At 39.3% G+C, this 144179-nt stretch overlaps 4 protein-coding genes across 7 annotated transcripts; 2 read left to right on the top strand and 2 right to left on the bottom strand.

Moving 5' to 3' along the window:
• Positions 1-12306: 12306 nt before the first annotated feature.
• On the top strand, positions 12307-25845 carry LOC148301817 (cytochrome P450 6k1-like). Its single transcript, XM_088272631.1, has 9 exons — positions 12307-12538; positions 15468-15586; positions 21039-21574; positions 21896-22130; positions 22791-22962; positions 23638-23832; positions 24227-24326; positions 24761-25012; positions 25676-25845. Exons 3-9 carry the CDS (start codon positions 21235-21237, stop codon positions 25843-25845), a joined length of 1464 nt encoding a protein of 487 aa, XP_088128757.1. The 5' UTR covers positions 12307-12538; positions 15468-15586; positions 21039-21234.
• A 775-nt stretch (positions 25846-26620) lies between these two features.
• Positions 26621-43378, bottom strand: dlt (codanin-1 like protein dlt). Its single transcript, XM_088272656.1, has 14 exons — positions 43194-43378; positions 43011-43084; positions 39618-41672; positions 38796-38949; positions 37233-37369; positions 36340-36458; positions 35022-35194; positions 33461-34060; positions 32271-32429; positions 30779-31007; positions 30009-30220; positions 29037-29202; positions 27723-28174; positions 26621-27422 (listed from the first exon to the last, which is right to left on the bottom strand). The coding sequence occupies exons 1-14, from the start codon at positions 43278-43280 to the stop codon at positions 27294-27296; spliced, it is 4746 nt and encodes a 1581-aa protein (XP_088128782.1). The 5' UTR covers positions 43281-43378; the 3' UTR covers positions 26621-27293.
• Positions 43379-44829: 1451 nt separating this feature from the next.
• Positions 44830-92812, top strand: hoe1 (OCA2 melanosomal transmembrane protein hoepel1). Of its 3 annotated transcripts, XM_088272638.1 has the most exons (19): positions 44830-45194; positions 50896-50978; positions 74334-74437; positions 77386-77533; positions 78101-78232; positions 79169-79286; positions 81011-81146; positions 82130-82320; positions 83276-83557; positions 84076-84279; positions 84947-85062; positions 85513-85651; positions 86037-86172; positions 86968-87158; positions 87657-87750; positions 88725-88867; positions 90626-90736; positions 91519-91666; positions 92577-92812. In XM_088272638.1, exons 2-19 carry the CDS (start codon positions 50911-50913, stop codon positions 92753-92755), a joined length of 2640 nt encoding a protein of 879 aa, XP_088128764.1. In that variant the 5' UTR covers positions 44830-45194; positions 50896-50910; the 3' UTR covers positions 92756-92812. The 3 variants fall into 3 exon arrangements, with proteins under 3 accessions (XP_088128764.1, XP_088128765.1, XP_088128763.1); XM_088272639.1 differs by lacking the exons at positions 44830-45194; positions 50896-50978 and adding an exon at positions 68310-68449; XM_088272637.1 differs by lacking the exons at positions 44830-45194; positions 50896-50978 and adding an exon at positions 68359-68449 and having other exon boundaries at positions 74120-74437.
• A 9682-nt stretch (positions 92813-102494) lies between these two features.
• Sik3 (Salt-inducible kinase 3) lies at positions 102495-142359 on the bottom strand. 2 transcript variants are annotated; one of them, XM_088272627.1, is made up of 19 exons: positions 141959-142359; positions 128741-128921; positions 128421-128575; positions 127576-127707; positions 125203-125326; positions 124132-124424; positions 122030-122167; positions 121097-121291; positions 119864-120001; positions 118009-118110; positions 117071-117239; positions 115945-116057; positions 115302-115411; positions 114850-114955; positions 114269-114347; positions 112110-112895; positions 109490-109656; positions 108446-108557; positions 102495-108027 (listed from the first exon to the last, which is right to left on the bottom strand). In XM_088272627.1, the coding sequence occupies exons 1-19, from the start codon at positions 142100-142102 to the stop codon at positions 106250-106252; spliced, it is 5022 nt and encodes a 1673-aa protein (XP_088128753.1). In that variant the 5' UTR covers positions 142103-142359; the 3' UTR covers positions 102495-106249. The 2 variants fall into 2 exon arrangements, with proteins under 2 accessions (XP_088128753.1, XP_088128754.1); XM_088272628.1 differs by lacking the exon at positions 112110-112895.
• Between the last annotated feature and the right edge of the window lie 1820 nt (positions 142360-144179).

The following is a 144179-nucleotide window of genomic DNA, read 5'->3' on the forward strand; positions in this document are numbered from 1 at the left end:
TGAAGACGGAGATGAACACGGAGATGAACACGGAGATGAACACGGAGATGAACAAGGAGAGATGAACACGGAGATGAACACGGAGATGAACACGGAGATGAACACGGAGATGAACACGGAGATGAACACGGAGATGAACACGGAGATGAACACGGAGATGAACACGGAGATGAACACGGAGATGAACACGGAGATGAACACGGAGATGAAGACAGAGATGAAGACGGAGATGGAGATGAAAACGGAGATGAAGACGGAGATGAAAACGGAGATGAACACGGAGATGAACACGGAGATGAAAACGGAGATGAACACGGAGATGAACACGGAGATGAACACGGAGATGAACACGGAGATGATCACGGAGATGAACACGGAGATGAACACGAAGATGAACACGGAGATGAAAACGGAGATGAAAACGGAGATGAACACGGAGATGAAGACGGAGATGAATACGGAGATGAACACGGAGATGAACACGGAGATAAATACAGAGATGATCACGGAGATTAACACGGAGATGAACGCAGAGATGACCACGGAGATGAACACAGAGATGAAGACGGAGATGAAAATGGAGATGAAGACGGAGATGAAAACGGAGATGAACACGGAGATGAACACTGAGATGAACACGGAGATGAATACGGAGATGAACACGGAGATGAACACGGAGATAAATGCAGAGATGATCACGGAGATTAACACGGAGATGAACGCAGAGATGACCACGGAGATGAACACAGAGATGAACACGGAGATGAACATGGAGATGAAGACGGAGATGAAAACGGAGATGAACACGGAGATGAACACGGAGATGAAGACAGAGATGAAGACGGAGATGGAGATGAAAACGGAGATGAAGACGGAGATGAAAACGGAGATGAACACGGAGATGAACACCAAGATGAACACGGAGATGAACAAGGAGAGATGAACACGGAGATGAACACGGAGATGAACACGGAGATGAACACGGAGATGATCACGGAGATGAACACGGAGATGAACACGAAGATGAACACGGAGATGAAAACGGAGATGAAGACGGAGATGAACACGGAGATGAACACGAAGATGAACACGGAGATGAAAATGGAGATGAAGACGGAGATGAAAACGGAGATGCACACGGAGATGAAGACGGAGATGAAAACGGAGATGTACACGGAGATGAACACGGAGATGAATACGGAGATGAACACGGAGATGAACACGGAGATGAAAACGGAGATGAACACGGAGATGAAGACGGAGATGAAAACGGAGATGTACACGGAGATGAACACGGAGATGAATACGGAGATGAACACGGAGATGAAGACGGAGATGAAAATGGAGATGAAGACGGAGATGAAAACGGAGATGAACACGGAGATGAACACTGAGATGAACACGGAGATGAATACGGAGATGAACACGGAGATGAACACGGAGATAAATGCAGAGATGATCACGGAGATTAACACGGAGATGAACGCAGAGATGACCACGGAGATGAACACAGAGATGAACACGGAGATGAACATGGAGATGAAGACGGAGATGAAAACGGAGATGAACACGGAGATGAACACGGAGATGAAGACAGAGATGAAGACGGAGATGGAGATGAAAACGGAGATGAAGACGGAGATGAAAACGGAGATGAACACGGAGATGAACACCAAGATGAACACGGAGATGAACACGGAGATGAACACGGAGATGATCACGGAGATGAACACGGAGATGAACACGAAGATGAACACGGAGATGAAAACGGAGATGAAGACGGAGATGAACACGGAGATGAACACGAAGATGAACACGGAGATGAAAATGGAGATGAAGACAGAGATGAAGACGGAGATGGAGATGAACACGGAGATGAACACGGAGATGATCACGGAGATGAACACGGAGATGAACAGGAAGATGAACAAGGAGAGATGAACACGGAGATGAACACGGAGATGAACACGGAGATGAACACGGAGATGAACACTGAGATGAACACGGAGATGAATACGGAGATGAACACGGAGATGAACACGGAGATAAATACAGAGATGATCACGGAAATTAACACGGAGATTAACACGGAGATGAAAACGGAGATGAACACGGAGATGAACACGGAGATGAAGACAGAGATGAAGACGGAGATGAAGACGGAGATGGAGATGAACACGGAGATGAAGACAGAGATGGAGATGAACACGGAGATGTACACGGAGATGAACACGGAGATGAACACTGAGATGAACACGGAGATGAATACGGAGATGAACACGGAGATGAACACGGAGATGAAGACGGAGATGAAAACGGAGATGAACACGGAGATGAAGACAGAGATGAAGACGGATATGGAGATGAAAACGGAGATGAAGACGGAGATAAAAATGAAGACGGATATGGAGATGAAAACGGAGATGAAGACGGAGATGAATACGGAGATGAACACGGAGATGAACACCAAGATGAAGACAGAGATGAAGACGGAGATGGACACGGAGATAAATACAGAGATGATCACGGAGATTAACACGGAGATGAACACGGAGATGAACACGGAGATGAAGACGGAGATGAAAACGGAGATGAACACGGAGATGAACACGGAGATGAAGACAGAGATGAAGACGGAGATGAAGACGGAGATAAAGATGAACACGGAGATGAAGACAGAGATGGAGATGAACACGGAGATGAACACAGAGATGAACACGGAGATGAACATGGAGATGAAGACGGAGATGAAAACGGAGATGAACAAGGAGAAATGAACACGGAGATGAACACGGAGATGAACACGGAGATGAACACGGAGATGAACACTGAGATGAACACGGAGATGAAAACGGAGATGAACACGGAGATGAACACGGAGATGAAGACGGAGATGGAGATGAACACGGAGATGAAGACAGAGATGGAGATGAACACGGAGATGAAGACGGAGATGAAAACGGAGATGAACACGGAGATGAACACTGAGATGAACACGGAGATGAACACTGAGATGAACACGGAGATGAAAACGGAGATAAACACGGAGATGACGACGGAGATGAACAGGGATATAAATACGGAGATGAAGACGGAGATGAAGACGGAGATGAAAACGGAGATGAAGACGGAGATGAAAACGGAGATGAAGACGGAGATGAAAACGGAGATGAACACGGAGATGAACACTGAGATGAACACGGAGATGAATACGGAGATGAACACGGAGATGAACACGGAGATAAATACAGAGATGATCACGGAGATTAACACGGAGATGAACGCAGAGATGACCACGGAGATGAACACAGAGATGAACACGGAGATGAACACGGAGATGAAGACGGAGATGAAAACGGAGATGAACACGGAGATGAAGACAGAGATGAAGACGGATATGGAGATGAAAACGGAGATGAAGACGGAGATAAAAATGAAGACGGATATGGAGATGAAAACGGAGATGAAGACGGAGATGAATACGGAGATGAACACGGAGATGAACACCAAGATGAACACGGAGATGAATACGGAGATGAACACGGAGATGAACACGGAGATAAATACAGAGATGATCACGGAGATTAACACGGAGATGAACGCAGAGATGACCACGGAGATGAACACAGAGATGAACACGGAGATGAACACGGAGATGAAGACGGAGATGAAAACGGAGATGAACACGGAGATGAAGACAGAGATGAAGACGGATATGGAGATGAAAACGGAGATGAAGACGGAGATAAAAATGAAGACGGATATGGAGATGAAAACGGAGATGAACACGGAGATGAAGACGGAGATGAACACGGAGATGAATACGGAGATGAACACGGAGATGAAGACGGAGATGAAGACGGAGATGAAAACGGAGATGAAGACGGAGATAAAAACGGAGATGAACACGGAGATGAAGACAGAGATGAAGACGGAGATGGAGATGAAGACGGAGATGAAAACGGAGATGAACACGGAGATGAACACCAAGATGAAGACGGAGATGAAAACGGAGATGAACACGGAGATGAACACGGAGATAAATACAGAGATGATCACGGAGATTAACACGGAGATGAACACGGAGATGAACACGGAGATGAAGAAGGAGATGAAAACGGAGATGAACACGGAGATGAACACGGAGATGAAGACAGAGATGAAGACGGAGATGAAGACGGAGATGGAGATGAACACGGAGATGAAGACAGAGATGGAGATGAACACGGAGATGTACACGGAGATGAACACGGAGATGAATACGAAGATGAACACGGAGATGAAGACGGAGATGAAAACGGAGATGAACACGGAGATGAAAACGGAGATGAACACGGAGATGAAAACGGAGATGAACACGGAGATGAACACTGAGATGAACACGGAGATGAATACGGAGATGAACACGGAGATGAACACGGAGATAAATACAGAGATGAACACGGAGATTAACACGGAGATGAACACGGAGATGAACACGGAGATGAATACGGAGATGAACACGGAGATGAACACCAAGATGAAGACAGAGATGAAGACGGAGATGAATACGGAGATGGAGATGAACACGGAGATGAAGACAGAGATGGAGATGAACACGGAGATGTACACGGAGATGAACACGGAGATGAATACGGAGATGAACACGGAGATGAAGACGGAGATGAAGACGGAGATGAAAACGGAGATGAAGACGGAGATAAAAACGGAGATGAACACGGAGATGAAGACAGAGATGAAGACGGAGATGGAGATGAAGACGGAGGTGAAAACGGAGATGAACACGGAGATGAACACCAAGATGAAGACGGAGATGAAAACGGAGATGAACACGGAGATGAACACCAAGATGAACACGGAGATGAACAAGGAGATGAACACGGAGATGAACACTGAGATGAACACGGAGATGAATACGGAGATGAACACGGAGATGAACACGGAGATAAATACAGAGATGATCACGGAGATTAACACGGAGATGAACGCAGAGATGACCACGGAGATGAACACAGAGATGAACACGGAGATGAACATGGAGATGAAGACGGAGATGAAAACGGAGATGAACACGGAGATGAACACGGAGATGAAGACGGAGATGAAAACGGAGATGAACACGGAGATGAACACTGAGATGAACACGGAGATGAATACGGAGATGAACACGGAGATGAACACGGAGATAAATACAGAGATGAACACGGAGATTAACACGGAGATGAACGCAGAGATGACCACGGAGATGAACACGGAGATGAACACGGAGATGAAGACGGAGATGAAAACGGAGATGAACAAGGAGAGATGAACACGGAGATGAAGACGGAGATGGAGATGAACACGGAGATGAAGACAGAGATGGAGATGAACACGGAGATGAAGACGGAGATGAAAACGGAGATGAACACGGAGATGAACACTGAGATGAACACGGAGATGAACACTGAGATGAACACGGAGATGAAAACGGAGATAAACACGGAGATGACGACGGAGATGAACAGGGATATAAATACGGAGATGAAGACGGAGATGAACACTGAGATGAACACGGAGATGAAAACGGAGATAAACACGGAGATGACGACGGAGATGAACAGGGATATAAATACGGAGATGAAGACGGAGATGAAAACGGAGATGATAACAGAGATGAACACGGAGACGAACACGGAAATAAATACAGAGATGAACACGGAGATTAACACGGAGATGAACGCAGAGATGAAAATGGAGATGAAAACGGAGATGAAAACGGAGATGAACTCGGAGATGAAAATGGAGATGAACACAGAGATGAAGACACAAAGATGAAAACGGAGATTAACATGGAGATAAGCACGGAGATGAACACGGAGATGAATACGGATATGAAGATGAACACGGAGATTTAGACGGAGATGAACATGTAGATAAAGACGGAGATGGAGATAGTCACGGAGATGAAGACGGTTATGGAGATGAAGACGGAGATGATGACGGATATGGAGATGAACACGGAGATGAAGATAGTGATGGAGATGGATATGGTGATGAAGACGGATATGAAGACGGAGATGAACACGGAGATGAACACGGAGATGAAATCGGAGATGAACACAGAGATGAAGACGAAGGTGAAAACGGAGATGATGACGGAGATGAACACGTAGATGAAGACGGAGATCGAGATTGTCACGGAGATGAAGACGGATATGGAGATGAAGACGGAGATAAAAACAGAGATGGAGATGAAGACGGAGATGATGACGGATATGGAGATGAACACGGAGATGAACACGGAGATGAAGATAGAGATGGAGATGGATATGGTGATGAAGAAGGATATGAAAACGGAGATGAAGACCGAGATGAACACGGAGATGAACACTTATACTTCTTAATTCATAATATAAATACAGTCGAACTTGGTTATAACGAGGAGGAAAGGACCGACTAATTTTGCTCGTTATAATTGTTCCTCGTTATGTCAGAGAATGTTTTTTTTTTAATACCTATCACATAAGGTTTTTTATCTGGAACGGTCACATAACACAATATGTCACAATTGAAACAAAATTCATACAATTCACCCATTACACACATCGCACACATTACACATTTCAAGAACGTCATAAATCATAAAACTTGATTTTTCAAGAGAACGTTTTTAAAGTTTTAAATTATAATACAATGTATTAAAAATAAATATCAATCCACTTATTGAACGAATTACTGTGCAACAGATCTTTTCAGGTAAAACCTGAAGGTTTTTTCTCCATTTGAAAAATATTTATTGTATTTAAAAATATCATTAAACAATACCTTTTCTTCTAAATGCAAAAACAACACTTTCTGCCCTGTAGCGGGTAAATATTAAGTTTTAAATATGCCTCTTTTGCTGGGATATAGTACATTTTCTGGGCATTCCACAAACATGCATAACTGAAAATTGTCGATTTTTGATTTATGACGTTCTTGAAAGGAGTGAGCGACATGTCATATTTTTCAGTCAATCCAGTTTTCCTATAAAAATGGAAAATCTTGTGCTGCTTAAGTACATACCATTGCAGCAGTTTGATTAAAATTCGTACGATCACAGTTCCCGTATGTTTTTTTTTTAATCCGTGATGTTTTTTTTTTAATGCAGATAAAAATACAATATTGACACTGAGAATGACGAAAACTTTTCAAACACTTAAATTTTAATTTCTACCTGTTCACGAGAGACGCTTTTTCTTATTAGTACATTTGTTGATAATTCGAGGGTTTGTTTTTAACAGACCTGCTCTAGAATTGATCTGACATTCCTCACCTCGTAATGTTTACTATGCAATGTCCATAGTTAGCATAGAATACACAAAATATAGAAACTATCGTAATAATCCCCGAAACAAGCATGACGTCCAAAAACTATATAATAAGTTATTTATTGTAACAAAATAGTTCCTTACAGACGTGACAAAGCTTACAATTTGCAACATGCAATTCAAAACCCATATGCGTGAAACTATTTTTTTTACTGTCGGTGACAACACTAAATTTACTTAAGAGCTATAAACGTAATCCGATCCCGGCGGCAACGGTCTAATTTACCGGTCGGATTTAAGTAAGTTTTTATTGCTTAAGTTTGAAAATGTTCTAGCATTGAAATATTTTCAACATAAAAAAAGACGATATCTATTTGCTCCCTATAGCCGAGAAGTTCCTCGTTATAACCGTGAATAAATGTATGGAGACAATCAGAAACCAAAATGTCAACGAATGTTTCCTCGCTATAACCGTGCTCGTAATAACCGAGTTCGACTGTATACGATTAAATAAAAAATTTGCTCTCTATTCGGTATTTATTTGGAAAAGACCTGGCAACCTTGCTTACAAGTCACCGCCGACGGTATACCGATCATTGTTGCCATATATACAGATTTATCTGTATTGATACAGATTTTAAGCTGGCGTTACAGATAACAGATTTTACTCTTAGGTAGTACTTTTAGTTTTATACAGATTTTTGGAATTGGACATAGTATATAATAAAACAGAAGAATGAAAATATGTATAGATTTGATAATAAATACTGAAACGTTTTAAGGATTATTACTGTCAAAACAACTACAATGGTCCATGCTACAAATTTTAAATAGAAAGGGATTGGATTTCTAAAATTAATAAAAATGTGTATGAAAATATGTTTTATACTTTTGGTTATTTCTTTAATTCGGTTGATTCTATACAGATTTCTAGACTGTTAGATTCAGATTTTTTGGTTTGGCATATGGGAACACTGATACCGATCCCTGCGAAGTCGCTGTTGAGCTTATCTATACGGTTTAGTTTTCTGCTTCAAAAAATTTCGCAATATCTCCGAGTCCTAACTATGATAAGAGACTCGTCGGTTGCCGGGAGCCGGGAGCCGGGAGCCGGGAGCCGGGAGCCGGGAGGATGTCGGACGGCCAATGCGGCGACGCGATGCATGTCTGTTCTTGTTCCGATTCGGAACAAGCACGGACGAACATCACCTCCAGAGTTAATTTCTGAATTGCAATGAAGATATTTATTTGTTTACATATTTTTACTACTTTTTTCTTAGTTTGGTGTGTATTACCCTCTTCTTCTAGATACCTAGTTCGATTTGCCGCATAATTTACTAGCGAATTGAAATCGTTTATACTCGAATTTAGCCGGTGATCGAGAAAATTTAAAATTTATGTAGGACCTACGAAGAACTGTCAAAATCAGTTATAATAGGTGCATCTGATTTGAACTGAGAAAAAAACTCAATATTCGTTTATATTATTGACTAAGCATTGTACTTATGAATTAAAGGCTACACAATAAAGATAATCATCAAACATGAATGATCTAAATTTCATCAGCACACAACGGAATTATGTAGGAGCAATGAGGATTATTTTCTCGTTGCTGCTGGAGTTGCAACTGAATACACAAGAATGACTTGTATGTCACGTAACACGTGCTGATGAAATTTAAAATCTGCGTATAAATGTAAGATTAGCACTTAATGTGAAGTTCTATAGGAACCAACATGCGTGGTCTTTTATTCAGTTTTAGATGAATAAGTTGATACCACATATAGATTGGATCAAACGCCGAATAACGATCAGTGTTTAGCTAGTGTCCGCATGCCGCGTGCGACATGCGACTGAAATTTCACACATGGAAAATCTTTGTTTCACGCCGACAATTTAAAAAAAAATCAATTGTTTAAATCAATGTTTAGATCAACACAATACACAATAATAATAATAGGAATAAACAATACAAATACATTTTTTTTAAATTAAATTATTATAATCACACAATAATAGACACACATGGGATCCTAAAAATAATTATTTGTAATCAATTTGAATAAAATAAATAACAAATGAAAAAAAATTAGGTAATTCATTATTTTAATATCCACGTTAAACATTTAAAAGACAAATAATATTACTATAATAAAAATACAATGCACATTCTTTTTTAATACAAGTTTTACGAATATAATATATCAGATGAAAAAATAATTTGACGTGAAAGTTCCTTTCACGATTGAATAAGGAAGCTGATGATTGAGTAATATAAATTTGTCAAAATAAATATTGTTTACAAAACACGACATCCGGCATCCGTGCACGATCCGCGTACACTCCTGAAGGGTAATAATGACCAAAGTGCAGAAAAACAAGCACTAACGCGTATGAAAAATGCGTGCGAATATAGATCACATAGGCAAACATTTTTGTGGTTATTAGGTTGAATTTCGTATGACACATATTTAGGACTTTGCTAAAACCGTAAGTAACATCTCCAACACATCGAGACCACAGAAAAAGATAAAACATTGCCTCCATCGAAATCGAAAATACAAGGCACAGCATTGATCTTTTATGCTTATTGACATATTTTACCATCCGGTTCCATTAAGGGTTATTTGTATTTAATGTTTATATGTAGTATATAATTTTGATGTAAGTATGCCGTATGGACGTTTTGCTTGAAGGTAAGGGAATAATAAATCATTTACAAATAAGTTGTCGGCGCCATTTATTTTTTTATTAGTTTACTATAAATCTTTTAAAATCAAGTCTGTCGAAAAGAATTAAGAGTTGTTCTGCACTTATAATTTGACGACAGGAATGAAATGGCGCCGTTTTTTGTTGTTGTTGCGAAATATGTTATAAAGGGTCCGCCAAATAACTTTTTTTTTTTCAAAAACAGGGCGCAAAACATCGAGTGTAGCTTCGGCTGTGTGGCACGTAGCGCCGTCCTGTTGAAACCAAATGTTGCCAATATCCTCCTCTTCAATTTTTGTGAACAAAAATCCGTTCAACATGGCCCGATAACGATCGCCATTGACTGTAACGGCCACTCCTTGCTCATTTTCAAAGAAAAATGGCCCAATTATGGCTCTGGACCAAAATCCGCACCAAACAGTGACTCGTTTTGGGTGTACCGGCTTTTCAATGTATGCGTGCGGGTTTTCTGTGCCCCAAATACGACAATTTTGCTTGTTTACATACCCGCCAAGATCAAAATGAGCTTCATCCGAAAAGATGATTTTTTTGGCAAAATCGGCATCTTCTGTAAGTCGATCGCAGGCCCACTCAGCGAAGCGAAAACGCATTGGATGGTCAGTTGGCTTCAACTCCTGAACCAATTGGACTTTGTATGGCGTCATACCAAGGTCTTTATGCAAAATTCGTCTCAATGATGTCTCCGAAATGTTCAATTGTTGAGAACGACGGTGAATTGATGTTGATGGCGCTTCACGCACACTTTCTGCCACAACATCGATATTCTCGGGTGTACGCACTGTTTTTGGCTTTTCACGCTTTGGTTTATCGATGAGGATGCCAGTTTCTTTCACTTTTTTCACAAGATAACGAACATACGGAGCTGACGGTGCTTCTCTTCTTCCAAAAACCGTACGCAATTTTCGCACACATTCTGCAACATTACCATGATTTTCAAAGTAATGTCGCAATATTTCCCAGCGTTGTTCAAGCGTATACACAACCATATTCGCTTAGCGGAAGGATAAAACTAATTATCTGTCAAATCAGACATGAGCTAAATGTTACCATTCACGAAATAAGCACTAGTTGAAAAAAAAAACTTTAGATGGCGGACCCTATATGTATATGTATTAATATCATTACTGCACTGACCGGACTTATGTACATGTAGTCTGTAGTAGGTGATCAATATTTTCTTAGTATGTACGAGTATGTATTGAATATTTATAGAAGTATGTATTATGTTAGAAAATAACTGATTATTTGAGTGACATCAATTGAATTAATTTTTTTATCTAAAAATATTTTAACTACAAATGCGATATCTGAAATGTAATACTCAAATATTTTCATAATGCATATTCTTAGATTCAGTATGGAAATACTCGATAGATATTACAATATATCTCGACGGCGTTTATTACGTTGTGTAGTATAAAAGTAGGAATATCACACACAGATATTATTTGGAGAATTTGCTATTTACTTTACCTAAAACCACGAGAAAATTATGGATGGTGAGGCGTAAGCAGTCCGTTATTAAAAAAAAGAATCAAGTTGTGGTAGATGGGGGAAAATGTATACCTACACATGTATTTTTTGTATATGGTCGAGAATATTATTGACTTAACAATAATTATTTGATTTATAAAAAAATACACATAATATTAAGAGAATCATTATTTTTATTTAAAAACATTATGCACGTACGTTCACACACCGAAGATCTATGTATGTAAATAGTAACCAGTGCGAAATTGTTCACTTCCATGTGCACCACATCGTAAAAATGTAAATATAATGTTTTTTTGTTCTTGTAACATGTATGTAGTTTATGATTGCTGAAAACAACACAAGAAATGAATGAATTAATTAGCTAAAATAGAAATACAACTAAAAAGCAAGCACTAAAACAATGCCATCGATTATCGTATCATTATTTGAAATGAAACACGTTTCTACTAATATTATGATACATACGATAAACGTGCAAAAGGGTAAAAGCAATGCACGAATCAGTAATTTCACATAGTAACTTCAGTGGAACGTATACATAACGAGTTATTCGCATAACGAACAAAGAAATGTGAAAAGGTTGCTCTCTTAACGAGCGACATTTCGCATAACGAGCAGAGAAAGATATTCACTTGTGAGCCGGGGCTTTCGTGGCTCGGGAAGGAGTTACCAAGAAGACCATCACTTATGCTTGGAAAAAACTTTGGTGGTGTTGTCGAATGAATAATTTTGAAACAGTGCCCGTGAAGTCTACAGTCAACGAGATTGTGTCACCAGTCAATATCATGGGACTCAAGGTGGATAACAACGATATTGAAGGGCCTGTGAAAGAGCACAGCCAAGAGCTGACCACCGAAGAGCTTATGGAGTTGCATCATGTTTCACAGCAAGAAATTATGGAGGAGAGCTTGTTGATGGAGGAGGAGGAAGTAGCAGATCAACAATCTTCTAGCACAATAAGAGAAATGCTGAAAGCATGGAAAACTGTTGCATCGTATATTAAGAAGCATCATTCTAAGGTGGCTATTGGTGCTACAAATTTATTCAATGATAATGATGTGACAGGTTTTCGCCTAATTTTTAAGCGTCTGTAAAAACAAATGTCTTTAGACGGTTTTATAGGTTAAAGGAATTAATTATTTGTCTTAAACTCATATTTTTATTTAGGTTTTTTTCAAATCTGTATTCCAAGTTGTTACACTCCTTAACAATTTATAAGTTATCTTTTTTTAATAAACGTTAATAATAAAAAAAAATTAAAGACCATAATTACTGCATGGAATTAATTCTCGTATTTCACATCAATTTCTATGGGAATACATGTTTCATTTTACGAGTAAGATGCTAGAACAAATTATGCTCGTTATAAGAGGTTCCACTGTATACTTAATTTCGCTCTCATTTTATGATAACAGCATGAAAAATTTACTATGTTTTCAAAACAAAACTTGTATTGCTCTGGATCGATTTGCAAAGTGCCTCAATTTCCGTTTATTATCATTGACAGTTTCTTCAGACGCGTTATTATTTTCGTATCGACTTCCTAAAGCTTCATAACATTTTTAATTGACATTTTCAACAAAAGGAAAACCCGATTACGTTGTTGATCCGTGTCTCGATATTCGTTGCCATTATTTCTAATCCACAAAGACTTTTAAGATTATATAAACCCCAAAACTTCCGAGGGAAGATCGTTTGTGACAATATTTCTTTATAGTACGAGTGTACAAATATTAAACTGTACTCACAACAAAGCAAATTCTATACATTCGCTGTGAATTTCCTGTCAGAGCTGATCAAATCATTCTGTGAACAATCGAGTCTCATCGTCTTGGCCTAGCACGAGTTCTGATAACCTCAGTTTAAATCTTAAACGCTACCATGGGTACTGGAGTACCCCACAAGATTTTAAAAACCCAATATTTAAAAAAATATTATAACCACACTTGCGCCATTCAAGCTAATCTCTAATTATTAGTTACTGCGACGAACTGTCCATCGCACGCTAGTGTCGCGCAGGTACAGACGTGTGGGCGGGTGTTCCGGGGTACTCTAGAACCCCACGGTAGTAGTTGTCAAAGTTTTTTCAAATTCGAAGGCGGCTGAACTTTGTTATTTATTGGTAAGTTTTATTAAATATTATTCTTGAAATAAATATTTAACTCTTTTATTAGGTATATTATGTTTTTATTATCACTTGAAATCGTGTTTTTATTATTCTATTTTACATATGTTTATAAGTTTGTTATTTTCCATGACAAGTAATCAACGTTTTTGTTAGTCATATGTCTCATAGATCAAATCGACGTCTTAGAACTGATGGTGAAAAAGCAGTGTTTTTAGAAGATTTGGATAATGAGGAGATGAATACTAGAGGTGCTTCAGATGATGAACTGGATGACCTCATTAAAGATTTTCGCTTTTTAGAAGAGCCTGGTGTTAATTCTCAAAATCACTACTCCACTCTTGTTGTTTGCGAATACGCTGATAGTGGCGATGGAGATGACATTCGTGGTATCGTATCGATGAAGAAAATAAGAAATTATAGCATTTTATAATAAAATAAAATGTGGGTTGATATTTTTGACCAGATGAGTAAAAAGTATTCTACGTCTAGAAAAACGAGAAGATGGCCTTTGTGTATTTTCTATACCCTCTTAAATACAGAAGGAGTAAACTCCTGGATTTTTTATACCATGTCAAGAAGTCCAGACAAGAAACTCATTCCGAAAGGGCGTCTATTTTTTAAGGAAATGGCAAAATCTCTTATAACACCGTATATGCAAGAAAAATTACAAAGGCCATGTTTGCCCCGGGATATAAGGGAATCTATATATGGTATTCTAAAAAATGAAATGGACATTGCTGAACCAGTCCCTCGAGATACCAAACCCGGTCGCTGCTGCTTCTGTCCGCATATAAAAGATAGGAAATCGAGGACCGCGTGCTCCTCTTGTCGTCGTCATATTTGTGCACCCATCAAATAAAAATATGCAATCTTTGCAAACAAAATTTTAAAAAATTATTTCAATTTGTTTTATTTGTATGCCTAAGTAATAGTACATTTGAGTAAATACAAGAAATTAATTGATAAATTTGTAGTTTTATTTCTAACTCATAACTATCTACGGGGTACTCAGGTACCCCACGGTAGTATTCATGCCTATAAAGTTGAGGGTAGTGTTCAAGAGTTAAGCTCAATTCGTGATAAAATATATGTATTTTATTTTTACATTTTTATTTTTATGATTATTTTTTCTATTACTATTCCTTTTCGTTAGTAAATGTGGAAATTGCTTTTAAATTTATGATGCAGAATCGTCTGCTTTAGTGAGTGGATTACCTCTCAAAGTAGTATACCTTTAACGCATATAGAATAATGGTAGGGATGTCCTGGAAAGACCACATCTCGAACCACGAGATATTGTACTACGAATAATGAAAGAAAGAAGGCACCTACTCGCGGCTATCGCGAAGAGAGGCGCCAAAGGGATCGGTCCCGTGTTGTAGTTATATCGATATCAGTAGTGATTATTTATCCATACTTTAGATTTACGAAAATTTATGAAAAAATTAAGAAGGAAGTGTATTTTTGTTGACAAAGTATTACAAAATACACCTAAAGAAAGACAAATATTGACGAATAAAATAATTAAGAGGAAAGTCTATTTTTACTGAACAAAATCATGTATTACAAAATAAGTAGAATCAATATTTTAAAAAACGACGCACTAAACACCCGTCCTTAGTGTGTTCAAACACAGCACGCAAAATTACACCGCGCTGCCTTCGACGATGCAGATTGATTTTACCCTTTACAACGTTGCCAAATCTATGCAACAGTAAATATATTTTTTATAAATACTGTTTCTATTATATAAAGCGTAATGTGTTTTTATGTCAGTTGTGTACAATTTGATTTTTTTCATGACCATTATTTTTTTCTAGTTTCCAGTTGATGTTCTCACAATGATCACCGCGCCACGAGGACACGGGCTGTTCAACGCACGAGGAGCTGAAAAAACATCCACAAATTTAAATAAAATTAAGCATCCGTTGCGAGATTGGTTAGAAGAACATTTTTTATAAATTTATATTTCTTATGTTCTTACACATTGCCTATTAACATATTTTTTAATCCACTTTTCTCATATTTTATAAATATATGATTGTCTTTTTCTAACTACCTTTTCTTAATTTATATCATGCTAGTAAAAAATAAATTATAATATATATTTTTTTAAATTAATATATTTAATCAGTCCCCACTGACTTTGGAATCCTATCCCCTCGCTGATAATTTTTAATTTTTAATAATAATATTTAAATTTAAAAAAAAATAATGATTATTTTCTCGAGAGAGCTGGAGTTACAAGTAACTACAAGAATGAATTACACGTCACCCTTGAAGTATGTCACGTAACAAATTAAAAATCTGCGGATAAATGTAAGATTAGCGCTAAATGTAAAGTTTTATAAGAAGCACCATTTTATTTAGTTTTAGATGAACGAGTCAATATCACATACAGATTGGATAAAACGCTTCGGCGTTATTCGTAACGAAGTCGGTGCTACTTGCTAGTTGCTAGTTGCTAGTTGCTAGTTGCTAGTTGCTAGTTGCTAGTGTCCGCATGGAACATCGTTTAAAGTTTAAAGCGATGTTTAAATCAACACCAAACATAATAATTATAATATAGGAACATACGATGTACATTTTTTAAATAAATTTAATTATTTTAATCACACAATAATAGACACACACGGGTATCTCAAGAATAATTATTTCTAAACAATTCTTTAAAATGTCTATATTTAAGTCCAATTTGAATATAATGAATTACGCATGAAAAAGAACTCTCAGTAATTAATTATTTTAATACCCACATTAAACATTAAAAAAAAAACAAATAATTTTACTATAATAAAAAACATATTATGAAATGTTTAAACGTATTATGAACATAATATATCAAATGAAAAATTAATTGCACGCGAAAGGAAGATGATGATTGAGTAACGTAAATTTGTCAAAATAAATATTATTTCAAAACACGACATCCGTGCGTGGTGCATAGCCCGCGTAGACTTCCGAAGGGTAATAATGACCGAAGTGCAGAAAAACACTTAAGCGCGAATTACAAATGCATGCAAGTATAGAAGATTACATAGGCTAACATTTTTGAGGTTATTAGGCCGAATTTCGTATGACACATATTTAGGAATTTGCAAAAACAGTAAATAACATCTCCAACATTTGGGGAGAAAATAAATTAAGCTGGGAGAGATAATAAAAAGGATAAATCATGTCCTGGATCAAAATTGAAAATACAAGGCGCAGCATTGATCTTTTTTATTTATTGACATATTTTACCATATGGTTTTAATAAGGGTTATTTGTATTAAATGTTTATATATAATTATGGTGTAAGTATGCCGTATGTATGTTTTGCTTGCAGGTAAAGGAACTGGTATTGGTACATACCACATAGTGTAATAATAAATTATCTATAAATGGGTTGTCAGCGCCTTTTTTCACCATCTTATTTTTATTTAGAACTTTACTGTTAATTATAAATTATTAACCAAATCTGTCAAAAATAATCCCGAGTTGTTCCGCACTTATAGTTTGGCGACAGGAATGAAATGGCCGCCGGTTTTGTTGTTGCGAAATTCGATCTTAATTTATATATCAATATGATCACTGCACTGACGGGACTTGTCTACCTGGAGTAGTGATCAATCTTTCCTCAGTATGTATGTATTGAATATAGCGGTGTGTATTGTGGAAGAAAATAACTGATTATTTGAGCGACATTAATTGAATTTATTATTTCATCTATAAATATTTGAATAACAAATACGATACCTGAAATGTAATATTTAAATATTTTCATAACGCATTTTTATGCAGATTCCTAGATTTAGTACGGAAATACTCAATATACATTATATCTCGATTTTTCGAAAGCATTTTTTACGTTGTGTATTATAAAAGTAAAAATGTCACACGCGTATATTATTTAAGAATAATTTGCTATTTACTTTACCTAAAACCATGTGAAAAATATGGATGGTGAGGCCTAAGCAGTCCGTTATTAAAAATTGAATCAAGTTGTTGCCGAGGGGGGAAACTGTACACCTACTCACGGATAGTTTATATATGGTCGGAAATATTATCAATTTTACAATAATTAATTGATTAATAAAAATATAATATATATCATATTAAGAGAATACATAATACATATATCGTAGTCATGCAGGAGAAAGTGACCAAGTGCATTTCTTACAAAAACGTGATCATTGACTATTTGATATCTTGCTAGCTTAATATTGCCCTGAAAAAAATCACAAAGGATTTTAAACTTGAAAGTATAATATATTGACTTGTTAAAAATGACTAACTGCATTGATGTTTATTTTGTTGCCAAGCAAAAGTGACTTAAATGACCCCCTGAACATTTTACGTTTTGTTAGTTGGTCACTTTCTCCTGTACGACTACGATATACATATATATTTTTAAATAAAACAATTGTTTATAGACATGCAGTGTGTGAAAATCATGTTTCTTTAAAGACATTTTGTGCGTACACTTACGTTCAAACACCGAAGATCTATGCGAAACTATTCACTTCCATGTGCACCACGTTGTAAAGAGAAATAACTTTTTGTCGCATGTGTTTGCGATTTCTGAAAACAACACATGCTATGAATGAATAAATTAGATAAAATAGTCGTTACAACTAAAAAACAAACACTTTTTTGAAAGGGAAAAAACGTGGTGAGCGTAAAATGTAGGTACTGTATGTAACTAAGCAAACGTAATTATTTTTTAAAAGCTTACTGAACAAAAGTATTACTTCACAGACAAGTCACAAAATATATAAAGAACGAAATGTTGTTAGATTTTTATAGCCTAATGCATTTTTTAATAACTTATGTATTTTTGTCCACAAATTAAAAAAATACTTTCACTCGAATTAATTAGAACATTTTTTCTTGTGAAAAAATTCCAATGTCTCTATTCTTTGTCCCCAACAAATGTTTGGTCGTGAGAACGGAATTAATTTATTTGTGCTACAATATTTATTTATATTTTAATAATCCGAGAATGAGTAAATGAACGTAAGTATAAAATTAAATAAGTATTTTTACTTCTAATCAGCCAGTTTTCGGTAGCCAATTAATAAATATGTAATGCTTACTTTTCACACCACGCGTTGTACCCCATTGCGTCGTGTTGCGCAATCTAACTGGTCCACCATACAGTGCTACGTATGGTCGCTTCGAGTGGTTGGTGCTTTACAATATCTTGGACAACTATGTCCTGTCGAGCAATAGGCGACTGAAAAATTAACGACTTATTAAATGAAAAATTAATGTGAATTATAAAAAAATAAGCGATTTATTCGACGTGGCTGATAAGTCATGGCCATTTAAGTCTCTTTTGCTTGCCAAGAAAATAAACATCAATGCAGTTAGTCATTTTTAACAAGTCAAATAAATATTATACTTTCAAGATTAAAATCCTTTGGGATTTTTTTCAGGCCAATATTAAGCTAGCAAAATATCAAATAGTCAATGATCACGTTTTTGTAAGAAATGCACTTGGTCCCTTTCTCCTGTATGACTACGATATGACTGAGTAATTTTGAGACGGGTCGATTTTTCTATGCTAACATACAAATAATCATAATAATTGTATTAACATTTATCGATAAAAAGTAAACTGACTAATAAATCAAAAAACCAAATTTTGTCAGAATGCGTCCTAACTTTGTGTCTGAATGAGCGACTGAAAAATATTTTCGATGTAGAATATTTTTATTTCATTTTTAATTTTAATATTTGAAGTCGGAACACAAATACATAGTAAGTGGATATATCGAGTCTACGTGACTTTGTTACCATGTCATGACGCTAATTGCGTGGTATGACAGACAATACAGACAGCTACACGCCATTCTCGGATCCTCACTGACTGCGCTTGCAATATTCCGTAATAAACGGAAATTAATGTTTCAATTTCAATAATTGTTTCCCTCATAACTCTAAAGGCTACAAGTCAAAAAGAATTATTATTACGAGTACGGTATGCAACACGGAGTGCCTCCGTAAAGAGCGTTACACTCGCATATGCTGTGAATGCTCGCATCCAAAGATTATATACTAGTACTCGCAGCCCTTGCAAGTTTGGGGTAAACTGAGTATCGCATTTCTATTAAAATGTACCTTGCTCGGGTGAATGCAGCGTAGAATCAAATCAGAACCTCGTACAAATTGACCTTTCCTGCGCGTATGCTTTAAGTACATATTACAAGATATCTACATCGCAAACACAACTCTAATAACACTGTTCGTAAAGTCCATTATAGCCTATCGAATGTTTGTTTGTAGTCACTTGGTTCATTCGTAAATATAATATGTATATGTATATATAATATGGTAAAAACGCCCGTGACATGGTAAATAAAAACATTTTTTTGAACAGTTTATTTTAGTGCGCTGGCAGCGCCATCTATTGAACGTAACATCTACATACGCAATACTAAACATTCACATCTAGTACATGAATAAAAATAGGTATGAATTCAATTACTCACTTTTTACTAAACTGCGATAAGTGACTTTCATCAAAATATAAACTTACAAAGTACATCTGACTTACAGTATTTTGCCATCGAAGGTTCTTTTTTAAATATTGCGTTTTATGAGGAAATTAATATGTAAGGCGCCATTCAATAATACGGTTTTTATTTTAAACTGTTTGTACGGAATACGGGCACAATACGGGACACAATATCTTCCAACTTACCAAGAACATTACGGAATAATCGGTGGGTATGTACGATGAGGTACATGAATGTGGAAGAGGCGAAGAATGTTTGCAAAGACATAGGTGGTGTGGCGTTCTGTACTCTTTGTCTACCCCTGCGGGGAAACAGAGTGATGGTTAGTTAATTAGGAGGTTACATTGATTTAAACAAATACTTAATTTAGTAATATAATTAAAGACAAAAAAAAGTTAAATTGTTTTAAATTACCGTTATTAGTATGAAATGGCTCCTACTACGTAATACTAGAAAAAATGATGATCTCTATGTACATAATTATAGATCCTTTATAAGACTATGGAAGTCTGTCAGGAACTGCATTATCCGGAGAGGGATTTATCAAAATTTAATAGTTCTCGCGCAAACTGGGTGAGTCATTTCTAAATGATAAAATTAATCAAGTTTTCCCAATGAACTCCTCTCAAGCCCGGAGCCCAGTGTATGCAGCATTACGTGCTTTTATTCAGTTACGTATTTGGAAAATTCAAAACTACATACTTTTGGGAGATTCTTTCAAGTTCAATTAAATACTATTGTAGAATACCGGACCATCGGTCCTTCCTTATCCCTCTCGATTCTCATACGCAGATGGGGGTCGAAGTTCCTATTGGTATTACTGAGGAGGTCACGCATTTTGAAGTTATTTCCATCCTCTTGGGAATGATCTATTTTTATATTTTCCAGAAAGGGAGCCATCGACATGTCTTTCGGTAGCGACGTTTTATTCGGGACTTTGGTCGCAGTTTTGGCTGTGTTGCTACACTTCATAGTGAGGAACTTGAGCTATTGAAAGAAGAGAAATATTCCTTCTCTGACTCCGATTCCCGTAGTGGGGAACATCCTGCCGATCCTGTCTCTGCGCCAGTCCACCGGTCAGTTCATGGAGAACCTCCACAATTATTCGCGAGAAATCAACACGCCGATCCTCGGATTCTGGATACTGGCCGAGCCGTGTCTCCTTGTCAGCGATCCGGAGTTGATCAAAAACATTTTGGTGAAGGACTTCGACCACTTCGAGGATAGAGTCGTGGGTAACAAGTCCAAAGGCGACCCGATCGGGACCAGCACCGTGTTCGCTCTGAAGCAGCCCCACTGGAAGAATATGAGGTCCAGACTGTCTCACTTGTTCTCCAGTGGAAAACTAAAACAGATGTCTCGGATGATGACGAAAAATGCGCAAAATATGGTGGACTTTATCGACGCGCATAATGAGAACACAGGTGAGCGAAAAAACGAACATTAAGATTCACAATCTCCCGGCCACACGACGCGCCAATCACATACCGCATCGAGACACTCGTAAAACTGCTAAATCTACCATCAACAAAAATATACCATATTTATTGTACATTGCTCACATTCCACGTATTTTGAAACATGGACAAGTTTCCACTTATAAAAACATTTTTTTAAATCTGCTCAAAATTTCAAAAATCCGCATTGAAAAAGATAATGTGGTAGCGGCTACTCGTGCGCCTATACGGAACACACATTTAGTTATTATAAAACGTGATGAATAATGTAAGCTAAACCCTGGTCAGGTTCTAGGGAAATGGACGCGAAAGACGCATGCGGTCGTTACACGGCGGACAACCTGGTGGGAGCTGCGCTCGGGCTGGACGGGCGGTGCTTGAGGTCGAAGGAGACCCGAGAGGAAGCGGACGAAGATGTTCCCAAGTTCAACAAGATGGGAGAAAATATCATGAGCACTCCCGCCCGACGCGTTATAGAAATGAGCTCATTTTTTTTGTTCCCAGAAATCAGCCATTGTTTTGGGTAAGTGTGGCGCTCATTTTATCATATTTTTATTATTGCTCTTTTGGAAAGACCCCAAAAGAGATGGTCCGACGACATAGTCGCTGTGCGAGGTAGAAACTGGCTGCAAGCGGCAACCAACGGAGGAAATGGAAAGATACGGAAAAGGCCTATATCCAGCAGTGGAGCACAGAGGGCTCATGAAGAAGAAGAAAGAAGTGCCCGATCTGGTTGTTGACTGAGCATAGTCAACTTGAATTTTTCATCCAAAAATATTATCAACGGTTGAGCTTCATCCGTCGATGTTGAAATCACCACTTATAATCATTTTGTCCAATAAGACTGTAGGTAAGAATTGTAGGCCAATAAGAATCTTGAATGAGTTCAATAATATAATTTAATATTGCATTGTTTGATGTGATGATAAAAGTAACAAATGATAAAATATGACCATTTTCCAATTGACATTTTGCTGCACAAATGTCACCAATTCCCGTACTCAGTGCGCCCAGTACATTGGCTCCATGTACATTTATATATCAATTTCTCAGATACGCATGAATACAGAGGAGACGAAGATTATTTGCAAAGACGGCTCGGTGTGGCGTTCTGTTCTCTACCTACGCCTGCGGGAAAGCGGCGTGATGGTCGGTTAGTCGAGTTGAATCGGGTTATTTTCAGGTTCAAGTTCTTTGGCGAGCCGGCCACCTCGGCCCTGCGGAGTGTGTTCTGGGCGGCGGCGCGCCTGCGCGGGGAACGGCTCCGCACTGTGGGGGGCGGGGGCGACCTGCTGGACGTGCTGCTGCAGCTCGAGGCTGACGGCACTCGACTGGACGGCCTCAGTAAATATACCGTAATATCCATATCTCAACAAAAATGAAGAAGAATATGGTCTTAAAGTATTGTCTAGAAGGATAAGTCTCAATATTTACAAAGCTTACAATCTGTCGTACCCTGTAAATACCGAGACTACCATATTCTTCTTCATCTATCAATATCAATGGCGATATATCAATGTATAAAAAAATAAAACTCCTATGTGGACAAAACCCAGATTTGTTACTTACGACCAATTGTCTTGCATTTTTACATACATTTCATATTCCTGTACTTAAGTCCCGACAATGAAACAGACAACATGAACATCGATAGTGAAAACTCCGAGGACGAGCCAATTTCACATGACTTTGACACATTTTTGCGAATGAAAATCTTCTGTTTATTTCTCAAATCGCATTTATTTTTAAATATATATAAATATGTATTCTCTTCTCTGTCTTAGTCTTTATTACTGAGAGTTGTGACCCTTGTGGAAGCAATGACTCTTCTCCAGTTGTCCCTTGCCTGCGCCGCACGTAGCGCTCCAACCACCTTAACTCCATCGGCCCATTGTGTGGGAAATCTTCCAAATACCAATACCAGAAAGAAATACTAAAATTGATGAAATTAAAAATATTGTTGATATTGTACACATCTAATAAAAAAGATAATTTTTCCAAAAAGGTCTTCATACATATGGCAATTTCAGCATACACATCAGAAAAAATCTCAGCACCAAAATATATACAAGCTTAAATCAAAAGGGTTTGTCAATTTGTTGGCAGGATATGCCGGTGACGTACTAGTAGCCCAGTTTCTAGTTCTATTCGCGGCCGGGTTCGAGACCAGCAGCACCTCCATGTCCCTCCTGCTGACAACTCTCGCTAGTTACCCTGAAATCCAAGTAAGCGAACCCGTTAACCTCTATAAATGTGTCCTGACAATTAAGATGTGGCGAATGTTCCCGTAAATCACGAGGAGTTGAAGTAACTTTAAACATAAAGAGTAAACATTGTACTGGTGAAAAATCAAAGCAAGCACTGTTGTAGGGAAAGTGGCAAGTTAAGAACTCTACGTAAACACTACGGGGAAAAACTCTATTCAAAATGAAAATGTTTTCCACTTAACATGTTTCACTATCACTAGCATCCATAATTGCATAAGTTTTTAAACTTGTATTCGATAAGAATCTCACTGTACCCATGGTTGCCAGGCTGCAATTCCGGTTCTACAAATACATTTCTGACGTCATTCTTGTGTATGCACCTGCCTTGACGATTGGCCCGCTTCTGTTACAGGAAAGAGTGAGAAAGGAGATAAAGGAAGTGCTAGAGAATCACAAGGAAGTGACGTATGACGCCATATTGGAAATGCCCTTCTTGGGCATGGCTTATAACGGTAAACATTCTTATTCTGACCCTCATCCACACACAATGGTGCAAAGGGCACAGCAACATATTAATTGATGCAGTGTTTCGCTTATAGGCAGAAACAACAGAACGCCACACCACTCTTGTTTCCAAACATTTTTCATTTCCACATTCGTGCACCATATGCCATACACCCGCCGATTATTCCGACTCCTGACCTGATCAAGCCCAAGTAAATACTTGAAATCAAATACTTGATTGTGACAAGTTTCCCATGGTTTTTTCCACAGTTTCTGTTTCCAACTACTTTGCCTTGTCAATTTGTTTGACGGTTCTTTCCTCACTCAAACGCATGCCCAAACCATCTCAACAGACCTTTCGTAATTTGATGGACAATGCTAATCTTCAGCCTTGCATTGTGTGGTGGTAAAATAGTTAGTAAATAAAAGTTTGATTTTTCAGAAATTCTCCGCCTCTATCCCACGCTTCCTTTCATCGACAGACTTTGCACCAAGACCTACACCGTCCCGGGAACCGGGAGGGTCATCGAGAAGGGAACCAAGCTCTACATCTCCCTGAGCGGGCTGCACGGCGACCCCCGCTACTGGGACAAGCCGGAGCTCTTCGACCCGGAGAGGTTTTCCAGACACAATCTGAGCAAGATCACTCCGTACACCTATCTTCCGTTCGGGGAGGGACCCAAAGTGTGCATCGGTGAGTCCATCTCCCACCGGACTTGCACTTGCCTCCCGGGCGCTTGCGAGGGAAGCTCCTCCCACACATGCTGCATACCTGAGTCTGTTGCCTTTTGTATGACGATGCTGTGCTTCTTGCCGATAGTAGAGAGGACCTGCGGGAGCTGGTGACAAGGGTGTATAGTGTGTGCAAAGGAAGTGACTTGCTCGTGAATGTGCGGCAACTCCAAAGTCATGATATTCGAAAAAGATGAATGTAGATCTACGTGTAAAATAGCAGTAAATGGGAAAATTATGGAACAGGTAGATGGTTTCCTATATCTAGAAAATATGTTTTCTAGGGATGGAAAGGAGAGTGATTGGTGCGCTGAAATCTATTACAGCAAATAAAACCCTATCAGTGGAAGCTAAACTGGCAGTACACAATAGAGTCCTGATATTAACCCTAATGTGTGGAAGAAGGATGAAAGCAGACTGAATGGAGTCAAAATGCAACCATCCAGAAGAATGTGAGACAAAAAGATGTACAATACATGTTAGAATGGTAATATAAGGAAAGAATGCAAGGCTGAGGAACACTTGCCCAGACTGATCCTTGCGATGCTCAGCTAAAATTGCTTCACCAATCGTGAGGAGGTTATCTCCAGTTTCCCCATATGACAAGTAATGATGTTCCTTGCAGGCGAGCGCATGGGACAAATCCAGTCAAAAGTTGGACTGGCGAGCATACTGAATCGCTTCAAGGTCGCGTCGTCTTCCCCTGTTGCTGTCGGGAAGAGGATCCGAGTCCAGAGCCGAGGAGTCGTGCTCGCTCCGGCCGAACCGGCCCGGATGCTCTTCATCCCCGACTAGACGGATCCGGAACATGACTCCGTGAAACCGCTTGCAAAACTCACACATCAAATAACATCAACCTCTCAACATAGATGAAGTAGAATATAGGAGTCTAAGTATTTGCAGTGCTTACGACCTCTGTCAAAGGCTGGTTTAAGTGGCCACTATATACATGCGCAACATTCACCATTCTACTAATAATTTTAATAAAATATCTGGTCAAACATAATTTAAATTATGTTTTCAAGCATTCAAATTATGTTTTCTATTATGTAAAATAATTCAGGAAGAATCTAACATGCATTTCATGAAGGTCTCTGCTAAATAAAAAGCTTACTCAACTCAATCATAGATAGTGCCAAAAACTCGCATGTGTAACGTGTCAATAAAGGGTATATATACACCTTCCGAAATTTGAGTAGTGTGGTTTCACAACCACACTTTTTAAATTTCGCATCACCCGTGATTGGCATCATGGGCAGAAGGGGGAATGCTACACATTTATATTAGTGATCACTTAAACCAGCCTGTGACAGGTTGTAAGCTCTGAAAATACCCAGACCTCCATATTATTCTTCATCTCTGTCGAGATGTTTATTCTCTCTGCTTACCCCTGCGGATGGCGGAGAATGGTTAGTTATTTAATGTATACATATTTTTTGTTGTAAAAATATAATTATATGAAAATAATTTTATAAGCTGTTTGAATTCTTTACTATCAATAGTTACAAATAAAACATATTTGTATAAAAATGTTTATTAAAATATGATTTCGTTATTATTAATTTACAATATAATTTATTAAATTAAACTAATTTCCAACACATTTCAGAAACATATATAAAAATTCTAATTTTAAGTACACAAATGCGTCATTCCCTGACTAATGCGGTCCACTTTTAGGTACTAGTTCTGTGGCATTACAGCTCTCCATATTTACAATCACAAAATTCTATTCTATAAAAATATATATTTTCTTTCTGCACCAGATTGGGGAGAGGTCACCGAGGAGTGAGGGCATCAGCCCGCGGTGTACAGAGGACGAAGCTATATAAAAAATAAATCAATATCAAATTTTATATAAAAAACAAAACAAAGTTAATTTGACTTGTCACAGAGGAATTATAATTTATTTTTGCCGTTAATAATCTTGCCACAGTTAGGATGCTGTATCATTGGAGCGAAGTAATAGCTCACTCGTGGTATCGTTGAAGTGCAGTGACAGCTCACTCGTGGTATTATTGAAGCTCAGTAACACCTCACTCGTGGATCCTTGAAGCGCAGTACCAGCTCACTCGTGGAATCATTAAAGCTCAGTAACACCTCACTCGTGGATCCTTGAAGCGCAGTACTAGCTCACTCGTGGAATCATTAAAGCTCAGTAACACCTCACTCGTGGACTATTGAAATGCAGTAACAGCTCACTCGTAGTATCGATTGTAGTATCATGGAAGTGCAGTAACAGTTCAGTCGTGGCCTTCGAGGTTTTGACAGAATTCCGCCAGAAAGTTTAAAAAGAGGTGTAATTTTTCACTTGTGAATTTTCTACCGGCGGCTACTCTTCTGATGGTCGCCGAAAGGTTGTTCAGCGTATCCTGAAAACAAAGATTCAATTCAACAACTACCACCCACACAGTGTTATCTTGATCGTTAACACATGAAGAAAAGGTGATCAGCCCTCCGCCTCAGGTACCAGTCCAAGGTAATATTGAATAAATATTAGACTGAAAAAATCACTTATATTTATTTGACCCCCCCCTGGGAATCGAACTGGGGACCTCCAGAACGGTAGCCGAGCGTGCTGACCATTACACTACGGAGGCGGGGACACTAATGCTTTGGAATAATGTTAAATTTGTTAAAATATTTTAAATTTAAAATTTTCAATGCATTACCTGCGGCCAATCTTGTCTGTAGACGGCCAGGCACTGCTCCGTGAGACAATCTTCGCTCAGAAAGTTTTCCGCCAGCAAAAAGTTTAAAAATTCAGTCAACTTGTCCCAGACGTCCGCTCCCGACTGTCCCAGTTGTCCCAGGAGATAAATGTTTCTGGGACAAAGTACGGAATTGAAGAACTCCATGCTCTGCCCCGAATCATGGTCGTCATCTTCTGTAGGCTGGTTCGTCGAGTTATCGAGGTCTTTCAACTGACAGTCTCCAAACATCAGCTTTGCAAAATCGTCTTTTTCATCGTCGCCAGCGTCGTCATCAATCTCCGCAGTTGCGGGATCGGAAAATGGCATTTTGATAACGTCCTCTGGCGATATTTTACCGTGCAAACAGTGTCGCCATATTGTCGCCAACTTCTTCAAATTCTCGGTCGTCAATATGGAAGGATGCAATGCCACTATAAAAACAAAAAATCAACATTGAAATCTTGACCCTCATCCGCACGCATCAATGGTGCATAGGGCACTGCATCAGGATACAATGCTATACAACTTTAAGACTTAACAGGTGGTACTAGGTGCCTTGCTAGTGAAACCGGCATGACAAACTAAATTATTGGAATAATTTAAAATATGGAACATATTACTAACTAACCATCACGCCGCTTCAGGGGTAAGAAGAGAGAATAGAATGTCATCAATCTGTCTTTACAAACAATGTATGCCTCTTTCACATTCTTCCATCTCCTCATCCATACCCACCGATTACTCCCACTCCTCACCTGATCACACGCAAGTACTTGAAATACTCGATCATGCCAAGTTTTTCCTCAGTCTTGGAATGTAAGGCATTATCGGACATGTGAGACGAATAGGGTGTGTGAATCAAATAAGTGAAGAAATAACAGTAAAAAAATTATGAGGTGAATGTAGTTGGAAAAAAAAATGGAGAAAGCCATGGAAAAATTGGCATGATACTTTAAAATGGACAGGTTTTGAGTTGGAATAATCAGCGGGTATGTATGAGGAGTCTGCTTCCGTAGTGTAATGGGTAGCACGCTCGGCTACCATACTAGAGGCCCCGGGTCTAATAAAATATAAATGACTTTTTCACTTTAATATTTATTCAATATCAGCCTGGACTGGTATCTGAAGCAGATTAACCATCAAGATAACACCGTGTTTATATGATGCAGTGCCCTAAGCACAATTGGGTGCGAATGAAAGTTTTGAATTTGAAATTGAATGCACGAGGAGATGTACACTCCCGCACACTGCAATGTACGGCCATCCCGGGCAGACCACCAGAGGGTGTATCACCTAGGAGGAGGGCCACGTCCAGGGTGAGCTGCGCGAGGGTGCGCTTGGTGGCGGGCGGCACGTAGGCGCAGCGCCCGCAGAGCCCCGCGCGCCGCAGCAGCCCCTCCAGCGCGCGCCCCACCTCCGCCGGGTCCGTGCCGGAGCTCACCAGCTCCACGCACAGGTCCTGGGGACACAAACACTCGTATCAACACTCTCCTTGTGTCCAGTAGTGAACAAAGGCTCCATACACTCTCCTCATATACCGCAAATTATGTAATGTAGTGTAGAGTACTGCATCAGTTTATCAATCTTAACTGTTTAAGTGCTGACATTTTTTACTTATATGTGTGCTAATTTCTTTAAAATTTATTTAAAAAAAGAAAAATATTTGTATTTTATTGTTTGCAAAAATATTTCATACTATTTCTGTGAGCCTAAGCGGCTCATTATTAGAAATAGGTATCAAGTTGTGCTAGAGTGTATTCGAACCCAGAAACTCTGACTCGAGAGTACACGACACTAACCACGGGACCGCAACCTGACATTGAGCAAATCCAATAAAAAAAAATTTGGACATAATACAAAGTCAAAATTTTTCAAATATACTAAATATTTTTCAATTGGAGAAAAAACATTCAGGTTTCACCTGATTTGTTATACCTAAAAAGATCTGTTGCACGGTAAAAAGTTCAATAAGTGGCTTGATATTTATTTTTAATACATTTTACTATATTTTTAAACTTTAAAAACAATCTCCTGAAAAATCAAGTTTTTTTGATATATGACGTTGTTGAGTGAGCGATATGTGATCCAATTTGGAAACATTGTGCTTGAATCACAAGAATTTCACAAGAGACATGTACATTACTGATGTAGTTTGAAGTAAACCTCGTCTAGATATTATCATATAATTGATATGATTCCAATAATGTAGGAACTAATGAACATTTTCTTCAAGTGCCCTGTGCACCAGTAAGGGTGAGAGTTTACCTTCCAGCCGATGACGACCTGGGTGACGCTGTGGTACGGCGTGGCAGGGGCCTCTCCGGTCGGCGCGGGCAGGTCCTGCGGGTGCTCCGCCCCGGGCACCTGCAGATAGGCGCGCAGCTCCTCGCAGTCACTGCTCGCAGCCGCGGGCGCCCCCGGAGGGTGGCCCTGCCTCAGCTTGACAACGTCGGCGTTCCAATCCGCCGCAATGGCGCCTGGAGAGGTACAATGAAGGATCGAGTACAATTAACATCTATATAGCACCCTGAATATGAATGAGGATTTGAAGAAACAGTGGTATTTACTGAGTAAAAATTAAATTTAAAATGGATACATTTTACTATAAAGTGACTGCCGAATGAAGTAAAAAAGTAAAAGTGTCTGCTAAATAAAGCTTTCTCAATCTAACACAGATGGCTCTTGTGAACTCGTATGTACTGTGTCATGAGATTGATGGTATATGTAGGAGTTTCAAAAATTTGACTAGTGTGGTAGAATGGTGAATGTTACACGTGTGTAAAGTCATCGCTTAATGAGCCTATGACATGTTGTAAGCCCCATAAATACCCAGACTTCCATCTTCTTCTTCATCTTTCATGATGAAATGTCATAATGTAATTGATTTTTATCTGTTGTAATTCATATCATTATTCACCATACAGATAACATATTAGTATTGTAGGTGTCTCAACTTCATTTCAAGTTGAGACACCTATGAGGAGGTCCGCCCGACCTGTGAGGAGGCAGAGTGTGAGGTGGGGGTAGGTACTGACCGACGTGGGAGGCCATCCAGTCGGCCAGCAGGCGCAGCACGCGGCGCGCGGTGAGCGCGGCGAGCGCGGCGCGCGCGGGGCGCGGCGTGGCGGGCGGCAGCAGCGCGCGCAGGGCCGCGGAGCAGCGCCGCCGCGCGCCGCCCGCGCCCGCCGCCAGCGCGCGCCGCCGGAACGCCGCCAGCAGCTCCGCCTGCAGCGCGCGGACGCTCGCCTCCGGGCTGCCGTCACTCTGCACCAGACACAAATACACATCGCAACTTGTTCCTCTGTGCGCGTCACGTCAGGTCCCCCCAACGGAGAGAGTACTTGCCCTCGTCTCGGGCAGCTCCTCGAATGGACTTTATCATAATGGATGGAAGCAGTGGCGTGCGCGGAGTTTTTAATCAGGGTACGCAGAAGGGTCGGGTAAGGACAAGGCATAGTAGGCACTGGTCGTGTTTCTATATGGAACGTAGGTAATCTAGGGTAGGAGCTGCTTTCCTGCCTATATCGAATGCACGCCTCTGGCCCGAAGTGAACTCCGCCGGCCCGGTGTAGGTATACATCACCGTCATTATTCATGTATGCAGATTGAAATCACAGGAATGGAGTTGGAATATTCATCAAATATGTGGAGAAATTTGTACCGGTTTCAGACAGATCAATGCTTATACAAATCGAAGGTGAACCATTTAACATCAATATTATACAAGTATATGCTCCGACTTCAGAAACAAGGTATAATGACGATGTTGAGGAATTATACAAAAATATTCAAAAGATTGTAAGATCTTTTTATTTTTTTTAATTACCTAAGGTCCAAATGACTCTGAAATCTAGCTACGGCTTATGCAACACCGTTTATCATGGCCCTACTCAGGCTTCAACTTTATAAGTTTCTTTAAATTTACTATAATTTCATGTAATTCATGAGTGAAAATTCTAGGCAAAAACACTCACTATCGTAAGATCGCTGAAAAGCGATGATATCGTTCTGATCATTGGCAACTTTAATTCAAAAATAGGCGAAGGCCGTCGATCCAACACAGTCGGGGAACGGGGGTCAGGACAGGGCAGTCAAAGAGGAGACAAGCTATTTGAGTTCTGTGAAGAACACAACATGATTCATGCCAAAATTGTGTATTTTTTATAACAATTTGTTTATTAAAATGTAAGGCATAAATGTATTGGAGAAGAAGAAAGAGACGCAGTTCATTAAGCTTTAAATGTTTACAATACTGTCCCCACCACATGCAAAGCCTTTCAATTCGTATTTAAGGGGTGGAGGACCAATATTTGTGTGCTCAGATTAAATAATATTCAAACGTGTTTACGTCGCGCTCGCTCTGTTTCTACTAGCGTCGCTTTTTCTTATAACTTTGTAATTTTTTTTATAAATAAACAATTGACTATCATTTGCGCGTTTCCGTCTTCCTCGTCACAAGTGTTACAGTACCGTTAGCAGTAACAATCATTACATTTATACTGTATGCGCGGGTGGGCGGGGACTTACAGAGTCCTGCAGGATGCGCTGGGCCCCGCGCAGGGCGAGCGCGCACAAAGCGGGCAGCTGCGCGCGCAGCCGGGCCACCAGCGCCGCACCCACGCGCTCCGCCACCGCGCGGCCCAGCGAGCGCGACTGGCTGCGCAGGAACCACTCCTCCAGCTGCGCCTGAAACACCACCAATCCACTCTGAATCCACACCAAAGGGAACATATCAATTAAAGCAACCGAAAGTGAAGCACGGAGTTGGATTAAAGCAGACTGAATGCAGTTAGAATGTGATCACTCAGTTTGGCAAAACCATGTTCTAATGGTGATATAAGGAAAGGGTGCAAGGCTGAGATGAGCACTATCCAGCAAACTAAGGAAAGTGTGTTGAGATGGTTTGGGCGTGTGAAACGAATTGAAAAAAGAAATTTATGTAGCGAATGTAGCTGGAAATAGGAGCTAAGAAAGACAAAGGAAGACTCGGTGTTCCTTGCGAATGGGTTTATTCAAAGGTTTATTTTAAATTCCACTCAATTTCAATATATTGATAACACAAGTTGGCCTAGCTAACGAATAGACATCGTCTTATCCTTAAGAATATTGAAAACATTATGTAATTTTGCATGTGCCATAAAAAATTGTATATTTTTTCATGATATTTTGATAATATAATATTAATGTACAGAAATCAAGATTATGTAAGGCATACATATATTGGAGAAGAACAAAGAGACGCAGTTCATTAAGTTTTAAATGTTTACAATATTGTTTCCAGCACATGTAACTCCTTTAAAATCATATATAAGGGGTGGAGGACCAATATTTTTGTGCTTAGATAAGATTAATATTCAAATGTGTATACGTCACGCTCACTCTTTTTCTATTGGTGTCGCTTTGTTCTTCTCGCCCTTATAACTTTGTAATTTTTATAAATAAATAATTGACTTTCATTTGCGCGTTTCCGTCTTCCTCACCACAAGTGCTCCAGTACCATTAGACAAAACACTTGGCATGATTAAGTATGACAAATATATACTTGGGCGCAGTCGGGTCAGAAGTCAGGAACAATCGGTGTGCGTGTATTAGGAAATACACCAGAATATTTGCAAATAAAGAGTGAGGTGACATTTTATTCTCTCTGCCTGCCTCTGAGAGAGGTGGCGGGATGGTTATTTAGTGTTAGTAAAGAATAAATACAAAACGCGAGGTACCTGGATTTGCTTTTCCCGTATTTTAGTTTTGTCCTCGTTGAAACAGCTGGTGATGGGCGTGATGTGCCGGAAGGACTTGGCCTTGTCGGCGCACCCGGAGTCCACGCTCGCCAGGATGTTCCGCAGCTCCTTCAGGAACGGGCACAGGGAGAGCACGACGTCGCCGCTCACCAAGTCCAGCCGGTCCAAGCGGCGATCCGCGTCGTCCTGCAGAGAGCATGCGAGCACATCCGCGCTGAGATTGGACTCTATTTCCTTTTGGGGGGAGATTAGCGACGAGGAGTTCTCACTGATCCAGGCGTAGTAGGCGTCTTGCGGGAAGTGCGGCATGTCGAACAGCCAGCCGAGCGTGAGCCTGAGCAGGCTCCGGCCGTGCGGGGACACGCGGAGGCAGGCGGCGGGGTGTGTGTGGGTGTGGGGGTGGCAGGCCCGCGCGTACACGGAGAAGAGCCGGGAGAGCAGGCGGCGGTAGTAGGCGAGGCGCAGGCTGCTGTAGTCCAACACGGCCAGCAGCTGCGCCAGCCACGGCACGGTGAGCACGAGGCGCTCGCTCCGCTCCGCAGCCTCCAGGATCTGCACCAAGTCTAGCGGGGGTCGGGTCTGTAACACGAGCAGTTGGCAAACTAGAGGCGGCAATCTAGAGGCGGCAGCAGAGGCCTCCGCGTACCAGCCAATGTCAGGTCGGCTGACTGGACACGGGGGATCAATTTAAAAACCAAATAAAGTAACAATTAATTCAGTTTTTGGACAACATTCCGGGTGCATTTCTTCACATAGGAGTTATTTGTATTGACATCTCAACATGTATAAGGAAGAATATGGAAATGTGGGTATTTACAGGGCAGACATGGGCTGGTTTAGTGTCACCATTCTACCCGTGGCTGTAACAACACTATTCAATTTTGGAATTTTGAAACTCTATATTGTATAATTGACACATTATTTAATGTCAGTTCCGGAGTTGGCTGTAAGTATGGTGTTTACTAAGCGGAGTCTTATTTTAAATGCACGCAAGATTCTACTGGAATTATTTTACATATTAGGGATGCCTGAAACCGTCATAATTTTTTTTACACTATAAAATATAATAAAAACGAGTTCCAAAATTTGAATAGTGTTGTTATCAATCATGAATGGTGAATGTAACACGAGTATAAAATGATCACTAAACCAGCCCTGTGAATACTTAAACGTCCATATTCTTTTATGTTTTGAATATTGAAAGCATTACCTTTGTGGATCATATTGATATATTATTTTGAGAAATAAAAAGACTTTGTTTTTTGATCCACTCACATTTTTATTGACCAACTAGTTTCGGCAACAACCTGTTGCCCTTTTCAGGGTTTAGTCATAAATTAAACCCTGAAGAGGGCAACAGGTTGTTGCCGAAACTGGTAGGTTAAGAAAAATGTGAGTGGATCAAAAAACAAAGTTTTTTTATTTCTCAAAATAATATTCCATATGCTTCTTCATCTATTTTAAGATGACAATAATTTTAAGTTTTTTAACATGTCTGTTTGCGAGTGCGGGTCCGGTGTCGGACGGTAGGGATACGGACCTGATCTCTGACGGCGACCTCGCAGTGGAAGACCTGTTCCTTGGGCGGCAGGCAGGTGCCCTGCGTGCCCCCGTAGGCCAGCGCCAGCAGGAAGCCCAGGAACTTGCCCAGCACCTGCAGCGACCTGGCGCAGCGCAGGAACTGCAGCCGGGCGGCCGTGTCCACCGCCGTATCTGCGCACAACTCAACACATCGTAACAACATCCCTCCGCTGCAACTACATACATACTGAGATCGCCAACACAACCCACTTTTCAACAAATGATATTCACAAATCTGGGTTCGTCCAGTTATGTATATTGACATCTGAAAAATATGGTAGTCTGGGTATTTACAGGGCTTATGACATGCCGTAGACCTCCGTTGAAAACCACACTACTACCATTTTGGAGGCTATATATATATATATATCATCATAAAGAGGCTTGTGGAGCACAGATGGGGGCTGGACATGTGGCGGCACTGGAGCGCAGTGCTGCCGCATGTCCAGCCAACGAGCTAATTTTTGTCTACATCTCTCCAAATTTATAATTATTATTTTTATTTTTTTCTTTGTTTATTATTTTTAATTTATAAACATATATGGCTGACTAAGTATTGCACCCACCACTTAGTCAAGCTGGAATAAAGAGTTATTATTATTATATCCATTCTTCGCATCTTCCACGTTCATGCATCTCCTCATACTAATGCATAATGTTTGCAAAGACAGAGTGGTGTGGCGTTCTATTCTCTCTGCCTACCCCTGCGGTAAGCGGCATGATGGTTAGTTAGTTAGTTATATATATCGCTCACTCCTTTCAAGAACGTCATAAATCAAAAATCGTCAATTTTGAGTTGTGCATGTTTTCGTAATGCCCGGAAAATGTACTATATCCCAGCAAAAGCGGCATATTTTTAACTTAATATTTACCCGCTACAGGGCAGAAAGTGTTATTTTTGCATTTTGAAGAAAAGGTATTGTTTAATTATTTTTTTAAATATACTTAATATTTTTCAAATGGAGAAAAAATATTCAGGTTTTCCCTAAAAAGATCTGTTGCATAGTAAAAAGTTAAATAAGTGGCTTGATATTTATTTTTAATACATTGTATTTTATGCTTGAACTTTAAAAACGTTCTCCTGAAAAATCAAGTTTTTTGATTTATGACGTTCTTGAAAGGAGTGAGCGATATATCCATTGATTGATGACGCCTTCTTTCACATGCAAATTCTCGGTACCATCTATGATTGAGTTGAATAATTTTTATTTTATTTAGCAGAAACCTTCGTGAAATGTATCCAAGATTGTTTCCAAATTACTTTACATGCGACGCACCTGTGTCCTCGTTCTCCGAGGAGAGGAAGGGGGTTTGGTCGAGGCGGCATATCTCCTGCGTCAAGGAGTCCGCCAAGTGCTGTCGGAAGGCGCCGCTGTCGGCCAGTATCAAGAAGTCTCTGCAATGGAAAATACCGCAAATTACATTTATATAATATAACTGATCACTCAGAAATCACATATGAAAATCATATCCCTCATATTCAAAAGTTACACAAAAACAGATGACAATTTGTATATAAAAATACAAAACCATCTTTTCAAATATCTAGAACATACTTAACAAATTTCTTCTTCTAACCCTTATCCGCACCCAATGGTGCATAAGGCACTGCATCATATCAACGCAGTGTTATCTTGATCGTTGACATATGAAGGCAAGGTGATCACCCCTGCGCTTCAGGGACCAGTCCAGGGGGTAATATAAGAGTGTAAAATCACAAATATTTATTTTCACCCCCCCCTGGGAATCGAACCCAGGACCTCCAGCATAGTAGCTAAACACGCTAACAATTACACTATGGAGGCATACAAATATAGTAGTCGAAATATATTTTTTAAATAATTTGGTACAACATAATATAATAATTTTATAATTTTTTACTTTTTAGTTTTTCATCTTTTTAATGTTATTTTTAAAAAAATCAAGTATTTTTTGTATTTTATATTAACACTATTATTCCAGTTCTACTTATAATAATACCCATTGTATTCTTGCCAGTGCCCTTTACTATGACCTAAATTATATTGTATCCCCACACACAGGCCATGCCTTTGTGGGATCTTTTTTTGTATTTATATTTTATTCTTATTTTTTTGTATTTGAATTTATGTTCTGTTTGTATAATGCAAAAGAATTTAAAATAAAGAAAAAAAATAATAATAGTCGGTACCGGAAAAATTCTTGATGATGAGGAAAGGCATCTTCCGACGACGCACTCTTCGTAGTCAACCTCTCCGCCAACTTGCTGAGTCGGTTGGCGTTCACCTTCCCCAGGTCCAGCTCTGCCAGAGACTCCGGCAGCTTGCTCTGGAAACACGCCCAGTTTGTGGGGTTAGTCGTGGTCTGACCACTTCTCCGTGTCGTTGTTGTCTTTGTGTGTCCTGGTCAGGACTTGGTGCTAGGTCGTGAGTTAGGGTTACTCTTTTTTTTGTCCATCGTTTGTTAACTCTTACTCTGTAGGCCAGACATTCTGGCCCGTATGATTCTAGTAGGCAGCTCCGCGGGCCACAATGTCTGGCCCACAGCAGGTATAACTTTAATCACTGATTTCTCTATCACCCAACTATATTCTACCAACAAATATTTCAGATAAATGCGGTTAATCATCGCAACATATTGAATTAACCAACATATCTTCAATAAAACTTTCCATTACTTAGATTATAATCTAGGAAAAATATATTATCATTTTGGGTGACAGAATATTTGTCATACGCTAATATTTTTCGGGACAGTCAGTCTTTATCCTTCATTTATGACGGTTCTCTAAGGATACACCTACTTTTTGTGACCATATTTTTTCGTTTTATGGAGCTATTATATTTTGAATTTTGTGATATTAGTGCTAGTAGTAAAAATAACAGAAATTTCATTTATGTGTTTATAATAAATATTTTATAGTTAATCCGGGATGGAAAATGACGAAGGTTACACTTTCAAGTTCAGTTATAAAAACGAATGGTCATACAAATTGCCATACGAGTGTCCCAAAATTAGGGAACCAAAATATTTATTTTAATGAAAGAAAAACGTCACATTTTTTTTATCAGAGTAGCTGATCAGTTATGAGAAAAAATGGTCAGAGCGGAAAATGTTAAGATTGTTTTAGATTTATATCAAGAAAAAAAAATTACCTTGTGAAATGGACCCGTAATAGTGTCCATGAATAATGGTCGAGTGGGAAATGCGATGACTGTCCATTTTCTGCAGTTGTCTTTGCACTGTTCCGTGTCTGTATGCTGTGTTGGCGGGGGGTGTGGAGGCGTCTGTGTACCGGCCAACGTAAGGTCGGAATGGGATCTAGCTAACTAACTGAACAAACTAACTACTAAACCGTTTCACTACCTGCACCGGGGCACTTCTAGACAATTTGGTGGTTGTATTAAAAACTTGTATTATTTAGAGTAGCAGCGACAGGGATATTGAAAGCTTTTAATTGTAAATTCACAGTATAATCGGGATACAATTTTATTTCACATTTACTATAAATTTGTTTTTAAAAAATTGCTATGCAAGAGAAGTTCTGTCAGGAAGCCTAGATGCTTCCGTATCAGACCTGGGAATGCGGTGGGACAGCTATCAATATCCAATTCTCAGGAGACAACATTTCATTCTTCAGAAGCCGTTTGAGCAGCCAGACTAATAAACTCAAAAAATGGGCTTGCGTCGGTTTATTGTTTCGAATGGACGGAGGCAGGATAGAGTGTGAGAATCTGGAAGGAGGGAGATGTACCTGGTACGGGGCCGAGAGCAGCTGTTCCCGGAAGAGGCGCGCCAGGTGGGCAAAGTTGGAGGGTGAGGTCCCCAAGGTCAGCAGCGTCCGGATCATGCCGCTCAGCCGCGAGGCGGAGCTCCAGCCCGCTCGCGTGTGCCCGTTCTCCCACAGCCTGCGCAGGACAACATACACTCCTTGTAACATCATAGAGGATCAGAAGACAAACCTCTAACCCTCTCCTACACTATATGAGGTCTTAAAAAATAGCCGGGATAAAAGTGTTGCCAAATTTGTTAAAAAAGTTATACTTATCCTACAAACTTGTTTATGGTAAATTAATTTAAGACTCCCTTGATCTAAATTCCCTCCCCCTCCGCCCCCCTCCGCCGTGAGGGCGTAGCGGTCGTAGAAGGAAAACTCATTACATTTGCAAACTATGTAACTCGTCACCATTGTGTGGGCACACTGGGGAGTGTGCTAGGAGATTTCCATTTGCGCATATACTAATATTATTATCATTTGTGAGGTAAATTGTAACAATATTATTTCAACTGCATTCAGCCTACTTTCATCCTTCTTTTGCCAATTTTACTTTCATACATTAGGGTTAAAACCAGGATTTCATTAATTGATTTGGCAGTAGTAAAATCTATCCATTTTTAGTTAAAGCTTTACTTAGTAAATACCAAAACTTAAATTAAAAATTAAAACCAAGAGTCTGTTATGTACTGCTAAAGTTTTTATTTGTTATAACTGATTTCAGTGGACCATTCGCAGCATTCACTCTCCTTATCATAGAAAACACTTCCCAAACATACAAAATACATCTACTTTACTTACCTAAAAATGTCGTAAAAAAGGTCCCGTTGCTTTTTAAATGAATAAAAGCAATGCAGGCTCGGGAAGTTGTCCGCGCTGTCCGTTTCCGCATCGAAGCAGACGTTCTTGTTCAAAATACTGGAGGACACGTCCAGGTCCTGCCTGGCGCCCAGCTTCGTGGCGTACACGCGGGCGCAGCGCTCCGCTAGTGCGGGCCGGAAGGAGCGCACGCGCGCATTCTCCCGCAGCAGGCGCAGGGCCGCGCGCTCCCACATTGCCTCCGCGCCGCCTCCCAGCAGATGCCCTTCCAGCGCTACCACCGCGAAATGCACGCAGTTGTGGACCGTGGAAAGCAACACGTCCACCTCCGAGCATTGTTCGATCGAACCCTCGATGGCTTGCACGTCGGAGGGCTCGCTAGAAGCGCATATCTCGGCTACGGGAAGGTCGGATTCAGAGCCTGAAACGTGGCTTTGTTCAGTTTTTATAAGCCATTTGGACGACACGGGCTGTTGCGAGACTAAAATTGAAATTAGAAAACAAATTTCTGAAGTGATGTTGGTGACGAGATTGCAGTTCAATATGGCGCCGTACAGTCGGGCCAACATCTCTAGCTCTTTGACATATGTGACTAGTTTAGAATCCGGGATGACATATTCTACTTTTTCTATAGTTTTCGTCTCCTTGGACGGGGTATGTCTCGGGATGATCTGGATGGCCGGCTGCGGTCGGTTCTTACCGCTGGCCGCATTAAATTTTTCTAGCAATTTCTCTTTTTCGGCTCTCAAGATGGCCCTTTCCGCATTGTAGCCGGCGCTCTCTTCCTTGGCCTGAAAAACTTGCCCGGAAAAGGCTTCGTTTTGTTCCGCCTTGTCGTACTTGACCCCGAACTGGACGGCGCCGTGAGAGTTGCCGGCGAAGGATCTGTTCATTTCCGGGTTGGTCATGTTGAGCCGCGTCGGGTTGATCCGCCTGCGGTTCTGAGCGGCGGTTTTGATTTGAGGGAAGGAATCGTCGTCTTTCAAATTCAACTCTCTAAAATTTCTATTTTCGTCATTTCTCGTCATCAAATCGTCTTCCATGGAAAGGTTCACGTACTTGGTCTTTTTCTTTTTCCCCGTAGATTTGTCGCTTCTCGCGCTCTTATTCGCGACGATGAAATCTCCGATGCAAATGTTGGTGCGACTGGAAGACGGCTTGGATTGATTTTGATACGAGTTGGAGTGAAACTCTTGCCGCGGGCTGCCAAAGCCGTCCGAGTCGCTAAGACCGGGTCTAAATTGGTTCGGCGCAAAGTTTTGTTGGTTGGAATACCTGATGGGACTGTGGAATCGCGAATCATTTTGATGCCGCGACAGATTGTTTAGCGGGTGAGTCTGCCATTGGGACAGATTGGAATCGCTTCTAGATTGATCCGAGTGACTGTGAACGGAGTCGCCATTATTCTGAGACAGACTGCGACGCATGCCGCTGTTGGGCGTGCTGAACGCCATATTCCGGTTAGATGTTTCAGACGGAGTGACGGGGCTGAAGAGGCCCTCTCTGTTGGGCGATTCGTTTTTAATAGGAGTGCGAGACGTCTCTCGTTCTCCGGACAGATTACCGAGAGAATCCGAATCGATACTGTTGACATTTTTGGGCGAATCATTTTGAAATTCTTTGGAATCTCTTCCGTCGCGAGGATGACGGGAGGGGACGGAGTTTGCGGGAAGCGTGCCCCCGAGGCCGGGAGCGAAACGGTTCCCGATCTTGTCACAGAGAAGCGATCTTCCTCGGATAGATTCGTTTCCCTTAAGAAAGTATTCTGTACTTATCTTACGGCAAGCTTCCGGGTTTTTAGGTGTCGATACGTTACTCAAACCATCACGACTCGGAGGCGTATGGGTGAGTAAATTTGGAGATGGCGAGTGGACGGGTACATTTCGGGATGATGTATGGGCAGGTACATTTGGAGAAGACGAGTGTGCAGGCACATTTGGCAACGGCGAATGGGGGGGTGCACTCGAATATGGCTCCTTGTTGTCGGAAGAATGTGCGGAAATGTCGTTGGACTGCGATGTGTTGAACTGGAGAACGCTGAAAGTAAATTGCAATACGGTTAACATAAAAGGGATCTAAGTAAAAATATAATGAAATATAAAAATGAAGTCTTTGTGGCCATTCTCATTCTCTTCTCCCGTACACATTTACTAAACATACTTTCTTAGTCATTACATACATGTATGGCGGTATCCAGTGTGCTGTGAATTTTACGAAAATGTGACAAAAATAAAACCTTCTAAACATATCGTTATTGAAAGTGTAATAACGTTTATTTATAAAACTTACCAAATAAATGAAGAGCGCGCCAGTCGCGCAGTCATTTATCCATAATCATAAAATTAATTGTTCATGGTGCAGGTCTGTCACAAAAATTCTCACAGAAAATATGAAAACTAAATTATATGTCAAAAGTAATTGTTTATGTTAGTTTAATATTGAAAGTATACACACACACACACTCTCTGACTTAAAAAAATTAAAAATTAAAAATCATCAGAATCGACACTAAAATCACTGTCATCAGATTCGGCAGTGACGGCAACTCAGGGATTATTGGACAACCCTGAGCGCCATTAGTTGTTCCGACGACAAACCTCTCTTTAATTCACGTTTAAAGTGGTAAAAACAAATTCTGTTTTAATTCTAAGTATGCAAAGATATTCTCAATAGATGTCACTATGCGTTCAATATATTTGTACATTTAAAATAATTTTTTTTTTTTAGTAAAAGCCTATTTAAAACGGCGCGTCTTAAAACGTAATTTTTGTATGAGCGGCGCTCCGTTCACAGAAAATTATGCGTCTTAAGACGCTCTCGGCCGTTAACTGGCTAAGCAATGATAAAATTGTATAGCGCCATCTGCGGGCGTCGGATGTAAGCAAGCAGAGGTATAATGGCGCAGGGCGAACAAGGTGATCTACGACAGCGGTCGGTCGATTAGAAAAACACGTGTATATTGTTATTAAATAAACTCAATTGAATAGTTAATTATTGTTCTCTTTGCATCCTTCCCCATTCCCGACAACAATTCACACGTTATCCGTTCGCTCCACATGTCCATACCGCCTTAAAGAAATTTTCTTAGACTTTTCAACTATCCCTTGTTCAGCCTTACATTCCTTTCTTATACCTAAATTTTTAATATTGTCATACAATGATTTTCCACATATCTTATCAATTCACAAGTCGCCAACTGTCAGAAAACTTTCGTGATGAGGAATTTGTGATGTCAACTCGCCGCTGCATTGCGCCTGCTTGCGTCATTTACATATAAAAACATCCTTGCATCGCGACTCTGCGCTGGGCCGCAAATTAGCACAAATATAACACAAATAAAATCGAGATAACGCGTCACTAACTTTGATAACTTACCTTTGGGTTTGATTTCTGAGAAGAGAAATGAAATAAATCGTAAAGTCCGCTCTGGAACACGGAAAGGCGTCTTCCTAAAAACATAAAATAACTTAACAAAGATTCCCTTGTTATTCCCACAAAGCGCACATCCTGCAACGTAACCTCGCAAATATCTCGACACAAAATACGAATATAGCGAACCTGCTCAACACCATATTGCAACCACGTTACACATTTTTCTAGGTCAATCTCGCAGTTTAAAATACATTTTAAAAGCTTTTCCGCCATCTATCGCTGTTTATTTTCCTTTTGTGCAAAATTAAACGCTTTTCTTCGAATAATATTTATTTTTACAACTGACAGCATAGTGCGGGAAAAATGGCTATATATTTTTGACAGATAAGAATAAAGTTGCCAGATCTACGAGTGTTAATCTATCTACTTAAATATTTTAGTACTTACCTGTAAATAAAAAATCGGGGTAATATGATTAAGATATGAGTATAATTTTAAAAAATTAGCAAGATATTATTCCCATCAATAATGAAAGTTTAAGGATATTTTTTTAAAAAATTTTGCAGTTTTAAATTGAAAGTATTTTTTGAAGGACGTTTATCCTGCCATGAAATGGTTCCTCGCAAGATTTTAAAAATAAATAAATATTTATTTACCAACACGTCGTTTCTCCACAGGTATCGCCAGAGAGAATTAATCGTCACACCACTCAGTTTTTGCATTTGAGATGAGAACAGCTACGTGAAAGTGACGACGCTGACTTGTAAGTCACCGCTTCGTTAAAGCAGCGACGCGATGCGTGTCTATTCTTGTTCTTGTTGACTCGGAACAAGAACACTTGTATTAGCCGTCCAACATCCTCCCGGCGACCGACGAGTGTCCGATCATGAAAAGACCGTTGGACGTTAGCGTTAGTTTTTTGCTTATCCGAATTTATCTGAGTTCAGCCGAGTTTAGTCGAGCCGAAATTATTCAAATATCAACATTACATCGGACTCGGAGTTGTCGTGGCGATTTTTGAAGCAGCGACCACGATCGCTACTTTGCGGAAAATCGGGTCGCCGGTATTACCGATGAATTTAAAAAGGGCCTGTAAAAATATAAATAATTCTATAAATATAAAAATACGAGAAACAGTAAAAAAAGTCCCGACAAACTGCTAATGAAGCTGTTTACCATCGGATTCTTAAAGTAATCGTTTAATCAAATTATTAACAAAAAAAAAATTACATCATTGCTTTACTTTGCACACACACACGCACACAAAATTGTTTCATTGTATTTCAATTCGCGCATGTTTTTTTATTTTATTCCTTATTTTACTAATCGAACATCTATTTGACATCCTTTAGCAGAATAGATGAACATTCTGAGTGATCGAATTTAACTGCATTAAGTCTTCTTTCATCCCTCTTTTGCAACTTATTATTGTAAATTAGGTACAGGCTACAGAAGATGAGTTATACAAGATCTCCCAGTGACTTTCCACACTCTACATTTCATCTGTTAATCCACGAATAAGCGAGTCACGGTGACTCTCCTCGTCCGACGAAAGGTCCATCGTTCGATTGATCCGGTTTTAGTGAACGGATCTAGATCCAGCGATGCGGATTCCCCGAATGACCGGATCTCGCCCACCTCCAGCGAGGATCCGGTTCGCTATTTTTGAAATGTCGCCGCCTATATGGTTCACGTTAGTTTTTAATTTCTGTCAAACAGGTACTTCGCTTCGTTCTTGTTTCTTATTCGCGTAAATGATTGAAATACCGGTGCATTCCTAGTTCGTCCTCTCATTGGTCGGGCGCTCGCTGTCGGCGCTAGTCCACAAGTCGCTGTCAGTCCTCGCGATCGGACGTGGGAAAATAATAAATAATGCCCGTTTAAAAATACGTCCAAAACGCCGCCAAATAACTTCAGAATAAGTCAATTAAAACGTTTTTAATTTTAACGGATGGTGTTCGTACATAAATAATGTATAAATCAGTTTATACTTCAAGTCTGCCATCTCGCTCCGCACTTGTGATGTTGTTTGTAACAGTTTAATTGAATGTTTTTAAATAAATCATATTTGTATAAATATGTGTTAAGTTTCCAAAGTTCTCCGATCGCTTCGCCAATATGAAGTGATAACAATTTACAATATCCAGTCGTGTTTTTATTGTGACATTTTGGTGACATTATTTGAAGGTATGAACAAAGATTTGTTATATTCATTAAAAAGGACTTTTTTTCGATTATTTAGTTTGCTCGTTATACGACAGGCGTCGTGGTGATGTCGGGGGGACGCTCGAAAGCGAAACTGGCGTCGCGGGTTCGATTCCCGCCAATTGCAAAATTAACGCGAGAAATATTTATTTTCATTATTTATTGATTTGGCTTTTAATTTGTAGAGCTCCATTTTAATGTATGTATTAATTTTTAAATAAAACACAGATTTTTTGAGTCTACTAAGTTGTATTTTAATAAAAAAAACACATTAATTCTGTGACAATTGTTTCGCCTTGTTATGGCATTTTCAAACGAATGTGTTTTGTGCTTTTTTAAATTAAAATACAACTTAGTAGACTCAAAAAACCTGTGTTTGGTAAAAAAAATTAATACATTTTAGTTTCAATTGGTCTGGGTGTTTGTGATGCATTTTCGCATCCAATATGAGCATGGGGGTTTGATGGTTATTCCTTTGTGATAATTTATATAATAATTATCGGGTATGTATGAGAAGATGCATGAACGTGGAAGAGGTGAAAATTATTTGCAAAGACAAATTGGTGTAGCGTTCTATTCTCTCCCTACCCCTACGGACAAGCGGCGTGATGGTTGGTTAGTTTAGTACAGTATTTATATACATATACCGCTTCTCTGCAGGGGTAGGCAGAGGGAACAGAACGCCACACCACTCAGTCCCACTTTCATGCATCTCCACACCTGACCCCTTTCCAGTATTTGAAATAAATGACCATGCCAAGTTTTTGTCTGCCCCTATTTCCAGCTACATTCGCCTCATAAATTATTTTTACCGTTCTTTCCTCACTCATTCGTTCCACATGTCCAAAACCATCTCACACACACCTTCCTTAGTTTGATGGATAGTACTTACCACAACCTTGCACTCTTACCTTTTATATATATTTATATATATATAAATATATATATATATATATATATATATATATATATATATATATATATATATATATATATATATATATATATATATATATATATATATATATATATATATATATATATATATATATATATATATATATATATATATATATATATATATATATATATATATATATATATGTGTGTATATAATGTTTAAAGGCAATTGTCAATAATTGTGTAAGGATGATTTTGCATGGAGCAAAATCCATGCAAAATCATCCTTACATCCGCTTGGTATGAAACGGATGTTCAGCCAATAAATGTAGCTCGCTATGCATGTTACTGTAATTGTTATATTCAGCCGATCCTGTGATTTACAGTATCTACTCAATGAATTAGGGCCACGCAGAATTTCGCGCAATTTCTCAATTCAAACAGGAATAACTCAGAGAAAACCTTGAATAAAACAACATTGAATTTTATTTACACATGAACACTTTATTACGCTTAAATTATGCATATATTTTCATATAAATATAGTTGGTATTTAGTATTTCCACCTTTGGCAGAAATAACTGCCTCAATTCTTTTTGGCATACTTAAAATGCACTGTTTTATCATGTTTTTTATTTCTTCGTCTTCTGACCAAATTTTTTGAATATTTTTTTTTAGACAGTCTACTGTCGGATTTGGAAATGAGTATACCTTATTTTTTAACATGATCCATACGTTTTCTATAGGATTAAGGTCCGGAGAATTTCCAGGCCAGGGGAGCAAAGGCAGATTTTTGTTAGACAAAAATTTTATTATTGATTTAGCCCGGTGGCAAGGTGCCCCATCCTGCATGAAGGTGTATGGACCTTCTGTTGGGTCGAGTGTGGTAGAAGGGCAATAAAATTCGTTCGAGGACCTGCTTATAAGAATTTTGGTTCATTGTTCCTTCCACGAAAAACAACGGCCCAGGTAAATTGTTAATAATACATGACCAAATCATTGTTGCAGGGGGGTGTTTGATAACTTTTACCACACAGGCCTCATTGTAACGTTCCATTGGTGTTCTCCTGATGAATCGACGGCTCTCTGTCACGGCTTCTAACCGGCACTCATCACTAAAGATGACCTGAAAAATAATGAAAATTTAAGTTTAATTCAAATATATAAGTTTATTTACTAAAATGATATGTTGAAAATTCAGTTTAAATAAATACCTTTTTCCAATCATCTACCGAGTAATTTCGATGTAGCCTGGCCCATTTTAATCGATCTGCTTTCATTCGTGGTGTCAATTTTGGTACTTTTACAGGGCGCCTGCATTTCAGATTTACTTCGTAAAAACGTCGCCTCAGTGTTGATACCGATATATTTATACCCTCTTCTTCCAATTTTATTTTTAATGTTTTTGCTGATGCACTACGGTTTTCTAAGGCACTTTGAACGATTTTTCGATCAGTCCTCGGTGTTGTTTTTCTAATCCTACGACAGTTCTTTCGCCGATTGCTGGTGGCGGGTGACTGATTTTTTATTGATTTTGAAATTCTGTCCACTGTTTGACGAGAAACGTTTTCTTTTTTTGAAATTTCTCTATTAGATAGTATTCCTAATTTCAGTAGCACTATAACACTAGACTTTTTTTCCTCAGAAATGTCTTTACTTTTTCCCATTTCGTCCTTTTCAAAAAAAACACTTGTGTTTACAAAAAAAAAAATATACTCTATGAACTAAAATTATAAATTAAGTTTTTTTCACAAGACACGATACCTATATAACCTCTCTGAACAAAACAACAACCAGAACTCAAGAAACTTCACTAATAAATGAGATAGGACTATTTTTTGAACTTTCAACTATCTGTCTACCTGTGCTAATTAGGGACCTTTCTCAGAAAAAGGGTTTGAAATTTTGTAAAGGGTTAAATAATCCAGGTATATTTTACATATTATTGAAGGTAATATACATGATATTAGATGTCAATAGAAAACTTAAAGTATTTATGTAAAATAAATATAATAATCCAAAAGATTTCAGAGTATTCAAAAAAATAATGGGTGGCCCTAATTCATTGAGTAGATACTGTAGTCAGTTCCCACGATACTGTGTTTCATGAGATGTTTCACAACATTTTGAGTGTGTCCAAATACTTGTTTTCCAAAATATTGGGAATAAAATAACTGGTCGAACTTATTCACTTCAAACCCTCATCTGCACCCAATGGTGCATAGGGCACTGCATCATATAAACGCAGTGTTATCTTGATCATCAACACATGAAGGAAAGGTGATCAGCTTTCCGCTTCAAGTACCAGTCCAGGGTAGTATTGAATAAATATTAGAGTGAACAAAATCACTTATATTCATTTGACCCCCCTGGGAATCGAACCCGGTTTCTCCAGAACGGTAGCCGAGCGTGCTGACTATTACACTACGGAGGCGGGCACACATCAAAATAAAAGAATTTCTGCTAAATAAAATCTTTCCTTATCAAAATATAGATGGCTTTAGTGAACTTACACGTAGTGTGTCATAATATTAATGATAAATCTACCCTCTGATTGCAAACAGCTATATATGCTATCAAACGTTTTGATCAATATCACTAGTCTGTTTTTGGTTGGTTGGAAGGTATTACTATGTAGCAATAAGCCCGCCTTTTCTGTACATGAAGTTTAAATAAATAAATAAATATATGTAGGAGTTACAAACATTTGTGCAGTGTGGTAGTGAATCATGGGTAGAATGATGAATATTGCCCGTGTGTAAAGTGGTCACGTAATCCGCCTATGACGGGTCATAAGCCCTGTAAATCCCCAGACTTCCATATCCTTCTTCATCTATGTTGAAATGTTAAAATGTAACTTATTGATTTCCCGATTAAGTTGGTATTCTTTACTTTTTCTCGGTTTTATTACTCTTTCCAGTTGATGTCAATTTTTCAAATATATCAAGAGAGCTAGAGACACTTCAAATGCAACCAAATCTGTACACTGATCGTCGTCATTAGCTTCAAATGATCGAATCAAAAAACCGAATTAAGTAACGGCTTGTTTTGAAGAAGATGCTAAAAATCAAAAGTGTGACATCGTCACCGGTGACATGATGCGATGTTGTACAAATACAAACATTTCATTATTTTTAGAAGTGAATAAATTATAATTAAAAATCACACACAGCGCATAGTACCCAGAACCACACAATCCAAAACACAGAAACACGTCATACAAAACTTTTTCAACAAATTACATCTTATGTCAGTCAAACAATTACATATAGGTACGCTAAAACAATCCGTAAGCCGCTTGTGCGCTACACGGAATTTTACCGTCCGGCAGACCGATTTTGAAAAATGAAAGCGACTTCGACAGTTTAGCGTGATGGAATGTACGCGCAACGTGTTCACGCACCGATCAAGAGCTCCGATCCGAAGAAAGATGGACAAAAGCACAAGCCAATCCAAACCAATCATCCGTTTTATATGCTAACTGACGTGCCGGACGGTAAAATTCCGTGTAGTGCACAAACGCCCTTACAGATGCATCCAAGATGCATACTCTCCCATAACACAAGAAAGCACACAAATCACAATAAGCATACACGTTTTCTCGGTCTTCCTCTGTTTCTATTTCCAACTACCTTCACCTGAGTTTTTTTTTATGTTCTTTCTTTACTCATTCGATTCACATGTCCAAACCATCTCAACACACCTTCCTTAGTTTGATGGATAGTGCTCATCTGAGCCTTGCATTTTTTCCTTATATCACCATCCAAACATCTATCATACATCTTGCCGCACATTCGTTTGAGAGATCACTTGTCGACTGCATTCAGTGCACTACCAGTTTAAGCTTGAAAAACTTTTATTCTATCAATGTTTATGCTAACTGACTTAATGTTACGTTATGGCATGTTCTATAGTAAAAAAAATACACATAGCACGAGTACGGGAATGGAAATCTGAGTGCTCTGGCCGTTGCAGCAATTCTGCTCGTGCTGCATTATTCCTCCATTTCCTTTCCCGCGTGGCATTGACGTCTCTCGCCCTTGAAGAAGCGAGGAGTTTGTTCGTCTGGCCTTCGCGTTTAATTTTAACACCTAGTCGTATTTTTAATATGTTGCACAGATTGCCTATACTTTCGGCGCATACTGAAAATTAAGTACCTACCTACTAGTAGACATGGGACATCGAATCGAAAAACCGGATTAAACAACGACTTGTTTGGAAGAAGTCAGTTAGTTTATTCGTTTTTTTATTCGGCTACTTAAAGTTATTTTTGACATCTCAACATACGAGTAGTTGAAGAAGAATATGGATGTCTGGGCTTTTACGGGGATTACGACCGTCATAGGCTGCTTTAAGTGATCATTTTACACACATCTTCTGCTTTTTGTAGGCCTTGTAGCCGATTTTTGAGTGGGATTAGCCTCCTGCTATATCGATTCCCAGCTGTCGATCCACCTCTTTGGTGGTCTGCCCGTTGTCTTCATTGGGGTTGGCCGTGCAATGCAACGTGGGGGAGTCTGGATATAAAAACATTAAATATGTCATTCTTTTTTTTCTGACTTTGAAATGGGGCCGGCGCAGAAGGTAAAAATACCTTTCCCGTCCTTAAGCATCCATCGATCGAACTGGTAGAAATACATTTCCCGTCCTTAGTGTGTTAATAAACAGTGTCTGCCTGTATATTTGAAGGCTATGAAACCTCGATCATTGCACTGACGTCACAATGATTGAGGCTTGTGGATCGCTGTCACCAGTTGTTGGAGTAAATGTTTCCCTTTTGCAGTGACGCGGCGCAGACATGAGCGGCGAGCAGTTCCGGGGCTCCACGTCCACCGAGGCTGACACGTCTAACGGCGACATCGACCAGTAAGTCAACTCCATTCATATCTCCCCATTTAAAAAGCTTCAACTAAATCTAGCGATCTCTCACTTTCCGTCGCTTGGGAGGTCATTGGTCGTCTAAATCCTGATTTTCAGGACACCAACCCTGTTGGATTAGCCCACATGTCGCAAAAAATGTTTAATCGTTGTAACGTACATACTATACTCGGGTCTTTGCCGACCACTGGAATAAGACTACAGATTCCCAAACTGATTTGACTGGACGTTTCAACGTCTATATTGTTCATCGCCCACCTTTGGACAACTGAATCTCTATTTACGATAAAAGGAAATATTGGGCTGTCTACTTCTATGCGTATACTTCTTTAAATAAAAAAAGGAATAACTCTCAAAGCCTCTATTTAGAGGCTTGTCTGCAGGTAGGACAGTAAGGATAGGGAAGGTAAATGTAAAATATATATCACAAACATGCAGATCAATTGAAAATAAATCTTTCTTTCATTTATTTTGCACTTGGCGGGAATCGAACCCGCGACGCCAGTTTCGAAGTCGAGCGTCTACCCAACTTCGCCACTCAGCCTGTATATTCGCCAATATACTCATGTGATGTGTGCATTTTTAAATTTCTCATAGGAGGTTTGAAAATATGGGAGTGAAGCTTGGAGTTGGCAAAATAATGATGAAAGTAGACTGTTTTATTAAAATGAAAAAATTGAATATACCACTTTAATGAGTTTTATTTTTATTTACGACTAGTTTCGAAAACGACAGATGTTTTCATCTTCTGGTACAAATTAAAACTAACGAACACAAATGTATTTAGGTGTATATATAGGTTAATAAATATAGGGAGGGGGGTTAAGGAACAACATTTTTTTGTAAAAGGAAACATAGATAATAATGGTGACGTATTTTGAAACAGTATATTATTTATTATTGTTTTATCCGAATTAAAATTTTTATGTATTTCTAAATTTTCTAAATTATTCATGACTTGACTTTTATTTGTAACAGAGTGTAATAATTTAAATGTATGAGAGTCAAATGAGTGGTTAGTTTCCATGATTTGACACTCATACACTTAAATTATTACACTCTGTTACAAATGAAGGCCAAGTCATGAATAATTTACAAAATTTAGAAATACATAAAAATGTTCCAATGGTGATATAAGAAAAGGGTGCAAGGCTGAGATGTAGAATAGTAAAACAAATATATAAGGCGAATGTAGTTGAAAATAAAGGCAGAGCTAGATCGAGAAAAACTTGGCATGGTCGAGTGTTTCAAATACTTAGGTGTGGTCAGGTCAGGAGTCGCAGGAATCGGCGGGTGAATGAATGTGGAAGAAGCGAACATTGTTTGCAAACACAGATGTGTGTGGCGTTTTATTCTCTTCGCTTATCCCTGCGGGGAAGCTGCGCGATGGTTAGTTAGTGGGCTATGAATATAATTGATTTGAATGTAGGAAACGTCCTCTCACAAAGGCAATCAGCACGCATCGGCAAAACGCGTGGAAATAATTAGCAAATAATTTGGCAGCGTATCATAATTTGATGAACAAGACGTTTCTCTATCGGAGTGTCGTTGGACTAAAATAAAAGACCGCGTCAGCGGAAATGTCCCGATTTACGCCTGACGCAAATCCACGAGTCTGGAGAATCAGAATGTAGCAGAGGTAAGCGCGAAATTACAATAAAAAATCGCCTGAAATGCAAGAAATTGTCCGTGTATATTTCGCCATCGCCAAAAGCTACAACAAAATCTGGAAAGACCGGGGTGCGAGTGACAACACCAAGATAAAGCTCGTCAGGAGTTTGGTCCACTCCATTTTCCTCTATGCTGCTGAAACGTGGACCACAAAAGCAGCAGAAAGAAGATAAATTAACGTATTTTGGAGAAATAAAATACTTTGTTTTTTGATCCCCTCACATTTGTATGAAAAACCAACTAGTTTCGGCAACAACCAGTTGTCATCTTCAGGGTTTGTTTTATGACCATAAAACAAGCACATGAGGCATAAAACAAACCCCGAAGAGGGCAACAGGTTGTTGCCGAAACTAGTTGGTTTTTAATAAAAATGTGAGTGGATCAAAAAGCAAAGTATTTTATTTCTCCAAAATATATTACATGATCCACAAAGTTAATGCTTTCAATATTCAAAATATAAATTAACGCTTTCAAAATGTGGTGTTGGAGGTGCTTCACTTTCATACAGTGTTGCCAGTTTAGTTTTCGCTGTAAGGTTTTTATTTGCTATAACTACATAATATCCAAATTGTAGAATATGTAGTCGTGTAAACTCGTGAAAATTGAGTTGGTTAGTTACTGCAGAATGCTCACGGAGTTCATCTCGGCGCTCCAGTTTAGGATCGTGCCTTGATTAGCCAACAAAAGGCACCAAATACTAACTGCTCGCGCTTTATTAATACCTACTCCGTTTTACGTGTCCAGAATACAAATGTGTACAGATGTGGTCGAAGGGAATCGACCATTTCAATAATATGTACAGAGGAAATTCATATATTACAACAACAGTTTTCCGTATATTCACAATAGGTACTTTCACTTTGAGTGTGTCCTTATCTTTGTCAAAAGATCCAAAATCTGAATCCGAATATAAAATTGTCAGCTGAAAATTGTTGCGTCTACCCATGAATTTGGGCCTGATGTATCTGGGAAAATGTCGTATTTATTGTTAATTAACCTGTCCAGGAGTATGGCCGTACATGTACGGCCGAGCTTGTAATTAAAACCCAATAACATTTATATCTAAAATGGCACTTGTACTGCCATCTGTGGGATGTATTTAAACAATATAATAACAAATCAAATCATGCCTTACCGGTGTAAATATATTTTTTTATTCAAGTAAATATGTTGCTTCTAGCATCGACTATGATATAAAATTATAAAAAGTTTGAAAAAAAGCAAAAAAAAAATAACTGCCGGACAGGTTAAGCTTTGTAATCGGGCGCCGTGGCGTAGTCGGGTAAACTGGCGTAGCGAGTTCGATTCCCGCCAATCGCATAATAAATTTTTTTAAAATGTGTATAATTGGTCTGCAAGCTTGTGATGTATTATATTTTCGAGATGTGTTACGGAATTTATGTCCGTTGTTGTACGAGCAAAAACGTGGCCAAGGGTCGCTTCAAAAGAATGGCAGCGTTTAAAACCATAATACATCTAGATAGAAATATACATATGAGTATAGGGTGTTTATTTAGAGGTATAAAAATTCAAATTCCCGCAATAAATTGATGGTGGCATCCGCCGTATGGGATGTTGCGCCATATTGTTGAAACCACAGCTTTGTCACACTAATGCCATTCAACTGAGGTATGAATTAGTCAGTAATCATGGTTCTGTAGCGCTCTCCATTGACCGTAACATTCTGGCTGGCATCGTCTTAAAAAAAATATGGGCCAATGATTCCACTTGCCCATAGAGCACACCAAACAGTGACTTTTAACGGATGTAAGGGCGTCTGGACAAAGGCTTCTGGGTTGTCTCCACTCCAAATTCGACAATTCCGCTAATTGACATAGCCATTTAGCCAAAAATGTGCCTCATCGGTGAACAAAATTATGTTTTAAAAATTGAAAGCATTAACTTTGTGGATCATATTGATATATTATTTTGAGAAATAAAAATACTTTGTTTTTTGATCCACAGTCATAAATTAAACCCTGAAGAGGGCAACAGCTTGTTGCCAAAACTAGTTGGTTGTCAATAAATATGTGAGCGGATCAAAAAACAGAGTGTTTTTATTTCTGAAAATAATATTTTTTTAAATTACGTTGAAAGGGAGGATCAAGCCGAATATTGTTTTCGGCCCATTTACCTAACCTACGACGCGCATAATGGTCATTCAGTCTTACTACCCATCACTTGGCATGACTTTTCTCCACATGTCCAAACCATTTCAACACATCTGTCTTAATTTTATCGAGAGTGCTTATCTCAGCTTTCCGCTATTTCCTTATTTCACAATTCGAACATTCGTTTTTCCGTAAATTCGTCTTGATGATGTAATTTCAACTGCATTCAGTCTACTTTAATCCTTCGTTTGCGCCTCCACAATTAACTTACATACATCAGTGTCGGCACCAGGACTCCGTCGTGCACTGTATCTCCACTGTCAGGCTCGCTAGCGCTGTTAGATCGCGCCTCAGGAAATGAATATGACTTTCAAGAATGGCCATTTTCAAATTGCTGATAATTGGGCACTTCCACTCCTCGTGACGTCTCCGCACCGCGCGCGGAGTGAGGACGGCTGCACCTACCTATGCACTGGACGAACATAACTAACTAACCATCACGCCGCTTCCCCGCAAGGGTAGGCAGAGAGAATAGAATGCCACACCACTGTCTTTGCAAACATTCTTCGCCTCTTGCACGTTCATGCATCTCCTCACACATACCCGCCGATCGTTTCGACTCATAACCTGACCACTTTCAAGTATTTGGCATACCTGATCGTGCCATGTTTTTCTCGGTCTTCCTCTGCCATTCGCCTCATAAATTTGTTTTATCGTTCTTTCCTCACTCATTCGTTCCACATGTCCAAACCATCTCGACACACCTTTCTTAATTTTATCGATAATGCTTATCTCAGCTTTGCATTCCTTCCTTATTTCACTATTCGCACATATATCATACATCTTTTTGTCGCACATTCTTCTGAGAGATCGCATTTCGACTGCATTTAGTCTACTTTCATCCTTCTTTGGCCAACTCCATGTTTCACTTCCATACATTAGAGTCGGAACCAGGACTCCGTTGTGCACTGCCAGTTTAGCTTCCGCTGATAGGTTTTTATTTGCTATAACCGATTTCAGTGCACCATTCACTTTGTTCGCAGCATTCACTCTCCTTTCCATGTCTTTATCAATCTTTCCATCCCTAGAAAACATACTACCCAAATATACGAAATCATCCACCTGTTCCAAAATCTCTCTGTTTACCAATATTTCACACTCAGATCTACAAATAAGGAAGGAATGCAAAGCTGAGATAAGCATTATCGATAAAATTAAGAACGGTGTGTTGAGATGGTTTGGACATGTAGAACGAATGAGTGAGGAAAGAACGGTAAAACAAATCTATGAGGCGAATGTTAGCGGGAAAAGAAGCAGAGGAAGACCGAGAAAAACATGGCACGATCAGGTATGCCAAATACTTGAAAGTGGTCAGGTTAGGAGTCGTAACAATCGGCGGGTATGTATGAGGAGATGCATGAACGTGGAAGAGGCGAAGAATGTTTGCAAGGACAGAGTGGTGTGGCACTCTATTATCTCTGCCTACCCCTGCGGGGAAGCGGCGTGATGGTTAGTTAGTTAGTTTTTTTCAAATCTACATTCATTTTTTTGAAAGAGAATAATGTAGATTTATGCTTTATGCAGATTTATGCTTAGCGATCATTAAAATTGCGGAAAAACATAATGATTTTATGCAATATGAAAATAAACATTCCGCTTTTCAAAACAACACATTTGAAGTCGGTAACGTGAGTTTTACCGAACACAGACGTGATTTTTCCGTAAACAAATTCACAAACGTGGCTTGTTATTTCTGTAGAAATATCATATCTAACGATCGGTATTTTGTGCAATTTCAAAGTTTCAAATACATATTCCTGTAAAGGCACGTATTACACGCATCACATATCGCTCACTCCTTTCAAGAACGTCATAAATAAATAAAAAACTTCATTTTTCAGGAGAACGTTTTTAATGTTCAAAAATATAATACAATTTTTGAAAAATAAACTTCAAGCCACTTATTGAACTTTTTACTGTGCAACAGATCTTTTTAGTTAAAACCTGAAGGTTTTTTCTCCATTCGAAAAATATTTAGTTTATTTATAAAAATAATTAAACAATACCTTTTCTTCAAAATGTAAAAACAACACTTTCTGCCCTGTAGCGGGTAAATATTAAGTTAAAAATATGCCTCTTTCGCTGGGATATAGTACATTTTCTGAGCATTTCGAAAACACGCACGACTGAAAATTGACGATTTTTGATTTATGACGTTCTTGAAAGGAGTGAGCGATATGTTGCTGCGATAATGAGCTTATAATTTCATTTCTCGATATTGTAAGAGGACGTGACTATTTTTTACGACTTGCGCCCATTGTTTAAAAATATCGTTTTTACCTTTCACAAAACCGTAATAATTTAAAAATAAATAATGCCGTACATACGTAATGTATGTACATAAATGAATAAATATCCATCTCTCCGACTCTTATCCACACCCGATGGTGCATAGGGCACTGCATCGTATAAACGCAGTGTTTTCTTAATCTTTACTTACGTGAAGACAAGGTGATCACTCATACGCTTCAGGTAACAGTCCAGGGTAAAATGAAATAAATATAAGAGTGTAAAATCACTAATATTTATTTTCACCTCCTCTTGGAATCGAACCCGGGACCTCCGGCACGATAGCTAAACACGCTTATCATTACACCACGAAGGCGGACAAAATACAAACGCATGTAAAACTAAAGAGATGAAACACTCGACATGTCTGACATGTCAACATAGATGAGGTAGAATATGGAAGTCTTGGCATTTACAGTGCTTACGACCGTCATGGGTTTGGTTTAGTGATCACTTTGCGTACGTGTAACATTCACCACGATTCTATTGTATGATTGACAACCACACTACTCCATTTTTGGAACTCCTGGATACATATATCGATCAAACTCGTAACACAGTAAATGTAAGTTCACAACCGCCATCTGTGTTGGAATGAGGAAAACTTTTTAAATCTGTTTTTTCTAATAAAAAAATTGTTAATAAAATAACTGGTCAAATTTTGATTATTATAAATTGATTTTTAAACCATATCCGCTCGCTAGGTGGAGCATATGGAGTCCACAAACTGTCTCCAGGCTTTTCTGTCGGCTGCCAGCTCCCTTGCATCCTCCCAAGTCAGATCCGCGTCCCGAAGTTCTGATGAGAACTCCTGACGAATTGTCAGCATTATACGGCTGTCCAAATTTAAAACACAGTAAGGGACATTTTTTTTGTAGTAGGTTTTTTTTGCATTTATGGACTAAGTAGACTCTACTTAGTCCGAAAATGCAAAAAAAAAAACGTACTACAAAAAAAAATGTCCCTTACTGTGTTTTAAATTTGGACAGCCGTATAATTGGCCAAATTATAAGCTACATAAAAATAGAAACAGCCTTTGCATAATAAAAGCTTTCACTATTGAAACATAGATGGCTGTTGTGAACTCGCATGTACTGTGTTATGCAGGAGTTGAGTAGTGTGGCTGTCAACCAGAGGCAGTTGTTATAAAAAACGTTGCACGTTTATAAAATGATCACTTTTATGACGGACCGTAATCCCTGTAAATACCCAGACTTCCATATTAGTCCTCATCTTTGTTGAGACATCGAGTCGTGTATATATAAACAAAGCAAAAATGATTTTTACGCCTCCGTAGTGTAATGGTCAGCACGCTCGGCTACCGTTCTGGAGGTCCCGGGTTCGATTCCCAGGGGGGGTAAAATAAACATAAGTGATTCTTTCACTGCAATATTTATTCAATATTACTGGTTTCGCCACAGTGCGAAATGAAACTCAAAAAAAAATAATTCGAAGGACCAGTCTTATGGTATTAACAATAAGACGACGATTCTACAAGGTAGAAATATTTAGATCGATTTGGAGTCGTGATACTCTCCCGAGTTAGTTCGATGATTTATGCTCGAACTTTCAAGTACCAAGGGAAGGCGAGTTCGATAAATATCAAATAGCACGTATGAATAAAGAACTAACCTTTTATTCTTATAGATGGTCTTGATCCAGCGCTGGGATCAGGGCGATTCTCTCTTGATGGTGGTGATGGGGTCACAAAATACAGCGAGGTATTCACAACAATTCAATATATAGAGCGCCCGCGTGAAGAGTCAAATTGCAACTATTTGTACTTTTGTTTTTGTCTTTTATTTTGGCAGTCGGGCGTCGTTCGAAATTCAAAACGTACTACCGATAAGTACCGGCCAAACCATGCCCCCCGCCTTGGAAGTTCCTAGAGCTTCCGAAACCGTCGACGCAAACCGAAAGAACCACGAACTCCAAAACGATCAAACACGAATGTTGAAGAGAGAGAAATAATATGGAAAAATACTTAAATAAAGGGATAATTAAATAATTCATTTCAATTTGAACCATAAGAGGTTTGAGGTAATTCTCTCAACACTTTCACTTGTTCGGAAACGTCCAATTCAATACAATTGGAAACTTAATGCAAAAAACAAACAAACAAAAGAAAAACTGAGATAAAAAAAATGCAAAAACAATAGATAAACAAACTACTATTGATTTGGAATTGGACACAGTTTAACAACTGGCCTTTTGAAGCTGGTGGTTTGGGTTCTGACCAAAGCCACTCTGGTAATACCATCGGTGCCAGGGTATAATTCTTCTATTCTTCCTAGAGGCCAACGTAAAAGAGGGATGTCGTCTTGTATAATTAGAACTAAAGTACCCACAGTTACCGGGTGATCGGGTGTACACCACTTTTGGCGCACTTGCAATGTATGCAAGTATTCCAACCTCCACTTTTTCCAATATTCTTGGACTAAACTGTCTAATAACCGTTTACGATAACCAAGACTATAACTGTTTGTTTCCAAGGCCGGAAGAGATTGCAAAGGTGTAGACATGAGAAAGTGGGCGGGAGTAAGGACTTCCGGATGAGGTTCGCCCGATAACACACAAAGGGGTCTAGAATTGAGGAGAGCCTCTATCTGTACTAATACCGTAAGGAGTTCTTCATAAGTCAGTAATTGACTTCCTATTACTCTATATAAGTGTGATTTGAAACTCTTAATATTTGACTCCCAGATTCCACCAAAATGTGGACTATGAGGTGGAATTAATTTCCATTCTATACGACGCTTAAGCATTTCTTTGCTTATAATATTGTGGTATTCCTGCGATACGGTTAACTTATAAATATCTTCTAACTGTGCCTTAGCTCCAATAAAATTTGTACCATTATCTGAGTACAAACATGATACAGGTCCTCTTCACGACAAAAAACGTTTGAACGCGGCTAAGAAAGTATCGGAGGATAAGTCCGAAGCAAGTTCAATATGTACAGCCTTAGTTGTTAAGCAAATAAAAAGACACAGATAAGCCTTTTGAGAACGTTGTCCGCGCTTTCTAGTGAGAGTAATGTTTAGAGGACCCGCGTAATCAACACCTGTGTGGACAAAAGCTTTTGCCTCCTGTATCCGATATGATGGAAGATCAGCCATTTTCGGAGTTGGATGTGACGGAGACATGCGGAAGCAGGCATTGCATTTATTTACTCGCCCTCTAATGACGCTTCTGGCAGAAAGAATCCAAAATCTTTGGCGCAGGATAGACATAAGGAGTCCCGATCCCGTATGTAAGTGAAATTTGTGGTACCGATCTATTATTAAATCGACCACATGGTCTCGTTTTGGAAGAAGCGCTGGGTGTTTGGTTTCAAAAGGAAGATCTGCTTTGGATAATCTTCCTTCAATGCGTAAAATACCTTCTTCGTCTATAAAGGGACTCAGACGTTTCAACTGTTTTGATATGACCTGAGACCCCTTTAATTGGCTTATTTCGTCTGAAAAATGCATGCTTTGGACCGCTCTAATAACCACCTTCTCAGCTTCTATCAAATCTGAGACTGTAACTGTCACCGAACGAGGTAACCGTTTTAAAAAACGTAAACAATATACAATTATACGAAGAAGCCTGTCCCAACACGAGACTCTTTTAGACAATTCGTAAAACTCCAAACAATTATTAACGAATGTATTCGTTGTTAGAAAAACTTTAGAACGTTTGTATTCCAATTTTTTATCTTCGGATTCTTCAAAGGAAAATTTATTTATAGGCCACGTAGAGCAATCTTCCCTAGCCCACGGTGGACCGTTTAACCACAGAGGGTGGTCAATTAATTGCGCGGGTGTCAACCCGCGAGATATACAGTCGCTTGGATTTTGCTTACCATTGATATGGTAAAAATATTTGGGATCAAGAAGTTCTTGAATCTTGGTGATCCTATTTGCGACGAATGTGTCAAAACGATGTGGTGATGAGTGAGTCCAGTGTAGAGCGACTGTCGAGTCACTAAAGGCATATATATTTTTTACTGTACACCTTGAGGAAATTGTATCGATGACGAATTTAATAAGCTTTGCTAATAATAAGACTGCGCAAAGTTCTAATCGAGCTAAAGACACAATTTTGAGTGGAGCTACACGACTCTTGGCTAGAATAAGACTTATTTTATTGGGATTATTTGGAACTTCTATGCACGTATAAACACAGGCGCCGTACGCGCGTTCGCTGGCGTCTGCAAACCCTAATATGTTTAAAGTACATAATTCCGATTCAAAGCCTAAAAATCGAGGTAATTTAAATCCTTTTAGCAGAGGCAATTCTTTTAAGAACTTTTGCCAGGTAGTTTTTATTTCCTCAGGTGGCAATTCATCCCACCCTAACTTACGAATCCATAAAGCTTTGATTAATAATTTCGCATATAAGATTACTGGAGAACAATAGCCATTGATGTCCCACAACTTTGCCACCGTTGACAACATTGTGCGTTTGGTACATTTAGGTATTGGGCTACATTTTACAGAAACTGTTAAAACATCTTCCTTAGGACACCAATCTAATCCGAGAATCTTAAGGTTATCCTCTTCATTGTCAAATTTAACTTTACTAGTTAAACGATTACTTTCCGGAATAGCATTCATTACTTCCGCCGAGTTGCTTACAAATTTAACTAATTCAAAACCTCCTAATTTGAAAAGTTCAATTAGACTTAGCGCCAACTTAACACCTTCTTCCGTTGTGCGAGTGGACGTGCCTAAATCGTCCATATAAAAATCTTCGGACGCGATTTTGGCAGCGTATGGATATTTATCATGTTCATCTTTAGCTAGCTGCTTTACGGTACGCATAGCTAAGTAAGGACTACATCTCAAACCGAAGCACACGCGATTAAACTGGTACATCTTTATTACGTCATCAGTTTTAAATTTATACAGGATATTGAGAAAACGACGATCTTCAGGACGTACAATTAAATTTAGAAACATTTGCTTGATATCCGCGCTGAGTGCAATTGGAAATAATCTGAATTTTAGAATAACGTCGGGTAATTCTGCTTGTAAATTAGGACCTGGATGTAAACAATCATTCAGAGAAAGACCCGACGTAGTCACCTGACTGGCGTTTAGGACAACTCTAAGTTTTGTAGTGAGTTTGTCCGCTCGTTGAACTCCGTGATGAGGTATGACATAAAATGGCTCGTTATAATTACTAAGTGGTATGGGAGAAATAAATTTATTTTCGAGATATTCTTCCATGACCTTATCATAGTCACGACGCAGAGTGTCATTTTGGTTAATTTTGCGTTCTAACTTCTGATAGCGAAGTGTCGCAGTTGTAAGTGAATCTCCTAAACAAGATGGATCTCTATTAAAGGGTAGTGCTGTCACGTAGCGCCCAGTGCTATCCTGATGTATGTTTGATTTATAAAATTCTTCACACTGTTTTTCCTCAGATGAAAAACTTGGTTTTTCACTCGAAGGTGCTTCTTCTAATGTCCAAAATCTGGATACTAGTGTCTCAATTGATTCCTTAGAAGTAGTCAAAAAATTATGAATAGGAGGACGAGTATCGTCCTTATCGTAACTTATCAAAGAATTGGCCGAACCTACAATTTTAAACCCAAATGCGGTCTCCATAGCGTCTGAGTTTCCTGGCGGTCCACGTATTCTTTTATCTCGCAGATTTTCAGTAAAGACTTCAGCACCCAGTAATATGTCTACTGGTCTTGAAATGTGGAAGTCTCTGTCAGCTAAGGACAAGTCATTTAAATAGTTGAGAGATGAGGTATTAATCTCGGAAACTGGAAGGTTATCGGTTATCTTATTTAATACTAGTGGTTGAATACTTAAATTATAACTAGGATCATCCTGCGATTTTAAAACTAAATTTGTTACACCGTGAATTGGTTGCGAAGTATTTGACGACTCGAGTTCAGAATATTTTGTCATCCTTATAAGTGTGTCTTTAACAAAATAAAACTTCCTTTTGAAAACTTTCAAGCTCTCAAAATTCGGTTGAAAATCTGGATTTAACTTCATTTGCAACACGTTTTCATTATCACATAAGTTTTTAAATTCGGAAAAAAGATTGTCAATTTCCGATGCCTGTACTCTAAATCTAAATTCTTGTGTAATTTGCGTTTCTTTTTGACTTTGATAAACATTTTGAGCTTGTTTATGTAGCTCTTCGATTTTCGCCAAAATATAATCTTTTTTTGCTATCGCCAATTTAAGTTGTATTTCATCATTCATGTTTACGTAATGCTTATTGCAGTAGCAATATTATCAAAGGGAAACAAATTCACAAGGAATTTAAATATCGAATTTAGTATTGACACCAAATCCGAAACGCTCGCAATCGTAAATAGGTACGCTAGTAATCGTAAATATGTAAATCCGGTTCGATAGGACCAAAAATGGTTTCGCCACAGTGCGAAATGAAACTCAAAAAAAAATAATTCGAAGGACCAGTCTTATGGTATTAACAATAAGACGACGATTCTACAAGGTAGAAATATTTAGATCGATTTGGAGTCGTGATACTCTCCCGAGTTAGTTCGATGATTTATGCTCGAACTTTCAAGTACCAAGGGAAGGCGAGTTCGATAAATATCAAATAGCACGTATGAATAAAGAACTAACCTTTTATTCTTATAGATGGTCTTGATCCAGCGCTGGGATCAGGGCGATTCTCTCTTGATGGTGGTGATGGGGTCACAAAATACAGCGAGGTATTCACAACAATTCAATATATAGAGCGCCCGCGTGAAGAGTCAAATTGCAACTATTTGTACTTTTGTTTTTGTCTTTTATTTTGGCAGTCGGGCGTCGTTCGAAATTCAAAACGTACTACCGATAAGTACCGGCCAAACCAATTACCCTGGACTGGTACCTGAAGCGGAGGGCTGATTACCTTTCCTTCATGTGCAAACGATCAAGATAATACTGCGTTTATATGACGCAGTGCCCTATGCACCATTGGGGTGCGGATAAGGGTTTTATTATATATTTTATTATTTATGACCATTCTATAGCGGACCGTAATCCCTGTAAATACCAAGACTTCCATGTTAGTCTTCATCTTTGTTGAGACATCGAGTCGTGTTTATATAGACAAAGTTAAAATTGTTTTTGTTAAATATTTAATTGTTTTATTTTACATTTGACGCTCGTTGTCATTAGTTGGACATAGAGTGACATGTCGGAGGATTGCGTTTGAAGGAATTTCGCTGTTAAAAATCAGCAGTTTAAAATGACAAGAAAACGAGCATAATGTTACATTTATAATATATTATTAGATTAAAACCAATATTTTTAGCTTTTCCGCTTTATTTTTATTTGACCAGCGACCGGGTTTCGTCGTGACCGACATCATCAGACTGGGAAAAGCTAAAAATATTGGTTTTAATCTAATAATATATTAAAAATGCAATTCCATCACCAAGTGTCAGTGGATAATATAAATCTATTAAAAATATAATGTTATGTACATTGTTTTTTTTTTAAATTACCTAACGCCCAAGTGACTCTGAAATCTAGCTACGGCTTATGCAACACCGTTTATCATGTCCCCACTCAAGCTTCAACTTTATAAGTTTCATAGCCTATGCCTACTCGTGAGTGGATTTACTCTTTATGTTTAAAGTTACTATAATTTCATGTAATTTATGAGTGAAAATTCTAGGCAAAACACTCGCTATCTCGCTAGAGGCGTGAGTTTATACATTTTATGTTACATTGTTTATACGCACGTATAATTTATATATGAGCGCGTAAACGCGTGGGAGAAAGCGTCCACCGCGTCCACACATACTATACGCAGTAGGGTAGACTGGGTACGGTTGAAACAATTTTGCTTATATTGTCCATAGTATTGCTCTTTAGAAGTCAAGCGATGATGAAGGTGCATTAAATACAAGAGCGTGCTTCTGTCTACTAAAGGGAAGTATTATTTCAGTACCCGGTGTGTTATTTTTAGTGGCAGATGAAATTAAAAAAATATATCCGATTTGTTTCAACCGTCCCCATACCAGGGGCAGTTGAAACAGTGATTGGGGTCAGTTGAAACACACGAAACAAATCAATATTTAATATTGTAAGACGTTTTATTTATTATTTATTTTTGTTTTATAAATAATTATGGCACCGCATGACAATATTAATCAGTCTCCAGGTATGTAATGAACAAAAACAACTAAAAACAATGGCATTTAAAAAAAAAACAAATCGAACGAAAATAATCTGTGAATAAACTAAAAGGAAACACTTCTGTCATTTTGATTAGTCATAAATCAAGCGGAAATCTAGCTTTGGGATCATTCCGAGTCGCAATTGTGGCAAAGATAGCTAAGACCACCTTTTGTGCAGTCTTCTTGAGCCCACAGTTTACAAGTGGTGCACTGTATCCACTTTTCACCGGATCTGCTCTCTGAATACAGTGACAGACAAACAAGACAATAGCACTCGTCCTCTTTTGATGATGATTCCTGTTGCGTATTATGATTATTTTTTTCCTTTAACGATCCTTCTAGTTTTTCCTCCATCCAATCTTTTCTTCACTTACTTAGTTTTCATCCGTTTCAACCTTATTTCATGCTCCTTTCTTATCTCTTCTTTCTCTGTTTTTTTTAGTAGGAAGTATTTTGCAAGCTCCTGCTCCTGCTCTTTATTAAAAACTTCGTTGTGGGGTTCATATCCCATTTTCTTCCTCACCAGATGCATATCGCTTTCGTATATATCTAATGAGCGAACAGTGGTTTAATCCATGCTTTTCCGACGCTTTTCGCAGTGAATCTCCTGCTTTAACCTCCTCATAAGCGTATGTATACCTCGACAAGTCGACCTCCTCTCTCGAAGTCTTTCTTGCGCGTACTCTCAGCATCTAGAAAACAGGAAAACTGAAAAAATATGTTGTTTCAACCGTACCCACAAAAAATGTTTCAACCGTCCCCAACCCCTCCTTTAGGTGGAAAACAGAAAATAGTAATGTTAACAATAATGCCACTTTAAAAATAATCACTATATCGTGTTCTACAAGCTTCATTTCAAACACGAAATCATACTCAATAATATCGTTTCAATAGAAACCGTAATAAAAGGAAAATTCTCAGAACAAAAATACTTACTTTTGGTTATCAAAATACAATAGGACCTCCTACAAGCAACTGCACCGTGCGGCGAGCGATGCAACACTGATATTTGTGTTTGAACTTGTTGCCCACTTTGTTCGTCCCTTGGACCCTTCACCCTACCGCATACGGTTTGCAAGATATTTGCTCTGTTTCAACCGTCCTTTGTTTCAACCGTACCCAGTCTACCCTATATATAGTATGCACTCGCGGGTACATCTCGCAAGGGCGGGCTCCTGAACCGGACCGTCCTGAGCCAAAACGCTGTAACTGCCATATCGCTCACTCCTTTCAACAACGTCAAAAATAAAAAAAAACTAGATTTTTCAGGAGAACGTTTTTAAAGTTTAAAAATATAATAAAATGTATTAAAAATAAATATCAAGCCACTTACTGAACTTTTTAACTGTGCAACAGATCTTTTAAGGTAAAACCTGAAGGTTTTTTCTACATTTGAAAAATATTTAGTGTATTTAAAAAAATAATTAAACAATATATTTTTTTCGAAATGCAAAAACAACACTTTCTGCCCTGTAGCGGGTAAATGTTAAGTTTAAAATATGCCGCTTTTGCTGGGATATACTACATTTTCTGGGCATTCTGAAAACATGCACAACTGAAAATTGACGATTTTTATTTATGACGTTCTTGAAAGGAGTGAGCGATATGTGTGTGCCACTCCACGCTAAAGGTTGGAACCATCTTGGTTTAAATAAAACTAACTTGACTCAACTGGTACTGACATCTCGCGTGTGAAAGAAAGCGTCAATTGAGGGAGACATTTATTGTATATACTTATATAACATCCGAAATTTGGGTAGTACTCGTATGTTTGCCAATCATAAGTACGATGTACATTTTTACACATAGTATGTTCATATTTTATACAAAGTTATCACGTAAACCAGCCTATGCCATGTCGTAAGCCCTGTAAATACCCAGACCTCCATATTGCTCTTCATCTAATATAGGTTTGAGGTTTCAATATATATAACTCCCAAGTGGACAAGCCCAGATTTGTGAACAACTATTTCGACAAACGTGATATTTTTTGTACATTTATTTGCGTTTTGATTTTTGAAGTAGTAAGTCAAATAGCGACGGCCCACACTAGTAATTCCTTCCTGTTCCTAACAGAAATTAAAATAAAACATGTTTTTAGCTAGAAGAAACAAAAATCCACTTAATGATCTATAAACCGCGTACATAATGAGCAAGATATATATAATATGCCAGATCCAAGACGCCGTTAGGTGGGAAACACAACGAAGAAGACAATGGTATATGCGCATGGGAGGTGAATGGAAACATCCTCACTCCTCACATTGCACTACACGACCAACCCTAAGGTAGACGATTCCCGGCCAGACCACCGAAGAGATGCATTGACAGCTGGGAATCAACTTCGCAGGAGGCTAATCCCTCTTAAAAACAGGCCACGAGGCCAACGCAATGCAGAAGAATAAGATGAAAAAGAAGAAATAATAAATGCAACTTCAATCAAAACAATCAAAATTGTGTCGGGTTGTGGTCCCGTGGTTAGTATCCCGGACTCTTGAGTCAGAGTTTCTCGGTTCGAACCCACTCTACCACAATTTGATACCTATTTCTAATAATGAGCCGCTTAGACTCACAGAAATAGTACGAAATTGAAGTATTTTTGTAAATAATAAAGAACACATACTTATTTCAAACAAATTTATCAGGCAAATGTAATTGGAAAAAGGAGCATAGGAAGACCGAGAAAAACATGGCACGATCAGGTATGCCAAATACTTGAAAGCGGTCAGGTTAGGAGTCGTAACAATCGGCGGGTATGTGTGAGGAGATGCATGAACGTGGAAAAAGCGAAGAATATTTGCAAAGGCAGAGTGGTGTGGCGTTCTATTCTCTCTGCCTACGCCTGCGGGGAAGCGGCGTGATGGTTAGTAAGTTAGTTAGTTTCAAACTTTTTAAATTTTCATTATTTTTTTGATTAAAATAATAATAGCGACGTTGCGTCGTTGTGCGGAGGGGCCGCGGGTCGATGCTTATGTCGGCGCAGGCGGACCGTCTCCTCCGGCGGCCAGTAGTCCGCACCCCTGGCGGGCGGTGGTCGTGCGCTGCGCTACTCCCGGTGGAGGTCGCCAGTTCGCGTCCCGGCGCTCTCCGAACACCTGACATCTCGTCGTACCGCATTTCCCGACGCTCCAAATGAGCGCGAATATTGGTAGAAGCGCGCTCCGTAACGGCTCTATCGGGTGAACATTTATATTAATATACAACATTTTGAGTGTTTCCAAATCTGGTTTATCTCTGATTACAGGAATTATTTTCATATTATTATGAAAAAAAATATGGAAGACTGGGCATTTACGGGGCTGACGACCGTCATAGGCTGGTTTGAGTGATCACTGTACACACGTGTAACATTCACCAATTCTACCCATTATTGACAACCACACTATTCAAACTATTGGAAGTTCTATATATAGAATAGTGTGGTTTTTAAATAATGGGTAGAATTGGTAAATGTTACTCGTGTGTAAAGTGATCACTTGCACAAACCAGCGTGATCACAAACCAGCCTATGACGGTCGTCAGCCCCGTAAATGCCCAGCTTCCATATTCTTCTTCATCTTTGATGAGATGTCAAAAAATAATATATATTAATATCATTAAAAACAATATATTGTCCGCCTCCGTAGTGTAATGTTCGTCACGCTCGGCTACCGTTCTGGAGGTTCCGGGTTCGATTCGATCAAATATAAGTGGTTTTTACACGTTAGTATTTATTCAATATAGCCCTGGACTGGTACTTGAAGCGGAGGGCTGATCACCTTTCCATCGTGTGTTAACGATCGAGATAACACCGCGTTTATATAATGCAGTGCCCTATGCACCATCGGGTGCGGATAATGGTTTGAATTGAAAAGGCCAGGAGTCGGAATTATCGGCGGGTATGTGTGAGGAGATGCGTGAATGTGGCACAGGCGAAGATTGTTCGCAAATACAGATTGGCGTGGCGTTCTATTCCCTCTGCCTACCCCTGCGGTGAAGCGATGTGATGGTTAGTTAGTTAGTCGGAACGTGCGCACAGTGTCCCCGGCATGGGGTCTTGTCGTGCGCTTGTCATCAGCTGATACAATCGCTCACTCCTTTCAAGAACGTCATAAATCAAAAAACTTGATTTTTCAGGAGAACGTTTTAAAAGTTTAAAAATATAATACAATGTATTAAAAATAAATATCAAGCCACTTACTGAACTTTTTACTGTGCAACATATCTTTTTAGGTAAAACCTGAAGATTTTTTCTCCATTTGAAAAATATTTAGTAGGTACATTTCAAAATATAATTCAACAATACATTTTCTTCAAAATGCAAAAACAACACTTTCTGCCCTGTAGCGGGTAAATATTAAGTTAAATATATGTCTCTTTTGCTGGGATATGGTAAATTTTCTGGGCGTTCCGAAAACATGCACAACTGAAAATTGGCGATTTTTGATTTATGACGTTCTTGAAAGGAGTGAGCGATCTCTCATCAGTTATTTGGTTTGATGGCTGTCAATGTTCGATGTATTAAGGGAATCAAATCATAGTTCCTCATCGAATACTATTCTCAATGAATATGCGATCGTCCTTCTTAATTACGTCCACACTCTCATTTCAAAAGGCTTCTTCGTCTATGTTGAGATATCAAAATGCGAATAGCTCCGGTCGTGAAATCAATCTTGGATTTGTGAACGAAAATTTATACGCACTCGGAATTTTTTTCTTATGACGCTTATCAGATGGTGCATAGGGCACTGCGCCAGATCGACGCAATGTTGATTTGATCATAAATAAACAAATAAATAATGCCGATTTATTCAAAATCATTCTCCTAAAGCTATTCACCGATTGCTTTTAAATTGTATCATCCTTTCATTGTATACGCTCGTTATTTTTTTGTTTTTTTTTCTTTCTTTTCCATTTAACCAGACAAAGCCACAACAACTAAGGTACAGCTAGTATTGAATATATATATATATATATATATATATATAATTATGTAACCATCACGCTAGTTCCCCGCAGGGGTAGGCAGAGAGAACAGAACGCCATGTATTTCCAAAAATTCTTCGCCCTATCCACATTCGCTCATCTCCTCATACATATCCGCCGATTATTCCGACTCTTGACCCTAACGCTTTCAAGTATTTGACACGCTTGATTATGCCAAGTTTTCTTGGTCTTCGTCTGCTCCTATTTCCAAATACATTCGCCTCACAAATTTGTTTTACCGTTCTTTCCTAAATCGTTCGTTCCACATGTCCAATCCAATTGAATAAATATTAGAGTGAAAAATCTGCAATTTCGACTATCCTGGGAGTCGATCCCGAGACCTCCAGTACGGTAACTAAACGCTAAATACTACACTATGGAGGCGTACTTCCAGATAAGTGAAAAGATCCAATTATTCGTTTAACATAATAACCGCCTTGTTTAATCAAAATAACCGACTTATTTAATTAAAATAACCAATTTATTTAATCATAATTACCGGCTTATTTAATCATAATAACCAATAAAATTAATCATAATAAACCGGCTAATTTAATTATAACCGACCTATATAATCTTAATAACCGACTTATTTAATCATAATAACCGACTTATTTGACTACAATAACCGACTTATACTTGATTAAAAACTGACTAATTTAATCATAATAACCGACGTGTTTAATCATATAATAGGCTCATTTAATCATAATAACCGACTCATTTAATGATAATAACCCACTTATTTAATCAAAATAACCGATTTATTTAATCGTAATAACTGACTTATTTAATCACAATAACCGACTTATTTAATCATAACAACCAGTTATTTGTGTCACTGCTGTAAACACCACTGGCTAGCGCCAGCGACTGGCTCAGAATCCATCTGACACCGCAGTGCAGTGGGTAGAACGTATGCAGATATAAACATGATAATTCGTGTACTTTTTATCAGCTGAAGTGCGCACATCATCCCGCGCACGCCTCCCAGAGTGCCGTCGATCAAAGCGGATAGATATATTAGGGTTGCCAAACGGGTAGAGTCGAAAAAATGCGCACACCATCGCAAATGCGCACAGTGTAAAACGCTCACAAAACAGCGAATCTAATCGAAAACCCTGTCGCAGTTGGAAAATACACAAAATAGCTTTCTTTGAGAACGTTGTGCCGAAATTTCTAAGCAGTCGGTAAATATCTTTGGCAGATTTTTTTTGGCATCTCAACATAGACGAAGAAGGATATGGAAGTCTTGCCAAGACTTTCATATTCTTCTTTATGGACTTTGAGATGTCAAAAGATAATTTAAAATAAGTCCTATAATTAGTGATTTTAATGAATATAGCCAGCCCTGCTTTTCTTTTTGCGACTTGTTTAACTGAAATATCTCAGAGCGAGTTTATTCTCCTGGTATTATTAGAAATATACATTTGTATGGCATCTATTTCCGTACAATCACTATTTATATATATATATATATATATATATATATATATATATATATATATATATATATATATATATATATATATATATATATATATATATATATATATATATATATATATATATATATATATATATATATATATATATATATATATATATATATATATATATATATATATATATATATATATATATATATATATATATATATATATATATATATATATATATATATATATATATATATATATATATATATATATATATATATATATAAACCTATCAGCGGAAGCTAAACTGGCAGTGCACAACGGAGTCCTGGTTCCAACTCTAATGTATGGAAGTGAAACATGGAGTTGGGAAAAGAAGGATGAAAGTAGACTGAATGCAGTCGAAATGCGATCTCTCAGAAGAATGTGCGACAAAACGATGTATGATATATGTGCGAATAGTGAAATAAGGAAGGAATGCAAAGCTGAGATAAGCACTATCCATAAAATTAAGAAAGGTGTGTCGAGATGGTTTGGACATGTGGAACGAATGAGTGAGGAAAGAACGGTAAAACAAATTTATGAGGCGAATGTTAGCGGGAAAAGAAGCAGAGGAAGACCGAGAAAAACACGGCACGATCAGGTATGCCAAATACAGGTTAGGAGTCGTAACAATCGGCGGGTATGTATGAGGAGATGCATGAACGTGGAAGAATGTTTGCAAGGACAGAGTGGTGTGGCGCTCTATTCTCTCTGCCTACCCCTGCGGCGAAGCGGCGTGATGGTTAGTTAGTTAGTTTTATATAAATACATATATATTTTTAAGACAACTAAACTAAACGTCCGTGTCAGTTTTAATCGCAAGGTCACCGCGTGAAAACTGTGTTTATTTTCACGTTTTAAATTGCTAGAATTTTAAGAAGCCGAAACATGAGTAATCGGGATTTAAAGATAGCGCGGATTTTAAAATCCCGGAATTTCAGAATGACAGAATTTAAACATGCCGGGATTTTCAAGTTCAATCTATATATATATATATATATATATATATATATATATATATATATATATATATATATATATATATATATATATATATATATATATGTACCATGGACATATCGCTCACTTCTTCCAAGAACGTCATAAATCAAAAAACTTGATTTTTCAGGAGAGCGTTTTTAAAGTTTAAAAATATAATACAATATATTCAAAATAAATATCAAGCCACTTATTGAACTTTTTACTGTGCAACAGATCTTTTTAGGTAAAACCTGAAGGTTTTTTCCCCATTTGAAAAATATTTAGTGGGTTTAAAAAAATAATTAAACAATACCTTTTCTTCAAAATGCAAAAACAGCACTTTCTGCCCTGTAGCGGGTAAATATTAAGTTAAAAATATGCCACTTTTGCTGGGATATAGTACATTTTCTGGGCATTCCAAAAACATGCACAACTGAAAATTTACGATTTTTGATTTATGACGTTCTTGAAAGGAGTGAGCGATATAACAGACAGGATTTTAGATCTGCGGACATTAAAATGTCGAGATTTTAAGGAGACAGAATTTTAAAATATAAAACGTCCAAATTTTGATGTGACAGAATTTAAATACGCTGAGATATAAATGCCGGGAATAATCCCGGGAATATGTCATCTATAAAGATGACATAATTTGAAGATGACGCGGTACATTGTGACAAAATTTCACGATGCTGGAACATTTATCCTGGGATTTTGGGCTGATGTAATATGAAAATGCCGAGATTTTTAGAGTGACTGAATTCGAGGATGCCGGAACTTAAAATGCCGGCATTATGAGGAGTCAGAATTTTAAGATGACCGGATGATGATTTTGGGATGAATGTGTTTTAATGACGGGAATTTATACACATTTTCGAAACTTAATGATGCCTCTCATATCAATGTTGAATAGCAAATGATCGTCATCTTCAGTTGAATAACTATCGATTTTATTTTCAAATCTGCTTAGAATAAATTCAGGTAGGCTTTAAAAAATTAAAGCGATATAAAAAAAGGTTTTAATCAAATTAAAAAATAGGGGTTAGATTTTAAAATTTCGATTTTAAATGGAAAGTGATTAAAATAAATGTACATATATAGCTTCAGAATTGATGCTGATAAGATAAAAGATAAAAACCCTTATCTGCACCCAATGGTGCATAGGGCACTGCATTATATAAACGCAGTGTTATCTTGATCATTAACACATGAAGGAAAGGTGATCAGCCCTCCGCTTCAGGTTACCAGTCCAGGGTAATATTGAATACATATTACAATGAAAAAATCACTTTTGTTTATTTTACCTCCCTTGGGAATCGAACCCGGGACCTCCAGAACGGTAGGCGAGCGTGCTGACCGTTACACTACGGAGGCGGACAAAATGATGCTGACCAATATCTATTTTTTCTCATTTTTAAAAAGATTAAACCAAAAATTAATAAATGACACCAGAAGTGACTTGAGATTAGTTCCGTAACATCAACGTAGAATGTGACCCGAGAAGGACATTTGTGGTGTTGATCCGAGCGCTCGAATTGTGAGCCATGTCCTTGAACTGTTTGCGCGGAGGGAGGGCGGTGAGCGCTGAGGCGGGACCTCAGGCAGTGAGTAACGCGCGCTTGCTTGTGGCCGACAGTGAGGTGACCCCCGGCTCCATCGAGGTGTGGTCGGACCTGCCCGAGGAGATCAAGAACGACCCGTCGCTGGCGCCCTTCCGCAACCAGTACGAGAAGCAGCATGGTGAGTTCATTATTCATTCAAACCCTTATCCGCACCCCAGTGGTGCATAGGGCACTGCATGCGTCATATAAACGCAGTGCTATCTCGATCGTTTACACACGAGGAAAGGTGATCAGCCCTCCGCTTCAGGCACCAGTCCGGGGTAATAATATTAAATAAATATTACAGTGAAAATATCACTTATATTTATTTTACCCCCCTTGGGAATCGAACCCGGGACCTCCAGAACGGTAGCCGAGCATGCTGACTATTACACCACGGAAGCGTGGTGAGTACTTGCTCCTAACTTTTTTTTTGGGTCAAGGGATTTTGCATCCCTTATGTCACTGCGACCATATTAGGTCAAGACCTACGTGAGTCATGTAACTCACGACCTGTCTCGGTGGCAGGAGCTTCGCCTTCTCGGACTCCAGTAGAGGTCCTCCAAGGATGTGACTTCGGTTGTGAGCGAGTGCGTTTCAAGAACGTCATAAATCAAAAAACTTGATTTTTCAGGAGAACGTTTTTAAAGTTTAAATATATAATACAATGTATTTAAAATAAATATCAAGCCAATTACTGAACTTTTTACTGTGCAACAGATCTTTTCAGGTAAAACCTGAAGGTTTTTTCTCCATTTGCAACGTATTTAGTATATTTAAAAAAATAATTAAACAATACCTTTTCTTCGAAATGCAAAAACAACACTTTTTGCCCTGTAGCGGGTAAATATTATGTTGAAAATATGCCTCTTTTTCTGGGATATTGTGCATTTTGTGGGCATTCCGAAAACATGCACAACTGAAAATTGACGATTTTTGATTTATGACGTTCTTGAAAGGAGTGAGCGAATTGTAGAAAATGTGGATTGCAAGAATTGAAGAAGATTGAGAAAATCTGCATACTGGGGAGTCATGAAGTGAGATTTTAGTCATGTGTTTCCCCAGTCTGCAGTGTCCTGTCAAGGTCCTGTTCAGGATCCTTAATTGTTTTTTGCTTGTTTATTTTTTTTGCTTAAATTCTCAATTTACCCCTTCGCTTTTTGTTTATTTTTCGATTCATAGTCGTAAAATTTTTCCTTTTTTTTCTCCATACATGTGTCCATGTTCAGTGAATCCGGTTTCGACCGCCATGTTTTTTTTATTGATAAATGTCACATTTGACAATGATTTTCAATTTTCCACGGCGATTTTCTTAATTAAAGTTGCGACAAAACGTGACCAATCCTGTGTTAAACCAATATGAAATCAGTAAATCGCACCAAAACGTGACAATTTTACAAGCTAGAATTCTTGATTACTTGGAATCATTTATAATGGAAATGTAACGTTTTTCTGAGGGCCTCCACACTTTGTTATAACATCCTTATACATCTTGTTATAACTTTATTATAACATCGATCGATTGTAATACCAATCATCGTATTACTGTTTTAATAAAGAGATTTTTATAACATATTGAAACTATGTGATAGTTACATACAACTAATATTTGTGCACTGATTGACGTCTTCTTCTTCCTGGCTCCATCCCAACTTGTCGTCTTTGCAGACTGTTGCGGTCAGCTCTCCTCGTCCTCAGGTTGTAGGTCCTTCTGTCATATACAGCGTCACCAAGACCATGCCTTGGAATCATGTTATCTTTCTGCAGCATCCATGAGTTTTTGGTCTTCCTCTAGATGTCTTTCGAGGAAGATCCATTGGTTCACAACATGATCAGGTTCTCTGCGTCCTATGTGCCCATACCACCTCCAATTGCCTTTCCCCTACCTTACTATTGATGCCTGTTACAGCCAGGCTCCCACGAATGCGTGAACTCTTTATTTTGTCTCTAAGAGACACTCCAGCTGACTACCTGAGCATTCGCGTTTCACCAGTTTCTAGTTGCCTAGGGTAGGTGTTATACATCGTGACACACACGAAATACGTCGCCTAGGCCCCATGCCTTTGAATCATGTTATCTTTCAGCAGCATCCCTGAATTCTATGGTCTTCTAGATGTCTTTCGAGGAAGATTATTGCTGACGTCATTAGCTTTAAATGATCATTTCCCATTTGCCCATTTCTGAATACAATTTGGATACTTCTAGAACGTAACACTTTAAGGCTGACGCCTTGATTTAACCTGAATGGAAAAGCTTTCTTAGCATATTATCCTTTGTACATGAATGTATGGATAGCGTACTTGCCGTTACAGGCGCCTAAATAATAAATGAGGAATTGATTTCTCGTGAAATACGCGCCTTAATAATGTGTACGCTTGTCAAACTTCCACCTGCTTTGTGCCTTTGAAATTAATTTAATCAATATTTTAATGAAAACTTGACATGATTTAGTATTTTAAATACTCGGGCGTGGACTCGGAATAATCGGCGGGTATGAGGGGAGATGCATGCATGCGGAAGAAACGAAGACTGTTAGCAAATACAGATTCGTGTGGCGTTCTATTGTCTCTGCTCCTCAAAGTGGCATGATAGTTAGTTCTTCTTCTTCTTCTGTTTGTGTCATGTCAGGTCCCTCTTAGTCGCCTATCACTTGGGATTAATTGTCCTTGTCTCGGGCAGCTCTAGCCAGTCCTGATCCCCGCCCAGTCTGGTATATTCCGGAGCCAGGAGATCTGTCTTCTGCCCACACCCTCCACTAGGTGCCATAGCTAGTACGTGGACCCTCCACTAGGTGCAATAGCTAGTACTTCTCTCCTATTAGATATTAGATAGAACACCTTCTGGTTAGTTAGGAATACCTATGTAATGGGCTAATCACCTTAAGGTGGAGACTGACCTCCACATTTGGTCGCAACGTACCACGTTACGATGCGAGCATTCAGGCAGTCAGTACAGCGAGCCGAACGCTCCATCCATAGTTTCGGATGCTCGCTGATGCTCGCCGCCAGCGATGTTACGACGTTACGTTACGACGAAATGCTCCGGTCAGTCTCCACCTTTAGAGATTGTGTCTCTCTGCTCTCGCAGGCATAGCCAACACGACGGCATCGGACGCCCAGTTGGAGCCGCCCGCCGCGGAGGCTGCTGACGACGGAGCGGCGCAGTGCCCAACGCCTCTGGCCAGCGATATCGACGGAGATACTGATTGCAGTAGAAATGGACCAGAATACAACAGGTAACACATTGTACCCTCTTTTGCTGGGATAGTACATTTTCTGGGCATTCCAAAAACATGCACAACTCAAAATTGACGATTTTTTATTTATGACGTTCTTGAAAGGAGTGAGCGATATATAGAGGTGGGTGGGGTAATAACTAGAGAGGGGGCTTAAAACGCGTGACTTTGTTTAATGGGAACAAAGATAATAATGGTGATGTATTTTGTAAAAGCATATTAATTAATGTTTTTTCAGAATTAAATCTTTCATCTTCTTCTTCTTCTTCTTTTTCTAGTTCCTGAGGATCTGTTTGTGCCTCCGCTTGTAGCTCTTGGGATGTTGACTCCCTGCTGTCTTTCCACCTTTCTGGAGGTCTGCCTGGGGGTCTGCGTCCTTCAGGAATTTTTTTTTATGCATTTCTAAATTTTCTCGATTGTTCCCGACTTGACCTTTGTATGAGATTAATAAGTGTGTTTTTAAGTTCCTAGTGTTTGCTTCTCTATGGGGTCAAAAGCTGAACAGTACACCGACCAGGACTCAAAATGTAGCCGTAATTCATCATTTCCCGATTGTTCTTTTCGCAGAAATGGGAAACCAGAGGGTCGATCAGCTCTCAACAGCCAACACGGCGACCGGAGCATATTCGGGAGGAGCAAAGTCAGCTTTCTGCAGGCCAACATTGCCGGGGAAGCCACCGTTAATATCAATCCACCCTGGTCAGTAAACACTCTCATATAACAACATATATTTCCACACACCCATCCAATGAAATATTTAGATACAACATTTTTAGTGAATCCAAATACTTGTTCACAGATTTTGCGAACAAGTATTTGGACAGAATCAAAATGTTGTAAATTAATTATCCGGTCAAATTATAAGCTTAAATAATAAAAATGAAAATGGTATTTTCTGGCGTTTCTCATGTGTGTGATTGTAATCCAGGATTCGGACCTCACATACTAATATAAGAGTTTCTGAAAACTAAAAAAAAAAGCTTCTTTACATCTCACCAATAGATGTCTCTAGTGAAGTTCTAGTGATCAAGAACAAGGTTTCTAAATTGGTTCATATATATAGAACTTCCAAGAATTTGAGTAGTGTGGTTGTCAATAATGGGTAGAATTGGTGAATGTAACACATGTGTAAAGTGATCACTTAAACCAGCCTATGACGGTTGTCCGCCCCGTAAATGCCCAGATTTTTATATTCTTCATCTTTGATGAGATGTCAAAAAATTATATGAAAATATTTAGAAGCTACATGGTCCTAGACATACGACAAGTGTTGATCAAAGAAGCATTGTATAACTTCTGGAATAAAATGGATAAGGTAAGAACCCAATAAAATATTTGAACCCGGGCAGCATTAAATAGTAACTTTATTGGCCCATCCATTAATACTTGTGATTATTTTATTGTATAACCTTTTTATTGTATATTACATCTGGTAATGTATAAAATCTTGTAATTAAATAAAATTTAAATAAACCTTATATTGTACGTGTATTAATCTGTAAGTATTTCGGCTCAACACAGGCTATGCCCTAAAAAATGTATCTATGTACCCAAAATAAGATAAAAATATTAAATAAAAAAGTATAATGTAACAGTTTGCATACATAAATACAAGTGTTCTTTATAAATTTACAGTGGAAAGCCTCAGAACGTTCCTCCGTCCGGCCAGCCCGCTAACAGCACCCGCCACAGCGTGCACTCGCACGATATGTCCGCCCACGAAGATACAGACGCCGTCACGGGCCACAAGAAGGTAACTGTCTCCGCTAAGCGCAAGTACCTACATATTTTGTATATTAAAAACATTGTTAACTTTGTGTTATGGTGATATAACACTCTCCTTATCTTTCTTCGTTCACTTTGTGTAATACCACATTAAAGTGGTATATTACATAAAGTGAATGATGAATGATAAGGAGAGTGAAAGTACCTACCTCTACCCAGTGGCGTGCCTAGGGTTTACCAGTAAGGCAAGCCCATTATTTTTCACATTCGTGAACACATGATGTACCTATAATTTCTTCACCTTATATCATTCCCGTATAGTAAGTACCCAGAAAGTATTATAAATATAAACAATGTATTGTAATCATTGTAAAAATATGCTAACATGTAACTTTTGTAAGGTATAGCCATCACCTTGAAATAAAGAAAATGTTCACTATAATAAAATATCTTCCTCAGATATTAACCATAACCAATAAGTACCATCACCATATAATGGCATGCATAGAGTTTAATAAGAGTTTAATAATAGTCATACATTAATTACGTATTTTTAATCATTTGGTCTAGATTTAGTAATTTTTATTTGGAGTTGTTAGGCAAGCCGGGCTTTTGGGCTTCTAGGGAAGTACCGCCACTGCCTCTACCTCTATGTTCGCCTGGTTACACTTCTTAGCGCTGAAAATACAATCGCAGTTATTCCAGAAAACATGACCTTGACTGTTCAATGTTTCCATCGGATTAGTGCTCTACTTTATTTATTTATTTATTTATTGAACGGCTAATGACTTTAACATAATACACATATACAGTAAATATATAAAAATACACTAATCAATACACTAATACAGAAACAAAAAGTCTTAAACATAAAATTATAATAAAATAACAAATAGCAAGCACTGGTCAACACACGTCTCCTTCGCACACCATCAGCGAGCAGCGAGAGAGAGTGAAACACAACGTTTACATTTATCCATTATAACATGGAGAAGGAATGCCGAGAAAGTACAGATTTCAAGGTGGATAACAAAATATTGAATAAAGCTATACTTTCAAAAGCATTGGCTAACATGTCTACTTGATGAATAGCATAGAAAGACGATGCGGCTGTTTATTGAATGTGGTTTGTTTTCCTTTATTTCCTTTACCATATAGTAGTGACACCTAGCAATCTGCGCCATCTGTGTACCATCAGATATACTTCTAGACTCGTTTATGCCTTTATGGTACTGGAAGTACACGGTGATCACAAGGGGATGAAGAAAACACCACTTCAGGATGGTGTTTTCTTCATATCGTGGGTACACTGGCAAAAAACTTTATCTTTTATCCCTGTTTGAATAATCCCTGTTATTTAAAGCTTTTAGCCTGAATAAAATACGCTATTAAACTTAAACTATAATTTACTTTTAAAAAGGACATTTCAAACTACTTAGTTTATTTTGCCAGATTATAGAATGTTGAGAACTTTATAATACTGCATCAGTAAGCCAAAATCGCATATTTTCGAGTTAACGATTTTTGCCAGTATACCCGCGATATGAGGAGATCAGAAACGGTGCCAGTATCGACATGATGGAGTCTTGATTCTTGAGTTTTCTTTGAGTAATCCTCGAACCATCCAGATTCAACCTTGAGTTATCCTTGCGTCCACCTTGAGAAATCCTCGAGTCTACTTGAGAAATCCTCCCCAAAAATTTCAATTTGACAAGAGAAGAATATTGATGATGTTACAACCTTTCCTTGCAGACCAAGCCGTGGCTGAAGAATACAAAGATGGCGTTGCTCCTGGCCTGCTGGGTGCTATTCACAACCATTCTGATGACAAAAAACGAGAAGGTCTACTTCACCCGACAGCTGTCCATACCCGTCAATAGAACCAAAAGTGAGTACACTCGATCCATCACGGTTACAATGGCCATCAAGTTCAGTTGAACAATATTGGAGAATCCTTACTGCGTTGCGTCATTCAATATAAATATTTTTGATTGAAACTTTTATAGGCGCGGCTGGGCAAATTTGCCTGGATCATACGAAAAAGTGAAACGCTTAAATGAAAAATCTCTTCTTCTCTTTTACCATATCCACTCCCTACGTGGAGCATATAAAGTTCACAAACTATCTCTAGGCTTTTCAATCGGCCGCCAGATCCATTGCATCCTCCCAAGTCAGGTGAGAGTCGAGAACTACCGACGAATTGTCAGCAGTGGTCAGGAACCTGATGCCTTGTAAGGGCAAGCTTGATGGCGGCTCTCGGGAGGCATGCGGAGTACATGGCCAAGCCGACTGAATTGCCTTTCCTTGACGACAGTTGTGACCAAGATTTGCCGCGTCCTATGCCTTATCACTTCATTCCTCACAAGGTCAAACCACCGCATGCCTAAAACTCTTCTTGGACACATATTCTCAAAGCTAAGTACACGCCTGCTCTGGGCCCTTGTAAGGTGCCATGTTTCACAGCCGTATAAGAGAACAGGAGCAATGCAGGCATTGTATAGGCGGCATTTGGTCTTCACCGAGTATTTATAGTAGATCCGATCTCCAGACAGCCTTCAGACTGTTAAATGCGGACCCTGCAAATCTTAAATGCACTCCTAGTTCATTGTGAATACTAAACGATCTAACACTCTCCTAATTTTGTGTAGTACCACTTTAAAGTGTAATAACGCAAAGTGAACAATGAATGATAAGGAGAATGTTATATTACCATACCACAAAGATAACAATGCTTTTAATATACAAAATACTAAACGATTTACCAACAAAAAAAGAAAGAGTACATCTCTAGAGTTTGAACAATGCTTGGCACTAAATGACATCATTGGACACCTGCGATCTCATGGTTGTTTACCTATGTCACACTTCCAGACTTCTTGATCCTGGAGATGCCGCAGGAAGAGAGAGTGTCCCTGCAGCTGAAGGGGCCCTTCCTGCCGGACCTGTACGGGAACCTGTCGCTGAACTGGCTGGAGGTGTGGCTGGAGCTGGCGCACTCCGACTGGCCCGTGCTGCCCGAGAATGTCAGTCTCCTGGAAGCCGGCGACGTCACCCTCCACAAGGTAATGGCTCGAGAGTTTCTGCTCAATAAAAAAAGCTTCTTCATCTCACCAATAGATGTCCCTTGTGGAAATTCTAGTGATTCTTGTAGAATGTTTCGCAATTGGATCATTCATATATATAGAACATCCAAGAATTTGAGTCGTGTGGTTGTCAATAATGGGTAGACACACATTTCGCATTAAACAAATTCTTCTTCTTCTTCTTCTTTTTCTAGATCCTAAAAATCTGTTTGTGCCTCCGCTTGCAGCTCTTGGGATGTTGACTCCCAGCTGTCTTACCACCTTTTCGGAGGTCTGCCTGGAGGTCTGCGTCTTTCAGGGATTCTTTGAAGAGCGATACGTGGAAGTCTGTCATCTGACATTATGTTTACATGATCATTCCAGTATCGCCTTCGTTGTGGTCCCCACCTCACGATATCCTACGTCTTACACATGCTCCGGATGTCGGTATTTTTTACTCGATCTCGCGATGTGTTTCTGGTTATGGATCAGAGAGTCTTCATCTCGGAGGTTCCAAGTCGAGATCTTGTTCTAAAAGTATCTGCTCTTGTCTCAATCCCATAAGTGGCTATTGGTCGAACACATGTTTTGTATATTTTCATCTTACTTTCTATTCTCTTTTGTTTGTTCCTCCACATGAGGTTTCTGAAGGATCCGGATATAACTGCAGCCTGCAGCAATTGGTTTCTGAGTCTCACCATAGAGGTCACCAATGAACAAACATAAATTGTTATATATATTTTCGCATTAAATTTATTTTAATATTGAATCAATATTAAATAAACTTTTAAAATTTTCTTTGGTGTACCTCTAAAATTTCTTGATTTGGCGGGTGTACCTTGAATAGTAAAAGTTTTTACAACACTGTTTTATTTAGCATATAGTTGTTTGACTGTCACGAGTTGTCATTTGTTGAATTGTGTTTTGTCAACCTATTTCTCTGGTTGGTTTCCAGAATTTGACGGACGTGTGGCGCATCCCGCTGGTGTCGGCCACGATGGTGGACTTCGTGCCGGAGGTGGCGCGCAAGCGGGCCTTCCGGCTGGAGGGCTTCCGCCCGGAGCGCGGCGGGAACGCGAGCGCCGGCTTCCCGCTGCTGCGCGTGCGCCTGCGGAGCAACCTCGGCGTCATCATCCCGGCCGTCATCAGCTACGACATCCGGCCCATCGACGTGCGCGACGGCATCATGTACGCGGCCGTCGTGCTGCTCGGCCTCTACGTGCTGATAGTCCTCGAGGTACCCAACCTACTAACTACCGACTTACTATCATGCCTCTGTAGTGTAATGGTGACCACGCTCGCCTACCGTTCTGGAGGTCCCGGTTTCGATTCCCAGGAGGAGATCAAATAAATATAAGCGATTTTTTTCCAATATAACCCTGGACCATTAAATATTTATCCAATATAACCTGAGGTGGAGGGCTGATCACCTTTCCTTCATGTGTTAGCAATCAAGATAACACCACGTTTATATGATGCAGTGCCCTATGCACCATTGGGGTGTGGATAAGGGTTTGGAGAAGAAGAAGAACTATCACACCGCTCCCTCAAATCGGTCCTAGAACTGACTTGGGGCACTCCAATCATATATTAACATAGTTTAACAAATTTTTCGCCATCTCTAGCTGGAACAATAATGCCGTCATTTTCTATTTTAGCCGTTAGTTTTATTAATTTTGAGTGTTTTTTCGTGAGCATGTTTGATGGTCCACCCACCCTGCTGTGGCCCCTAATGGTCATGTTTAATGACTCCAGATCGTGCACCGCACGTTCGCCGCCATCCTGGCGTCCACCATGTCGGTGGCCATCCTGGCGGTGCTGGACGAGCGGCCGTCCACCTCGGAGCTGATGTCCTGGATCGACGTGGAGACGCTGCTGCTGCTCTTCTCCATGATGGTGCTGGTGGCCATCCTCTCGGAGACGGGTATATTCGACTACCTGGCCGTATACGCCTACAAGGTAACCCCTCCTCTTGTTCCGCAGTCCTGGTACTTTCGTTACCAAAATTACTTTAGTTAGGTTTTTAAAGTGCATAAAATTTCTTAGGCAGTGATTTGATAAACGAGAATTGAAAGTGAGGTTTCGAGGAAGCATCACGTTTATTAGGTCCATTTCGTTACATGAGAGTGAAGAAAGATATAACTTAGAGAAAGAGAAAGAGAACTATATATTTCGACGCCACAGGAGGGGAGAAAAAGTGAGCGATTTATACACATAGTATTGTGGATGTACACATCAGACGCTATATATGAGCAGATGAGGTCACGGATGTACATTACTCAACTGAACCATAGATGGTGTTGAGAACTCTGTGAAAGACGTTGTCGATTAAAGGATTTATACAGCTTCTAATATTTGAGCAGTATGGTTGTCAATCATGAGTAGAATGGTGAATGTTCCACATGTATGCAGTGATCACTTGTACTAGCCTTTGATAGTTTGTAAGCCCTGTAAACACCCAGACTTCCATTTTCTTCTAAATCTATGTTGATGTCAATAATATAAGAAGTTGTTATAAATTTGATATTTGTGTATAATTGTGCCTTTGCGCCAACGATCGCCAACTTTGGGGGGACCTAACAAGGCACAAGAAGAAGTAATTGTGAAATTTTTTGTGTGTTTCCAGGTAACTGGCGGGCGCGTATGGCCGCTGATAAACTACTTGTGTTTCTTCACGGCCGTCATGTCATCATTCCTAGACAACGTCACGACGGTTCTCCTGATGACTCCCGTGACTATCAGGTATAACTATTATATATACCACTATGAAAGGTCCCGCCACATTCCCAGCTCCAATATACAATCTATCCCAGATAAATCCATTCAAAAAACACTTTTCTTTTCTTTATAATGCTTGTCCGCCTCTGTTGTGTTAATGGTCAGCACGCTCGGCTACCGTTCTGGAGGTCCCGTGTTCGATTCCCAGGGGGGGGGGTCAAATAAATATAAGTGATTTTTTCACTCTATTAGTTATTCAATATTACCCCGGACTGGTGCCTGAAGCGGTGGGCTGATCGCCTTTCCTTCATGTGTTAATGATCAAGATTATATGATGCAGTGCCCTATGCGCCATCAGGTGTGGTTAAGGGTTTGAAGAAGATGAAGAAGAAAGCTTAAAAATATACTTAGGTATATTTTTATTATTATTATTCACTATTCTGGTTGAGAAATAAACCGATTTGTATGTTCTAGGTTGTGCGAAGTGATGGAGTTGAACCCGGTGCCAATTCTGATGGCTATGATAATATACTCCAATGTGGGAGGCACCCTCACGCCAGTAGGGGACCCCCCCAACGTGATAATCGCGTCAAACTCACAAATCATCAAAGCCGTGAGTATTTTTTTCACTCAAAAGAAAAAAATGGGGTGAAAACCTTAATACACTTGGGATGGGAAAGGTATTTCTACCCGTTGGGTGGATTGCTGCTTAAGGAAGGGAAGGGTATTTTTACCTTCTGCACCAGCCTCATTTCACAGGCAGAAAAAAATGAATTATTCACTGTTTTTGTATGAATATTATGAACCAATCTCTTTGTTAAGGTCTAAACTATGTATATAAACTATGTATATACACAATTATCAAATCCCGTTGCCAATGGTCCGCAGGTGTAAAAAACACCCGTCCAAAATGTGTTAATCTCATCCGCTGGGTATATATCGGGGACCGAATCAACCCTGCTGCGGCTGGAATGATGTATGTTTTGTTGTTGTTGCAGGGCATAGACTTCACGACGTTCACTCTCCACATGAGTATAGGCATCTTGCTAGTGGCGGTCCAAACGTACATACATTTGCGGCTGTACTTTAGGAACATAAATAGCCTGAGACATTCCGAGCCCAAACAAGTACAAGGTAGGTTATTCAAGCTAATAATGATTGAGAAGAAATTTGTAACTCTCGTCTGTCCTGCCATACAGTTCAAGCTTGTTCTTCATCTATACATCTAGTCGTATATGCCCTCCATACTCCTCAGCAATCACTGCCATCCTTTGTTCCGAACAACTGAACACATTCGTCACTACCATTCTCCATTATCCAGCCATCTCAGCCATTCTTCATTCTCCAGCTGCCACTCCCATTCTCCATTATACAGCTATCTCTGCCATTCTTTGTTCCCAACAACTGAACATATTCTCCGTTCTCCAGTTGTCACTCCCGCTCTCCATTATCCAGCCATCTCAGCTATTCTTCATTCTCCAGCTGCCACTCCCATTCTTCATTATACAGCCATCTCTGCCATTATTTGTTCCCAACAACTGAATATATTCTCCGTTCTCCAGTTGTCACTCCCGCTCTCCATTATCCAGCCATCTCAGCCATTCTTCATTCTTCAGTTGCCACTCCTATTCTCCATTATACAGTCATCCCTGCCATTTTTCCAAAAACTTTTGTTCCCATTTTCCGTTCCCTAGCCATCGCTGCCGTTTTCATAGGAATGCCTAAGCCATCGCTTTCATTCTTTGTTCCTTAGCAACTGCTCTCATTCTCTGTTCCCTAGCCATCGCTGCCATTCTCCATTTCTAAGCTATCGCTACCATTCTTTGTTCCCAACAATCTCTCTCTATATCCACTCGATCTCCTCCACTTCCACGTGAAGACATGAGTAGTCATGAAGAACAGGAACACTGATTGCAATACTCGTTCCAGAATTAAGACGGGAGATATCGATATGGCAGCGCGCCGCGGCGTCCCTCTCCTCCTACTCCAAGGATGAGGATCTAGTTCGCGAGACCTTGCTGAAGAAGGTGAACCGACTGCTGGGGCAGCTCAAGCGGAAGCTGAAGGAGGGCGGCTCCACGGCCCACTACAGGGACAACCTGCAGCAACTGGCCCTCAAGGTCACTCATACTGAACATATTTTAAACCCTGTTGTACATATGTTTAAAAAATAACTACAAAAACTCAAGTGTGGAATTTAAGAATGTAATTACCTTCTAAGAAGAAGAAGAATCTAATTAGATCTATTTTTTAATCATAATTGAATTTTAATTAGAATCTAAATTTGATAAGCGCCGTGACGTAGTTGGGTAGACTGCAAAATGGCATCACAGGTTCGATTCCTGCTAATTGCAAAATGAATCAAAGAAAGATTTATTTTCAATGGTATGGGCGTTTGCGATACCTTCCCTATCCTTACTATCCTACCTGCAGACAAGCCTCTTAAAGTAGGGGCTCTGTTGGTTATTCCTTTAAAAAAAAAGATACAGAAGCAAGATTTTACATATGTATTTATTTTAAGGATTCTAGAAGAGAACATTCGAACATCATACATTGTTCCACACATTCATCTAAAACATGTATTAATTAATAATTATTTTGTTCTGTCCTTGTTCCAGTACCCAATAAGAAACAAAGTCCTGTTAGTGAAGTCGACCGTCGCCGTACTATTCGTCATCATCGTCTTCTTCCTCCACGCCGTGCCGGAACTGCGTAAGTACAAGGTTCAATAATATAAAAGGAAGGAGAAAAACTCATGGGTTAGGTACCGCATCCACCCTGCTGTGGGCATAGTAGAACGGGGAAAGTCTAAACTATCAGGTGCAACAGCTCGTACTTGTCTCCTCTCAGCACATACCCCAGATAGGGCACCTCCCGGAACTTGATCAGTTAGCAACTGTCTCCCTGCTCTTGCTCTTCGGAGCACATTTGCTGACCATATCGGTCCATGGAATACAATGTAGCCTTGGAATGTCTTTAAGCGGTTCATAGTGCTGATCTTGAGGGTCCACGATTCAACTCCGTATGGAAGTACTGACCGGACATAGTGAGGTGAAAAAGTATTCTATGTATGATGTATGAATACCTAGCTCTCTTAGACTCATTAGGTGATTGTTTATGAATGAAAAACGCACTTACTCGATCACAGATTAACTTGAAATTATAAAATAAAATAAAAGTAAATTATCTGAAACTATTTTAAGAATAAAGAAAATCACTGAATTTAGTTGATAATAATCTCATCACGCAAGAGTGGTGAATGGAGATGGAGGAAGATTGCTTGTGAGTGCAGGTAAAAACCTAACATAAAAATGTACCGTAGAACGGGGCTACTTGAACTTTGATGTGTTACTTGAGGGCTCAAGGTGATGATGTGTCACTTGAGGTACAAAAAAATATTTAGATCTGTATTTGGTCTACAATAATGAACGTATTGACATGATTAATTGTTTCACTGACAGGTGACACTTATTGTCACCATACGTTCATTATTGTAGACCAAATACAGATTTTTTTTTTGTACTGGGCTCAAGCAACACATCAAAGTTCAAGTAGCCCCGTTCTATGGTACTCTCTTGCGTTGGGTAAGCAGGGCTCAGAATTTGGCAGGTTTACCAGTGCAGACCTACTCGTAACTGACTAAGAGTCACCGCAACCCATTACCAAGTATGTTCCCCTGTTTGCAGAGCGCCTGTCTCTGGGCTGGACGGCCCTGCTGGGCGCCATCCTGCTGCTCATCCTGGCGGACAGAGAGGACATGGAAGCCGTGCTGGCGAGGGTGGAGTGGTCCACGCTGCTGTTCTTCGCTGCTCTATTCATACTTATGGAGGTAACAATTTATTTATTTATTGTAACTGCAGACAGTTGGTAGAATTCCATATTTAATTGTTGGGTAATATATCCAAAATTAAACAAGGTTTTTGTTGGATTGAATTCTACATTTATTTATTTGTATGTTAATACGTGGCGCGTTTCCTCTTCTTAGGACATTATTAAACACTGTTTGATTGTCCTAAGAAAACGAAACATGTCACGTATTAAGATATACATAAATAAATGTAGAATTCAATCCAACAAAAACCTTGTTTTATTTTGGATATATTACCCAACAGTTTATTTATGCCAACAATTTGTTTTCAACACGGGTATGCAACCAAAACGCCCTAGCTCTTGCTTCTATTCTCTTAAATTGTAAATGAAAATGCTTGTTTTGTACCACTTGAGTATTAACGACTAGTCATTAAAAAATATAGTTTGGGAGGCTACAGGTGGGGTTTGAATATTAACTAAAGCTTCTTTCCCTAACCGTCAAAATATAGAATTCTACTTTATTTACATATATATATATGATAACATGTGCGTTTCGTGTTATGAAGTCATCATTTATTTATGTATTTATTTATTTCAACACATATTACATATCGCTCACTCCTTTCAAGAAAGTCATAAATCAAAATTTCTCAATTTTCAGTTTTGCATGTTTTCGGAATGCCCAGAAAATGTACTATATCCCAGCAAAAGCGGCATATTTTAAACATAATATTTACCCGCTACAGGGCAAAAAGTGTTGTTTTTGCATTTTGAAGAAAAGGTATTGTTTAATTTTATTTTTTAATAATCTAATTATTTTTTAAATGGAGAAAAAACCTTCAGGTTTTACCTAAAAAGATCTGTTGCACAGTTAAAAGTGGCTCGATATTTATTTTTAAAACATTGTATTATATTTTTAAACTTTAAAAACGTTCTTGTGAAAAATCAAGTTTTTTGATTTATGACGTTCTTGAAAGGAGTGAGCGATATATAAGTCAAATATACATATAATATTTTTGGTAGATATTTGTATTGTTTAGTAGATAGTTTTTTAGTATTAATCAGTCTTGATAAAGAAGCGGTTAGCTTGGAAACCGGTAGACATTAAAATTAAGTTATAATAAAATATTTATAGTGATTTTAAAACAAAGTTACATTTTAATTATATAAATAAATACCTATATTGATAAAAATAGATAAAAATAATTATCTATATTGTAAGTGAGGGGGAGGTAAGTTAGGGGGAGGGGTGAGTTAGGGAGTGGAGTTTGAGAATAACGGGAACATGGAAAGCAAAGGTGAAGAATTTTGAAATAATAAATTATTTATTAAAATTTTTTGTTGGATTTCTAGATTTTCAAAGTTATATCTCAACATATAACATGGATATCGTAATGGACAACAGAAAGTATCTTAAAATATATCTCAGCATAGAACGCTCTGGCTGTTGCGTTGCTTCTATTCCCTTGATATCTCAACATAGATGAAGAAGAATAAGGTAGTCAGAGTATCCGCAGGATAACATTAACCATTCTCCCCATGATCGACAATCACACTACTCAAATTTTAAGAGTCGTATTTATCATTCGATTGACACCTTCTTTCACATGCTATTTCTCGGCACCATCTGTGTTCTGTCTGAAGCACAGAGCTGATCACATAGTCACAGTGTGATGCGATGTGAATAAGTAAAAGTCGGAGGTAGATTCGTGGGGCTGTGATTGACTTTGTGCTGCGAGTCTGGTTTTTCGATTACAGTTTGTAAATTTGATGGCAGGCTCTATCCAAGTTGGGGCTGATCGACTGGATCGGGAAGCAGACGGAGACGGTCATCCTCTCCGTGTCCGAGCAGTCGCGCCTCGCCGTCGCCATACTGCTCATCTTGTGGGTAAGGGCTCAACCTTCACATTATTTTGAGCTATGACAAGCTATAACTGGGAACAGAGGGAATGAAGCACTGAAATCAGTCATAGCAAATAAAAACCTATCAGTTAAAGTTAAACTAGCAGTACACAACAAAGTCCCTCAAGTATGCAGAAAAAGAGTGGAATTGGCAAAAGTAGGATTAAAGTAAACTGAATGCAGTCAAAATACTATTCCTCAGACGTATGTGCTGCAATACAATGAATGCTAGATGTTTAAATATTGTGTTGAGGAAATAATCTAAGGCTAAGAAAATCGTTATCAATAAAATTAACACCTTTCAGAAAGGTGTTTTTTTATGCTTGCGGACCGCTGGCAACGAGATTTGATAATTGCATACATATAGTTAAGACTTCAAAGATATTGGTACATAATATTCATATAAAAACATTAAATAATTCCTTATTTTCTGCCTTTGAAATGAGGCCGGCGCAGAAGGTAGAAATACCCTCCCCGTCCTTGAGCATCAATCCACCCAACAGGTAGAAAAATACCTTTCCTGTGGCAAGTGTGTTAAGAAAGGTTTGGTGAGATGCTTTGGATGTGAATCAAATGAGTAGAGAAGGAATGGTAAAATAAAATTATGAATTTGGCATGATCGAGAATTTCTAACACTTGGCCGTGGTCAGGTCAGCAGTCGGAACAATGGGTAGGTATATACTTAGATTTTTTGCGAAGACAGAATAGCGTGGCATTCTATTCCTTCTGCCTAAGTGAAGAAATAAACAAACAATTGTTGTATTCCAGGTGTCGGCCATAGCGTCTGCCTTCGTGGACAACATCCCGCTGACCACCATGATGATCAGGATCGCCACCTCGCTGGGCAACAACCCCGAACTGAAGCTCCCCCTCCAGCCGCTGGTGTGGGCGCTCGCCTTCGGAGCTTGCCTCGGAGGTACCATATGTTACATAATACAAATCCATCCATCCTATCAAGTTCATATCAATAATGGACTCTTTACTAAAAACGCATTTATCAATTGCCCGGCACCATCAACTGGCAGATTCTAACTGAAGCCAAGGGCTTTGACAAAGAGACATGCAGACAAGCTCATGTGCACACAGCGATCCATGGAAAGATCCATGCTTGGTTTTAGCCTGTGGGATAAAATAAAATAAAAATGAAGTTACCAGGAAGAGAACCAAAGTAGAGGATATCATGGATCGCATGGCAAAACTTAAATGGCGATGGGCAGGACATGTTGCGAGACAAGACTCCGCAAGATGGACCCCAAGAATTCTACGATGGAGACCTGAGGGTGAAGACCGACGGGAGCATTTCGTCGTAATGTAACATATTACGATGCGAGCATTCAAGGCAGTCAGTACAGCGAGCCAAGCGCTCCATCCATAGTTTCGGATACTCGCTGATTCTCGCCGCGAGCTATGTTATGACGTTATGTTACGACGAAATGCTCCGGTCAGTCTCCACCTTAAAGAGAACAAAAGAGTCGCTGTGGGGGGTAGAAACTGGCTGCAAGCAGCAACCGACCGGAGGAAATGGAAAGAAGGGGAAGAGGCCTATATCCAGCAGTGGAGGTCAGAGGGCTCGTGAAGAAGATGGGCCAAGGGCAAATTAAACATTGTCATGGCGGGGGATTCTTCCACTAGTAGTTAGAAACAGTGAGAGTAAGATGATCTTTGAACAAACAAAAAATGCATTTGTTTGCTAAATCAAAGAAAGTAGGGGAAATTCACTTTCTCCTTTTCTCCAATTCAATCGCAGTACAACACCCTAGAGGTAATATTTTATGAAAATGGTGGTGTTTCAACTATCCCAAATGACTATTTTGATTATTTTTCAGGAAACGGAACGCTGATTGGAGCATCGGCCAACGTGGTGTGCGCGGGAGTGGCGGAGCAGCACGGCTATCGCTTCTCCTTCATGGAGTACTTCCGCGTCGGCTTCCCCCTCATGCTGGGCTCCGTCACCGTCATCACCGCCTATCTGCTGGTCTGCCACGTCGTGCTGGAGTGGCACTGACCACCGTGTCCTGCCAACCATCGTGCCACCAGGATAGGCAGAGAGGACACAGCGCTACGCCAAAACAATCTTCCTCTCTTCCGCATACACGCATCTCCACCTGGCCTGCTGCACTACAGCTAACTATCACTCCGCAGGGAGAATACAGCGCCAAACCAATTTGTCCTTGGAAACAATCTACGCCTCTTCCGCATACATGCTTCGTCACTCATGACCTGACCATTTTCAAGCATTTGAAACACTCAATCATGCCAAGTTTTCCTCGGTCTTTCTACGCTTCTATTTTAAACTACATTCGCTTCGTAAATTTATTTAACCTTTCTTTATTCACTCGTTGGATTCACATGCCCGAACCATCTCAACACATCTTCCTCAGTTTTTCTCCTTTTTCCAACTGCATTCTCTACATAAATTTGTTTTATGTTCTTTCTTCACTCATTGGTTCCACATGTCCAAATTATCTCAACACACCTTCCTTAGTTTGCTGGATAGTGCTCATCTCAGCCTTGCACCCTTTCCTTATATCACCATTGGAACATCTACCATACATGGTCTTGCCGCACTGAGAGATGGCATCCCGACTGTATTTAGTCTACTTTCATCATTCTTTTGTCAACTCCATAATCAGGACATCATTGCATACTGCGAGTTTAGCTTTCACTAATAGTATTTTATTTAGCTAAACTGATTTCAGCACACCATTCATACAGACACAATACGATGACTCGACTGCAATCAGTATAAAACGCAGCAGCGAGACTGATTTTTTTGCTTCTATTTAGAAGCATTCAGTCTACTTTCATTCTTCTTTTGCCCACTCCACGCTTAACTTCTATAGATTAGAGATCTATACATCTTTGCTGATTGGCTTGCATTTGCAGTCACATCACCCCGCTACTTCACCAACTGATCTGGTCACGCTTTCCCCAAAGACATGAGTATAAATTCTGTCTACTCATGTAAAAATCAACACTCTGGAGCCATCTCCAGATTATCTTAAAGAGCTGTGCATTCCAGATGAATTGGTTGATAGACATCTCACGCCTCGGTCGGCTATATAACTACCATGGGTAAATTCATTGTCTTCTTACAATGGTGGATAGGGCACTGCATCAAAAAAGCAGTATTAACAAGGGTTAATTAACAGTATTAACATTTAAGGAAATGCACAAAGTAAAGGTGATCAGCCTTCCGCTTCAGGGACCAGTCCAGAGTCATATTGAATAAATATTAGAATGAAAAAAATCACTGATTTATTTTGACCCTCTTGGGAATCGAACCCAGGTCCTCCAGCATGGTAGCCTAGTGCGCTAACCACTACAATATGGAGGCGGAAAGAGATCACTAAATTTGGCCAATGTGCCTTAGCTGTTGCGTGCCCTATGACATGGGATATTATGGTTTGAACCACCAGTTAGAAACAGCGAGAATAAGATTAACTTTAGAAGAAAAAAACTAGAGGTGTGTTTGTTGTCAAAAATTATCATTAATAATAATCCGTAGTGTAATGTCCGCCTCCGTAGTGTAATGGTCAGCACGCTCGGCTACCGTTCTGGAGGTCCCGGGTTCGATTCCCAAGGGGGGTAAAATAAATATAAGTGATTTTTTCACTGTAATATTTATTCAATATTACCCTGGACTGGTACCTGAAGCGGAAGGCTGATCACCTTTCCTTCATGTGTAAACGATCAAGATAACACTGCGTTTATATGACGCAGTGCCCTGTGCACCATTGGGTGCGGAAAAGGGTTTTATTATTATTTATAATTATAATTAGTGTTTTAATTGTCATTGTCCATTGGAACTACTACTACACATGTGGGATGCATCCATGGCATCCATGGCAACCATAGCAACACAGGTTCAGGCATGCAACACAACTCGGACTCTTAGTATTACGATATTAGTGATATGATACATCGATAGATGAATCCACGACCTATCATTCTACAGCCAGCTACTATTTATCATATATGATAGTTTGATGGCTGTCAATGTTCGATGTATTGAGACAGTAAAATTTTTATTTTCCATTAAAAACCGTCACACCACTTCCCCAAAGGAGTAGGCAGAGAGAATACAACCCTACACCATACGTATTTGCAAACAATCTTCATCTCTTCCACATTCGCGCACTTCCTCAAACACACCCGCCGATTATTCCGACTCCTGACCTGACCGCCCCCAAGTATTTAAATACTTGACCATGCCTAGTTTTCTTCGGTTTTCCTCTGCTCCTATTTCCAACTACAATTGCCTTATAAATTTGTTTTACCCTTCTTCACTCATTCGATCCACATGCCCAAACCATCTCAACACACCTCTCTTCATTTCATCGATAATGCTTGAACTTCACATACTTAAATAGATAAACTGTAACTCATTTGTGTGTATGTCTGTGTTTGTGTGCGCCAGCCATTTGTTTTCATCACTAAGTTAAAAAGTTAATAATAGAAAATCAATGTGGAGATTGCCGTGTTTGCTTCTAATAATAGTATTACCTATAGAGGTACCCACATTTATCTCACAATTAGTACTTACGCACGTTGACTTCACCAATGCACACGGCCGACAGTCCGGCTTTCCAGAATTGCAACCTTGCCACCATGGATACAGTGAGAATGGCCAACTCGGTAGCATCACAGAAAGGTAGCTCCGAGTCAAACTGTGACCGAAAACCAACGATGAACGGATCGCCGCAAAATGCACGGCTGACAGGATAGACCAGGGGTGAGCCTTCCATATAGGGAGAAAAGCAGTGCCTATCCTTACTTGCCCGCGTAACATATAAAAACGCAACCAGTACCTACCCTACCTTACTAAGTAGCACCAGCTTACCTTACTACCTACCTCTACTGCTCTGATTTTTTTAATACTTTGTCTGACATCCTATGCTTGAAATTAGTAAGCCATCAGAAATCATTCATTTATAAAAAATACCACTGTACCCACGGAACCTCTCATGACCAGCATAATTCCTTCCAGAATCTTTTTTTAAATTTTACATTTATTCAGGAATTGTACAGTTTTACATTTAGTAAAAGTATATAGTAAAAAATAGTTACATTCATAAAAAAAGAAAGCCAATTACACAATTCCACGTTTATGTTATAATAATAATTGTACAGCTTGACATTTATCTAAAGTAAAAAAAACTAACTAACCATCACGCCGCTTCCCCGCAGGGGTAGGCAGAGAGAATCGAACGCCACACCACTCTGTCTTTGCAAACATTCTTTGCCTCTTCTACATTCATGCATCTCCTCATACATACCCGACGATTATTACGACCCCTGACCCGGCCGCTTTCAAGTATTTGACATACCTGATTGTGCCAAGTTTTCCTCGGTCGTCCTCTGCTTCTTTAGTGAAAGTATATAATAAGAAATAGTTCAATTCATAAAAAAAAGCTAATTACACAATTCCACTTTTATGTTATAATAATAACGATCGAAAACATTACTAGATTAAAAATAAAATAAAAGAGATTGGGAGTGTGTGTGTGTGTGTGTGTGTGTGTGTGTGTGTGTGTGTGTGTGTGTGTGTGTGTGTGTGTGTGTGTCTGTGTGTGTGTGTCTGTGTGTGTGTGTCTGTGTCTGTGTGTCTGTGTCTGTGTGTGTGTGTGTGTGTGTGTGTCTGTGTGTGTGTGTCTGTGTCTGTGTGTGTGTGAGGAAGGGAGTAAAAGCGTAAGGGTGTGGTATGATTTAGCAGGAAGGAGAAGGAAAGGACAGGAATTAATGAGAGTGGATCACCCTTTAGCCCTTATGGGTAACCTAACTAGGTTATTGGTGGACAGTAAACAGAGCATGACAACTTTCTACTGACCTCTTTTTTAATTGTAGCTATGGTTTTTCCAAAAATATCAATGTCATCAAATGTCTTGTTGTAAGTGTCCATGTCCAGGATTCTGATTCTGATTCTGATCTTACTCATCAAGCGAAACATTTTCATTTTGACCGTCGCGGAAGTCTGGGCTGGGTGTGTGAATTAATGGTTATGAGAGGTTCCACTGTATTGTTTATTCCAGTTAATTGCCATTGGCAGGTCATAAGCTGCAAATATCTAGACATATAATTACCCCGATAAACTTCTTTGTCTATGTCGAGCAAACTATCTATTGCGTAGCACTTAAGAGGAGCATATCCAGTATTTGCGAACAAAAATTTGGACACACTCAAAATATTTTGAATTACTAATTTAATTTAATTGTACATAGGGGGACCAACGTTAAATATTCACAAATTATATAACTATGTTTTAACATAATAAATATATAAATATATTTATTTATTTTAAAAAAAACTTTTGGTACAGTGAAACCTCTATGTATCGTTTTAAAAGGGATCTATTGAAATAAACTATGAATGCGGGATTGGGAGGTCAATACACAAGGATATTATATATACCCATTGATAATTTATTATTAGATTAAAACCAATATTTTTAGCTTTTCCACTTTTTTATTTGACCAGCGACCGGGTTTCGTCGTTACCGACATCATCAGACTGGTGAGAGGCTATACAAATTGTTATGTTATATATAAAAGAAGGCAGGAGTTGATAACCATGATTTGATATAATTTTATGAGAAATTAATTTAATTTGAGTGAATTTTATATATAACGTAACAATTTGTATAGCCTCCCACCAGTCTGATGATGTCGGTAACGACGAAACCCGGTCGCTGGTCAAATAAAAAAGTGGAAAAGCTAAAAATATTGGTTTTAATCTAATAATAAATTAAAAATGCAATTCCATCACCAAGTGTCAGTGGATAATATAAATCTATTAGATACCATTGAGTAAAGGTACCGTCCTCCCTATCTGCATAACCATTGCTGTAGGTTCAAATTCTAAGAATAATACGAGTTTTAGCTGCAAATAAATCTTTTTCTTCTTCCTCTTTTTCTAGATCCTAAGGATCTATTTGTGCCTCCGCTTGTAGCTCTTGGGATGTTGACTCCCAGCTGTCTTCCCTCCTTTCTGGAGGTCTGCCTGGGGGTCTGCGTCCTTCAGGGATTCCTTGATACGTGGAAGTCTGTCATCTGACATTCTGTTTACATGATCATTCCAGTATCGCCACCTCACGATATCCGCCGTCTTACACATGCTCCGGATGTCAGTATATCTTACTCGGTCTCGCAATGTGTTTCCGGTTATGGATCGGAGAGTCTTCATCTCGGAGGCAAATAAATGTATTTATTAAAAAAAATACAAAGCTTAACAGAACAGAAGAAATATTCAAGATTCATCATCATCTTCTAAAGGCAGCGCCTTGTTGTGTCAGCCACTTGTCTCTGTCAGTCGCCATCCTCTTGAGCTGCGAATAGGAGGAGACGTCCATGAGCCGCTTCAAATCCTGGAAGTATGAAGTTCTTGGGCGGCCTCTTGTTCGTTTTCCCAAGATTCTTCCTTCGAAGATGTTGCTAAGAAAGGTGCTATGTCTAATTGAGTGCCCTATTAGCTTGGCCTTCCTCTTCAAAATATGATTTATAAGCTCTCTTCTTTCTTTTACGTCCTGCAACACCTTTTCGTTGGACTTCCTTACGACCCATGATGTCTTGGTCATCTTCCTCCAAACCCATTATTATATTATTCAAGATTATTGCGTTGTAAATAATCTGTGATGGACATTGTTTTTCCGTAAGTCAACAGTATATTTTCGGCATCAGTTACTGAATGTGCGTAGTGCAAAGTTTTCTTTCAAAGAGTGTGCATGCTTCTGAAAATGAAGGTACCTGTGCCTGCAGCAGCTGATGAAGAGGATGATGACATATCCACCTCTTCCGCTGTTCCGTCAACCTTGCGGCACACAAGCTTTCCATAGTTTCTAGCCCATGCGTTGGAATATTGTCGTTGTATGTAACAAATTTCAGAAGAATGTAAAAATCAGACATACAGCGTAATTCAAACGATGAATGCGGTAAAATGGTGATAGAGAAACGATGGATGGGATATATTTTTGTATGAAGTGAATTGGGGGTGGGAGAAATGAATGACACATCCGGGAAATTGATTATTCCAGGAACGATAGATAGAGGTTTCACTGTAAGTTATTATCTTGTATATACTTTTAACTTGTATTATATTAACGCTAAAAAAAAAACAAATTTTAGATAATAAATGCATATATTTGTTGAAAACCATGTTTCAATTTCCAACTTCATTCCCTTTCCATCAGGCATCTCTCAAGTCCTTCTTCTAACCCTTATCCGGACCCAGTGGTGCATAGGGCACTGCATCGTATAGAAGCACTGTTATCTTGATCGTTAAATACACAAAGGAAAGTTTGATATGCCTTCCGCTTCAAGTACTAGTCCAGGGTCATATTTAAAAAATATTAGATTGAAAAATGACGTAATATTTATTTTGAACCTCTTAGTTAGGAATCGAACCCGGGACATAGTGGCTTAATACGCTAACAACTACACTATGGAGGCGGACAACATTTACATGTATACATATATTTATATATATTTTTTTTCCGCCTCCGTAGTGTAATGGTCAGCACGCTCAGCTACCGTTCTGGAGGTCCCGAGTTCGATTCCTAGGGGGGGTCAAATAAATATTCAAATTAATTTTTTCACTGTAATATTTATTCAATATTACCCTGGACTGGTACCTGAAGCGGAGGGCTGATCACCTTTCCTTCGTGTGTAAACCATCAAGATAACACTGTGTATAAACACAATATATAAATATTGCAGTGCCCTATGCACCATTGGGTCTGGATAAGGGTTCAAATATATTTGTGTATATATATATATATATACATATGTATATAAATATAATATATATATATATATATATATATAATAATAATAAAAATAATATATAATAATAATAATAAAACCCTTATCCGCGTACCCCAATGATGCATAGGGCACTGCGTCATATAAACGCAGTGTTATCTTGATCGTTTACACGTGAAGGACCTTTCCTTCACGTGTAATCAGCCTTCACGTGTGATCAGCCCTCCGCTTCAGGTACCAGTCCAGGGTAATATTGAATAAATATTACAGTGAAAAAATCACTAATATTTATTTAACCCCTCTGGGAATTGAACCCGGGACCTCCAGAACGGTAGCCGAGCGTGCTGACCATTACACTACGGAGGCGGACAATATATATATATATATATATATATATATATATATATATATATATATATATATATATATATTGCGTGTGTGTGTTGTTTATAACTTAGAACAGTGGGGAAATAAGTAAAGACGCAATAAAACGTTTAATATTTGATATATTTTAATCTTAGTTTTATTTGATAGTTTTACAATAAACATGTTCCTAATACAATTCAATCATTCATTCATACAATAATATATTACCATATACGTATCATTATATATATGTAACAATAGTTCACAGCAGTCTTCAAAATAATCATTTCTTGAATGACTCAAAATGACATCCGTTCAGTGACAACTACTCATCGCAAGGGGGAAAAGAAACGCTCTACATACGCGGGACGGGAAGTGTCATGCACTGTCCATCAGACCAAGAAGATTACTGCGACGCTTTACAAATGGCAACACTGCCTGCGACCAGTTTGCGCAACACTCCGCAAGAAATTATCAAATGGTATGTCTGTACGTCGGACTGAACCGGTAGGAAGCCGAGGAAATGGCGCGTGACAGGGTGACTTGGAGACGTCTCGTGTTGGCCATATGGCCATATGTTGACATATCGCTCACTCCTTTCAAGAACGTCATAAATATAAAATATTGAATTTTCAGTTGTGTATGTTTTCGGAATGCCCAGAAAATTTACTATATCCCAGCAAAAGAGCCATATTTTTAACTTAATATGTACCCGCTACAGGGCAGAAAATGTTGTTTTTGCATTTTGAAGAAATTGTATTGTTTAATTATTTCATTAAAAATATCTAATATTTTTCAAATGGAGGAAAAACATTCAGGTTTTACCTAAAAAGATGTGTTGCACAGTAAAAAGTTCAAAAAGTGGCTTGATATTTATTTTTAATACGTTGTGTTATATTCTTAAACTTTAAAAACGTTCTCCTGAAAAATCAAGTTTTTTGATTTATGACGTTCTTGAAAGGAGTGAGCGATATGTTATATGAGCATATGCTCGTGTTGAGCATATGCTAGAGTAGACCTAGCAAGCGAACATGGAAAAAGAATAAGATGGCTGTACATCCTGAATGTGCCAGGTCGATAGCTAGACACGGGCGATCAAAATGACATTTTTTTAAATGTCGTAACTAAATTTGGTTTTTTGTTCCCAACACTCAATATAAACAAACAAAAACTTTATAGTTTTTTTGACTTTTATTTTATTTGACCAGTGACCGGGTTTTTGTCATTTCCGACATCTACAGACTGGTGGGACACTAGACAAAATTCTATATATATATATATATGTATATATATATATATATATATATATATATATATATATATATATATATATATATATAATATATATATAATTTTTATCTGCATGATTATTGAGTATTTTTTAAAGAATTAAAAAAATATGGGTAGGTTTTTTTTCCTACATCTGGCAGCACCGGCGTCATTACATTCACTTTATCTATGGTGAAAAAATCAAATGACAATATAGTCAAAAATGTCTATGGATAATTTCTTACTAAAAACTCCTCGCGGACATTCGAACCAACTCGACGATGGAATGTACTGCGAAAGGCGTCGACAGGGTTCAATTTTCCGCGCACGTCGAAACGGAGACGACAGTTACAAATGGCGGCATCAAGTGCCACTCCCGGGCAGGGGAATATGGACCTATTGCATCCGCGTTTCTATGAAAATAGGTTGATATTCGCATGAATCAATACAGGTTAATAATTTAACTCTTAATTAATAGGCACTGCAAGAAGAAGTAAATTGTTCATTAGTCTAATTTCATTAAATTGATATAATTTGTGCATTTTACAATGTATACTTATTCACTAACTCGCTAATCATTTAATTTTAGTAACCTGTAATACAAAACAATTCGGTTATAATCATCAAGAACAATTCACTTGAAACATTCTGCAATTTCGATCAACTCAATTTCAATAATAACTCAATTATAATAATTTGTCATTTAAAACAACTCAATTTCAATAATAATTCAAATATAATATTCTTTAATTCAAAACATCTCAATTGCAATAATCTGTATTTTAGAACTCTATTATAATAATCTGTCATTTACAATAACTCAATTTCAATAATCTGTACTTTAGAACAACTCAGTTATAATATTCTGTAATTTAAAACAAATCAGTTGCAATAATCTGTAATTTAGAACAACTCAATTATAATATTCTGTAATTTAAAACAATTCAATTGCAATAATCTGTAATTTAGAACAACTCAATTATAATATTCTGTAATTTAAAACAATTCAATTGCAATAATCTGTAATTTAGAACAACTCAATTATAATATTCTGTAATTTAAAACAATTTAATTGCAACAATCTGTAATTTTAGAACAACTCAATTATAATATTCTGTAATTTAAAACAATTAAATTGCAATAATCTGTAATTTAGAACATCTCAATTATAATATTCTGTAATTTAAAACAATTCAATTGCAATAATCTGTAATTTAGAACAACTCAATTAAAATATTCTGTAATTTAAAACAATTCGATTGCAATAATCTGTAATTTAGAACAACTCAATTATAATATTCTGTAATTTAAAACAATTTAATTGCAACAATCTGTAATTTTAGAACAACTCAATTATAATATTCTGTAATTTAAAACAATTTAATTGCAACAATCTGTAATTTTAGAACAACTCAATTATAATATTCTGTAATTTAAAACAATTCAATTGCAATAATCTGTAATTTAGAACAACTCAATTAAAATATTCTGTAATTTAAAACAATTCAATTGCAATAATCTGTAATTTAGATCAACTCAATTAAAATATTCTGTAATTTAAAACAATTCAATTGCAATAATCTGTAATTTAGAACAACTCAATTATAATATTCTGTAGTTTAAAACAATTCAATTGCAATCTGTAATTTAGGAAAACTCAATTTTTAAAAACTCTAAATAAAAACAACAATAATCTGTAATTTAGAACAATTCAATTACAATAATATGTAATTTAAAACAACTCAACCTATATTAAAAAAAAATTCAAACTATAATGATATGCGTTTGGTAAAATTTCTAAAATAAAATCCATTTGCAATTCACAATAATGTCTTGATAAAAAAAACTCAAATAAAATCAATCAATAATTTAAAATAATAATAATATTTTTGTTCAGAACAATTCAATAACTCAATTTTTATAATCTGCAATTTGTAACAACTCAATAAAACAAATATTCCGCAACCAAATTCAACAAGTCAACTACATATAATGAATTGGAACAAATGTCATATAATGTTTGAAACAACATCGTATAATCAAAATTTGTTTAAAAGCGTCGCTTTCGGCCGCACATTTAGTCACGCTTGTGGGACAGGAGTCCGACGATGCATAGGGCATTGAAATTAGTAACTGATTGCTTATCGTAATCACGGATAGAGGAGTAAAATATATAGTCTGACAGAGATAGACTGATTTCCTCAACTTTTGTGTGCGGTCGCAAGCCAACGATGAACGGACCGCATCAAACGGCAGACAGGAAACACTAGAGCATAGACAATACCGAAAGATAGAGACAAATGGATTTCTGCGATATACGCATTCGTAGAGGCAAGTTAGCCCCCATGGCAACATTGGGTCGTGTGAATGCGATGCGAGCCGCAGTTGACAGCTGTTGCTTCAACTACTCAAAACAACATCAAACGAGTTGATTATCGCTAGAACACGTTATAAACACAAAAATTGTTCGCATGTGAATGGTGCATAGGGCAATGCATAAGATTTTTAGACACACCTTGGTGCATAGGGCACATGTTCCAATATGGCGTTTGCTCGATCGCTAAATAACAAGGCAAGGTGATCAGTCCCACACCCCAGATAACTACACTTAGGGATGGTGTATACTTCAAGAGATATAGATGGCAGAGAATGGCTCAGGGTTGCATACTCGTACGACCCATTCACATTGACAAGACTCAATTTTCTGCCTGTTTCCATTAGGCTGTTAAAACAATCAACGTAAAATGTGCGTTTACTTATCGTTTTTATCAAATTTCAAACGTGACTCAAGTGACGGGAAATACGTACAAACAATTCTCACATAATATCAATAGTGAATCACGATCATATGGCTTATATTTCCGTAAATACGTGTAAAAAATCATTCATAAAAAAAAATTAAAAACATTAACGACATCTGTTAAGTAAATGTTCAAACTATTTAGCAGGGATCCGAACCATTTATATACAGGGCGGCCGGAAACACTGCATTTTCATTTTTAATGTATATTTTTTTACATTATATATACATATAATTATCGTACTTATATAGTAATTGACTACACAGTCTGAATTTTAAAATTAAAATATTTTACATAATATTTACAAATCTATTGTACAATGCAAAAATCAAGGAACGCAACATTTAAAAAATATTTATAAATATAATATTAACATATATGTACACATACGTACTGCTACCAACATGGGATTACAACATAAGGACATATATAAAATATTGGAATGTTATCGGGAAAATTCCGTCATATTTCTGGCAATTACTCATCAAGAAGAAGCGGGATGTTTGCATACGTAGAGTGATTAAAGAAGCAAGACTGGGAACCTCTGATTTGGACCTTTTCATTGCAGTGCAAAGCTGAGATAAGCATTATCGATAAAATTAAGAAAGGTGTGTTGAGATGGTTTGGACATGTAGAACGAATGAGTGAGGAAAGAACGGTAAAACAAATTTATGAGGCGAATGTTAGCGGGAAAAGAAGCAGAGGAAGACCGAGAAAAACATGGCACGATCAGGTATCCCAAATACTTGAAAGTGGTCAGGTTAGGAGTCGTAACAATCGGCGGGTATGTATGAGGAGATGCATGAACGTGGAAGAGGCGAAGAATGTTTGCAAGGACAGAGTGGTGTGGCGCTCTATTATCTCTGCCTACCCCTGCGGAAAGCGGCGTGATGGTTAGTTAGTTTTTTTTTTTTTTCATTGCAGTGTAGCTCTTTCAATTGAAGCTACACATGTGTCAATTTGGGCCTAAAGAAACAATTTCTCAGGGTTGCAATTTGGTGCAAAAGGCGCTGATGATATAAAGGTCGAAAAGACGAATCTAACAGTGAAAGAATGACCAGGCTGTCTCAATCCATTCCATAGTTATACGAGGAAGAAGACGGTAGCCACACAAGAACCGATAAACTCCCATAGGGCGTTTGTGCACTACACGGAATTTGACCGTCCGGCAGTCCGGTTTTGAATGAAAGCGACTTCGATAGTTTAGCGTGATAGAGTTTACGCGCAACGTGTTCACGCACCGATCAAGAGCTCCGATCCGAAGAAAGATGGACAAAAGCACAAGCCAATCCGAGCCAATCATCGTTTTACAAAGCTAACTGACATGCTGGACGGTAAAATTCTGTGTAATTTCGGGTACTGCACAAACGCCCATAGGGTGTATCATTTCTCTCATCGCCCATAAGTTGGGACGATTTTAAGCATAACAAAATTATTCCCACAAATAATCAGATGAGCAGTGGTGCATAGGGCACTGTATTGAATCGACTCGACCTAAAGCTAGCTGGTCAATGCCGCCCTCCATGGAGTGAAATATTATGCGAACTATGGAGCTCAGCGTGGAGGGCATTACTGCTACATATATTTCCTGTAGGAAAGGAAATGAAGGAGGACCAGTGGGTAGGAAAGGGAGAACGGCAGCAGTGTTCAAGGCATAATACAAATGTTTGTTTTTTTGTATAAAATACAAGAAAAAATTACAATATTTACAAAATTTACGTGAAAATAATCCATAGTCAAAATTATATTACAATTATATTACAAAAATATTGTGAAATTCATATAAATCAGTACTAGGCATAGAACCCCATCTGTGGGCGAAATCCTATCTCTAGCGGAGACCCGAACCAAAAAGTAATATTGAATCAGATTCATAGATGGCATCGGGCGAAACTATTGTTTTTTTTTAAATGCAGAAATTCGTGCGATTTATAACTCCACACCCCAAACACAACGAGCTTGTTAATAATATATCCTTGTTATGGAATTCCATTGGATGTATACGGTTTAAATCCTAGAATGAGAGTAAATTTATCAAATGTATAAAATCATTGTTTGTGTGTGTGTGTGTGTCAGACCAGCACGGCTAGTATAAGCCTTACTGAGGGCATAAAATCATGATTTGCAGTATCAAAAGGCGTAAAACAGGGCTGCGTAATTTCACCACAGTTGATCTGGTATTTGACAGAATGTAAGATTTACGTACAAGAGGAATAACATAGTTACGGGTACAATTTATGGGTATGGGAAAATATATATGTAGCTATACAAGGAATGATTCTCGCTAAATCACAAGGGGTCGGTCCGTCAGACCGTCAGGCTGCTGATCAGCTGCTGGCAGAGCTTGCCGTACTCGCACTGGTCGCCCGATATGCGGCGCATCTTCAGCCCCTTGTTCTTGGTCTTCCCCTCGCAGACCACCAGCTCGATCTGCACTCCCCCGGAGTACTCCAGGCTCAGGTTGAGCGTCTCCGGCGCCACGTCGGCCCCGCACACCAGAATATTCCGCGGCGGCACCCGCGTGTTGATGACGTCCTTCAGCACCTCCAGTATCCGGCTCGAGTCCATCTCGGAGCACAGGTCCGAGAGGGTCACCTCGTAGTACTCGTCGGGCGGCTCCTCCTCGACCTCGTCGCCTATCCTCAGGTCCAGCGTGGACTTCTGCAGCTTCTCCATGTCCCCCGCCTCGCCGACGGCGCCGCCCTGCGCCGAGAGGCTGCCGCGCGGCGTCTCGCCCCGCTCCGAGAAGCTGCCGCGGGCGCCCATCTCCGAGAAGCTGCCGCGGTCGGAGAAGGAGCCGCGGTACTCGCTGCCGGCGCGCTCCGAGAAGCTCTCCCGGTGCTCGCTGAAGCTGCCCCGGTTCTCGCTGAACCCCGAGCTGGCCGAGACTATGTTGGAGTACATGGACGCCACGTTCCGGTCGCAGTTGGGCGACGCGTCCACCGAGTGGTTGGCCGACTGCCCGCCCGAGGGGTCCGAGTCGTTGCTCAGCGAGTCGTCGCTGAAGCCGAGCGATTTGTCGCTGCCCCGGCGCGCCAGCTCCGGGTCGTCGCCCACGCGGATCTGGTTGCTCCGGTCGCAGTCGGGCGACGCGAGGACGGCCGCCTCGGCGGGCGGCGGCGGCTCGCGGGGCCGCTCGGCGCAGTCCGGCGCGCCCGCGCCCTCCGCGCCGCCCTCCCGGCTGCTCTTGCGCCCGATGCCGCGCATGATGGACGGCCGGTCCTCGAAGTCGGACGGCTCGGAGATGACGAACTGCGGCAGCAGGTCCTCTCGGAAGCGCGAGTACTCCGGGTGGTTCTCCAGCGAGTCCATGCTGTCCTCGGAGGAGGAGGCCACCAGCGTGATCTCGGAGCCCAGGCAGTCCGTGAGGCTGATCTGCGGGTGGTTCTGCGGCGCGAGGTCGTGCGGGAAGGCCACGCCGTCCGGCGCGAACTGCACGGACTTGCGCTGCGCGCCGGCGCTCTCCTCGCGGATCATGTCCAGGCCCGGGGAGCCGGGGTTGGAGACGGGCGAGTTGTTGAGCGAGCGCGCCGACACGGCGTGCACCTGCGGGTGCAGCGGCGGCAGGAAGAGCGGCGCGGCGGGCGCGCCGGGGTAGGGCCAGGGCTCCGCGGTGTCCATGGGCGGGTCTTCGGGCGGCGGCGGCGCGGGGCGGCTGAGGTCGAGCGGCAGCGCGGCCTGCGGCGTGCCCTGCGTGATGGAGCCGCCCGCCGTGTTGAGGAAGCTGATGCCCTGCGTGATCTGGTGCAGCGGCGAGGCGAGCGGGTCGCGCGCGGGCGAGGCGTCGCGGCTGCGGTAGGGCGAGCGCGGCGGGAAGGCGAGGCTGTCGGCCAGCAGCTGCGGCGTGAGGCCGAGCGCGGCGGCCAGGTCGGGCGGCAGCAGGCCGGTGCGCAGCACGCGGTTGGCGGCTTCCAGCCCGACGCGGCGCTCGCGCAGCGCGTGCTCCAGGCCGCGCACGATGCCGCCCACGCAGTCGGGCCGCAGCGCCGCCAGCTCGATGGCGGCGGGCGCGCGGATGGCGGCCATGCGCGGGAAGGGGCCCGCGGGCGCCACGTACTGCTGGTAGGGCTGGTGGATCGGGGAACCTGCAATCGTTAGACATATATAACTAACTGACCATCTCACCCCTCCTCCATGGGAGCGGACAGAGTACCACACCGATCTAGCTTTACAAATCACCTTCATCTTATCATAATCACTGGTCATTCCGACTTCTTCTTGAGTATTTGAAACACTTGATCATGCCAAGTTTTCCTCAGTCATCCTCTGCTCATATTTCCATCTGCATTCACCTCAAAAAAAAGTTTTACTGTTCGTTTTTCATTCACTCGATTCACATGCCCAGTCATCTCGACCCACCTTCCTTAGTTTGCTGGATAATGCTCATCCCAGCCTTGCACGCTTTCTTTACATCACCATCGAAACATCCACCATAAATCAGACACTGGAATGGATCCAGTGCAGTGCCCTGGGCACCATCTCTTGATGAGGAGAGGGACTCACCAGGAACGGAGCTCGGGGAGGCGGTGGCCAGGTAGGTGAGAGCTGCAGCGTTGGCGTCCAGCAGCGGCGGCGAGGGGGTCACCTGCGCCTGTCTCTGTCGCTCCAGTCCTCTCTGCAAAGGGCAAAACTACACTCAGCCTTATCGCCTTCTCCCTCGCACCATCCGTCGTAACAAAACGTCAAAATGGACCATTGAATCTTTTATTAGACTGGGTGTAGTGTGTGCAAGGAAAGCGGTTTTCTGATGAACGTGCAGCAGATCCAAAGTCAGGGTTTTTGGAAGAGATAAATGTAGATCTGGATGTGAATTAGTATTGAATGGGGAAATCACGGAACAGGTAGATGGTTTCCTATATCTGAGAAGTATGTTTTCTAGAGATGGAGAGGAGAGTGAATGGTGCACTGTAAATAAAAGCCTATCAGCAAATTCTGAACTGGGAGTCCTGATTCCAACTCTGATGCATGGAAGTGAAGCATAGAGTTGGCAAAAGAAGGATGAAAGTAGACCGAATGTGGTAGGAATGCGTGCTCTCAGACAAGTGTGTCGCAAAACAATATATGATATGGGATTATGTAGATAGAATCATTACACGAATTGGTGGCATCATTGCCGGATTATGTTATATCATCACCAAATTAGGTGTATTATTATTATTGGCTTCGGTAGTATTACTTCTGAATTCAGTTGTTTTACTACCGGATTCAGTTACATCATTACCGGATTCACTTTCATCATCACTGGATTCTCTTTTGTGAGTATCTAATGGTGTTGAGTCATTATACCAAATTCGATTGTAAAATTACTGGGTCCGGAAGTATTGTCAGTAGATTCATTTGTAACTACCGAATCTGGTTGTAGATATATCACTTTGGGAATTTGTTGTAAAATCACCTGAGTTGTACTATTACCGAATTCAATAATATCATTATCGGATCGAGTTATATCGATACCGGATTCGATTTTAAGTCAACCGGATTTGATTATACACTCGCCGGATTCCATTATACGATTACCGGATTGACCGGAGCGGTGTCGGGGCGTACCTGCAGCATCTGGTACTCCTTGTGCACGCTCCGGATGCTGACGTCGGAGCCGGAGTGGTCCGCGCAGGAGGCGGCCAGCGGCGCGCCCTCCTCCGCGCGGCCCGCCGCCAGGCACTGGCTGTCCGAGCAGCGCCGCACCGGCGAGTACCTCTCGCTGTGCTCGCGAGCTACAACGCACACAACACAACACATCATCAACCCATTCCTTTACAGTTCACAAGTTTAGGAAATACCAAATTATTGTATATTTTTTATAGTATGCATTAACCCTTCCCTTACGCTGCTAAAAACTTCAACGCGCAAAGGGTGATATGTATTTCGTACACCATATGAAAATGTGTTTTAAAAACGTGAAAGATATGAATATTCCTCAATGTTGCTTTTATTGACCATAGTTGAACTCAAAATGTTTGTAATGTTAGCTCTTGTAAGTTTCTAAAAAAAACAGAAAAAAAATACATCGCAAGTAGTCGCAATAGCTGGCGTAGCGGCACGACCACTGCGTATGACGATCCGCGCACTACTAAAAAGAAAATGGCGAAAACAGTATCCAGCCACGTGCATATGTACGCAAAGCACGGCACGCACGCACACACTGAGAAGAGCTTGTTCGTTGGTGATTTTATTCCCGATTTTTCCAAAAATTATACATTTCCGTCGCTGCAAATGGATAACTATATTGTAATACCTTTTTAACTAACTAACTAACCATCACGCCGCTTCCCCGCAGGGGTAGGCAGAGAGAATAGAGCGCCACACCACTCTGTCCTTGCAAACATTCTTCGCCTCTTCCACGTTCATCCATCTCTTCATACATACCCGCCGATTGTTTCGACTCCTAACCTGACCACTTCCAAGTACATATTTGGCATACCTGATCGTGCCATGTTTTTCTCAATTTTCCTCTGCTATACCTTTTTATAATACGTAATTGTATTACGGAGGAATACAAAAATTGTGAACCCGTATCTATTATATTTTATACTGATATTCTCATTTTTAAAGTCAAGTTGTAGTAAATACATATCACCGGGAGGAGAAGGTTAATATGCATACTGAAACTAATGGGTGTGGACGAAGTTTCGGCCTCTGTCCATACATCGTCCCCCCCCCCCCCCTCATTAATATGCATAGAATTTGTATTCCTTAAGAATATTTTGAAAATTTCCCTCTATGCATAGCTGTCAAAGAGTCCCCCAGGACTCGATTTTAACTGATATGTAAGTGTATGGTAAGTGTATGGTGGGTTTTAAAAGAAGAAGAAAAACACATAATAACAAGGGTAATATGGAAGTCCCACATGTCCAATATCAGTTCCTATACAAGTGTGTGAGAACTGACGTCGGAATTACCAGTCGTTTGATTCTGTCAATTATAACTTGAGAGGTATTATAACGTATGTTGGAACTGCCAGATGCAGCTGCAAGATGCAACTGCCAGATGCAACTGGCAGATGCAACTGGCAGATGCAACCGCCATCTGCTGAAAAGGACTCGCTTTCTTTAATTGGAAAGCTTTGAACAATCTCCAAAACCTCATTCTTTTCTAGAGCTATTTTATTAACTAATGTATATCTAGCTAATAGAATTACACTACAACACACAGCATGCAGAATTTTATATATATATATTAACTATTGTGCAGTTACTTACTTGCGATACGCAATCTAGGAAAATTAATTAAAATAAAATAAGTAAAAAGGCTATGAGAAACTGTGCAAGAATGACTAACCTTACTTGGCCCTGTCCTACCCTAAAGTTAAAAAGTCAAGATAGCTTGAAATGACATAACCTAGCCTAATTTAGCTAGAAATTACATAACCTCACCTTTGCTTAAGTTAAGATCTGTTCTTGAAAGTTCTTGAAATTATATAACCTCACCTTGTCTAAAGTTAAGATAGCTTGAAATCACATAACCTAGCCTAATTTAGCTAGAAATTATACAACCTCACCTTGGCTAAAGTTAAGATAGCTTGAAATCACATAACCTAGCCTAATTTAGCTAGAAATTACATTACCTCACCTTTTCTAAAGTTAAGATAGCTTGAAATCACATAACCTAGCCTAATTTAGCTAGAAATTACATTACCTCACCTTTTCTAAAGTTAAGATAGCTTGAAATCACATAACCTAGCCTAATTTAGCTAGAAATTACATTACCTCACCTTTTCTAAAGTTAAGATAGCTTGAAATCACATAACCTAGCCTAATTTAGCTATAAATTACATTACCTCACCTTGTCTAAAGTTAAGATAGATTAAAATGACATAACCTCGCCTTATCTATAGTTAAGATAGCTAGAAATTATATAACCTTGCCTAGTTTAAAATTAAGATATCCTTTAATGATAAATCCTAGCCTAGTGTATGAAATCGATCATACATAACTCACAAAAAGCTGATTTGAAGTCCCACTAATCGTCTAACCTAACAAAACATTATCAAGAGTTGACCTAGCCTGATTTAGTATAATGTTTTCCTTGGTAAACTGATCAAAACCGAAGCTACATTTATGTATAGCTATGTTGACAAAACGGAACCAGATTCGATAGCTATCTGACGCGAGCGATGAACAGTTCCGCAGACCCGCCACCCCTAGAGTTGACAAGACAGCCGGATTACCCATCTCCTGCACGGTGGCCAGCGTCTGCAGCTTGCAGCGGTGCGGGCCGTGCGCCGAGTACTTGCGCGGCGGCTGCCCGCTCTGGATGGAGCCCAGCGCGGCCAGCGCGCCCACCGCCTGCAGCACCATCTGCCCGCCGCCGAACATGGACGGGCCGCCGGCCGGGGACGCGCCCGGGCTCGGCAGGGACGCGGCCGGATTCAGCGGGGCCATGGCCGGATTCGACGGGGACGCTGTCGGATTCGACGGTGACATCGCCGGATTCGGCTGGGACATCGCCGGATTCGGCTGTGCCGGCGGAACGGCGAAATTCCCATTCTGAACGGAGCTTTGACCCGGAAAGGTATGCTGCATGTATCCTGGGACCATTTGACCTTGGCCTATCATTTGGCCTTGGCTCATCATTTGACCTTGGTTCATCATTTGACCTTGATTCATCATTTGGCCTGGCCCCATCATTTGTCCTTGGCCCATCATTTGAGCAGAGCTCATCATCTGGCCAGAGCCCATCATTTGACCTGGGCCGATCATCTGTCCTTGGCCCATCATCTGTCCTTGGCCCATCATCTGACCTGGGCCCATCATCTGTCCTTGGCCCATCATCTGTCCTTGGCCCATCATCTGACCTGGGCTCATCATCTGACCTGGGCTCATCATCTGCGCCTGCATCATGTGGGCCTGGATCATCATCTGGCCCTGGCCCTGCTGTATGGTCTGGATGGACGGCGGGAGGTAGTTCCTTTTCATCCTGGCCTCCACTTCCATAACCAATTCGGGACTTATAACTGTCGGTGTCAAATTATAATGTACAAAATAAAAAATCAAATAAAAATAAACACAAAAAAATGCAAAAAAAAAAATTAAAAATACTGAAGAAAAACTATACATTTCAAATCTACATAAATTATAGTTTATTAACCAACTAGCCGATAGACTAGTCGTAATGCCGCTTCCCCGCAGGAGTAGGCAGAGAGAATATAATGCCACACCATTCTGTGTTTGCAAACATTCTTCACCCCTTTCACATTCATACTTATCCGGCCGATTATTCCGACTTCTGACCTAACCATTTTCAAGTATTTCAAATAATTGATCATGCCAAGCTTTTTTCGGTCTTCCTCTGCTTCCATTTCCAACTGCATTTGAATCATAAATTTGTTTTACCATTCTTTCTTCACTCATTCGTTCCACATGCCCAAACCATGAGATGGTTTGGGCATGTGGATCGAATGAGCGAAGAAAGGATACTAAAACAAATTTACCAGGCGAATGTGGTCTGTAAAAGAAGCAGAGGAAGGCCGAGGAAAAATTGGCATGATCAAGTACGTAAAATACTTGAGCGTATCAGGTCAGGAGTCGAAATAATCGGCGGGTATCTATGAAGACATGCACGAATGTGGAAGAGGTGAAGATTGTTTGCAAAGGCATATTGATGTGGTGCTCTATTCTCTCTGCCTACCCCTGCAGAGAAGCAGCATGATGGTCAGTCAGTTAAATTATAAAGAAATACATAGTTTTTCTTCAATATTCACGGCGGGATTTAAAAGGGAACGTGCAGTTTCTAAATTTGTCTAAAAGGGAAAGAGCAAATCTAATAAAAATTAAAATTAAAATAATCTAAATTGATAAACAACTGCAATCACAACATCAAACATGCTTACTGGATTTAACACAACACTCAGAATTAATAAAACTAGCTATCAAAATACAAAATGGCGGCATTATTCTCCCAGTTAGCTAAAGATGGCGAAAAATTGGTTCAGCTATACTCAGTGGAGTACCTCAGGGCTCACTTCTAGGACCAATCCTATTATCAACAATTTCCTCATCTTTGAGCCATACCAGCACACAGATGGTGGACTGAGCACTGCGACAGGTTGATACGGTGTTTAAACAGCAATTACAAGAAGAGCAAGATGATTAATTAGTCTTGCCTTCGATATATGTATGGATTGCCCCAAGGCTCAGTTCTACGACCAATCTTAATATGGTAAATTTCCTCGTTTTTTACCCCATTCGGCACCCAGATGGTGCACTGGGCACTGCGACGGGTTGGTCAGAAGGAGGAAGCACTATCGATAATTTTTCGCCATCTCCGCTGTAGGAGTGTCTGCTCGTGTCTGCGCTAAGCACAAAGGGGGCCTCCGTCTCTACCTACCTGGCGGTCTCTCGGTCACAGTCAGCAGGCCGGTCCTCCTGGTGCGGATGTTGGAGGAAGAAGTGGGGCTGCTGCTGGCCTGGAATCAAATCAAGATTATATTACCAACTAAGCAGGGGCGGGCAGGGAGAATAAAACGCCACACCGATCCGCCTCTGCCAACAATATTTGCCTCTTAACCACTTAACAATCAAATTTTGGCGAGAAAATTGGTCAAACCATCTCAACACACCTTCGTCAATTTGATGAATTATGCTCATCTCAGCCTTGCATCTTTTCCTACATCACCATTTGAGCATCTATCATACACAGTTTTGCCACACATTCGTGTGAGAGATCGCATTTAGACTGCGTACATTCGATTTTCTTCCTACTCCATGCTTCATTTCTATACTTAGGATTGGAACCAAGACTCAGTTGTGTACTGCCAGTATAGTTTTCATTGAAAAACGAATATTCACCCATGGATATATATTTTTTTACAAGCTTTCTTTCATCAACGACTGTCAAATGAAGAAAGTATGTTTGCGTCGGCTAGCCAATTTTTGTCGCAATTGTTTTATATTAATTTATCAACTCACCATAGAGTTGGGCGAGGGACTATGGGACAGGGCGGTGGCCCCGTTACCAAGACCGTCATCCACGGCCGCCGCGTGGCGTTGTATGCTCCCGCCGGACATCATGTATCTGCAAACAAACAAAAACAGAATGTACGCTGCACAAATATTACCATTATGTTCTATGAAGTATTTTTCAAGTTGGTCAATTTGATCAATTCGGCTTATTTGATCAATTCGGACAATTTGATCAATTTGTCCAATTTTATCGATTCGGTCAATTTTATAAATTCGGTTAATTTGACAATTCGGTCAACTGATTCAATTAACACAATTTTACCATGTCAAAAATGTACATATAATTAAATTGCATCAACTTGACGCAGTGCCCTATGCACCATCGGGTGCATAGGGACGAGGTAAGAAGATAAAAAATAAATCGTAAAGAAGCATCTCCGGTTTCGGCCTATGCTTACCTCGACAGATTGGCGCCGTAGGCCTCCTGGGCGGATTCGTCGGGCGTCTCCGCGCATCCGGGGGCCCCTATGGTGGTCTCCGAGCCGGCGTTGGCGCCCCCCGAAGAGCCCTGCAACACGGACCAGCCAGACAGTTAGTTGGAGCACATTCACATTTCGACATCCAACAAAGATCGCCGCGTTTCAAATCAGTTATGTTTAATTTGACATACATGAGGAATGATACGGAAGTCAGGGGGTATTTACAGGGCTTATGACCTGTCATCAAACCATTCAATTCCCAGGGGGGGTCAAATAAATATTGGTGATTTTTCACTCTAATATCTATACAATATTACCCTGGACTGGTTGGTACCTGAAGCGGAGTGATCAGCCACCATTCCTTCATGTGTTAACAATCAAGATAACACTGCGTTTATATGATGCAGTGCCCTATGCACCATCAGGTGCGGATAGGGTTTCAATCACAGGTCATAAGCCCTGTAATTACCCAGACTTCCTTCTTCATCCACGTTGAGATATCAACAATAAAAACATATATTTAAAATATATAAAAAAAAAACATTGATTGAATTTAATTCATGGAGATATAATAGATGGGTGTGGCATTCTATCCTTTCCGCCTGGACGCTGTGCTACTCACGTTGTTGGGGAGCGCGTACATGCCGGTGGGGCAGTCCTCGCAGGGCTTGGTGGGCTGGTAGCACATATGGAGATTGGCGCCGCCGTCGGAAGCCCGTCGCCCAAATGAATTGGCTGAAAAATGAACAAAGAGAAGTTAAGTCACTGAGACTATTTTTCTTTGTACCCTAAATGGTGCGTAGGGCACTATAAAATATAGAAACACGTCAAACAAAATCTAACACATACTTCTTTTGTTCAAAAGAACTTCATAGGTAGATACATATCGCTCACTCCTTTCAACAACGTCACATTCACATTTTCAGTTGCGCATGTTTTCGGAATACCCAGAAAATGTACTATATCCCAGCAAAAGAGGCATATTTTTAACTTAATATTTACCCGCTACAGGGCAGAAAGTGTTGTTTTTGCATTTTGAAGAAAAGGTATTGTTTAATTATTTTTTTTAAATAAACTAAATATTTTTCAAATGGAGAAAAAACCTTCAGGTTTTACCTAAAAAGATCTGTTGCACAGTAAAAAGTTCAATAAATTGCTTGATATTTATTTACATTTTATTATATTGTTAAACTTTAAAAACGATCTCCTGAAAAATCAAGTTTTTTGATATATGATGTTGTTGAAAGGAGTAAGTGATATGTACAGCTAATAAAATCAATTTGTAACATTTTTTAAAAGTGAAACCTCCGTCGTTCGGCCATTGGAACCTAAATGACGTTAGGTGGGGAAGGCAACGAAGAAGACAATGGTGTACGCATGTGAGGAGAATGGAACCATCCAGACTCCCCACGTTGCACTGCACGGCCAACCCCAAGGCAGACCACCAAAGAGATGGATCGACAGCTAGGGATCCACATTGCAGGAGTCTAAATCCCTCTTAAAAACAGGCCACAAGATCATCAATAAGAATAAGACCATTGGAACATCTACCATCTACATCATGTCAAAAGTCTGCATTGAAAACACGAGGGATACGCCTTCTAAACTATGTTCAAACTTTCCCTTAGTAATTATCCAGAAATTACAAATGATTCGAAGCGGGGTACCAAAAGACCCCAGTGTGGAAATTGTATTACGCAGCTTGTTACTCAATTACGGTTGTGACTGTAGCTATAGTCTGTAATCACCTTGGCCCATGACTGGCGGCGGCTTGAGCAGGTGGTGGTCCTTGACGCTGAAGGAGTGCGAGGGCTGGTGCTGCACGGGCGGCAGGTTGAGCGGCAGGTTGATGTCCGGCAGCAGCGAGTGGTAGTTGCCCGCGCGCACGCGCTTGCCCCCGTACGCGCAGTTCTTCAGCTGAAACCAGGCGATACTCCTTTATTGGCAGAACTCCACAATGGCACCTCTAGATATTGGCAGTACTTATGTCCATACATATTGGCAGCTTTGGATATTGGTAGCACAATTCAGTTGTGTAAAGGCAAAGGGGTATATCTTTCTCAAATCAAATTTTACAGGAGAGCAAAAACAAACTTGTGAAATTAAATATCTCATTTGTTTTATGTATTTTTATATATACATATCTTAATAAAACTAAATAAGTATTGCAACTACAGCTGTATCCTTTTACCAGATTATGGGATACGCTATTTTAGACATTTTGTCCAACAAACTTAAAAAATGAAAAATTTGACAGATAAACCCCTTTGCCATTACACTACCAAATTATTGACACTTATTGATATTGGCAACATAGTTATTAGCATCTTTAGATATTGGCAGCACAATTTTCGGTACCTTTGGATGTTGGCATCATTATTATCGGCACCTATTGATATTGGCGAAACAATTATTGGCACCTTTAGATATTGAATCTTTAGCATTGCCATTTAAGATATGAGCACTACATTCACAGCAACTAATTCACAGCACCTACAGATATTGGCGACCCTTGCAGTTGGCACCATCTCATCTCAACCCTGACCCGCGCCCAGATGGTGCACAAGGCACTTCATCGCTTAAATACGAATAAATTCAACAGCTGAATACGCGAAGCCAAGGCGATCGGTCACGGATAGAGTGGGACATCCGATGGAGTGAGTGAATACGCCAGGGACGGACGTACCTTCCCGCCGCCGTTGGTGAAGGGGTCCTTGTGCGCCGGCGAGGGCGGTGAGGGAGCGCCCAGCTGCGCGGGCGGGGGCGCCATGTACTCCAGCACCTGGAACTGGAGAGCGAGTCGTCAAATATATAACACATCTCATCATAGATGAAGAAGAATATGGAAGTCAGGGTATTTACGGGGCTTACGGCCTGTATTATCTGGATTACGAGGCTGCAAAGCGAGGGAGGAACCATGGCTCTGAACAGGAATTCCAAATATCCATAAATTGGCAACAAGTGTCCAAGAGGTACTAGGCAAAAATCTGTATTCACAGTATTTGTACATAATGCAAACTATGCCATGTTCTCTCCCATTCCGCGGCTTCACATGTTAGCCAATGCTTTTGAAAGTATAGATTTATTTAATATATTGTTATCCACCTTGAAGTGTGTACTTTCTCAGCATTTCTTCTCCATGTTATAATGGATAAATGTAAACGTTGTGTTTCACTCTCTCTCGCTGCTCGCTGATGGTGTGTGAAGGAGACGTGTATTGACCGGTGCTTACTATTTGTTATTTCATTATTATTTTATGTTTAAGACTTTTTGTTTCTCTATTAGTGTATGTCCGCCTCCGTAGGTCAGCACGCTCGGCTACCGTTCTGGAGGTCCCGGGTTTGATTCCCAGGGGGGGTAAAATAAATATAAGTGATTTTTTTCACTGTACTATTTATTCGATATTACCCTGGACTGGCACCTGAAGCGGAGGGCTGATCACCTTTCCTTCATGTGTAAAAACGATCAAGATAACACTGCGTTTGTATTACGCAGTGCCCTATGCACCATTGGGATGCGGGTAAGGGTTTAAAAAAAAAATTAGTGTATTTTAATATTAGATACTGTATATATCGTAGTCATACAGGAGAAAGTGATCTTTGAATATTTGATATCTTACTAGCTTAATATTGCCCTGAAAAACATCCCAAAGGATTTTAAACTTGGAAGTATAATATATTGACTTGTTAAAAATGACTAACTGCATTGATGTTTATTTTGTTGCCAAGCAAAAGTGATTTGAATGGCCCTCCTGAACATTTTACGTTTTGTCAGTTGGTCACTTTCTCCTGCACGACTACAATATGTATAATGTTAAAGGCTTTAGCCGTTCAATAAATAAATAAATATTTTTTTAACACATGACTTAAATTCAAAACTAGTTTAACTGGATCCACGCGGCTCGCATTACCGTATGTGTTTTAACAAAACATGCCCCATACGCGGCTGACATAAGCGTATGTGTTTTTACTTTGCTCCAAGTTTTGAACCTCAGTTCAACTTGGAGGGATTTTTTCATGGTGTGGAACTTTGGATAAAATAATACGTCAATCCTCGGCCTTATGACATCTGTTGAAATATCTGACTAATAATTTGTAACATCACAAGGATAAATAAAAGAACAGATCCCTGATTTTTCTTGCGGTCGGTAATTAGTCCGCGCCATAATCATGCCCTATATCTGTCTCACTCTCGACGCTACGCATCGCCAGTGGGTAAGAGTGACACACGATGCGTGCTTTGATTTGTTTATGTTACCATCTTATTTGTTTATACTATATTTATAATATATTTCAAGAATAATGTGACACAAGTGTATTATATAGTGCCAAAAAGACACAATGAATCCCATTGAATGTTTTTGTTTAGGAAAATAAATCGTTTCTTAACTAAATACATGATAAAAGTAATCATTTAAAAAACGGCGAAAAACCGCCGCGCACGGGCGTCTCTCAAGAACAAAGTTAACGCGGCTAAAAGGTTGATGAGATCGCTGAGCACTAGATAGGTTGTGTTACGGTGTGTAGAGTAGGTTAGGTTACCTGTCCGGCGTGCCAGGAGTCCTGCGGGCCGACGGTGTGGCGGCGCGCGGTGGCGTGCGGGTGCAGCCCCAGGGAGCCCCCGGGGCCCCCGGCGCCCTGCAGCGCCGACTGCACGCCCTCCAGCTCCATCTCACCAAACTGTAAAACCGAGTTGCAATGTAATCATGTGGTTCTGTGAGCAACTTGCGATACAATAGTGTGGTTCTGTGAGTGACTTGGAATGAAATCGTATGGTTCTGTGAGTGACTTGCAATGTAGTCGTATGGTTCTGTGAGTGACTTGTTATTTTGTCATGTGGTTCTGTGAGTGACTTGCAATGGACTAGTGTGGGTATGTGAGTACTTGCAATGCAATCATGAAGTTCTGCGAGTACTTGCGATGTAGTCGTATGGTTCTGTGAGTGACTTGCAATATGGTTCTGCGAGTACTTGTGATGCGGTTGTGTAATTATGTGAGTACTTGCAATGTAGTCGTGTGGTTTTGTGAGTGACTTGCAACACCGTCGTGTAAGTCTGTGAGTGACTTGCCATCTGGCCGTATGGTTCTGTAAGTGACTTACAATGAAGTCGTGTAGATAATGCAATACCATCTAAGTCACTGACATGATTTTGTGAATGATTTGCAATGAAATCATGTGGCTCTGTGAGTGACTTGCAATGCAATCGTATGGTTCTGTGCGTGACTTACAATACAATCGTATGATTTGTTGAGTAGCTTGCAATGTAGTCGTGTGGTTCATTGAGTACTGTGATGTGATTGTATAGTTCTATGAGTGACTTGAAGTAAAATTATGTGGTTCTGTGAATGACTTATAATGAAATCGTGTGAATAGTGCAAAGTCATCTATGTCACTCACATGGTTTTGTGAATGATTTGCAATGAAATCGTGTGGTTCTTTGAGGGACTCGCAATGCAATCATGTGGTTCTGTAAATGACTTGCAGTACAACTGTGTGGTTTTTTGAGTGACTGGGCTAAATGACATAATTAACAATAAAGACAACACCGCATCTCATCGACGCAGTGTTATCTTGACTGTTAATCACTCGAGGTGACCAGCCCTGCACTCAAAATTTAAAAAAATACCAAAATATACATGATAGCTAAGTGTGGACAGAATGCCTCGGGCACTCGGAGCTGCATACTTATTACCCAGACACTGCCCACTTGTAATTTAGGCATTTGACTGGCAATTAGTCCAATAGATGCGGTGCACCAATCCTAATGTGCGTACCTTCTCCAGGTCTTGCGCCGTGAGGTAGACGGCCACGGGGATGGCCGGCATGGACACGAACGGGGAACCAACGTCTCTGCCCTCCTCCTCGCACGAGGCTGCCGCGGTTGCGGGAGCCCCGTCCTGGCCGGGCGACCGCAGGGCCTCGCCGCTGCCCGCCTGCAGCGCTATGGAGCTCATCTGGGCCACGGCCACCTGGAAGGGAGGAATGATCACATGCGTCGTTAGTCTGTCCGAAGGCCGCAAAATGTGTCAGGCAAGGGTATAGTGTGTCGGGTTGCGGTCCCGTGGTTTCTCAGTTCGAACCCACTCTACCACAATTTGATACCTATTTCTAATAATGAGCAGCTTAGGCTCACAGAAATAAAATAATAAAAACGCAAATATTTCTCTTTTTTTAATTAAAAAAAAAGTCCTTATATTCTTCTTCATCTATGTTAAGATGTCAATATTAATCACTTTTAAGTGGACAGAGATTTGGACACACTCAAAATATTGTCAGTAAAATAACTGGTGAAATTATGACTTAAATAAATATTTCAGGCGTCTCCTAGTATGTAAAAATTATTTGGGAAGAATCTTACATATATTCCATGAAGGTCTGTGCTAAATAAAAAGCTTACTCAATTCAATCATAGATGATGCTGACAACTCTCATGTAAAATATCAATTGAAAGGTAGCTAAAGGTGGAGACTGACCTCCACATTTGGTCGTAACGTAACACATTATGATTTGAGCATAGTCAGTACAGCGCTCCGAGTACCCCATCCGAAGTCGGATGCTCGCCGCGATTGTCACTCCCCACCTTAAGACCAACTTCAGCTGAGTCACAGACTCCACGTCCTTCCCAACGCGCCACCAAGCGCCGACCGAGCGAGAGACCATTTAGTTTAACATATTTTGTTTTGTTGTTGCTATATTAGAATACTCACGTTGTTGGGGCCTGCGCCCCCTCCCGGCCCTCCGCCGGCCCCCAGGGGCCTCTTGCCGCCCCTGCCCCGCCGACTGAGCTTCTCCACCAGCAGGCTGTAGATGGCCGAGATGTGGTCGAAGCGGGCCCCCTTCACGGACTGCAAAAGGAAACAAAACTCCGTCACTCGCATTCAATCTTTCCGTCAACAAGACAAAGATCATCATTCCACAAAGACTATATCGCTCACTCCTTTCAACAACGTCATATTTCAAAAATCGTCATTTTCAGTTGTGCATGTTTTCGGGATGCCTAGAAATACTATATCCCAGCGAAAACGGCATATTTTTAACTTAATATTTACCCGCTACAGGGCAGAAAGTGTTGTTTTTGCATTTTGAAGAAAAGGTATTGTTTAATTATTTTTTTAAATATACTAAATATTTTTCAAATGGAGAAAAAACATTCAGGTTTTACCTAAAAAGATCTGTTGCACAGTAAAAAGTTCAGTAAGTGGCTTGATATTTATTTTAATACATTGTATTATATTTTTAAACTTTAAAAACGACCTCCTGAAAAATCAAGTTTTTTTTATATATGACCTTGTTGAAAGGAGTGAGCGATAAGTTAGACATTAATTACCTAAGTTTTAGATATATGAACCAATTTAGAAACCTTATTCTTGAATCATTAGAACTTCACTAGAGACATCTATTGGTGAGATGTGAAGAAGCTTTTTACTAAGCAGAAACTATTATATTAGTATGTGAGGTCCGAATCCTGGATTACAATCACACACATGAGAAACGCCAGAAAATACCATTTTCATTTTTATTATTTAAGCTTATAATTTGACCAGATAATTTATTTACAGCATTTTGAGTGTGTCCAAATACTTGTTCACAAAATCTGGATTATCTCCAATTACAGGAGTTATTTTCAAATTATTTTTTGACATCTCATCAAAGATGAAGAAGAATATGGAAGTCTGGGCATTTACGGGGCTGACGACCGTCATCGGCTGGTTTAAGTGATCACTTTACACACGTGTAACATTCACCAATTCTACCCATTATTGACAACCACACTACTCAAATTCTTGGAAGTTCTATATATATGAACCAATTTAGAAACCTTGTTCTTGAATCACAAGAACTTCACTAGAGACATCTATTGGTGCGATGTAAAGAAGCTTTTTACTAAGCAGAAACTCTTTTATTAGTATGTGTGGTTGTCAATAATGGGTAGAATTGGTGAATGTTACACGTGTGTAAAGTGATCACTTAAACCAGCCGATGACGGTCGTCAGCCCCGTAAATGCCCAGACTTCCATATTCTTCTTCATCTTTGATGAGATGTCAAAAAATAATATTTATTTACAACATTTTGAGTGTGTCCAAATACTTGTTCACAAAATCTGGATTACTCCAATTACAGGAGATAATTTCATATTAATATAAATATTATAATATGAATATTTAATATCTACACCGAATATTTTAGCTAATGCTCATGACGTCACGAGTCTACGTCAAAGTCTACCCAGACAAGGTTTCCCCCTCAGGCCATTCATCTTTCATTATCCCGGTCATCCTGATGAGCTAGCTCCGCGGGAATACCGCATCCGATGTACAATTGTTTTCTCTACATTTCATCATGGCTAATTCTCAATTTACCCCTTCGCATGATGTTGCATTTATTATTTCTTCTTCACGTCAAACCCTTATCCGCACCCTAATGGTGCATAGGGCACTGCATCATGTAATAATAAATAATAAAACCCTTAAAATATTACCGTGAAAAAATCACTTATATTTATTTTACCCCCCTTGGGAATCGAACCCGGGACCTCCAGAACGGTAGCCGAGCGTGCTGACCATTACACTACAGAGGCGGTCATATAAACACAGCGTTATCTTGATCGTTAACACACAAAGGAATATTACAATTTTGCGACTATTTGGATAATGAATATCTCGGTAAAGGAAAGAGATAGAGCGAAATCTGTGATTGTATATGATAGAGCGTTGGTATAAGAATGCTTTGGGCCGTGTTACGCCAAACAGCCGCAACTTGAGTTACGGCTGGTTGCCTTTACACATTAGTTAGGTTAGGTGAGGTTACCTCCTTGACCATCTCGATGGAGAGGCCCGGCAGCGTGAGCATGTGCTCCACCACGGTCCGGTTGAGCGGCGCCTCGGGCGGCTCCGCGTCCGGCGGCGCGGCGGCCGGCGGCGGCGCGCAGCAGCCGCACGCGCCGCGCTCCAGCGCCGCGTCCGGCGCGCCGCCGCCGCCCGCCTCCGGAGCCGCGGGCGCCGCCGCGCCGCGCCGCGTCCAGCGGTGGCGCGCCACCTGCCGCAGGGACAGCCGCTTCTCCGCGTCCACCACCAGCATGTTGCGGATCAGCTGCTCGCACTCTGCGCACATTTAAATGTGTCATACTAATCGGACTTTCAAAATACTTTCTTGGTTTGGTCTTTTGACAGATTAAGGGAAGTGGTCTTTCAAAATAAAATGCTCAAATTTGGTCTTTCAACATATTAAGGGCATTTGTCGGTAAAAATGAAATATTCAAGTTTGTTCTTTCGACAGAAAAGACAAAAAAAGAAATGGTCTTTCGATAAGAAATTAAGGAAAGTGGTCTTTCAATAAACATTGAACCAATTGCCCTTCACAATTTGTCATACCAATCGCCTTCTCAAAATAAAATACTCAAATTTGGTCTTTCGACACATTAAGGGAAGTGATCTTACGATCACAAATTAAGGAAAGTTGCCTTTCACAACAAGGCATACTAATCGGCCTTTCCAATCACTATTTTTTTTAATTCAATTTCACTTGTTAAGTACCACTTTTTCCTTAAATCTATTTGACACATGTTTCTACCCATTCCCCATCATTTTCAAAAATTGTTAAGTGAAAATGATGTGGAATACATCGAAAAACGCGTCACACTAGATTGTAAGAAATAATGGTAAATACAAAGCAAAATATCAATTTAAAATTAATAAATATTACCACAAACCAACTCTGGAATAAATGAAAGAAAATATTCAAGCTAGGCCCTTCCACATATTAAGGGCAGTGGTCATTCGATAAAACAAATTAAGTGTTGTGGTCTTTCAAAAAAATACTAAGCCGAGTGGCCTTTCACAATTTCGAGAACAATACGGGAAAATAACAAAACACACATACCTTGGGACATGAAGAAGGGAATGCGAAACTTTCCTTGAATCACGATGTTACGCAGGTCCTGGAGAGTGTTGCCGTCAAATGGGAGAGCTCCGCAGACCAGCACGTACAGAACCACGCCAAGCGACTGCCAATACAACACATTATGTAAAACAAGACCAACCCAACAGAGTTTCAAAGAATAAACAAACAAAAAACAGAATATTATTAGCAAATACCTTGCCTATTTATCAGCCTTAGTAAATAGGTAGAAATGGCGACCTAAAAGTTATTGTTTTATTCTAGTTCTACCTATAATACCTGTATCCTTATACCCTTTACTATGACTAAATTATATAAATAATTAAAGAAAACACTTCGTTTTTTACCACTTGAGTTTTATTATAGACTACATGTTTCAGAAGTTAAACTTCCATCATTCAGGTCTGTATAAAAACTAAAATATAAAATATAAAATTGTTCCATAAATAAGGAGAGGGGAAAGTAAGGGGAAGGGGGTTAGTCAAGGAACGGAGTTTGAAAACAATGGAAAAATTGAAAGCAATGGCGAAGAATTTTGAAACAATATATTATTTAATAAATTATTATTAGAATTCAGGTTTTTTTGTATTTCTAAATTTTCAAGATAATTCATAATTTGGCCTTTATATGGAACAAGGTGTAATAATTTTAATTTATGAGAGTGAAATGAGTGATTAGTATCTATTATATGATTTGCAAATTCCGAAAAATAATAACTAACAAGACCGCTATGATGTTCTTTAATTCTAATCTTCAAATTTCTCGCAGTTTGGCCAGTATATATTTTCTATCACAATCTCCACACGAAATTTCATAAACACCACTTTTTTGTAATAAATCAATTTTAGAATTTTGAGTTATCGAGGATTTTATGTAAATTATTATTTGTATAATATGCAGGTTGGATATGGGAGGGTAAGATTTTTGAAATATTTTTAGTTATTAAACCCGTATATAAAATTTTCCGCCAAGATTTATTTTTAATTGAATCATCATTATTAGGAGCTGAATATATGTATTTTTTGGTTAAATTATTTTTAATTTTATACTAAATTATATTGTGTACCCACACACAGGCCATGCCTTTGTGGGATCTTTTTTTGTATTTATATTTATATTTTATTGATATTTTGTATTTGAATTTATGTCATGTAATGCAAAAGAATTTAAAATAAAAAAACAAAAAGTAGAGAATTCTCGGTTTAAGTTCACTCATCTATTAGTCTTTGCATATCGGTACAAATGACAGAGTAAAAATAGAAAATCCTTAGTATTTCTTTTTTAAAGGAATAACCCGCAAGGCCTCTAGTTTTTAGAGGCTTGTCTGCAGGTAGCTAAGTGAGGACGGGAAAAATAATTCACAAACACCCGGACCAATTGAAAGTGAATCTTTCTTGGATTTGATTTATTATTAGATTAAAACCAATATTTTTAGCTTTTCCACTTTTTTATTTGACCAGCGACCGGGTTTCGTCGTTACGGACATCATCAGACCAGTCTGATGATGTCGGTAACGACGAAACCCGGTCGCTGGTCAAATAAAAAAGTGGAAAAGCTAAAAATATTGGTTTTAATCTAATAATAAATTAAAAATGCAATTCCATCACCAAGTGTCAGTGGATAATATAAATCTATTTCTTGGATTTGGTTTGCAATTGGCGGGGATCGAACCCGCGACGCCAGTCTTACAGTTGAGGGTCTACCCAACTAGGCCATGGCGCCTATCAAATACCTCGCTGTTTATCAACCTTTGCATATCAGTAGAAATGGCGACGCAAAAATAGGGAATTCTCAGTGAATACCTTCCCGATTTATCAGCTTATGGATATTGACACAAAAAGCAAAGTAAAAGTGGAGATTTCTTAGTAAATACCTTGCCTGTTTATCAGCCTTTGCATTACAGTACAAATCGCTACATAAAAGTAGGGAATTGTTATTAAATACCTCACCCATTGTCTGTATAAATGCGACATAAAAGTAGGGAATTCTCAGATAAATCTCCTTCATTTTATCAACCTTTGCGTATCAGTAGAAATGGCGACGCAAAAGAAGGGAATTTATAGTAAATACCTTGCCTATTCATCAGTGTTTTGATATAGGCACAAATGGGACAAAAAATGTCAATTCTTAGTAAATAACTTGCCTATTTATCAGCCTTTAGATATTGGCACAAATGATGATGCAAAATTAGGGAATTCTTAGTAAATACCTTGCTTATTTATCAGTCTTTTGATATGGACATAAATGGGACATAAATGAAGTCAATTCTTAGTAAATACCTTGCCTATTTATTAGCCTTTGCATAGCGACACAATTAGCGACGCAAGACCAGCCAATAGTTAGTAAACAGCTCACCCATATATCGGCCTTGGGGCCGTCGTACTGCCTGCCCTCGAAGAGCTCCGGCGCCGCGTAGGGCGGGCTGCCGCACCACGTGGACATGGGCTCCCCGGGCTTGTACTCGTTGCAGAAACCAAAGTCCGCCAGCTGCCCGCCATGCAACAAAACCCCACTCATATAGCATCACACATACGGGACACTTGAATCATCCAATAAAATATTTTATAAAAGCAAAATATTTCTAGCAACAGGGACTCAGCTCCAAGGACCATGGTATAGTAATGAGCCTAGCAATAGGGTCTTGCCTCGAATGACCATGGTATAGTAATGAGCCTAGTAACAGGGTCTTGCCTCGAAGGACCATAGTAATAAGCCTAGCAACAGGGTCTTGCCTTGATGGACCATCACATAGTAATAATTTTTACAACAGAGGCTAGGCTCGAAGGACCATGGTATAGTAATGAGCCTAGCAACAGGGTCTTGCCTCGAAGGACCATCGTATAGTAATGAGCCTAGCATTACAGGCTTGGCTCGAAGGACCATGGTATAGTAATGAGCCTAGCAACAGGGTCTTGCCTCGAAGGACCATCGTATAGTAATGAGCCTAGCATTACAGGCTTGGCTCGAAGGACCATGGTATAGTAATGAGCCTAGCAACAGGGTCTTGCCTCAAAGGACCATTGAATAGTAATGAGCCTAGCATTACAGGCTTGGCTCGAAGGACTATGGTATAGTAATGCGCCTAGCATCACAGGCTTGGAATGAAGGACCGCCGGAATAACTCGACACTGGCTAGAATGAAAATGATCTAGATGGGTGAAAAGCCATTAAAAATAAGAAGAATAAGGACCGCTGGTTACCTTGATGTTCATGTTGGCGTCCAGCAGCAGGTTCTCGGCCTTGAGGTCGCGGTGCACGACCTTCCGGCAGTGGCAGTAGCCCACGGCCGCGACCATCTGCCGGAACACGCGCGCCGCCTCCGGCTCCGCCATACGCCCGCGCGACACCAGGTGGTCTGGAACACAACACACCAATCTAGTCTAGTCTCGTCTCTCTCTCCGACGGGCGGTCCGGCGTACAAATGAAATCTTCCAGTTTCGCAGTCGAGCGTCTACCCAACGTAAGCGATTACTTTCACCGTGAAATGAGTAAATAATAAATGAAATGGCTCTTGTCTCACCGAAGATCTCCCCGTTGGGCGCGTACTCGGTGACCAGGTAGATGATCTTGTCGGTCTCCATGACCTGGTAGAGGCGGATGATGTGCGGGTGGCGCAGCCGCTTCATCACGGCGATCTCGCGGAACGTCTTCTTCAAGTTCTCCTCGTCCAGGCAGCTCTTGTCGATGATCTTGATGGCCACCTGCAACCAACGCCAGACGGAGATTCAACAAGGGGATCCAGAGATTCCATGAGGGGCAATAAGAGATTCAGTGAGGGGGAATAAGAGATTCGGTGAGGGGAATAAGAGATTTAGTGAGGGGAATTAGAGATTCAGTGAGAGGTTTAAGAGATTCAGTGAGGGGAATAAGCAATTTGGTAATGGGATTTAGAGATTCGGTGAGGGGATTCAGAAATTTGTTGAGGGGCAATACGAGATTCAGTGGAGGGATTCAGAGATTCGGTGAGCGGTAGTAAGAAATTCAGTGAGGGGGGTTAGATGATGCGGTGAGAGGATTCGGGTGATTTCATAGACTCGATGAGGGGGTATCAGAGATTCAGTAAGGGGAAATTCAAAGACTCAATAGATTCAGTGAGGGGTAATAAAAGATTCGGTGAGGGGAAATTTAGAGACTCAGTGAGGGGATTCAGAGATTCAGTGAAGGAAATTAGAGATTCAATCTAGAAAGGGGGTCAATGTGGGCACGTGAGGAGATTTAGAAGTGCAATATGATCTGAGGTAAAATTACGAGATTAAGAGGTAAAATAGTAGTAAAATGAGTTAATTCAAAGATCATCATAACAAACAAGTAAATTACGGGGGACCTTAGCGGCGTCCAAGTAACACAAGCTAGTACGGGTATGCAACCCCGAGTGCCCTAGATATATCTGCCATTCCGTATACTACTTATTTCTTTTCCGTACATGAAGTTTAAATAACATTTTGAGTGTGTCCAAATACTTGTTCACAAAATCTGGATTATCTCCGATCACAGGAGTTATTTTCATATTATTTTTTGACATCACGTCAAAGATGAAGAAGAATATGGAAGTCTGGGCATTTACGGGGCTGACGACCGTCATAGGCTGGTTTAAGTGATCACTTTACACACGTGTAACATTCACCAATTCCACCTATTATTGACAACCACACTACTTGTCAATAATGGGTAGAATTGGTGAACGTTACACGTGTGTAAAGTGATCACCTAAACCAGCCTATGACGGTCGTCAGCCTCATAAATGCCCAGACTTCCATATTCTTCTTCATCTTCGATGAGATGTCAAAAAATAATAAGTTTAAATAAATAAAATATGAAAGAGAGTTTGAATAGAGAGAGTGGCTAGGCGTTCTATCCTCTCCGCCTGGCGCTAAGGTTAGCGAGATGGTCCAGCAGACGGCCGGAGGAGGTTCGCTGGGCATCGTAAATTGAATTGAATTGGTCCGCAGACACGTTTATCCAATTCAATACTTCTTAATTGAGAAATAATGATACGTTATTGATATTTACTTACGTGACACACATATCGCTCACTCGTTTCAACAACGTCATATATAAAAAACTTGATTTTTCAGGAGATCGTTTCTAAAGTTTAAAAATATAATAAAATGTATTAAAAATAAATATCAAGCCACTTGTTGAACTTTTTACTGTGCAACAGATCTTTTTAGGTAAAACCTGAAGGTTTTTTCTCCATTTGAAAAATATTTAGTATATTTAAAAAAATAATGAAACAATACCTTTTGTTCAAAATGCAAAAACAACACTTTCTGCCCTGTAGCGGGTAAATATTAAGTTAAAAATATGCCACTTTTGCTGGGATATAGTACATTTTCTGGGCATTCCGAAAACATGCACAACTGAAAATTGACGATTTTTTATATATGACGTTGTTGAAAGGAGTGAGAGATATGTATAAATCTATGTATATGTATTTACAGTGGAACCTCTTATAACGAGCATAATTCGTTCCAGCATGTTACTCACTAAGCGAAACATTTATTTATCTTAGAAAATAATGTAAAAAATACGATTACGCGTTCCATATCGAAAAAATACTATATTTTTTATATTTTTTTAAATAAACGTTTATACAAATAAAATTACTTATAAATTGCAAAGTAGTGTTATCACTTTGAAAACAATTTAGATTTGAAAAAAGACGTTTTTAAAAATATGAATATTTTACAAATAATTAATCATTTTTTCAAGTTTTACTTAGTAAATACCACTATTTCTTTAAAATCTACTGCGACACGTGTTTCGATGCATTCCGCATCATTTTCAAACACCCTTAGGGCGTTTGTGCACTACAAGGAATCACACGATCAGGTATGCCAAATACTTGAAAGTGGTCAGGTCAGGAGTCGTAATAATTACCTAAGACAGCGTCGGCATAGATTGTTTCAGATTCCTATACACAGGACCAACCTGCCGATGGTTATGCCTGTAGGAAGAGCTACCGCTATGTTGAACAATATCACATTGGATATTGATCTGTTCCATGTGTCCGAAGGAGTTTTCCGAAGCGAGATTCTTCTACACATTTAACAAGAGTCTTCTTGTGTAATTTTTAATTTGTTTTTTTTTTAATATATACGCCTTAAATGTTTGTTTGTAATGTATATATTAATTATTGAATAAATTGAATTGAATTGAATTGAATTGAATTGAACAATCGGCGGGTATGTATGAGGAGATGCATGAACGTGGGAGAGGCGAAGAATGTTTGCAAGGACAGAGTGGTGTGGCGCTCTATTCTCTGCCTACCCCTGCGGGGAAGCGGCGTGATGGTTAGTTAGTTAGTTAGTTAGGAATCACACGGAATTTTACCGTCCAGCACGTCAGTTAGCGTTTTAAAACGACGATCGGCTAGGATTGGCTTGTGCTTTTGTCCATCTTTCTTCGGATCGTGAAAACGTCGCGCGTAAACTCCATCCCGCCAAACTGTGGACCAGCGCCCTTAGGCAGCTTGTGCACACAGATTTTTGGGTCTACTAAGTTGTATTTTATTGTTAAAGTCTTGGACAATCGGCGGGTAGTATGAGGAGATGCATGAACGTTGAAGAGGCGAAGAATGTTTGCAAAGACAGAGTGGTGTGACGTTCTATTCTCTCTGCCTAGCCCTGCGGCGAAGCGGCGTGATGGTTAGTTAGTTAGTTAGGTGGATAGTAAGGTAAGCTGGTACTAGTTATTAGGGTAAGCAGTAGATGTAGGTAGTAAGGTAAGCTGGGATTAAGAGATCTCGTTATGTGAGATGCTCGTTATGAGAGATGCTTCCCCTATATATATATATATATATACATATATATTACGAGAATACACTGCGTCCATACGTCGCAGTGCCCTGTACACCGCATGCGTTACGTAAAATATCTGGCACTGACAAGGGTTAGAACGCAGATGGGAGTTTCAACCTTTTTATGTGACGTCATACTCCAATAAACTGAATAAAAGTTATATAATTTGTCTGCGTACGCAATTTAGATAACATACAGGGTGTTCAACAGCCTCCCGTTACAAAATAAAAATATAAAAGACACCAGCACTCTAAAAAATAAACTTAACGAATACTACAAACATATCCCTCACTCCTTTCAACAACGTCACATATCAAAAATCGACAATTTTCAGTTGTGCATGTTTTCGGAATACCCAGGAAATGTACTACATCCCAGCAAAAGCAGCATATTTTGAAGTCAATATTTTCAAATGTAGAAAAAACATAGGTTTTACCTAAAAAGACCTGCTGCACAGTAAAAAGTTCAATAAGTGGCTTGATATTTATTTTTAATATATTTTACAATATTTTTAAACTTTGAAAACGATATCCTGAAAATCCTGTTTTTTTGATATATGACGTTATTGAAAGGAGTGAGCAATATACAGACTACACAATAAAAATCAAAACAATATATTTTTACAACATTTTGAGTGTGTCCAAATACTTGTTCACAAAACCTGGATTATCTCCAATTACAGGAGTTATTTTCATATTATCTTTTGACATCTCATCAAAGATGAAGAAGAACATGGAAGTCTGGGCATTTACGGGGCTGACGACCGTCATAGGCTGGTTTAAGTGACCACTTTACACACGTGTAACATTCACCAATTCTACCCATTATTGACAACCACACTACTCAAATTCTTGGAAGTTCTATATATATATATATATATGAACCAATTTAAAAACCTTGTACTAGAATCAGAACTTAAAGAACTTCACTAAAGACATCTATTGGTGAGATGTAAAGATTATAATCCAGGATTCGGACCTCACACACATATTAATATAAGAGTTTCTGCTTACTAAAAAGCTTCTTTTCATGACACCAATAGATGTCTCTAGTGAAGTTCTAGTGATTCAAGAACAAGGTTTCTAAATTGGTTCATATATATATAGAACTTCCAAGAATTTGAGTAGTGTGGTTGTCAATAATGGGTAGAATTGGTGAACGTTACACGCGTGTAAAGTGATCACTTAAACCGGCCTACGACGGTCGTCAGCCCCGCAAATGCCCAGACTTCCATATTCTTCTTCATCTTTGATGAGATGTCAAAAGATAATATGGAAATAGATTTCGTAAAAGACGCAATCTTGAAATTTTCGTTGAACACAACGATTCGGGATGCGTGTATATATGTTTCAGGCACGTGTCGCTCACACGTGACCTAACGGCGACCCGGTACGCTGTGTGTTGTTCGATGTGTGGAATATGGAAACCAAAATAGGAAATATGAGAGATCGAGAAGGGTCAAGTGCAAAATTATTCTATTGTATACTATAGTCATGGCTCCGTCCTATTATTCTCATAATAGCAGCTTCCTAACAGGGGTAGGCGGAGAGGATAGAACGCCACACCGATCTGTCGTCGAAAACAATCTTGGCTTGCAACATTTTGTGTATGTCGAATAAATATATAAGTGAATTTTTAGCTCTAATATTTGTTCAATATTACCCTGGACTGGCACCTGAAGCGGAGGGCTGATCACCTTTCCTTCGTGTGTTAGCGATCAATATAACACTGCGTTTAAACGATGCAGTGCCCTATGCACCATTGGGTTGCGGATAAGGGTTTGATGAAGAAGATGTCTGTATGAGGAGATGCTTGAATTTTGAAGAAGCGAAGATTACAACATTTTGAGTGTGTCCAAATACTTGTTCACAAAATCTGGATTATCTCCAATTACAGGAGTTGTTTTCATATTAATCTTCGCTTCTTATCCGCACCCCAACGGTGCATAGGGCACTGCATCATATAAACGCAGTGTTAAATTGATCGTTAACACACGAAGGAAAGGTGATCAGCCCCCCGCTTCAGGTGCCAGTCCAGGGTGATATTGAATAAATATTACAGTGAAAAAATCACTTATATTTATTTGATGCCTTCCCTGGGAATCGAACCCGGGACCTCCCACAAGGTAGACAGACGCGCCGACCGCTACACACAGACAGATTACAACATCGTTCATTGAAAATATTCTTATATAAACTAAAACACCATATCCTTGGATTCTAAGTGCCATAATCGCCTGCCTGTAATATCCAATTGTGTATTGTTCTAGTCGCCATTATCTTCTAAATTTGGTCTTGTTGTGCGCGGGACAGTGGCTCTTATGAGCGAATGGATCTTTTTAGACGGGAGGAATATCTAATTTAACATACTGAACCTATAAAGGATTGTGTATGACTTGTTTTGTGTTTATAACAGCCGATATAATTAATATTTTCATTCATCATTTTGTTTTGGAAATTTCGCCTTTAAAAAAACGTTATTTTCGTAAGTTGGCAATGAATGACGTCACAGAAACGATGGAGTTATTTTAATGTTGGTGTCATTGCGAAATTATTGGCGGCTCTATTTGTTGATGTATATGGTCCCAACCCCCCTCCCCTAATATTTGTATAACACAAATGGTAGTATAGTGGTAAACAAACAATCCACACTACTACTATTACAGCTCTATAAATCATAGACAATAAATCATATGACGTCATAAAACGTTCGATGACGATTTGATGACGTATGCGATCGCACGTTTTTCGTTTTATAAAAATATCTAAATTTTAAACCTTCATATCTCCCTTAGTTCCCTACAGATTTCAATAAGACTGTCACCGATAGCCTTGTGATTTTTCATATTAATTTTCTCTAATCTCTCTGCTTCCCCGCAGGGGTAGGCAGAGAGATTAGAACGCCACACCACTGTGTCCTTGCAAACATTCTTCGCCTCCTCCGCGTTCATGCGTCTACTCAAACATCACACATGCACGCCACTGGGTCCATGGAATGCGTGGCATTCTTCAAAGAATTTTCGCATCATTTTTATTAGGTGCCCTATGCATCATTCGGGTTATAGGAATAGGAGTAGAAAAAGATTTTTTTCAAATCATCTTGTATAGGCTTGCTTTCGCTTAGCTCCGTGGCGCGTTATGCAGAATCCACCCAACACGAGCCTGTTACGTACTAAAGTTGTCCTGGGTTTTGTTTGCGTAACTACCGGCGAATGCACGTGTCGATTTCAAGACTGCCACGTGACTCTGTGGCCGCCTGAGATCTACCTACCCGGCCGTGCTAAGCGCAAAAGGGGTATCTACCATCACCCTAAAAAAATAAAATAAATAAAATAAAAACCCTTATCCGCACCCAAATGGTGCATAGGGCACTGTGTCATATAAACGCAGTGTTATCTTGATCGTTTATACATGAAGGAAAGGTGATCAGCCCTCCGCTTCAGGTACCAGTCCATGGTAATTTTGAATAAATATTATCACCCTAAAAGCGATTTTTTTTTAAATTTCCTAACGTCCAAGTGATTCTGAACACCGCTTATCATGACCCTACTCAGAGTTATGATACTATTCGGGTTATAGGAATAGGAGTAGAAAAATATATTTTTTAATTCCACTTGTATTGGCTTGCTTTCGCTTAGCTCCGTGGCGCGTTATGCAGAATCCACCTAACACGACCCTGTTACGTAATAAAAGTGTCCTAAAAACGTCCAAGTGACTCTGAAATCTAGCTACGGCTTATGCAACACCGCTTATCATGACCCTACTCAGGCTTCAACATTTTACAATGATTAAAGAAAACACTTGTTTTTTACCACTTGAGTTTTATTATAGACTACATGTTTCAGAAGTTAAACTTCCATCATTCAGGTCTGTATAATAACTAAAATATAAAATATAAAATTGTTCTATAAATAAGGAGAGGGGAAAGTAAGGGAAGGGGTTAGTCAAGGGGCGGAGTTTGAAAACAAAGGAAAAATGGAAAGCAAAGGTGAAGAATTTTGAAACAATATATTATTTAATAAATTATTATTAGAATTCAGGTTTTTTTGTATTTCTAAATTTTCAAGATAATTCATAATTTGGCCTTTATATGGAACAAGGTGTAATCATTTTAATTTATGAGAGTGAAATGAGTGATTAGTACTTACTTTCCCCTCTCCTTATTTATAGAACAATTTTATATTTTATATTTTAGTTACTATACAGACCTGAATGATGGGAGTTTAACTTCTGAAACATGTAGTCTATAATAAAACTCAAGTGGTAAAAAACAAGTGTTTTCTTTAATCATTGTAACATGTCTTACCACAAAGTTAATGCCGAACAATAAATTCAACTTTTTAAGTTTCATAGCCTATGCCTACTCGTGAGTGGATTTACTCTTATGTTTAAAGTTACTATAATCTATGTGTCAGTGTTTTATAATTATGTAATCCTATTTTCTAATCCTATTTTCTAATTTTATATTATTACTCCTTTAGATTTTACTTTTCTTTTAGTTCAACTCTCTATTTGCTTTCTTTTTATAATTATTATTTCAGTCTTACCACTTTTATATTATCATTAAAATATATATAAAGCTGTATTATAAAAAGAATAAGCATACCCTGCCTACCTCAGAACAGGTATCTCCAAATACCTAGTGAGGATAGACAGTGTCCAATAAAAAAAAAAAAAAAAAAAAAAAAAATATATATATATATATATATATATATATATATATATATATATATATATATATATATATATATATATATATGTTTATATATAAATATGTATAACTTAAGTACAAAATTATATTAAATAATAAACGCTGTTCTGCAGCACTGAACCTGAATTTCATGTAATTCACGAGTGAAAATTCTAGGCAAAAACACTCGCATAAAAAGCGACCATTTGAAGCTTTCAGTAGCATATATGCTAACAAATCGCTCACTCCTTTGAACAACGTCATTCATCAAAAAACTTGATTTTTCAGGAGATCGTTTTTAAAGTTTCAAAATATAAAAAAAATGTATTAAAAATCGTATCAAGCCACTTGTTGAACTTTTTACTGTGCAACAGATCTTTTTATGTAAAACCTGAATGTTTTTTCTCCATTTAAAAAATATTTAGTATATTTTAAAATATAATAAAACAATACCTTTTCTTCAAAATGCAAAAAACAACACTTTCTACCCTGTAGCGGGTAAATATTAAGTTAGAAATATGCCGCTTTTGCTGGGATATAGTACATTTTCTGGGCATTCCGAAAACATGCAAAATTGACCTGAAGCGGAGGGCTGATCACATTTCCTTTTATGTGTTTACCCATCAAGATAACACCGCGTTTATATGATGCAGTGCCCTATGCACCATTGGGGTGCGGATAAGGGTTTGAAGAAGAAGATGTATGTATGAGGACAGGAGAGATTGTGTCTGCCTACCCCGGCGGGGAGCCGTGAGTTGCGTTGCGTAACGCTGGTAGCGATGATACCCACCGCCAGTGACAACAAACTTAGTTAAATACAAGATAACATCACTATCTGCCGACAGAGCGCAGAGCGGGAGTGACTCTCAAAGCCGGACAGGTCCGCTGCCGGCAAAATCAAACTCCCTAAATATTTAAACACAATAAAAATCCCTTTACGAGCGGCGAGTGTTTTTGCCTAGAATTTTCACTCATGAATTACATGAAATTATTATTTTTTTTTTAAACCCTTATCCGCACCCCAATGGTGCATAGGGCACTGCGTCATATAAACGCAGTGTTATCTTGATCGTTTACACATGAAGGAAAGGTCATCAGGCCTCCGCTTCAGGTACCAGTCCAGGGTAATATTGAATAAATATTACAGTGAAAAAATCACTTATATTTATTTTAACCCCCCTGGGAATCGAACCCAGGTCCTCCAGAAGGGTCATGATAAGAGGTGTCATGATAAGAGGTGTTGCATAAGCCGTAGATAGATTTCAGAGTCACTTGGACAATAGGTAATTTAAAAAAAAACTCATAACGAACATAAAAGGGTATTATCAGACGGGAGGAATATCTAATTTAACATACTCAACCTATAAAGGATTGTATTAGACTCGTCAAGTGTTTATAACAGCCGATATAATCAATATTTTCATTCATAATTTTCGTGTGCAAAATTCACCTTCGTAAAAACGCCGTTTTCGTAAGTTGGTAATGAATGACGTCACAGAAACGATGGACTTATTTCAATATTGGTGACATTGCTTTTTTATTGGCAGCTCCATTTGTTGATGTCCATGCAACCCTACCTCACTGAGTAGTACCCAGCTTACCTTACTACCTACCTCTACCTCTACTGCCTAATAAATAATAATAAACCCTTTTCCGCACCCCAATGGTGCATAGGGCACTGTCCAGGGTCATATTAAATAAATATTAGACTGCTTATAACCTTTATGATTTCTTCTTCTTCTTCTGTCCCTTATCATTGACAAAACGATGCTTTTGCATAAAATTCACAATACATATAAGACTCACCCCTACCTATACTCCATACCAAGGAATATATATATATATATATTTATATATATATATATATATATATATATATATATATATATATATATATATATATATATATATATATATATATATATATATATATATATATTTTTTTTTATATTTTTTTTATTTTTTGATATCTCATCAAAGATGAAGAAGAATATGGAAGTCTGGGTATTTACGGGGCTGACGACCGTCATAGGCTGGTTTAAGTGATCACTTTACACACGTGTAAGATTCACCAACTCTACCCATTATTGACAACCACACTACTCAAATTCTTGGAAGTTCTATATATATGAACCAATTTAGAAACCTTGTTCATGAATCACTAGAACTTCACTAGAGACATCTATTGGTGAGATGAAGAGAAGATTATTATCCAGGATTCGGATCTCACATACTAATATAAGAGTTTCTGCTTAATAAAAAAGCTTCTTTACATCTCACCAATAGATGTCTCTAGTGAAGTTCTAGTGATTCATGAACAAGGTTTCTAAATTGGTTCATATATATAGAACTTCCAAGAATTTGAGTAGTGTGGTTGTCAATAATGGGTAGAATTGGTGAATGTTACACGTGTGTAAAGTGATCACTTAAACCAGCCTATGACGTTCGTAAGCCCCGTAAATGCCCAGACTTCCATATTCTTCTTCATCTTTGATGAGATGTCAAAAAATAATATGAAAGTAGCTCCTGTAATTGGAGATGGTCCAGATTTTGTGAACAAGTGTTTGGACACACTCAAAATGTTGTATATATATATATATATATATATATATATATATATATATATATATATATTTTTTTTTTTTAATTTACATTGTTTATTTCTAATTTACTTTTTTTAAATTTTCTTTGTTTATAAAAAAAAATGTAAAACGAACTCCCTCTCTAAACACAAGTATCTTCTTTATTAGAGAAGTAGAAACGTTATATTAGAAATGTTTCGTATATTTACCAACTATTTTGTTTTATTTAAAAACGTATTTTGTAAAAAAAAAACAATTTATTTTTATTATTTTAAATACCAGAACAAAAAAAAAAGAATTTTCTGGATGGATGTGTCCGGATTTGAAAATCAACCAATATATAAATACAGTATACATACAACAGGACTGGTGATTCGTGATCAACAGATTCTTGGCAGTGCGAAATTTAAACAAACTAATTTGAAAATTACACACTGTCCACTCCTAGCCTCACGCGGGACACTGCGTCGGATCTATGCCGTGTTATCTTGATCGTCAATTCACAATTGCAATTGCGAGGTCACTAGTCCTGCGCTTCAGGTACCAGTGTGGGGTGATAAAAAAAATATTTAAAAAAAACATCGTTTGGTGTGTTTAAATCACTGTTCACAAATCTGGGTTTCTCCACTTAAAACATTTTGATATATAGATATATAGATGGAGAAGAATATGGAAGTCTGAGAAAGTACGGGGCTTACGACCTGTCACAGACTGGTTTAAGTGATATTTTTATACATTCACCACTCTACACTACTAAAATTTCAAAATACATATATCGAATAAAAACTCATATTTTTGACACAGAAAATGGAAGATTAGATATTTACAGGGCTCATGACCTGTCGTAGGGTGGTTACCAGCCCGTGACAGGTCACAAGTCGTGTAAACACCCAAACTTCCGTATTCTTCTTGAAAATATGCTATCCGTCAAGTGGCCGCCGGCAGTGTTGATACACATCTGTGCCCGTTTTATCGATCTGTTTGTATGCTGCAGCTGTCTAGTTCACAGATGTCAAATATGATTGACGTACGACGCCATTCGCAAAAGTTATAACATCTTCCGATAAGGTGATTTATTTTGCGCCGCTTCATTGCTTACATTACTTAGAATCGTAGAACTGTGTGAACTCGTGTCTTTATGAATATTTTCGCCTAGAATTTTCACTCAAAAATCACATCAAATTATGGCAACTTCAAAACATAAAGATTACACCGACTTACAAGTCGCTCACTCCTTTCAAGAACGTCATAAATCAAAAATCGTCAATTTTCAGTTGTGCATGTTATCGGAATGACCAGAAAATGTACTATATCCCAGCAAAAGCGGCATATTTTTAACTTAATATTTACCCGCTACAGGGCAGAAAGTGTTGTTTTTGCATTTTGAAGAAAATGTATTGTTTAATTATTTTTTTAAATATACTTTTTATTTTTCAAATGGAGAAAAAACCTTCAGGTTTTGCCTAAAAAGATCTGTTGCACAGTAAAAAGTTCAGTAAGTGGCTTGATATTTATTTTTAATACATTGTATTATATTTTTAAATTTTAAAAACGTTCTCCTGAAAAATCAAGTTTTTTGATTTTTGACGTTCTTGAAAGGAGTGAGCGAAGTAGGATAGTTGTTATAAAACGTATAAAATTTAAATTTAAATAGAACCAGTGTTGCATAAGTAGTAGCTAGATACTTGGACGACAGGTAATTCCAAAAAAAAACACATTATTCATTAGAAACGCTTATGGCTTTCTCGGGAGGCGAAAAATAGGCAAAATACGAGAAGAAAATGAGAATATAAGCACGAATTGAACACTCAAGGTTGCATACCGGTGCTCCTATTAGCTTGTGCAATATTGCCAATATCGCTCACTCCTTTCAACAACGTCATGTATAAAAAATATCGTTTTTAAAGTTTTAAAATATAATGAAATGTATTGAAAATAAATATGAAGCCACTTATTGAACTTTTTACTGTGCAACAGATCTATTTAGGTAAAACCTGAATGTTTTTTATCCATTTGAAAGATATTGAGTATATTTTTAAAAAAAATTCAACACCTTTTGTTCAAAATGCAAAAACAACACTTTCTGCCCTGTAGCGGGTAAATATTAAGTTAAAAATATGCCGATTTGCTGGGATATAGTACATTTTCAGGGCATTCCGAAAACATGCACAACTGAAAATTTACGATTTCTGATATTTGACGTTTTTTAAACGCGTGAGCGATATGTGAAACTACTTCAAAATATGAAGAAAAAAATACTAGTTACACAATTTGATAGAAATGATCTCAAATACGCACAATTTTAAAATTTCGAAAACGTAGATAGCATTAAACACTCGTAAATAATACGAAACACGAGTACATGTAATGAAACACGCGTAGATAATGTGACAGACAAGATTCAAACACGCGTTATTAATTCAAAATACTTCATTCATAAGTCCATTCACAGACAGTATGCAGCGGGTCGATAGTCTGACGTGCAGTACTATCAACTGCTGTCAGAAGCGCCAGAAAACGGGTTATGTCAACTATTTCCTTGGAAAAGTGGACATAACGCATTTGAGGTATGATCGGGAGCGTCCAAAGCATACGGGAAACGAAAAACATCAAAGATCCGTAGGAATTTTCTATATAAAATTAAATAAATCAAAGAAAAAAGGCTACCTTAGTTTTAGTAACGACATGTGTCGCTAGCTTCACGACGGCGAAATTCCCTTTCCCGATGGTCTTTTCTAGCTCGTAGTAGCCAACCCTCACTAGTTTATCGACGGGGAATATGTTTTTCGTATTCTGGATTAATTTCGCCATTGTTTGAGTATGTTATTCACGGCATTTTCTCGAGATACGATTCAGTGGCCGCCTCGGCAAACATCAAACATCGGACGTCACAAGGCACTGTCGCGAAACGGTGTTATCATTTGGGAAACGTCGCGGGATCAGTCGCCGCCGCCGCGGAACATGGCGGGACTCCTGGACACGCGATTAATAATAAATTTCACAAACTAATTGACACTTTTAACGAGGATTTGCATCTATTCCAACGATCCGACGGTCTCTCGCGTACTGCCGTACTGTCATCTTGGTTTAACGAAAGAACGGGGCACTGTAACGCGCTGTCTCTGTTTCTCGTGTTATTTTCATCGCCCACTATCGCGCGAGTAAGAGAGATGAACATATATCTCACGCACCGTCATACTGTCATCTTGAATTTAGTAAAAGACAGACGATGTATTTTGCTGTTTCTTTCTTTCATGTTGTTTTCAGGTATCACTTCCGTGAGTGAGAAAGAGATAAGAATACGTTCCATTAAGGCCGCCGTACTGTCATCTTGGATTTGCCGAAAAGACGGGGCGATGTAGCTCGTTTTCTCTCTCTTTCATGTTGTTATCACTAATTCGTTATGTGAGCGAGAGTGAGATAGCGATATGTTTCGCCATTCGTTAATTGCTATAGCTATGAACGACTCGGACGTCATTGATGACGTAAGACGCGCGAAATTTAAAATCAATTATTTTAGTACAGTATCTAAAATCCTGCGTAGCACGCAGTGGTTAGCGCGTTTGTCTGGATCTCCCAGGAGGTCTGGTGGGCAGGACTGATCACCTTGCTTCATGCATATAACCATCTGGACAATATTGCGTCGATGCGACCCAGTGCCCAGTGCATCATTGGATAAAGGATAAAATAAAAAGCGAAGAATGCAAATTATTCACAAAAAACAAACTAACCAACTTATTAAATAACCATCACGCCGCTTCACCGCAAGGGTGGGTAGAGAAAAACAATTTTCGCCTCTTCCACAATCATGCATCTCCTCATACATACCCGCCGATTATTCTCACTCCTGATTTGATCACTGAAAAGTCTTTGACATACTTGATCATGCCAAGTATTCCTCGCTCTTCCTCTGCTTTTATTTCTTACTTCATTCGCCTCGTAAATTTGTTTTACTGTTCACTCATTCGTTCCACATGCCCAAACCATCACAACACGCCTTGATTTGCTGGTTAACGTTTACAAAAAAAATCAACAAAAAAGTCTGGTTAGGAGTCGAAATAATCGGCGCGTATGTATGAGGAGATGCATGAACGTGGAAGAGGCGAAGAATGTTTGCAAATGCAGAGTGGTGTCGCGTTCTATTCTTTCTGCCTATCCCTGCGGGGAAGCGGCGTGATGGTTAGTTAGTTGTGGAAGTCCTCACCAAAACGTTACATTTCTATTATAAATGATTTTAAGTTATCAGGAATTCTAGCTTGTAAAATTGTTACGTTTTGGTGCAATTTAATGATTACATATTGGTTTAACACAGGATTGTCACGTTTTGTCTCAACTTTAATTAAGATAATCACCGTGGAAAATTGAAAATCATTGTCAAATGTGACATCTATCAATAAAAAACATGGCGGCCAAAACCGGATCCACTGAGCATGGACACATGTATGGAGAAAAAAAAGGAAAATTTTACTGTGAACCGAAAAATAAACAACATGCGAAGGGGTAAATTGAGAATTACGCATGATGAAATGTAGAGGAAACTATCGTACATAGGGTGCGGTATTCCCGCGGAGCAAGCTTGTCAGGATGACCGAGATAAAGAAAGAGAAATGGCCCGAGGGAGAAACCTTGTCAGGGCAGACTTTTCGTGACGTCATGAACGTTAGCTAAAAACAAGGTGTAGATTTTGAAAGAATACAGTAAACAGAACAGATTTGTAATATATTATTAGATTAAAACCAATATTTTTAGCTTTTCCACTTTCTTTTTATTTAACCAGCGACCGGGTTTCGTCGTTACCGACATCATCAGACTGGTGGGAGGCTATACAAATTGTTATATTATATATAAAACAAGGCAGGAGTTGATAATCATGATTTGATATAATTTT

Source organism: Brachycentrus maculatus, unplaced genomic scaffold (assembly GCF_059751285.1).
Source record: "Brachycentrus maculatus isolate JH-2025_06_01 unplaced genomic scaffold, ASM5975128v1 h1tg000513l, whole genome shotgun sequence".
Taxonomy (NCBI): Eukaryota; Metazoa; Arthropoda; class Insecta; order Trichoptera; family Brachycentridae; genus Brachycentrus; species Brachycentrus maculatus.

Excerpts from the sequence above, each read along its gene's own strand:
- hoe1 (XM_088272637.1), top strand. The coding sequence starts at position 74,242 with ATGTCCTTGAACTGTTTGCGCGGAGGGAGGGCGGTGAGCGCTGAGGCG. Across the intron at positions 78,233-79,168 it reads GTTAATATCAATCCACCCTG|TGGAAAGCCTCAGAACGTTC; the intron begins GTCAGTAAACAC and ends ATAAATTTACAG. Across the intron at positions 86,173-86,967 it reads CGAGCCCAAACAAGTACAAG|AATTAAGACGGGAGATATCG; the intron begins GTAGGTTATTCA and ends TACTCGTTCCAG.
- LOC148301817 (XM_088272631.1), top strand. The coding sequence starts at position 21,235 with ATGGAGAACCTCCACAATTATTCGCGAGAAATCAACACGCCGATCCTC. Across the intron at positions 21,575-21,895 it reads CGCGCATAATGAGAACACAG|GTTCTAGGGAAATGGACGCG; the intron begins GTGAGCGAAAAA and ends AACCCTGGTCAG. Across the intron at positions 23,833-24,226 it reads CTAGTTACCCTGAAATCCAA|GAAAGAGTGAGAAAGGAGAT; the intron begins GTAAGCGAACCC and ends CTTCTGTTACAG.
- dlt (XM_088272656.1), bottom strand. The coding sequence starts at position 43,280 with ATGGCGGAAAAGCTTTTAAAATGTATTTTAAACTGCGAGATTGACCTA. Across the intron at positions 41,673-43,010 it reads CTCAGAAATCAAACCCAAAG|CGTTCTCCAGTTCAACACAT; the intron begins GTAAGTTATCAA and ends ATTTACTTTCAG. Across the intron at positions 35,195-36,339 it reads CTCGGAGAACGAGGACACAG|ATACGGCGGTGGACACGGCC; the intron begins GTGCGTCGCATG and ends AGTTGTGCGCAG.
- Sik3 (XM_088272627.1), bottom strand. The coding sequence starts at position 142,102 with ATGGCGAAATTAATCCAGAATACGAAAAACATATTCCCCGTCGATAAA. Across the intron at positions 114,956-115,301 it reads TACGGCGCCAATCTGTCGAG|ATACATGATGTCCGGCGGGA; the intron begins GTAAGCATAGGC and ends GTTTGTTTGCAG. Across the intron at positions 108,558-109,489 it reads AGGAGTACCAGATGCTGCAG|AGAGGACTGGAGCGACAGAG; the intron begins GTACGCCCCGAC and ends TGCCCTTTGCAG.